The 144179-nt window shown below is 46.9% G+C and overlaps 1 protein-coding gene across 8 annotated transcripts; it reads right to left on the bottom strand.

Annotated features, from left to right (window-relative positions):
• Positions 1 to 3956: 3956 nt before the first annotated feature.
• FRMD6 (FERM domain containing 6) lies at positions 3957 to 109414 on the bottom strand. 8 transcript variants are annotated; one of them, XM_048852166.2, is made up of 16 exons: positions 77559 to 77677; positions 77077 to 77135; positions 74341 to 74428; positions 45321 to 45572; positions 43413 to 43503; positions 37902 to 37981; positions 35591 to 35667; positions 32700 to 32886; positions 23287 to 23442; positions 20166 to 20231; positions 19170 to 19238; positions 16036 to 16210; positions 13212 to 13547; positions 12064 to 12195; positions 8919 to 9010; positions 3957 to 7785 (listed from the first exon to the last, which is right to left on the bottom strand). In XM_048852166.2, exons 4-16 carry the CDS (start codon positions 45417 to 45419, stop codon positions 7513 to 7515), a joined length of 1833 nt encoding a protein of 610 aa, XP_048708123.1. In that variant the 5' UTR covers positions 45420 to 45572; positions 74341 to 74428; positions 77077 to 77135; positions 77559 to 77677; the 3' UTR covers positions 3957 to 7512. The 8 variants fall into 8 exon arrangements, with proteins under 8 accessions (XP_048708123.1, XP_048708118.1, XP_048708124.1 ...); XM_048852161.2 differs by having other exon boundaries at positions 77005 to 77135; XM_048852167.2 differs by lacking the exon at positions 77077 to 77135.
• Positions 109415 to 144179: the final 34765 nt, after the last annotated feature.

Here is a 144179-nt window from a genome sequence, read left to right on the forward strand (position 1 = left end):
CTCAGAGTTGGAAGGGACCTCAGAAGGCCATCTAGTCCAACCCCCTGCTCAAAGCAGGACCAGTCCCCAACTAAATCATCCCAGCCAGGGCTATGTCAAGCTGGGCCTTAAAAACCTCTAAGGAAGGAGATTCCACCACTTCCCTAGGTAACGCATTCCAGTGTTTCACCACCCTCCTAGTGAAAAAGTTTTTCCTAATATCCAACCTAAACCTCCCCCACTGCAACTTGAGACCATTACTCCTCGTTCTGTCATCTGCTACCATTGAGAACAGTCTAGAGCCATCCTCTTTGGAACCCCCTTTCAGGTAGTTGAAAGCAGCTATCAAATCCCCCCTCATTCTTCTCTTCTGCAGACTAAACAATCCCAGTTCCCTCAGCCTCTCCTCATAAGTCATGTGCTCCAGCCCCCTAATCATTTTTGTTGCCCTTCGCTGGACTCTCTCCAATTTATCCACATCCTTCTTGTAGTGTGGGGCCCAAAACTGGACACAGTACTCCAGACGAGGCCTCACCAATGCTGAATAGAGGGGAATGATCATGCCTTTTTCTACGAGGCGAACATTAAATGCCCAAATTTTGACAGAACACAAATCGTTATTAATAATTACTCACATAGCTCTATTGGGGTATAAAAGCCTAAATCTTGTCAGGTACATACATGCACACAGAGTTAATTATTTAGGATCTTTGGTTTATTTTTAAACACAAATGGTTATTGCACATGAAAACCCCCTGCTTCAGGAAGGCGCAGGGGCCAGAACTGGATTGTTGCCTCAGAGAACCTGGCTTGTGTACCTTGCAATTTGTAAGTGGGTTAATCACAGAACTGTAGGGTGGAAGGGACCTTGAGAAATCATCAAGTCCAGCCCCCTGGGCAGCGGCAGAATCAAAGGGCCAGCCCATGCCCTTGATTTATGGATTACGCCTCCTCCACTCTGCCCCTCTTTTTAGCACCTGCTTCTATAGTGCGACTCTTTGGACAGCTCTCTGTGGGGTCAGGATCCTCATGGGGGGTGGGCCAGGGAGTCCACAGAGAAGATGGCCAGTGGTCTTTTCTTAGGGTTGTCAACTTTCTAATTGCTGAAAACTGAACACCCTTGCCCTGCCCCGCCTTTTCCCCGAGGCCCCGCCCCTGCTCACTCCACTCCTCTCCCCCTTCCCCAGGACTCACCTGCTTCCTGCAGACACAGGCTGGGAGGAGCGGACGTGGAGCCTGCGCGATCGGGGCACGGCGCTCGGGCTGTGGCTCCGAAAAGGAGCCTAGTGAGCAAACTCTGCAGCCTTTTGACACTCCCCTTTCCCACTCTCTCGCTTTCAATGTACAACTGTGTTGAGCTTTTCCTGATTTCCCGTTACCTCCCCATTGACTTGTAATGGGATTAGAGCCTGGTAACATCGCACAGCAGAAAACGATGGTGAGATTTGATGGTTTGATTGGATCTGATCTGTGCAATGCTCTTTGCATAAATGCAAGCTAGATGTTTAACTAAACTTTTTCCAGGGATAACCAAAAACAACATTGCAACAGAATCAATAAAGGTCTATTGAAACCTAGTAATTTATCAAGAGGGATCAAGGTAAAACCTTTCAAACCTCCCTACCTAAAATCAGGCATCCCCGTTGGGCACCTTAAGAAAGCGAAGTCGATTTTCAGGGGTGCCGAGCACCCACAAAAACCTCTGAAAATCAGGTTGCTTTTTTGTGCACACACGTGAATATACAGGTAGGTGCCAAGTTTTCAGTTATTGGACATCACCAGATGCGGCATAATCATTTCTTATAAACTATCTTCTTTACATGGCAGAAGAAGTTAAAAAACAAAACAAAACAAAAAAAACAGTGCAAGGAATTCCCTACAACAGGATCATATTCATTTTTCTGTCCTACATAGACTCTTAATACAAGATGTCCATTGTTCCAACCTTTGCTGAGTGTTGTGTCGGAGAAGTCAGGCCAGGGTCAATCAGGGCGCAGTGGGGCGGAGGGAGGGGTCGGTCAGACAACTGGCAACCTACCTTTTCCTAAGGAAAAGTAATGCAGCTCAAAGGCCTCGCTTTGTGGAGGGTGCAGGATCCAGACACGGCCAGGGAGGCAATCAGATCCACTGAGGCTGCGTCAAGAGGTGGAGGGGGAGATGTGACAACCCTGGGTAGGGCATGGAGGCTGGGGGGCCTGGTTCATACAGGCCTGCCTGCCTGCCAGCCAGTCTGTGAGGATCAGCAGTCTGGGGACAGAGCTGTGGCTCATTGCATGGAGGGAGGAATGCTGGCCCCTGAAGAGGGGGACCTGAAAGGGGGGGCTGCCCTCAGCCCTCCTCCTGCAGGTTTCCCTGGAGGATACGCCCGCTGGTGGAATTCCGTGGTATCCCTAGGGAGCGTTCACACACGTGTTGGACAGGGCACTGCTCTCCAATCCAGCGTGGTGTCCCGGCTGCTGCGGGGCACCCCTACCCTCACCCAGCACGGGTGCCGGCGGCTGTTCAAGGGGCATGGAGCATTGTTCTCAGTCTGTGGAAGAAAGGAGCACACACACTAAAACAGAGCAATACAGACAGAGTGGTCAGGCCGCAGTTAGACCGCTAGCCTGGGCCTCAGGAGGGCTCAAATCCCTGTTCTGTTGCTGGCATCTTGCATGACCTCTGGCAAGTCCTTTGATTTAGGCCCAGCTCCTCAAAGGTCTCTCAGCACCTAACTCCCATCCTGTTGACTTCGGCACCAATGTATCTTTGAGCATCTGGGCCTTAGTTGGTCTGTGCCTGTTTCCCTAGACAACGGGGATAATAGTTTTGCCCTCCTCACGTGGAGAGGGGGAGTTGTGAGGATGACAGATGGTGAGGTGCTGAGACACTGTGGTAATGTGGCCAAGAACCACAGATAGCAATGACTGGGCCTATGGCTATCTGCCCCTTCTGAAGTGCTGACCTGACACAGCATACATCTGGTGCTGTGGTGACCTCTACTTAAATGACCTTTGCTCTGGAGACATTTCTCTGTTCCTCAATCAAATGGGGTACATCACACAACAACACACCTGCTACCCCATAAGCCATCCCCGCACCCCACCCCGACATTGTCTGATGCGATGGGAGTACTTCAATAAATCATACACCAGGAGTTCTCAGCACTGGCATAAGATGTTTGATTGGTTGAAATGTCATTTATGTTCAATCTGAAGGAACCTACCCACTCCCACAAGTGTCAGAGCAGACTATCAGAATTACTGAAGAAGGAATCTGCAAGCCAAAGGAAATATCTACTCTTAAGAAGCTCAATGTTACACAGATGTAACCACCAAAGGATTTTGTAGACGATTCACAGATTTTAAGATTAGAAGAGACCTCCTCTCATTTGACCTTCCGTGTATGACAGACTAGAGAATTTCACCGTTACCCTCTATTGAGCCCAATAACTTGTGTTTGATTAAAGCATCTCTTCCAGGAAGACATCCAATTTTGAAGACACCACAGGACGGAGAATCCACCACTTCCCTTGGTAGCTTGTTCCTGTGGTTAATCACCCTCACAGTTAAAAACGCTGGACCTTATTTCTATTTTGAATTTGTCTGGCTTTACCATTCAGCTGTTGGTTCTTGCTTTGCCTCTCTCTGCTAGATTACAGAACCCTTTAGAGCCCAATATCTTCATGGATTCCAAGGTCAGAAGGGACCATTGGGATCATCTAGTCTGATGTCCTGTATGACACCAGCTACAGAACTTTATTGATACCTTGTAATCAGGTCTCCTCTCTCTCTCCCTCTCTCTCACTGTAAGGCATTTTTTTTTTTGAGAACTATTTTTGTGGAGCTTCTCTGCACCCTCTTCCATTTTTCAACATCCTTTTAAAAATGTGGGCACCAGAACTGAATGCAGGATTCCAGTATTGGCCTCATCCGTTCTTGCATGAAGGATAATTTCGCTGGAATATTTTCATTGAAGAACTCACAAAACTTCAACAATTAGTTAAAACATTTTTTATATTGTCAAGACTCATAGTAATGCAAACAACTGTAACTTTATTGTAATTTCTAACTGTACCATGGAAGGCACATAAACTTCAATGTAACAAAATAATTCCGCTATGTTTCCACACGCACACTCCCTTTCTCGTATGGTCGTGACAGGAAGATCCTTTCACAGAAAGGATTATTTAGTTTGTGCATGCATATAGCTCATTATTGCAAACGTATCAGTGTAAATGTCAGAAGGCAACAGACACCAAATCCGGACGTTGACCATTTGGGGATTTCTAACCGATGCAGAATAAATAACTTTATATCATACAGCTTTCTAGTACCAAGTGTAGAATACAAGATATTGCCTTTTCAACTGCCAGCACCCCACATTACAAAGATCGATTTGCAACAAATTATGAGTATTATGACAAAAGCAATGACGTGTCTTGTTATGGGTCAATGCTGTCTATTCATGTAAGTTAACTACTTATGAATCCAAGTAGAACACAACTTGAGCAAAACCACCATGTCTGCAGAACCACATGAATGATTTCAGACTTTTTGGTTGGAGTATAAAGCAAAAGGCCCCGATCCTACAATTGGGTCCAGATCAGCAGACCCTCATGGAAACCCATGAACAATTTTAGGGCTCTGCATGATTGCAAAAGGTTTGTCTTGTACAGACTGGATTGCAGGATCTGGACTGAAAGTAGCCCGCTTTCTCGACGGCATAAAGCACTATTTGCATAATTAATCCTTTAATTACATTCTTCCCCCTATATTTTAACAAAATAAATAACAAGAACAAATAGGGCTCATATCATGTTGGGGTCTCTTCAATGATATGGGTGCTTTACAATTTTCAGTTTGGCCAGGGTCATACCAACGCGCAGCACATACCATTTCAAGAAAAACGGGTTTGCCAACAATGAACGCGTGAAGATGAGTAGGAGGGAAACCTTACATATTGCACACCACCACTGGGGAATAAACAGACAGAGGAGCAGGTATTTTGTACAATCCTTTTGACAACAGAAACTTGGCTTATCCAATCAGTTGGCAAGAAAAAAAAATCTGACCCTGTGAATTCAGAATAATTTTTCTTTTCCATTTTTGACAGTTGAACTTTGATAACTGCAATGTGATATAGCTGTGTATATTATATATGTTGTATAGACACTGTGTGCGGGTATATATAGTGTATATATCAAACACATCCATGTATACAGATCTGTGGTCATCCCCAGAGATACAATCCTAGAACCTGAAAATTCTGCTTGTTCTGCAAGAGGGGATCACCTTTTGTGCAGGAACTCAATGTGACTTAGCAGAGAGGGAAGAAACTCCAGCGCCAGCGAGGTGGACTTTTAAAGCTTGGAGACTTTGCACATGGCCGAGTTAGATCTAGTTTTGGCTTGTGCTGATGTGGAAGGGAAAACCGCTTTCAACTGATGCAGAACCTCTCCATTGCTAGCAAGAGAGACGCCCGGCACCAGGGATGGTCTCGAGGATAGCGGTGCGAGTCTAGCTCCGCAGCTAATCGGTGCATCTCCTATCACCTGCAGGAAGCGTTGGCCAGCAGGTGGCGGGTGATCCTATTGCAAAGCACCCTGCAGTGAGGTGCTGGGTGCCACCGAATGCTGCCCCCTATTGATGCGCCTGCATGCTTCACTGCTCACTCTCCCTGCACTGGCTAGACAGTACCATGGCAGCAATTGGCTACATATATCTTACACACAATGCAAACACTGATGTTATTATACATAATGGGCAACATTCACTGATATGTCCTGAATGTTCTCCCCCCACTCGGGCAACGTAAAGCCCTCACAAACTTGGCAGCAGAGTGATGAAAAGTAGCCAGTGTTTATGGAAACCCTGGCACATTTTCTAGCAAAAAAACTATGCATCAGGCAGCAATGCTGTAGCAAATTGTGCAGTGTTCGTTATTTGCTCTGTAACACGGTCTCCCGTATCGCGATAACACTGATTACTGTGCCCTGCGCCAAAACTCTAAAGTCCTTTTTCTTACCAAAAACACACCCGCATTTCTTATAAAAATATCACACTCCTTATTTATAAAATAACCATTTTGTTAAGAAAAGTTTCCAGTTAAAAATATGATATAATCAAAATATGGTAAACTATGGCTGTAAAATACTAAATCCTAATTAAAAATAGGTCCTTTAAAAAGAGGCATTGTGCTGTAAATATTAGTTGCTGTAATGCTTTGCCCCATATTTACTGATTGTAAAATTATCATGACACCTGTTCATGTTAATGTCATTAGGACACTCCATCTCGAAAGCTGCACCTGTCGCATTTCTGATAGAACATCTTCCTCCTTTCATCAGAACTATTTAAATGGTAAAGTATTCAATGATGCGTGGAAAGCCTTATTTAAAAGAACAACAAAACTATGTTAACTGAAAACAATCATGCTAACAATGCAGTTGCATACATATTATTTGCAACAGGAAAGTATTTTTTCACCTTCCAGACAGTTCGTGTTAGAAAAAACAACAAAAAAACGATTGTCTATACGTATTATTAAAGGAAGGAAGCATATTCTTGGTATAAAAAGTATTTTAGAACAAAAATAAAAAGGGTCTATAAAGATCCAAACATATATAAACATATATAGAATTTTATATATGTATATTATATATATTTAAGGTACTTTGGTCAGCAAACATTATTGCTACATTATATATGATCTGTTATTTTTCATTTTTCTTTAAAATAAAGACGAAGTTTAGAAGCTTTCTAAGTTCCCATGTAACATCAATCTGATTTTTGTAAACTTTACAAAATGCTGAACAAAAGCTCTGTTTGGAACCAGATTCCAAAGGACATTTTTGGAAGAACTGGGATCACACAATACGTCAACTGCAACTGAACTCACGGGTTTCCACGGTATTAGGAACGTGCATAGCATTTCTTGTCTAGTTATTGCTTAAATCTCATCTTCTTGATACTGGCATTTAGGATATTTACATTTCTTTGGCCTGACAGAACACAACGAAGGGAGTGACGTTTTCTTTTTAGCATCTACAGAAGCTAAAGCGATGGCTATACAACAAGAGGCAATGGCATCTTTAGGAAAAGAAAAAAAAAAAAAACCTAAACAAAAAAATCCCCAAAACCAAAAAAAGACAAACCCGACCAGACTCAAGAGCCTTCCTGAGGCAGGAATAAGAACGTAGGATTATCTTTGATTAGGTTAAATAAAGAAACGATGTCGTGCTTCTCCAAACTGAAATAAGATCATCAGTATTTTGCACCAACTACTTCCAAATAAGAAAGAGAATTCCTCTCTCCCTCTGACTGATTAACCTAGACAGGGCTTGGTCATGCCACACAATCTCTATCCCTACTGCCTGGGTACTACTCAAAGTGCAGTGGTAGCTAAAGCCTTGATTTGTAGTAGCAAAGGGCCAGGTGTGTAGGCAGAAGGAAAAACCATATGGCACCAGACACATTTCAAGGAAATATCAATAGATTTCAAGTCTTTCTAATAGTGCAGGTAGCCAGTCCAGCCACAATACAGCTGTGGAGCTTAAACAACGAACTCTGGAACTTCATCATGGGTCAGATCCAAAGAGAGGTATTTGCTCGTTCTTTTGACTGGGAAACTGTCCTGGATATTGATACACTGCTGAGCCAAGCAGCTGTTACAATAGAGACCGTCTTCATCCAGTTCGTGGCCACAGCCAAACGTGTAGCTCTGAGCAGTGTCCGCTAGCTGCAAGAAGTCTTTTTGGTAAAGCCGGATGTCATCCAGGCTTAAGCTGTGCCGGTCGGAGGAAGTCTTTGGTTTTCTGCAGGCGGTCTGTACGGAAGAGAAGATTACAGGAGGAGCGTTAGCAGGCATCAGTTGTCAATCTAAAAATTACATCACTGGTGCACCTGTGTGGCAGCCAGACAGCGCCATTATGCACTTGATGGTCTTCGCTCACCCTAAATATAACTCTCCCATTACATATACAGAGATATGGTGAATGTGACCAGGGACTGAGGGGGAGATTTTTAAAGGCAAAAACAGCAGTTAGGTGCCAAGTCAGCAAAATTCAGGGGTCAAATTCTGATCCTACTAAAAAGTCACTGGCAAAACCCCCACTGACTTCAGTAGGGTCAAGATCTCACTTTAGGTGTTTGGACCCATTATAAAGATAGGGGCCAGCTGTCCAATTCAAATCCAGATGTGGGGTTGGATTTCAAATAACCCCTAGATCTGGGATCTTGGTTTGGACCTATCTCTAGACAGCGATAACTTAGTCTGGTACAGTCATTCAGGAGAGCAAACAAGTCAGATCCAGCATTGTGAGTTAGCGCATGTCATTTCCTGGAGCGGAAGGTGTAATTTCCAGCTCAAGCAGACATTCCTGTAATAGCTACATCGCTGGGGTCCCTGGAATCGTCTCTGCAGACAAACTGAAAGCAGGATATGGGTGATGCTGGGGTATTAAGTGACATTGTTGGAGCCCATACTGCTGTATGTCTCTGGACAAAGGAAACTTTCCTGGGCATTGTAACACACCAACATTCGGGATCAAGATTAGTGATGAGTTACCTCAGAAGGGCTGTGGGTTTGGTTTGGATAAAGCACCGGGATATAGGGCTGGTGTATTCCAATCTATTAAAGTGTCTGGGATCTGGAGATTTGATCTGATGTTCTTGTAAGGTTTCTAGCATTCCCTGTTTCTGACGTGGTGAGAAATGCAGTGGGAAAAGGCTCTCCCTGCTGTTTGCTTTCAAAAGGCCCAGGTTTGCAAAAAGGAAATATAATGTTTTTTCACCCCCAAAGCTAAAATTTACCCAAACTCTCCGAAATCCCATATGAATTTGGAGCAAGGTACTGGATGGCTTTTTTCCCCCCCTCCAGATTGGTTTTTCCATGTCTAATCAAGACACGTCATTTGCTTTAGATCTAGCCGTATGTCTGAAGTCTCAATGCATGCATACCTGAGGCAACGAGTCGCTGCTTTGACCACGAAGTCTCACCACTGTTTCTGAAGAGCTGGATGTGGATGAGCTCACTTCCTTTACGATTAACCCTGAATTAGGAAACAAGGAAAGAAACAGATCTAAAGTCTGGAGTGATTTAGAGTCACCTTCTGGGTTGCCAGGATACGTTGCTGCCTGGTTAAGTTACCTTACGGAAGCCACATTTAAAATTGCACAGATGAAGTACTTGGTATCAACATTTTTGTCACATCAAAAGAGATCCTCTTTAGTTACTCGGGGCCATATTCATAAATTAATCTAGAGGGAGTCTGCACTGGTGTCTCTTCAACATGTATGTTACACCAATTTAGCCTCCCTCAGGCACACAGGACCAAATTCAGAGATGCTGAGTATGTTAGATCCCTTTACATTAATCTTGGACTCCTCTGCTTACACACAGGACGTCACTGTGTATGTAGGTCCAAGCAATTGTCAGTTACACATTAAAAGGCCACAAGAAAGATGCAAGAGGCTGAGGTTTTCCCGCCCCACTTTAACTTGTGTCTTTCTACAGCTCCTCAGCAGATATGACTCCCATCAGCGGAGCAGAGAGCATTTCAGAAGCACGTGGAGAAACTAAGTATAAAGAGTTCACGATACTCCCTGCCTCCGAATTTGGCTCCTTGAGTTGCTTCTCTGGCCACAGTCGAGAGCTGAGATAATCGAAACTGAGTCTGTATCTTTTAATAAACTCCTATGCAAAATGTAAACAAAGCCAATTTCTGATTATTCCTGAAGTAAGAAAATAAAAGAATGAACCTCTGTATTCTGGCACTATATTGATGCTCCAACGGAGCCCCAAGGCGAAGGGTTCCACTGAGGTTGGTAGGAGTTTTGTCATCAACTTCAGCGAGGCCAGGATTCCTCCTATGGTTTATAGGTGGCCTGTGACTGAGGGAGAAAACTGGGATGACAATGCCAGGAGACTCCATCAGAGCTTCACTGATTTACACCTGCTCAGGATCTGGCCCTATATGCTGATGGGCTAACGGTGTTCACTTTACAGTTCTGGAACTACAAACTTCAGTCCACGGTTTTCTCACCTTAAGAATGCATCAGGTGTTACTGTAACCATTACAGCGATCTAATCTTTAGCAGTTATAAACCCTCCCCATAACCTCCTGCACCCAGTGAGAAGCTGAAATGTGATTAGTACTTAGGAATAGGAATTTCTCCTTTTCTAGGCGTGCCGCAAAAATCTGAAGTACAAATCCCGACACGCCTGGGTCAGGGCCCCAGTGCATAGCGGCAGTTCACTGACACAGTCTTTCTAGAGGGCAGGGTGGCCTTCATCTGACAACGTGCTGCTGAAAGAATGGTGAAGCTGACAGAGGAGAAGTGCTGAAGCGTTCTTGTCCTTTGAGTGAAGATGGGAAAGGGAAGTGAGATCAAGGAAAGAAACTATGAAAATGGAGACAAAATGTGCTAAAGTATCTTCATTTGGAGTGAAGGCCAAAATGGCAAAACCACCATGCAGGTCAGTTTAACAGTGCCGTTTACAAGAGAGGTTTTACTTTCTATCTAGATGAAAGAAGAAAGGGCACTGTGTAAAGATCATTAGAACTGGTGCTAGTCATTCTGAAAGTAACGGAATTCATTTTTAATCTCTCACAAATTAAGAGACTAAATGGATATTTAGACACAAATCACAATTTTGTCTGACAAGGTTTCACCTGCAATTGTTACAAGCAACACCTACAGCTGCTACAGCTACAAGAGACTAGAGAAAGAGATGATTCCTCTCTATTTTTTCCAGTACGTGCCTTTAGTGGCCTTGTGCATAGAGTCAGTTTCACCATTCCCCCTGGATAGTCAGTAAATCTCCGTTCAATTGTGGGCCTGTCACCCAGCAACAAAGGAGTGAAAACCCCATTTAATAAAAGGAAAATGGGATTGCAGAATGACAGCGATTGCCAGAGGCCTTCCAGGGCAGGTGCAGAGCCTGCATCTTCTTCCAACTTATTTCTGAAAAGGTCTAGATTTCAAGTCGATGGTGTCCTTCAAAATGGGAATGGATCATAGAAAAGTAAAATCCTCCAAACAAACAGCCTTTGGCTCAACTGATCACATCACCTAAGAACCCATTTTACATAAGTAAACGGGTCAGATTTTCCGTAACGCCGGACATGTGCATCTGCACCACTATTTGCGTCTGCACCATGGTAAAGTGCATGTTCATATAGACAGGATCTGCACGGGATTACTGAAATTACACACGCAGTCGGGGAGCTGTGCACGAAACAGAGCTGGGCAAGCGCACACCTCAAGTTCTGAGGATATGACATGTTTTGTTCCTCAACTCTTGGACTCAAGAAAAACAATTGGGACGCTCTGTTGGGCTGAATTCTGCATTGTGTAAGTGGGCTAAACTTCCAATAGCTCCAAAGGAGAGAGAGATGCTTACACTAGGACTGAATTTGGCTCAGTATGTCTATTTTTACTCTATATGAAATTCATAAATTATGCTGTGTGCATAAAGCTTTATTTGGAGGGATTAGGTGGGACTGAAGTGATATGGTATGTAGACTTTCTGCCGGCCCCCTGCAAAGAGGTGAATTTCATCCTAGATGTACTGATAAAAAATTACGTATATTACAAGCTACCGAAGTGAAATGTGCTTTTAAGATCCTCCCACTCCTGGCAATCCCTTATCTTAAAGCATCACCATGGTTTTCAGTACACATTCATCTGATCTTTAGTTTGACCCACTGCTACTGTGCAAACTCCTCGTTGCAGGTCCCGTGAGTGGTTGCCTTACGCAAGTTTCACTTGACTCAAAATTAAAAATGGCATTTGCACCATCGAACCCAATGCTGCCACACAAAGAAAAGGAGATGAAGGGAGCTGGAAATCCTGCTATTGACCTCCTCCCCCAAAAGCAATCTAGTAGACTGTCCCACTTTGTGCTTTTATCTCACACCTGAAGGTAAATTCATGGGGATCAGACCTCCTGAAAAATCTGACTCCAGCTCTGTTGTGGCATTTGTCAAGATGACCCTTTTTCGAATTGCTTCTCATCCCCAGCACTTTCACCTATGTGCTCTTAGTGATTTCACCCACCATCATAGAAAGCAAGGTCAGGCATTTCCCCGTGGCATTTTACCTGAGTGTCCGTTAAACTTCCGTGATGTCAGCATATCCTCAGTGATGTAGATACACATGTCTGGGCTAACCTCGAGGGGTGACTCATTTGTCTGCTCCAGCTCCCGGGGGTCATCCACCAGCATTTCTATTTCTGAAGCCGAAGAGGAAGAAAAGATTGAATTATTTTCTAACATGGAAAGAGTGCCAGAAAAAAAATCCAGAGGCTCTCGGCGCTATACAATGGTTTGTCCCTACTGGCCAGCAGCTGCCGCATAAAGATAATTCTTGAGTCCTAAAAAGCAGCACTGAATGCCAGTCACGACTGCAGAAATGCTTGAGAAAATGATCATCTGTTATGTGTGTCACGGTCGCACCTACAGGTCTAAGCCACATGGTTGCTAGGTGCTGCACTAATGAGCTGAGGGTACATCCACACAGCAACTGGCAGGTGTTGTTCCTAGCCCGGGTAGACAGACCCACACTAGCTCAGCTCAAGCTAGCGCGCTAAAAATAGCAGCGTGACCGCTGTGGTATGGGCGGTCACAAGTCCAAGCTTGCCCAGCGGCCTGGATTCAAGCTCTGGTAGCTAGCCCGGGCAACTGCCTGTGCCACAATGTCCACACTGCTGTTTTTAGTGCACTAGTTTGCTCCCCTCTAGCATGTCTGTCTACCCACCTCTAAGCTCCAGTGCGGACAGACTCCCAGGGGCCCAATCACCCACATTGTGATGCTGGAAAGGGATGTCTGGGGTGACACGCGGGGGAAATCATTTGCCTCCTGGCTGTCTTTGGCCAGCACTCCATCCTACCAGCAATATTCAGCACCATGACTGCTTCTGACTGGATGCTGTGATGCAACAGCAAGGCGCAGGATTCTCACGGCACAGCCCTGATTCTTTCCCCCGGTGTCTCCAGCATCCTCCCGAGCGATTTCAGGCTCGGGTACTAGACTGAGGAGGACGAGCTGCTTGGAGCAGCCAGCAGCACCGACGTATCCGTCTAACCTAGAAATCTATTCTTTCCTACGCAGAGCCATTTCAGAGGCTCAGCTGTGCAGGGTGGAACGCAATAACCCCGACGGTTTGGTGCCAGATCTATTGCAACTCAGCAGCCAGCGAGACAGACTGCAGAGAGCGCACGTGGAACGGAAGCCATCCGCTCGGCTTACCATCATCCTGAGAGTCCTCCTCCAGCCGGTCCTTCCCACCGCTTTCCACCCCGGAGGTGTGGGAGCTGCCGTGGCTGGTCATGGAGCTGCAGGTTTTCAGTTTGCGGTGCACAGCGGTGCCCAAGAAGCTGTCCTCCGGCCCCATCTCCCTGGGCTTGGTGTCCGCCTCGATGCCGGAGGTGTGGGAGCTGCTATGGCTGGTCGTGGAGTGCCGCGAGAGGCGCTTGTGTTTGGCGCTGCCCGCGCTGCTCCCGCTGGCTCGGGAGCGTTTCTCCAGCTGGTCCATGTCCAGGTCCACGGTGTCGCTGATGTAAGACTCCCGGTACTGCTTCTTCTCTGCAAGGCAAGCCAGCAGCATGGTCACTCCCCCATGGGAGCCTGGCGGGCTGCGAGGGGTGCCAACGCACCCGGGATGCGTACTGACCCTGGGCCAGATTGGGCCTGCGGACAAGAAGCTGCTTGTTCCCTCTCCTCCCCACCCAGTGTCTCCTGCCTTTGGGCAGCTGCTAGGCAACCCTGCAGCCCCTGAGCTGTCAGCGGTGCGGGGACAGGGCCATGGCCCTCAGAGCAACTGGCTGAGCACACAAGTGGGGACCGGCTGCCCCGCGGGCACGATGGCAGGGGCACTCCCTCCCGAGGTTGTATTCGGACACCCCTTTCTCTCCCTCCCCCCACAAGGGGGTGCACAGCCCCAACGCCGGCAGGGCCTGAGCCCTCCCTGGTAGTTATAGACTGCCTTGGGTCACGCAGTGCAAGGGATCACTGACACTGCTCCCTCCCAGCACCCCTGGAGCTGACCATCCCCAAGGAGGGGCCAGGAGAGGGAGATGGAGCCAGAACCAGCCCCACCCCCAGCCTGTGAAATACCAGCTACACAGGACCATGCAGGGTGCACCCTCCCCTGTAATCCCGGGACCCTGATGCACAATCCCACCCTGCAGCGCATTAAGGCCCAGTCAGGCCTTATTGATGCAGTGCAGCTATCTAATTGTGGTTGTGTTTATCGCAGCACAGGGCCTCCTCCTGACTCCTCCGATGGCCAGGGGCCTTATCAGTAGACCAGCATCTGTCTACAGCGTGGTTATCACCCAGCCTGGTCTGCTGACGCTCAGCCCACACAAACAACGGCATGCAGATTTCCCGCAGGGAACACATTCTTGATCTAAGTGAGCTGCAGGCTGCGTCCGGCCAGGCTCTGACTGGGAACACGCTGCACAACACGGGTCCCCAGACAGCCCCTTGGGTGGAGGTGGAAGGGACTTTTAGTGGCACCACAGTGTGCCAGGGTAAATTCAAACCATTCGCGCGGACGTGACTTCAGGATTGGGGAAACTGAAGGCAGGCTGAGTTTCAGGGCAAAGCCCGGTTCCTTGCCTGGCTGCCTTTCGCTGGAAAAAGCGGTGCGGCAGGCCAGAGGCTGAGTGCACTGGGGAACTCAGGCCGTGACACATGGAGATCAGTTGCCCTTCTCATGCTGGAACTGCGAACTTGACTACGCCCTGCCAATGCTATCTGCTGAACAGCAAAGGCTCATGCATTTCTACACACAGCTCTCTGCAATTTGGTCCCACTGCTGGCAAACAGCATGGAGTCCAGGGAAACGGCTCTGGGCACGCAACGGTGCAGGGAGTGGGGCTGAATCTCCAGCCCCAATCTGTCTATCTGCTGTGCAAGCCGGCCAGCGTCACCCCCATGGGGTATAGAAGGGCAGTAGCTCTGATCCCCCACCATAACCCACGGCTTGGGGACTCACATGACCCACACTGGCTATGCCACCTGCACTCTCCCAGCCTACTCTCAGGCTCTGCCTCCACGCTCTCCTAGACCGTGCCCATCGCCATGGTGTCTGATCTCTGTTGTGGGGCTTGTCTCCTTGGCTCCGGATTCCCTCTGCACTTCCTAGCCTTGTGGCACCATGGGGAGATGGCATTTCTTCCTGCTTTTGGCCCTCACACGGCCACAGGGAGGGGTTTGCCCCTTTGATACTAACAGCCGGGGCTGAAACTTCCCCTGATTTCAAGAGCACCAGGAGGTGGGGAGCTGCCCGTCCCAACAGCCCACAGTCCAAGTCCCTCCTCCGAGCGCGGGTGGGAACTCGTTCAGAAACCTGCGCACACAAACCGTACGGCGCGCGAGCCGGAGTGGGAAACCACAGGAGCAAGGCCAGTAGGGCCTGCTCATGCCTACAGCGTGCCGAGGAGCATGGGTGCTGCAGGAGCAGATGCTGGGGCCTGGCACGGATGGCAGTGCCCCCACCGCGCCAATTCAGTCCTGACACGAACCCTTGCTAGAGGCCACAGGGGAGGAAACTGCAGCCGCGGGCAGCAGGAGAGCTGGTCAGAAAGGGTCCGAGGAAACACTGTTCTCATCGGAATTTGCCAGTTCAGGGAAATGAGAATGTTTCTGACATGTGGTCCGATTTCTCCCAAGAACCCACTGAAACCCTGCCAGCTGGAATGCCGCAGGGCTGGCGACCCCAGGGATTCCAGGGTCTGTGGCTCTGGGTCACCTCTGGGCCTGCCCCGGGGCTGGGTGGTCTCTGGGCTCTGGGCCTGCCCACCAGGTGGACTGTCCTGCGGCTGGGGGGAAGGGGGCGGCTCTGGGCCTACCCCGAGGGACTCCATCCACTTTCATGGAGAATTTTGAAATTCTTGGTTTCCCTCCATGACCTGGAATAGCCTTTCTCCACCCAGCTCTAGACAGCAGCTCAAGCCAGACGAGAGGTTGCAGCTCCACTGTTCGGAGTCAGACTGTTGTAAGCTGCGGGGGAGGAAGGGGGGAGCAGTAAAACACAGTCTAGTCCGATTAAAAAACAGCCGAGTACCTTCATTCTCCTCAAGTTTCCGGACATGCCGCAGGATCGGCTGCAGATTCATGTAGAGGCGATGGCTATTGCTGAGAAGCTGCAGGAGGTGCCTGGAGCGCATGGGACAGCCTGTATAGTAGATGAGTTTCCGGGCTGATGGCAAACCATCCGGCAAAATCTCAAATTTCTTACCCTGTGCGGAGCAAGGAGGAAATATCAGTATCTGCACTGCAAAGGTTTGTAAAGGGAGGCGTCCAGCCTGGAATACAGAGACCGATTACTCTGTTCCCTTGTGAAAGGTAAAGGGAGCTTCGAGGGAATGGTGGGAATTTGCTCTATTTAAGAAGACTCCTTGAAGTTACGAGCAGAACAATCAGTTACCCCAGGGCACATTGTTTTGCAGTGAGACAAACATAGGAAACAAACACGGTTTGCTCTGCATTACACAATACTGCCAAAATCCATGCCCAGTGTCAGGGCTGGCAGGTTCCCATGGCAAGACCGGGCAAGAGGTTTGGCTTCAGTTAATTATTCAGTTTCACAGGGGGGAAAGTAGTAAGTGCACGAGACACTTCAGCAGGAGAACAAACAGATGCATTTACACAATTTAATACACAAACAATGCTTAATGCTCCTGTGTCAGGCAGGAGGTTAGACAAGAGGATTATAATGGTCTCTTCCGGGCTTAACATCTATGAATCTTTCTAGCACCAACTCTGCTCTCTTTGGTGTGATGGCGAGCTTTGCCAGTGATTCCAATAAGAGTGGGCCCTGGTTTAACAAGTTCCCAACCTGTACATTCTATTTGGTGCTTTAGCTGTAATGATCTAAAGGAAATAACAGATGAGTTACTCTGGATGAATTATTTCCCCCTTTACTAAGACCATAAGAACAGCCATACTGGGTCAGGCCAATGGTCCATCTAGCGCAGGATCCTGTCTTCCGACAATGGTCAATGCCAGGTGCTTCACAGAGAATAACAGAACAGGCAGTCAAGTGATCCATCCCATCACCCACGCCCAACTTCTGGCAAACAGGGGCTAGGGACACTCAGAGAATCGGGTTTTATCCCTGCCCATCTTGGCTAATAGCCATTGATGGACCTATCCTCCAGGAATGTATCTAGTTCTTTTTGGAACCCTGTTACAGTTTTGGCCTTCACAACATCTCCTGACAATGAGTTCCACAGGTTGACTGTACATTGTATTGACTTTAAGATGCTCACATTTAAATACCCAGCAACCAAGCAACTTGATGGATTGGAAGAGATTCTAGCAAATTTTCAGGAAAGCAGAGTTTCTAAAACTGCTTTCATACCTGTACCATTATGGGGAAAAAGAATCAAACCAGGACTATTCATATTGATTTTCCTCACAGCAACATTTCGTTATTGCTCTCCAATTCAAAATGAGTTCACACTTGAGATTTAGCTTCTTGCTGTTGCTAGGTCTAGAGTGCAGAGTGGGGGGTGGGCTAAAAAAACCCAGAAGAGGCTAAAGGAAACAGACTTTTTCCAATCAGGTGCAGAGTGTATCTATGATCTTAGAGCTTAATAAAAGGTATGAAGGACTTTGCAGGCTATTGTGTTTCCATGAAGCAGTATTCCTCAAAAATGTATCTGGGCAAAAATGTCAAAAGTAGCTAGAGATTTGGAGTTTCTCAGTGTTTAGGTGCCAAATCTGTGACACCTTAAAGAGCCTGTTTTTCAGCAATGCTGAGTACCCGGCCTCTGAACATTTTGGCCATTGTGAACACAAAATCTTAAGTCTAAAATATTCAGGACTCCCACCCAGCTCAGCCAGCTCCTTCATGGCTTGGAAACTATTGTTACAACCCACCAGATAACAACCCAGCTTGTAGTCTCACTTCCCTGTCCTAAGAGCACTGTAACATTTGCCTTTTTCTGTACGAGGTTCTGATACACTGGTGTATTACAGGGAGTAATTCCACTGTTTTCAGGTTTTTGAAAGGGGTTGTCTTCAGTGTTGTTACATGTATGTAACAGATCAGAATCTGGCTATATGACAGTCACAGATTTGTAAGATATACAGTTAAGTACAAAGCTGACTGCGAGGAGTTACAAAGGGATCTCATAAAACTGGGTGACTGGGCAACAAAATGGCAGATGAAATTCAACGTTGATAAATGCAAAGCAATGCACATTGGAAAACATAATTCCAACTATACATATAAAACGATGGCATCTAAACGAGCTGTTGCCACTCTCAGAAAATCTTGGAGTCATTGTAGACAGTTCAGTGAAAACATCTGCTCAATCTGCAGCGGCAGTCAAAAAACTGAACAGAATGCTAGGAACCATTAGGAAAGGGATGGATAATAAGACAAACTGTCATAATGACACTATATAAGTCCACAGTATGCCCACACTTCGAATACAGTGTGCAATTCTGGTTGCCCCATTTCAAAAAAAGATACATTTGAATTGGAAACGGTACAGCAAAGGGAAGCAAAAATGATTAGGGGGTACAGAACAGCTTCCATATGAGGAGAGATTAGAAAGACTGGGACTGGTCAGCTTGGAAAAGAGACAACGAAAGGTGGATATGGCAGAGGTCTATACAGTCATGTATGGCGTGGAGAAAATGACTAGGGGAGTGCTATTTATCCCTTCACATACCACAAGAACCAGGGGTCACCCAATGAAATTTATAGGCAGCAGGTTTAAAACAAACAAAAGGAAGTATTTTTTCACATAACGCACAGGCAATCTGTGGAACTCATTGCCAGGGGACGTTGTGAAGGCCAAAAGTATAACCGGGCTCAAAAAAGAATTAGATAAGTTCATGGGGGACAGGTCCATCAATGGCTATCAGCCAAGATGATCAGGAACACAACCCCATGCTCTGAGTGTCCTAAACCTTTGACTGCCAGAAGCTGGGAGGGGATGACAGAAGATGGATCACTCGATAAATACCCCTGTTCTCTGCATTGCCTCTGAAGTGTCAAGTATTGGCCGCTGTCGGAAGACACATACTGGGCCAGGTGGACTACTGATCTGACCCACTATGGCCATTCTAATGTTCTTATAGGCAGTTTGCAGGTCAAAGGGAAGCTGATGAAAGATAGGAAGAAACATCACTGTTAAAAAAGAAAGATCATATGTTACGAACCCCTGATTGTTCTGTACTCACCACAAATACAAGTTTTCCCACGTTTGTCCAGGGGAAGTCATAAAGCAACTGTCTTTCTTCATTTAAATTCTGAGAAACAAATTGCACACAGAGAATGGGGTTTAAGAATCCTGAGACAGATTCATCACTTTTACTGACTTATGAACAAGCTGAACACAGCTGATAACATCTTTCACCCGCACGTTCAAATTTTGAAGCACTGTCCTGTAAGGTCTCTAGTGTAGACATGGCTTAAGTTTCATGAAGCCATCCAAAAGGAAAAAATTCTCTGTGATGCACATAGGTTATTCTGCATTCATTCATTGCCTGCCAATCCCAATGACATCAATGAAAACTCAGCCTCTGGAATGCATGCAGAATATCCAACACAGATCCAAAGTGCAGCTCAGAGAAGAGGATTCTGCTGAATGACTTTTCTGTAGCTGACATCTAGCAGAGTCAAAGCAATTAATAATATTTGCACCCTTTAGCAATTTGCTCAGGAAGACGTTTGTCTGTGCAAATTCAAGTGCTGTAATACACTGCAAATTGTTGATGATACCTACTGGCGTGTGCGTGTCTTGCAGGTTCCCCTCCGTGTTACAGATCTCAGCTAGGGAGCTGTGACTCTTTAGTTCATGCTGTTGGCTCTGGAGATTCCTCAGTTCAATCCTTGGGGCACTGGCTAGCAGTTTAGCACATTTCTAGCACAGTTAGTGTCTAACAGTTAATTTTTACTAGATGATTGACCCAAACAGTGATTGTTGAATTTCAAAAGTATTTGAGAAACTTCTGATTTTAAAAGAAATGATTAAAAAATAAGCAGGAGTCAAAATGGCCAACTTCTACTGGTGAAGCAAAAGCCACTAATTCTTGACCATGAAACCTGAGGTCATCAGGTGAGGAAAATGTATCACTATTTTCATTTCAGACAGCCTGATTTCAGTGAGAATTGCTCAAGATATAAGAGCATAAATGAGAGCAAAAATTGGCTGATGGATACATTTAGCTACGTACCTGAAAGATCTGTATGCCCCGTGTTGTCAACCCAAGGGTTAACGAGGCTTCGATTTCCCTTTTGTCCTAAAAAAATCCACAGTGCTTTTAGTAAATAATTTTCAATATAAAATAAAGATCATACAGTAGATCCCTGAAGAGAAGAAAGGCAATAGCAGAGGCTGTCATTTTGTGGGAAATAACTGTAGCATTATGCTGTTTAATAATTGCATGTGGATGGCTCATGCTTCTTGGATACAATACGTAAAAAGGATTTGGGTGAGAGTTATTGGAGGTACTGGGCACCCGCTGCTCCTCCCGACTGCAAATGGAGTTGCAGGTGCTTGGCATGTCTGAACAATCAGGCTCATACAGATATAAATAAAAGCACAGCACTATCAAACAAATGTGAGAAAGAGAGAGAGATTTTATATATAAACAACACGGTCTAGAATTGGTGATACACACACACAGTTTTGACAGCGCTGCGATTCTCAGATACAGGCATGAGAACCCCCATCAAGAATTCTATTACACTCCCTGTCAAAGCCACCCAAACATTTTCTAGTTTCGATTTCTATAGCAATATATTAAGCCCAACTCCTCTGCATTTCTGAGCCAACACTTTTGCATTCCCATTTGCTACCAGGAAAGATTTTGAAACCTGGAGACAAAGATCGCACAAGTTCCTGTATCACTTAAGCCTACTGCATCTGTTCCAAAAACTGGATGTGTTTGAAAGATCTACAGTGTATAAATCTACTCCTACTGTGTAGGTATCTTCTCTAAATCACTTCCATCTGCTGTGCAGTAACAAACAGTGTCTCAAATATTCTATACTAGATGTTATGTCATTAAAAATGCACATCAATTGCTGGGTTTATTTGAAGCACTTTATGTAAATAAATCTAAGCAAACTTCTTAACTCAGACCCCCAAAAATAGGACTCACAGAAAAGTGACAGAAATTAAAGACAGTTCTGGAAGAGGGGCCGTAAAAACCTTTAGGTTTCTGCAGAAGACGTTTTAAAAGAGAAGCTCAATTGTCTTTATTTTTAAAGACGATCCATTGTCTGATGTTTAGACAAAAACTTAAGAGGGAAGGAGAGCATGCAGAGGCAGGGCTGGAAAACCCTCTGATGCATGTTAACCCTGGACATTCAAGACACATTAGGCATTATCCATCCAGGCAAACACCGGTGTTGGAAGGTGTGTGATGTCATTATTGGGCATCATCCGTAAGGGTTTCACAAAGACCGTGGCTTGAGAATAGTTACTGTTACAGGCATCCAGGGCTGGATCATGACTCTACAATGTGCGCTGTGTAAGGGCTGGTGCATCACTGTAGCGCCCCAGGAGCAGACCGAGATACTGGGATCCTCCATGGCTTCCCTTTGCTGTGGTGGGAGGATCAAGTTACCCCTCCCAACCCCCATTCACCTGGCCAGCTATTCTGGTCAGTGAGTATGGATGGAAGGGGATGGGGGGCCCCCTCTCAGCTTACTTGTACCCAACAGGGGGTACCAGGTGAGTAGCCAGAAGTCACTATCTTAGCGGAGGAGGAATGGGAATGGCAGGGTAGTGATGATCCAGCCCTAAGGCAAAAATCAGGTAATCATCACACCCATGTGCCTGAGTTCAAGTGAAAGTAAGAGGCTCCAGATGTGAGTTTGCCCCAAACACAGAGCGCTCTGACAGCGGAGCCATCCCTACCATTCTAACGGAGGATTTGAGATTCATTAAAGAGATGGGAATTTGGGAAGGGTTCCCCCCCTCCCACAACCCCCAACATTCACATGGCAAAGCCAAAACCAGGCATGTAACAGTGCATAATCTGGGCCATTATTTCAAATGCTCCAACGATTGACACGTACTGAATCCTCTTACAGGCAGGAGAATGCTGACGAGAGGAGAACTGCCCCCAAGAACCCATCATTGGAGACATTGGAGAAATCCTTTTATCCCAGCAACAGGCCAGCTGTGCAGCCGGTGGAAGTAGGCATGGCTCTACTGAAGGCAGTGGAATGTTGCCGATTTACAAAAGGGGCTTGACACTGCAAGGGAGTCAACGGGGCTTTTGCCATGGACTTCAACGGGAGCAGAATCAGGCCCAGGTGGGGATTTGGAACAACAGTGCAATAAAAAGACTTAACAACTCAATTGAACAGTTCAGGTCCAGTGACTTCAGTGAAGTGACCCCTGATTTCGGCAGAGCACTTGCTTAAGGTTAAGTACGTGCCTAGGCACACGTCAGTGTTCTGTTGAATCGGAGCCTAGGTGAACAATCATTTAACTTGGCTTTAGATCATTGTAACTGCATTTCACGGAGTTACTCCTGATTTACGGCTGCATAAGCAAGAAGAGAATCATGGCTTGTGTGTTAACACAGCAGTATTAGGAATGGTTCTGTCAGAGCTAATGCCGGCCTCTGTTGAAGCGCAACTGGGTGGTGTTTATTAATGCTCCGGGGGGGAAAGGAAGAGAGACATGGAGGAAAAATACACGCTGCTTTCCTATTTCACCCATTGAGCGAAAAAGAGGGTAAGCAAAAGTAGGTCATTTCAAGCACAGACAACATGGAAAAATAAATCTCGCAGCTGTTTCCAGCCAGATGCCATCTCCATAGTATTCAGCATTCGAATCCTCTTTAATAATTCATCATATCTGTATTTGTAGTTTGCTGTTACTCGGCTCTCCAGCAGACAAACTTCTTCTCTTTAATGTGAGGACTATTACAAAACGTCTTGTGAAACATCAGGCTGTATCAAACAAATTGCTTCATTCCCAGGAGGAAAGAAATGTAAATTTGTCATGGGAGGATGAGAAATTACCCCAGAAATCTTGTATGCTACGCAGCATCCAGCTCACCCATCCCATCGGTATATTATGCCTGCTTTTCATCTGGTCTCCTCTTAACTTTTAAAAATAAAAGCACTATAAAAAGCAGCAATATCCGGCCTCTTGAAGGTAAATGCATCACTGATCTGCCTCTAAGACTGAACCATGATAATGATCAAGTGACATCTCAAATGCAGCACTTCCCAAAGCATGCTAGAAATTATTCAGCAGCTGTCCTTTTTAATAAAAAGCACCCCAAATGAAAAACATATCGTTTGCCCTGCAGATTTGCCACCCTCTCTTACCTTATACAATCTGTAGTAATGAACAGCGACATCATCCAGCTGGACGGCCTCCTTAATATATTTAAGATGTGCTTCGGAGGCCGTGAGTGCAAACTGATCTTTGTGCATGTTTGGAATGTGCTTTAAGATGTAGTCTTTCCCTCTCTTTGTCAGCACCTGTTAGAAGAAAATCAAGAGACACCGGTCAGTGCCTGCTCTTGGGATCAAAGCAGCAGCCTGCAACTGGCCTGCTGCTTCTGAGAGGCAGGAAACCAGTAACCATTTTTTTTTAAAGTTAGGTTTCCATGTGGGGTTATGATCTATTGTACCACCTGTTAGTCTATTGCTCTTAGACATTTGCACAATTTCTGAGCATCTCACCATTCCCCTGTGAGGCAGGGCAGGGCTAATATCCCCATGGGGAAGAGTAGCAGAGACAGAACAAGTGACTTGCCCAGGCTCACACAGGAAGTCTGTGTCAGAGGAGGGAATTGAACCCCAATCTCCTAAGCCACAGGCTACTGCCCTAACTACTGGGCCATCCTTCCGGCTACCAGCTGTCACCATGTTCTGCGGCTGAACCGGCAACACTGGGAAGCCACTGAGCTCCTCCTGCTAGCGCCGCACAGCTAAGGAGCTGTTACTTGGCACCGAAAAAGCAAAATCAGGGGCAACAGCGAAGTATTAAAGCAGATCCACTGTCCAGAGTTTTAAAGACAGACTGGGGCACAACAGCCTCCACCCCGGGGTGCTGCCGAGCAAGTTCCTGGCTCAGCATGCTTTATTTCACCTCCAGCTGCCCAGGGCTGGATGGTGGCAAACAGACCCAGCCCCCGCCTTAGGGATAACGCGCCAGCAGACTGTTCCAAGGGGGGGACAGCTCTCCAGGACAGCCAGGGAAAGGGGGGAGGCAGCACCAAGTGCCCCGGGGACATAGGAAGGAAACCACCAGCCTTTCCCCACCGCTGTCTGCGCCTCGCCCTCCACCCGTCTTCAGTCGGAGAGAGGCTGCTGCAGGCCCCTGCATGGCCTGTGCTCCGAGGGGGTCAGACTAGCCCATCTAATGGGCTCTCCTGGCCTTTAGCACTATAAAGGACGACCTGCTCTCCCCCTCTCCTGTGCCAAGTGTCCTTAAACCTCTCTCCTGCCAAGGGTAGAGGGACCACCTGTCGGGGGAGGTTTCTAAAAGCCCTGGGGTGAGGGAAGAGCAAGACAGCACCCAGGGCCCAGTGCAGAGCACACCGAAGTTGAAAGAGACCCCCGACCCCCCCCCACAACTCCAGCAGGCTTTGGGTCAGGCCACAGCTTTTCCAAAAAGTTCAGCTCCCACAACTGGGGCCAGGTTTTCCCAGGAGCTCAGCACAGGGGGATGTCGCAAGGATTCATTAGTCAGGGCTTGCACAGTGCTTAGCCAATGGAGGAGAGGTCTATATATGGTAAGTGCTGGGGGCTATTATTACTCAGTGGATCTGTTCCTACACAGGGCTGAAATTCCTCCCGATCGCAAAAGCACATTCGCACAGCCCAGACCCTGGCTGTGGAAAGGCGCTGAGCTCCCTTCCAAACCACGCAGAACGCAGTGTTTAACCAAGCCAGGCATGTACCTTGGGCTTCCACTCAATTATAAATACTTGGCCCTTCCACGGCCCTGAACAATCACAGCCATGGTGCAGGCGGCTACCGATCACCCCCATTTTGCAGGTGTGGAAGCAGGAATGGAGGGGTGAAGAGGCAGTGCTGGGAATACAACACTCCCCACTCCCAGACCCACACTCCCACCACCAGGTACAACATCGCTGCCCTGCAGGATTGCCATTTGCTTAATTCCTTCTGGCTACCAGATGTAGCGGGGGTGTTACTGGAAGAACGTTCTGCTGCAGGATGCTGGGCCTCAACAAACCATCTGAGAGATGATCCTGGAATCGTCACAAACGGATCCAACAGCATGAAATGCGAGCACGGGCTCTCTTCTCCATTCACGTTTGCTGTCGCCAAGAGGTTAGGTCCCCGAAAACCAGCAATAAGGGACTGTGACGTTCGAGGCCAGGAGTGCACCTGCTTTTCAGCTGCAGAAGGCCACCACGCTGCCTCATGGCACTGCTAGTGTGTTGTGCTCCACGGAGTGTGTGCTAGGCTGGCAGAGCCCCTTACTGCAGACGCTTCTGTCGATGCAGTCCCAACACCACTGCCCCACCCGACGTTAGCTATGCCGGCGAAAGCACTCTTCTTCCTGCCTGGGTGTGCCGACAGCTCTGTTGTGTGGGGTGTGTGTGAATTTTTCCACACTCCTAACCAGCTATAGCTCTGCTAGCAGAGCTTCATAGCACAGACCAAGCCCGAGAGAGACAGAGACCTTCCACTCCAATGACATGCCTGTGGCAATTTGCACCAACGCCCTTGGAAGCAATCCCGTTTAGTTCACCCATACAGTCCCACTAGTCAATGGGCGTTTCACAGAGGTAAGTTCAAGGCAGAATTTGACCTACCAACATAATCAAATGGTACCGTTTTCCAACAATGTATCACCCCTACAGACTGAAATTCTAAAAGATCACATTACATTAATGCTAGTTTTCATTATATATATATAAAATATATGTATTTATTTATATATTTTTATTTATATATTTATTTGCCATTATACGTGGCTATGGACTATATTCATGCTGAGTAGTGGGTTTTATCCTCTGAAATTTCAGACACTGGGCTAAGACATGGGTATAGCACAGTTAGAACATAAGAACGGCCATATGGGTCAGACGAAAGGTCCATCTAGCCCAATATCCTGTCTTCCTGCCAGGTGTCCCAGAGGGAATGAACAGAACAGGTAATCACCAAGTCATCCATCCCCAGCTTCTGGCGTACAGGCTAGGGACACCATCCCTGCCCATCCTGGCTAATAGCCTTTGATGGACCTATCCTCCATGAACCTATCTAGTTCTTTTTTGACCCCTGTTCTAATCTTGTCCTTCACAACATCCTCTGCCAAAAAGAGGCTAAAACACGGGAGTGGGGAGGTATGTGTTTTTATTTTCTATTCTTATTAAGTTTGACTCTTCCATGAATTGTTCACAGTGTACACAAGGTTCTCTGGATATGTAAGCTTGCACAGAGATCCTTACATTAAAAATCATTCAGAATTTGTACGCAGAGATGCGGCCACTCTCCATAGACTCCACCTCCGAGAAAGCAGCCAGTTATTTCACCAGCAGCAAGATGTGGCTTAACATGTGGCTCCTGGAAAGCACTTCATTTAAGCAATTTTCAGGCGATAAAATGTGAATAAATATCACAGTGCAAAGGGCCGTTCTTGAGCCCTGGCATCTGAGGCAGGGAAGCAGGCCAGTCTCACAGAAAGCCTACTTAGGTATTTAGCAGAATCGAAATAGTACCAGCTGAGCACTTCACTTTGATGTAGCTCAGTCTGAAATCCATGGTCAGAGATAAGCATGTGTGGATCTCATTTTACCAGCATAACTATGTTGGTTAAGTATGAAAAAAACCCTATGCTCCTAACCGCCAGAAAAAGCCCCAGTGTCAATGCAGCAAAGTCCTTCTGATGATGCAATGTAGTTTGGGGAAGGGGTATAGTTATACCAGCAAAAGAACTTTTATAAGCTGCATCTCCACGCAGAGGATTTACCCCAACAGCTGTACTGGCAAACCTTTCCTTGAGCAGATAAGGTCTTAGTGTTCACAAAGAGAAATATAGTGATCCACTATAGACAGTTATTCTTGACCATTTTTCAAACAGCTTATTGCCCCGTTCTTAACGAAGAGAAAGGACAGAAAACACCTACGAGCACGGGTGCTTTCCTTTAACAAAGCTCTTGGGAACCCACAAAGTTGCAGCAGGATTATTCTAGTGCTCAAGAAATAGGACTGACTCCCCAAAAGCAGATTTTTACTTCCATTTTCAGCTAGCGATTTCGAAGTCAAACACCCAAATCCCATTAAAACTCAATGTGAACTGAGTGCTTAACTCCCTTAGGCTCCTTGGTAACACTTTAAGGTAATTGTCAAGCATTTCAGCAGCTGGTTATGAGACTAGTTGGCTCAATTCTGCCCATTAAGTACACCCCACTGTACTAAAACAACTTTCCAAAGTGATTTTTTAGATTCTGTGTGGGACATGCAGTGACTCTGGGCTAAGAAAATGAGGCGATTACTCTTCAGCTAAATCGGGAGTTGTCCGACACCAGCGAGCTCTGTTAAAGAGAATAAGGGCAGCAATCAACAGGGACAACAGTGCCTACATCTTTATTAACCTTTTCATGTTGAACATCCAATGGCTACTGCAAAACCATTGACACGGACGAGTCACTGTTATGTTGATTCAGATCTACCAAATACACAATATTATATTAAAGTTCAGTCTCTTTAATTGCTCCTCTTTAAAACCAATATGTATTCACAGCTTCTCTCCTCTGTTCTAGCTGTTCAGAGCAATTGATTCTTTTTAAAGTCTGTTTACTGGAAAGCACTGATTCAGAAAAGGACTTTGGGGTCAGGGTGAACAGCGACCGAAGAGGATTTTCCCAGGGTGATTCAATGGCTGAAGAGCAAAAGCAAACCCTGGAAGTATAAGCAGGGGCATACTGAGTAGAAGCAGGCAGGTATTAATGCTGCAAATGGCACCAGCGAGGCTGCGACTGCGACACTGCGTCCAGTTGCGGTGGCCACACTTCAGAAAGGACGTTGACGTATTGAAGGGGTACAGGGAAGAGCTCTGAGAAGGATTTGAGATAGTTGCTGAAAAATTTTCATTTCTCGATGAACCTCCCCCCTGCCCTCACCAAAAGGCATCGACATGGGGTATTTCCCATGGAAATTTCCATTTTCATGAACAAGCCGTTGTGAAGAGCTCTACTTGCCTCTGTTCAGGACACACGTACAGCAGTGGTGCAGTGTGGGGCACCGTGACGGGGTGTATAAACCCCACACCAGAACTGAAGGAGTTAAGGAACAATTCTGGGCCCAGACAACTCCACCCTTCTACCCCTCCATGGCTGGCTCCAGTTGGAGGCGGAGCTTAAAAGGGAACCAGATAGCTCAGAAGGGGCCAGAGAGAGCAGGGCAGAGACCCATCCTGAGAACTCCTGAGGGAGGGCTCTGCAGAAACCATTCGCTGGGTGAAAAGAGCCTGCCTGCTCAGCCTTGTGGGGCTGCAGCTGCTGTTATTTGCTTTTCCTTTATTACCTTCCCTCAGACTTCAAGCCTTTGGGTGGGAGGTGGATGGTAGGAAGCAGCCCAGGGAGAGGCAGCCTTGAGCTCTGCCTTAGTCACTGTATGCCTTGGGTGAGTCACTCTACTCTCCTGCCTCAGTTTCCTTATGTGTAAAATGGGATTGTTACTATTGTGGCACATGAAAGATTAGTTAATGGCTGCAGTGTGACCGTTTACACTTGTCAGGTGTTATAGACGGGTTACATATCATTTCTGTTCACTTTCAAGCGAGCTGAGACAGTGAGAAAGGAGCTCATTTGTCTGCGGGTTGTTGACCGTTCTGTAAAGGATTTAAAGTTTAAAGAACTCCCAGCTGGGCTGAAGGCTTGTATGCACTGTTCCATCCTGATGCACTTTTATACCAGGTGAGATGTAAACTCCTGAAAAGGGAGGTTTGAAATGGAAACACTGGCTCAACCCTGCTGTAAGTGTGTAATCAGACTATTTCGCGAGTGCACTCATGTTTTCAGTGGGGGGTGTCATCTGGAGTCTTAACATACAGAGAAATCTCACAACCTGCCAGCAAAACACATCAGAGACTGCAACGTTAACACACAGGCAAAGAGAAATAACCATCCATGCACTAATGAAAGTAAGGCCCCGTTCCTGCAAACACACACAGGGGTAAAGTTACCTATGTGCATAAGGGTTTGCAAGACTGGAGTGTATGATAGATGCAGATTGGATACAGCTGAAGAGCTATGAGGAGTCCCAGAGAACTGCTAAAAAGGCCACATTAGCCTGACATATTTATAACAATTTGCCTTAATTTAAAAAAAAAAAAAAACCTGTTTCTGGTAGAGCCCCCTTTAAACAGTATCATCTGGCATTTAAAAATCACCCAGCAGGGTTTTATGAAGGCATTGCTGTTCCCCTGCTGATGTTTATTAGGCTTTTCAGCAAAGGGGAAACTGACTAAGCGCACAGTCCAGTAATGCAGTTAAGCCCATGCTTAACTTAAGCACCTGAGTAGTCCCAGTGGACCACTTGCATACTTAAAAGTTAAGGGCTCTTCTGGACCAGGGCTTCTAAAGGAGAAAACAGGGAAACTGACTATACATGAGGTGCCGTGAAAAACCCAACTGACTAAATTTCACGTTTCAGAGTAGCAGCCATGTTAGTCTGTATCCACAAAAAGGAAAGGACTTGTGGCACCTTAGAGACTAACAAATTTATTAGAGCATGAGCTTTCGTGGGCTACAGCCCACTTCATCAGATGCATTGAATGGAACATATAGTAAGAAGATATACACACAGACAGAGAAGGTGGAATTTACCATATGAACTGTAAGAGGCTAAAAGAAAAGGAGGACCTGTGGCACCTTAGAGACTAACAAATTTATTTGAGCATAAGCTTTTGTGAGCTCACGAAAGCTTATGCTCAAATAAATTTGTTAGTCGCTAAGGTGCCAGAAGTCCTTTTCTTTTTGTGGATACAGACTAACAGGGCTGCTACTCTGAAACCTGTAAGAGGCTAATTAATTAAGATGAGTTATCATCAGCAGGAGAATAAAACCTTTTGTAGTGATAATCAAGATGGCCCATTTAGACAGTTGACAAGAAGGTGTGAGGATACTTAACATGTGGAAATAGATTCAATAGGTGTAATGACCCAGCCACTCCCAGTCTCTATTCAAACTCAAGTTAATGGTGTCTAGTTTGCACATTAATTCAAGCTCAGCAGTTTCTGGTTGGAGTCTGTTTTCGAAGCTTTTCTGTCGCAGAATTACCACCCTTAAGTCTTTTACTGAAATGAAGAGCAATGACTTTTCCCCACCAGCGTCTCTCAGCGACCGCACTCTGGTAACTGCAGCAGGTGATGGTACGACAACATTCTAGGACTGAAACGCGAGTTGCACGTAGACTGTGTCCCTTTAACTTCACACCTGTTTTCTGGTGCAGGAGAAAGACTGGACCCATCTTGGCATTTGGTTACTTGCACGCCGGCTGGCTTCAGCTGCGGGGAGCGATGTAGAGAAAGCAGAAGAAGATTTGCACTGCCTGCTCCATGGTCGTGCAGGAAGGGGGCTGCCAGAGAAGATGGCTGGGCCAAGAGGTGGGCAGGCTTGAGTGAGATACATTCCTGTAGGCTTCTTTATGTGGAATTTTAAACCCATTAAAAACAAAAATTCAGGTGTGGATTTCCAGTTAGACGGTGTGATCTCATCTGTAGATTATGCTGGTCCTGCAGTACCACTGGGGACTCTCTGCTCTGGATAGAGCTTCCACAGTCGCACAAGTTAGAGACTGAAAACTTCTCCAAGGCAGGGCTGCAGCCTCCTCTGAAGTGTGTCCAGCATGGCTCTCGCTCAATAACGACACCACCACCTATCAGCTAGCCACAATACAGTCCCAGGCTCCACGCGATCAAACAACACAGCAGCAAATGGACCACTTGCACCTACTGTCAGAGCATGGTCTTAACAGCACCTGCCACGCCCATGTGAAGACAGGGAACTAGCTTTACCGAAGCAAGCGTTCCATGCAGCGTGTTTCAGAGGTGCGGTGGGTACATGCGCTGCCTAACACCTTCAGTGCCCTTCTTTTGGTGGGCAACTCACTGGTGGATTGTCATGGCACACAACATTCCTGCGTCGGGCAAGTAATGTGAATGTATCTCTCATGTAACCAGCGGGACATCCTCCTTCGAGCTGGATCTGTAAGTTCCACAGCGGTCACCGGACAGCAATAATTCTGAATGAAGCAACCCCAGCATCTCCCTCCCTCTCAATCTCTCACGCACACACCCCAAAACCTCCCAGGGACCTGAATTTTCTCTTTGGAGAAGGGTAGGAGGATAGCCTTCCCAAGCATTTGCAGACATGGGGACGCAGTCAGTATGTGTCACCCCTTCCTCCCCGCTCTCTGCGCAGCCAGGAACGGGAAGGAGAGGTGAAGCTGCTCATATGCAGCCCCGCAGCTGCAAGGCCTCCTGTGTTTTGTCTCCCGGCCCAGCCTCCTCGCCCCACTCACACTACTGCTTGTGGCTGCTCCGTGCAGGCAGGAGCGCGACCAGGAGCTGTGAGGAGCTGCAGGGGCAGCGATGGGCAGAATGCACGAGGGAAAGACTCGCTCTCTCTGGAAAGCCCAAGAACCACACAAACCCCCCACCTATCAGAGAGCCAGGGCCCCCAACGAGCTGGGGCCAAACGGCCCCACTCAGCACACTGGGCTGCTCCCTCCACCTCTGGAGGGCCACACGAGCAGCTGTGCCAAGAGCAGAAGAAGCAGGGACTCAGGTCTGGAGCTCTGGCATCCCAGCAATGGCTGGGTGGTGGAGCAAGAACTTGCCAGCTCAGCAGGGGCCCAGCTGACCCCGCAGGGCAATGGGGTGTGTGCGGTAGGCTGACCAGATATCCCGATTTTATAGAGACAGTCCCAATATTTGAGTCTTTTTCTTATATAGGCTCCTATTACCCCCCACCCCCGTCTCGATTTTTCACACTTGCTGTCTGGTCACCCTAATGTGCGGGCACAGAGGACGGAGTTTGCGCCGTGCCCAAGCGCTCACGCCGAATGTACAACCTGGCTTCGCTATCCCTGCAGCCCATAGCACTCACTATTACTATCCACTCACACTACTCCAGTGCATCCATTGCTGCTCAGGGGGAAACAGGCCCTTGCTTTGGGCTACCTGGGCCAGCTGCATGCTGCGGAGTTCCCACCAGCCCATGGCTTAGTCCACAGGCCTTTCCAGTCTCACTGCTGCAAGCCCTTCCCTCTCTCCGGAAACCTGAGTGCACTGAATGTAACAGGAACATAGGCCAGCCAGGGATCTTCTTGGTCATCAAGCCCCCTGCTACCACAGGCCACCCCGGCACATAATCCCCCATAGGCCTCTTGGGACAACAAACAGCGAGCATTATGGTGAAGGAGAAACACCACAACCCTGATGTCCAAGCACAGCATCTGCATTCAGACCCAATCACGAGCCCATTTGTTTGCCCGGCACGCATTTTCCACTATGCCCGAACATACCCACCTTCCACCCCTGCCCTGACGCGGGATCCTGCCACGTGGAACGGATCAGAACAATGCTACTGGCAGCTACCACCACTTGGGTTCCCTCTCGCCTATGAAGCTCCCATTCAGGATATTTCTCGTTCCAATTCACTTCGCGCTCCCTCCGCCTTTGGACACGAGCGGGGGAAGAGGGCGGTCGTGCACATGGAAGCTCTCTGCCCGGGGGACAAGGAGACGGCACCTACCCATGCAGGGAAGTAAGCCTCCGGCTCGAAGTACTTCCCATAGTGCTTGTTCCTTTTGAAGTTCCCAAGGTCGGCCTGCAGCGCGAAGGCTGCCAGCAGGAAGTAGGCCTCCTCGCGCAGCACACACTGGGAATGCAGCAGCTCCTTTCTCAGGTGCCAGTAATAATAGTATCTGGCTGCTCGGTCACTGGGGAGAGGAGAAGAGCAGCACCGTGAGCGCATGCATGACAGAATGAACCTGCCCCTCGGACCGTGGGCCCGTGACGCAGACCACACTGCTCAGCAGCATCGTTCCCCCTGCAAAACCAAGTAATTTCCAAACGCTGGGGCGGTGGGCGTCTGGGAGCGCTGGGAAGCCACATGGGGGCCAAATGCGCCTCCGGGCTACGTTCTTCGCTGGCCCCATCTCAGAGCTCCCCACAAGAGGGCGGGGCAGAGTTTCCAGCCTTCAGTACACATCAGAGGCTCTGCCTGTGACTCAGACCCCTGCGAGGTAGCTAGCACGAGGCGCTGGCGTGAAGGAAACTCAAGGGAGGGCATCTGAGGAGAGGGCAACGGGGAGGTGGGGCCCGCCAGTGCAGGGAGGGAGCTGCGACCGGGAGCAGAACTCACAGCTGATTCGGGGGTGCAGAGCAAAGATGCTGAGAAAGGAGGCAGGGGATTGCAGGGAGGAATGGGGGGCCGGGGGGGGGGGGGGGCAGGACGGCCGCTTATGGGCGCTGATGTGGTGGGGACAGCTTGGGGAAGGAGGGAAGGAACTGAAGCTATAGCTAAAGGGCAGCCAGAGGGATCCTGCCTGATTCCCATGTCCCTCTCCAACTTACTCAAAAGTTAGCTGCCCCCCAGACCCCTCTCATCCACTGGTCCAATGGGTCTCACACAGCACCCGCCTTCCTCCCGTCCCCATGGTATCTCTGGGTTGGCTGAGTATAGGCAGATCTTGCCTGAGCACAGGACAGTGGGGATCAGGAGGGCACAGGTGCCCTTACATCTGTGCGTGCTGGGCAGGTACAAGAGGAGAGGGAAAGGGGTGTCTGGTGCAGTCAGGTGCTTGTGGCAATGTTAGCTCGGTCTCTGGTTTCTACCTCTCCTTGCAAGGAGGGAGTTGTGCTGTCAGGGGAAGAGGGGCAGGGCCAAGGAGCAGCAATGAGACAGGCTTGTGTGGAGGATGCTCTGCCATGCACCGAGACTGGGGCTGCTTCGGGTCTGAAGGCTGCTTCTGACCGAGCTAGCATCTTTTAATGGCTCTACATTTTACCCTTAATTGTTCAGTGACATTTCCCCCGCACATTATTAAGGAGCTCAGACATGGGACCTCACTCCTGAGGTGGGGGGCAGCGTCGCTCCCTGCCACGGCGGCTGGCGCAGACCCAGTACACAGCGACAGCTGTCAGTCAATATCTCCCTGATGGGCTCTCCCCATCCCCAGGGCTGGGAGCCGGGGCCTGGATGGGCAGGATCCAGTCGCTGCAAAGGATCAATCAGATGCGGACGCATGGGAGGGACCTATCGGGAAGCAAACCAGTCGGGGCTCTTTCTGGATCTGCAATGTCTGCGCCACAAAAAAAGCTGGACATTGCCTCCTATTTGAAAAATCAACCCAGACAGAGGGGCAAACAAGAGGCAAACTCGGACGTACGGTAACCCTACCCTAGAGAAACTACATGACCACCACGCAATCCCGCCCTAGCAGAGGAAGTCACCACAAAAGAATTCTTAGGTCAGGGTTCTCTGTTATGCACACATCTGTGTTTGCGTGCGCTGCCTGGGCAAAGGACATGGGGTTACCCATCTGTAGCAATACAGTGGAAAGTTCATGTAAACAATACATAACTGAGTCAGGCTCTTAGTCATTGCCCTCTGTTTTCTTTAGTGAACAATTTCTCCCTTTAATTAAAATGGTTATTCCAAGGAGTCTGCAAACCCTAAACACAGTCACAGTCGTTCTCTACCTTTATTGTACCTCCAGGACCGAAGCTCGAGCCAGCACCTCTTACGGTTGGCAAATAAAATGTTTGAAAACTGCTCAGCTCTGAGCTGTGCTGGAGACTCTACCATATTTCTAAGCAGTGACGAGCTTCATAGGAGGAACATATTGCAGTTTTAGCTACTGCACATATCTATTGACCTATTCCTGACATCCTTGGGCCACATTCTGATCTCGCAGAGACCCAGACCTTCCCAATGGGCTTATTTACACATCTCAGTAGTCCCAGTGACCAAGGACTTACACTGATAGAAACCCAAATTCTCAAGAGGTAGGGGTTGTGCAAAACTTGCACACACAAATATGCACGCCCAATTGCAGGCACACGTTGGCTAATAGGATAGATGAGGCCTTCCAACAAGCAAAGGGATAGCTGCGGCGATACTAGCTTGCGCGGCTAGAGTAAAATGCAGGGCCAATCATGGGTGCACGACTCCATGCAATTTTGGGATGAGCCACGTCACCCTTCTTTTTGGAAAGTTCGGCTCTATGGCATATATTGTTAATTGAACAAAAGCTGAATTCTGCCTGCTTTTTGCTTTACAGTGGAAAAACACAATACGTTGTAAACCAACCTGCCCAAACTATATCACAAAAGACTCATTGTATCTTGCTAAAGTAAAAAACAAAACAATTTCTCCCTGCTCAGACCAGCCATACAGGAGCACTTTGCTAATGTTAATCTTTATAAGGATAGAAATATGAAATTGATCACGTAAAGGCTAGTTACAAATAATTTTTTTCCCTAGCAATCCGCTGTTACTGAGAGTCTATGACAAAGTTACAATACATGCAATGAACTCTAACCAAGTAGGAATAACCCAAGATATTTTCTATTTTTTTCCATTAACAATAAAGCATTTTTTGGTGCAAAAACGCATTCTTTGTAATATTTTCCCCTTACCTGATCAGTCTGCCATTTTCCACATAATATTGCACTCGAAAGTGGATAATCATCGGGGGACCAAACTGGTCAATGCCCTGCAATAGAGAGAAAATTATTCAGAGTTCCTTCCACAGAGGATATAAAGAAACCATTGAGAACATAATTTTTTGCAAAGTTTTCTGTGAAATCAGAAAGATAATGCAATCTTTGATGCTCTATATTCTGTTTTCTCAGTGCAAAATTTATCATGACCACCACATCCAGGAAACCAGAGAAGGTGGAGCTAGTGAAACAATGTAGATCAAAGTCTGGCTGTTTTTCTAAATTGTACATTTTTTATAAAAATGTTTTGAAGTTTTCAAAAGTTTCCATTTTTTGGGAAAACTTCCAAGGGAAAAAATATTTAGCCTGTTGGCTGCTGTTCGATCTATTTTATCCCTTTATTTTTCATGCATCTTTTGCCGAGTTGCCAATTTCATATGGTCAGGTTAGCCACAGGGTAGGATATATCTCAAAATGAGAAAGCTTCAGATTCCGTTTCAAAACGGAAAAGGTTTTGAGTTCAACAGTTACTGGATTTCAAAAATGGGGCAAGGGGGAATTCTGAGAAAAATTCTGCAAAAATTTAAGAGAAATAATTCATGTTGTTCTGAAAAAAAGGCAAGATTCCAGTTATGAAATTTTCAAAAATTCTGTAAATTTAAAAAAAAGACATTTCCAGCAGCTATAAGGGGAAGGGGGGACAGACGCCATTGTTGTATTTGGAGTTTGTTATTTTAATGCATTTTTTCCTGTTCTCTACAACTGTCATAAATATAAGGGAAGGGTAACAAACTTCCTGTATACACAAAAAGAAAAGGAGTACTTGTGGCACCTTAGAGACTAACCAATTTATTTGAGCATGAGCTTTCGTGAGCTACAGCTCACTTCATCGTGAGCTGTAGCTCACGAAAGCTCATGCTCAAATAAATTGGTTAGTCTCTAAGGTGCCACAAGTACTCCTTTTCTTTTTGTGAATACAGACTAACACGGCTGTTACTCTGATTCCTGTATACAGTACTATAAAATCCCTCCTGGCCAGAGGCACAAAATCCTTTTACCTGTAAAGAGTTAAGAAGCTCAGGTAACCTGGCTGGCACCTGACCAAAAGGACCAATAAGGGGACAAGCTACTTTCAAAAGGGGGGTGGGGGAGGAAAGGCTTGTGATTTTCTCTGTGTTGAGAGGAAGGTTTATTCCTGGTTTTCTTTTTGTAACTTTAAAGTTTGGCCCAGAGGGAAATCCTCTGTGTTTTTGAATCTGATTGCCCTGTAAGATTATCTTCCATTCTAATTTTACAGAGGTGCTTCTTTTACCTTTTTTCTTTATAATAAAGTTCTGTTTCTTTTAGAATCTGATTGGGGTTTTGTTTTGTTTTTTAAGTGTCCTAAAAAAACCCACGGTTGGTCTGTGCTCATCTTGTTTATTCTCAAGCCTCCCCAGGAAAGGGGGTGTGGGGGCTTGGGGCAATATAAGGTGGAGTAGGAACTCCAAGTGGTCCTTTCCCTGAGTTTGTCTAAATCACTTGGTGGTGGCAGCATTACCTAATCCAAGGTACAAGGGAGAATTTGTGCCTTGGGGAGTTTTTAACCTAAGCTGGTAGAAATAAGCGTAGGGGGTCTTTCATGCGGGTCCCCATGTCTGTACCCTAGAGTTCAGAGTGGGGAGGGAATCCTGACAACAACCTACAAGAGATGCTGTAGAATATGTCTAGGTTGGAACTTTTCTGCAGAGATTCAACTCACACTCACCCCCATTGCTTTCCTTTTGGTGACCTCTTGTCTCATTACAAGAAACCATCCCCTAACCATTCTTGTCTGACGTCTCCTACCCCAGAGCTTGGTATACGGGTTGACTAGCTTTGACAGATCTGCCAGTTATCATGAGGGTTAATGCTCTGGGATCCTAATGTAGTTCCCAAATGTTCCCTAATTTAGCCTCCCAGACATCCTGCAATCCAGCAGTATTCAATTGCCATCTAGGTAATCTTTATTTTCTCAAGCTTTTCATTTATAAATCACTTAACAATTGAGAATTTCAGATCCCCTCTTGTTTTGCAGGTAGACAGGCCACGCATGAAGAAGTCTTTTTGAGCAGCCCTATGCCATTCTCATCAGTAACAGTTGATTCGTTTTTAATTAATTTTGCATGCTTCAAGTTTTCCTCTTCGTCTTATAAATTATGCACCCTTCAAACCTTCCCCTAAGGTATAACAGCTCCAGCTAGGTGAAACATGGAATCTGTAGAGAGGAAATAACTGGCCCCTCTCAACCCAACTCTTACGGTCATACCTTGCTAGCTTCTTTCTTCCATTCCTTTGGGCAGTATTTGTAGAGTTTCTGTGATAATTCCATATACACGTGTTCATTGTCTGCATTAGAAAGAGTGGAGATAAGAAAGGAGAAAGCAAATGGTTCCCCAAGATTTCTTTTAAAAAACGTACTATAAAAATTTCACACCCACAGTTATGCAAGCTCCCAAATACATTTCAAAAGAAGAAAATGCAGCAATATTTAAACACTCTCCAGCGTAAACAACAAATCCACCTATTTCCTGTGGAAAAGTATCAGATCTTCATCCATGGCATTGGTGAGTATTCTTGATCCTCACCTTTCTCATACCCTAGAGCAGGGGTCAGCAACCTTTTAGAAGTGGTGTGCCAAGTCTTCATTTATTCACTTTAATTTAAGGTTTCGCGTGCCAGTAATACATTTTAACGTTTTTTAGAAGGTCTCTCTCTATAAGTCTCTATATTATATAACTAAACTATTGTTGTATGTAAACAAGGTTTTCAAAATGTTTAAGAAGCTTCATTTAAAATTAAATTAAAATGCTGATCTTACACCGCCGGCCCGCTCAGCCCGGTGCCAGTCTGGGGTCCCAGCCCTGTCCACATACCCAGCCCTGTCCACATAGAGTAGGTACCTACCTTCTCCCTGGTTCTGGCCCATTCTCTTGTTCTCTCTGCACTGAGATGAAGGTGGGAGTGCACTGAGAACAGGGCTGGGGGTGAAGGAGCAGGGTGGGGATTGGGGTGCAGGGTCTGGCCAGGAGCTAGAAAGAGGGAGGGGGCTCAGGGTTGGGGTAGGAGGTTTGGGTGTGGAGCGCTTACCTGGGCAGCTCCCATTTGGTGTGAGGGGTGCAAGTGGGAATGTGGGGGTGTGTGCGCGCGCAGGAGCGCCCATTTGGTGCTCAGGGTGGGGGTGAGGATGTGGGGGTGCAAGAGTCAGGGCAGGGGGTGTGTGAGGAGGGTGTGGGAGTCAGGGCACGGGGCTGGGAGTGAGGGAGGTGCAGGTGTCAGGGCAGAGGGCTGGGGGTATGTGAGGGGGGTGTGGGGTCAAGGCAGAGGGCTGGGATCGGTTGCAGGGAGGGAGAGAAGGAGGGGCAGGAACCCTGCACGCTGGGGGGAAGAGGCGGGGGGGGGGGGGGGGGGAAGCTTGCCTGCCCTGCAAGGAGAGAGTGGTGGGCAGGGGCGGAGAAGAGTGGGCCGGGAGGGGCCGGATTTTTAATTGCACGCTGCTGTCCCCGGTAGACAGCAGCGCACCATTAAAAATTGGCTCGTGTGCCATAGGTTGCCAACCCCTGCCCTAGAGGTCCTAGAAGCTTCTTTCTGGATTCCTTGCAAGAGCCAGCCCTCACAGGTAGAAGCCAGTGACTATGCAGTGTGGCAGCATGTTCTTGCTTTCTACAGAACTACAGCACTATAAAATATTTATTGTGCTTACTCTTATTAAAAGGGACAGTAACATCTTTGGTGCTTTGTTCAGCCCCACTGTTTGGGATCTCTGAGGGTATGTCCACACTGCAAGTAAAAACCTGCAGCTGACCTGGGCTAGCTGACTCAGGCTTGCGGGGCTTGGGCTAAGGGGCTGTTTATTTGGAGTGTATACATTTGGGCTTAAATTGCAGCATAGGCTCTGGGACTGTGGGAGGGTCCCAGAGCCCGGAACGTCTATACCACAATTCAACAGCCCCTTAGCCTGGGGCCAGCTGGCATGAGCTAACCACAGGTGTATAACTGCAGTATACTATAGACATACCCAGAGTGGTTAATCGCTCCCTGACAGCGAGGGGCAGAGCTGAGCTGAGCTAAGCAGGGAGATGTGTTACAGGAAAGTCACTTGCTAGGTGAACTCAAGAGCCGCAAACAGAGGCAGCTAACAGGAGAGTTTTGGAGGGAGTGTGAGAGGCTCTTTTTCCAGGTTCAGCTGTATTTGCTATTTCAAGATGGCCAGCCATGGAACAATGGTGGTGACCTGCAATGGATGTCCCATGTTTTCTTTCCTGCCTGAAGCCAGAAGGGACTATCTGTGCCTGAAATACAAGCTAGTGGCTGTGCTGGAGAAAAGAATTCTTGGATTGGAGGAGCAAGTAGAGACAAGGAGGAGTTCCTAGACAGCCCAGTTCAGGAAACACCAGCACCCCAGGTTCAAAGAGGAAAGGAGCCGGCCACCAAGGAGTTGGAGAGGGAGGACGTCAGAGAGGTGACCTGGGAGTTTGCAACCACCAGAAACAAGAGGTCATGGCAGAAGATAGATGAGGAAGGACAGCCTGTGGCTTCCAGGGAGATGACGACCAGGAGGAATTACACAGAGCTAGAAGTTTCCAATCGATACCAGGTCCTCAACGTGAAATCTGTGGAAGAAACCTCTCAAGATCCAGCTGGTCCAAGGGAAAGGAGGGATGTACAGGGCACACCTGGGGCTGGCAGCTTGGCCCAACCTGTAAGAATATTAAACTTGCCCACAAAGATCTCCAACTATCCAAGAGAGACAGACAATCCTTGTTGGGAGTTCAGTACTCAGAAGAATCTAAAGAACATTCGTCAAGAGACAGGCGGACAACAGGGTGGCGTGCTGCTTTCCCAGAGCTAAGACATGAGATCTTACTCTAAGACTGGATAGGCTTCTGAAATGGTCAGGCAAGGATCCACTGGTGATGGTTCATATTGGCACTAATCACACCACGTTGCGGGATATATCTCAGATAGTCGATCACTTTAGGGAACTCGGAAGCATGCCCAAGCGATCGTCTCTGAGATTCTGCCTGTCCCACGAGCGAAGGAAGCCAGAAGATCTGGCAAGTGAACCATTGGCTAGGTAAGTAGTGTAGAGTTTTGGTTAAGCGGAACATTGGTTCCCCTTCTGCTGAAGTGGAAGTCATCTTAACTCGACGCTCCCCCTGTCCCCATAGAAGATGGTCCAATCTCCTCAGGGACCGGCTGGCTTGAGTAGTGAGGAGTATGTTAAACTAATAATAAAAGGGGAGGGTAAAAAGAGGGAAGATATGAGCACTCAGCACAAAATCAAGATGAGAACAAAATTAATCAAGGAACCAAAGGACATTATCTATTTCTGAGTCACTGATAACTTAGAAGAAAATGATCCTGAATGCTTATGGGTCAGTGTCCAAACAGATAAAGCACAGGATGGGATATTAATTGGTATCTACTGAAGACCACCAAATCACACCAAGGAATAGGATGACCTTCTCCTTATGTATCTATCTATAAAGTATAGGAAAAAAGCTGAATAATCATGGGGACTTAATTATGAGTGGCATATGCTGGAAATCTCATACCACCAGAAATAAAACATCTGTGGACTTTCTGAAGATTAGTCACAACAATATCCAAAACTCAAAAAAGTGTTGTATCCAGCATGGGGCAATTCTATACTAGACCTCACCTGAATCACATGCAGGTGAAGTGTTGCTTTCATAGCCCCCCTCAACTCCTGCCATTGCCAAATGGATCTCAAAGATTGGAGCCGCTACCAGGAGCTAGATTTTTCCTGGGCAAGGCAGCAAGGCCCAGATCCTCAAGGGTATTTTGAAATCACTAGAAGTTAGGAGCCTAAATACCCCTGAGGATCTGGGCTGGAGTTCCAAGTGAATTATCAAAGCCTTTAGAACTCATGCAACCCTGTAGACCCAGTCCCCCAATTTGATTTGCATTATCAAGGTCTTCATTGGATAGTGTAGTGGGGTGGCTGCCCCATTCCCACAGAACAGGGGTTAAAAGCAGCTCTGGAGAGGGCTGCATCTGAGATAAAAAGAGTGAGAGCAGCTGAGGGAGTAGCTGACCACAGCTGTGACCAGCCCAACCAGGCCACAGCTGGCCCGGATAAAAGGGCTGAGAGAGGAGCCAGGTCAAGAGTCTCACTCCAGCCCTGGAGTGGGAAGGGCCTTGCTGCCTTGGAGCAGGGTACCGGAAGCAGAACTGTGCTGGGGAAGGGCAAGAGGAGCTGGGGAGCTCCAGCCTAGCACCTCCCCAGGCTGAGGGCCTTGTTAAAGGCCTAGAGAGGTACTGGGGCTGCACAGGTGCAGCCCGGGGATAGGCAGAGGCAGCTGGTCCAACCCCCTTGCCAGTGATGAGTGGTTTATAGACTGCAGTCTGCTACAGAGAAAAGGGGCTAGATGACGACTGGCAGTAGCCACTGAGGCAAGGGGGACACAGGCGGTGGGAGTTCCCCTGGGAGGGGATACCCAGAGTGTGGGGACTGCTGTGGTACCAAGGTAAGGGGCACCAGGGTCCAGGAGGGACATGGGGCCTGTGGCAGGCGAGACACCAGCCAGCAGGGGGCGCTCTGGAGCTGGAGTTGAGCTAATTCCCGGACGACCAGCAGGAGGTGCTGCGGCGGTGAGTATGCAACCTGCTACAGATAGTAAACACTTCTCAAATAAACCCGAGCCCCTACACTTCTGTTCCTGAGTAACTTCAGAAGAGAGCAGGGCACTCTATGTACACCTACACTGCATTCTGAGCCCAAGTCCCCCTTCCATCCACAAATCAGTCTGACTCGGCTCAGCAAGCACTCAGGTCTCCGGTCCTAGGACACTGCGAGGCGGGTGGGTCAGAGCCTGAGTCCTGCTGAGGGTCAGGTCCAAGTCCTGTCATTCTGCAGTGTGGATGCACCTCAAGATGAATCCATGAGCCAGGGTCCCACTGACCTGGGTTTACGATGCAGCGCAGAAGTACCTTCAGACCCTGATTCAGCCAAGCACTTACGCATGTGATAAAATCCCATTGATCTCAATGAGAATTAACCACATACTCAGGTGCTTTATTGAACAACTTGGGTATGTACTGAACTGGGGTCTCAATGCAGCATGGCACTCTGCACATACTGAAACTCCTCTGACATTTTGGGCTCGTGCAGTTAGTCTGGCCTCTGGGAGTTACCTAGCAAACACCCCACCAAGAAATGCTGCTTGGTGAACAGATAAGGAAGTAAACAATCAAGCATAAAATCTGCGGGGGACTTTGAAGGAAACCAAAACACATTTTGACTCAAGATGTAAGGAAGAATTATTTGTTTTTTGAAGCAGTGATTTAACACCACTTCAGGAACTATAAAAAGTACGTGGGAGTGCCTCTTTAACAGCAGCAGTGCTCACCCGGGGCTTGATCCAACTCTCACTGACTTTAGTGCGGGCTGATTGGGTTCCCTGGAGGCTAGACAATATCAGAGAGCACATGACAGTTTGTTTGAACATACAAAATATATAGAAAACTGCAAGGAAATAGAACTTAAATGTGAGCCAGCTCCAAACCAGAGCCTTATCCTGTCACCAATCAGGGCACACAATGAATGGGGATTTCTGGGTGAAGAGGGACAGTGCTACAATGGACAATACTTTATATTTATCATCCCTTGTTATAATAATGCTCAAGTTGTTTATCAACATTTCACTCATGACATGGCAGGTTTATTCCTATTCTGGCAACCAGCATACTTCTGTTGCACATCTGTATGTGACATAGCATTGTTTGAAGTATACAAGTTCAGACTGAGACTTACTTTGTATGACGCTGAGTCCAAAGAGATGACAATCCCTTAACCTCAGAAGGTCGCACACCTGGACAAGTAACTCACGACATAATATTTTAACCTGCAGCAGAAAAATACAGGATTGAAAATATTAACGAGAATCTGCCAATATGTTCTTCAGGTGTTTTATGATCTTTAAGCAAGCCCCATCCTGAAGCCGCTGTATATTCCCAGCTTCCACTGAAGGTCAATGGGAGCTTTAAGTGTGTACCAAGAAATGTAAAACATTAGGCACACAAATTATGTATTCTATACCATGCATACTCCAAATTCCAGCTGATCCCATTACCCACTGCATGAGACAGACATTTAACTACCTAAAGGTAGGCCAAGATGGTCACTACTTTTGATATCAGCCTAACAAAATATTTGCCTGTAACAAAATAAAATGCTTGCTACAGGCAAGGCCTTTCACACCGACAGGCCTTGGCTACAGTGCCACAGATCCATAGTCACTTAGGACCTCAAGGTTGTCACTATACTGTAGGTGGTGGCCACTCAGCACTGCACAGGAAGGACTAAACTCTGGTCTTCTCCAAGGATGAAAATCAACCTTGTGCAGAGGGCTGGTGTTAGGCCTAGGAACCACCAAAGTCCCAGGACCTTAGTTCTGCATAGTCCCTGAGAAAGGCCAAAACCTACCACTTGTGCTAAAAGAAGATCTTCTTTAGTGGTATCAGTATTAGGGCTTAGTTATGACACAGACCAACAATTCCAATTCCAGCCAGTAGAGATCTGTGGTTCAAAAACCCACATATTACAACATCAAGGACTCACAAGAGTTTAAGAATAAAGCAAACTAGAAGTGTCCCCCATGTTGCTGCTCCTGTTAATTTGCAGTAAAGGTTTTCTTCCCATTGGAGTTCTCCTGAAGGGTCCGGTTCTCCATTGTCCTGCACTGTGCACCGTAATTTACACCCAGGCAAAGGAAGTGCAATATGGATGTAAAACACTACCAACCTGATTCTGTAGCATTTCTACTCCCACCTGACATTACTGTGAACAACTACACATAGTGCAGGGGACAGGGAATCAGACACACAACTCCTAGTTCAGAATCTCATTAACCTGTAGAGTGGAACAATTTTGGGTTTCTTTCTCTAGAATAAATTCCAGCCCAGCCCTTTGAAAAAGCTAAGAAACCCATATTATTGTCAAAAGGCTCCATTCTGCCTCTATGTTCACCCTTCCAAAACCAATGGGGGTTGGGCATGCATGTCAGGGGCTTAACTGGACCCAGTTCTAATGATACATAAAGGAATGGATCACACCTAAAATAACGTCACTTGGATTTAGCTAGAGCAGTGCACGAAGAATGAATTCTCAGAGCATCAAGCCCAATGAGACAGAGAGAATAAAATCCTGATGTGCCTTCAAATGTGAGTAACTGTAAAAGGAGTAATACATTTAAAACAGCAGAAGACTGACCTCTTTTAGAAACACATTTGTTAGATATATACACACACATATTTTCTGTGTCCTAAATCAAATATATTTTATATAAAACGGAGAAGTTACCAAAAAAGTGAGCTTTTGTACATACCCTCCAGTTGCCACTTTTCCACGCTGTTTGATGTAAACGGGCATAGAGAAGAAAGGCAACTGCGTGTCAAGTGGACTTCTTAAAAAAAGCCTGCTTTAAACTAATTTTGAACACTGTGTTGCAAGGAGAGTTGCCCTGGGCAGATAACTCTGCTCATCTGTCAGTCAAGTGGCAGCCTGGAGATGACCTGTGTCACAGGTGTCAGTGTGTGATAAAGCGACTCCATCAGTAAAACAGGGGCAAATCAGGACAATGCAGGCTGTGGGTACAGCATCCTAGGAGACCCAATGCTAGATGAATGCACAGGACATACCTGGGTTAAGGCGTTTACCTACATTTATAATGATGTTGAGAGAATCGTCGTTGGGAAGGAAAATACAAACGCTGCGGCGGTCTTGCATGATTCTGTTATTATGGAAGTTCAGTTTGTTCATTGTGTTCTGGGCTCTCTCTCTAGTGGTTCAATGCGGCGCTCCGAGTCCTGGCAGAAACCTCAGGTTCAGAGCACTCAGCAGCCAACAGCTTCTCCTCATCACAAAGCCATCACAGGAGGGACATTCTGGCCTCTGTCCCTGGGGGTGCCATAGCTGGGAAGGAGAGAACACGTGAGTGTCATATCAACAGGGAAGGGATCTCAGCAACCTTCTTTGAACAATGGAAGGGCTACAGAGCTTTAGGCCCTGGGACGCATTTCAGTGGAATCGTTTCCCTCAGTGGCTCTCAGCCTCTCCCATCCTGAGGCCGTACGTTACAACAGAAAAGGGTTCCCCGCTCCAGGGCCGAATTAACGCATAGACACATGTGGCATGTACCTAGGGCCCCAATTCGTGGGTGGCCCAACCCAAGCAGTGCTGCGACCCTGTGACCCAGGTCACAGTGCCACTCATTCAAATTCGGACTGGCTGCCCCTCTGTCACGATGGGGCAGGGGGATGCACCAAATCTGAGTGAGTGGCATCGCGACCTGGTGCAATGGGTCACAGCACCACTCAAACCTGGCCTAGCCGCCCCGTCATAAGGCCCAACCTGAGCGGGCAGTGGGGTGGCCCACGCTGCTTCTCCTTGCTGCTTCTACGGGGCCAGCTCCTGCACTGGGGCTCCCTGCACCAGGAGCCTGCCTAGCTTTGCCTTGCTTCCAGCAGCCCACATCCCCTCTACTCTGCCCGCAGGACTTGCTCAGCAACAGCCTCAAGACCTGCTACAAATACGGGGAGCTGCAGCGAGTGCCCACATAGGGGAGCCAGCCAAGAATCCTAGAGGGATGGACCCAAGGGGTTAACAGGGCAGCATCTGTGCAGCGGGGAACCCTGGGGGACGGACCTAAGGGGGTTAACACGCAACATCCGTGCAGCTGAAGCCAGTCACTGACTGATCTGGAAAGGGAAGGTTAACTAAGCAACATCCATGCAGCACAAGCTGGATGTACTTGGGTTACGAAATCATAAGTGCAGCTATGCTGGCCAGGGCAGGGTTAGTATAAATGCATCCCTACTGTGGGAGCATCTACTTTAGCTGGCCTGTAGAGGGGCCAGAAGTGCATGTTTGCCTGGGTTAATCTAGTCCTGCCCTTCTCTCTTGGGCACCTGCCCCTCAGGTTGGGAACCCATCACTTACACCTAGCAACAAAAAGCCAGCTGGATTTACATTAATTTCCTAACACCATTAGGCATTTACGAAGTGATGTGGAATTAACAGCTGCAACTCTCAATACAGAAGTATTTGTATTTAGTTCGCTTGCTTTGATGAAATGCAATTCATTGTTATTCAGTGTCTTATGTGATAGCCTCTGTACGAGCTCTCTAATGCTACCAATGCATCCTCAAGGTACGTTCTGACCATCTGCCTCTCGGAGGATTAACGTGGGATTTGTTATTTCTCATTTAAAACATCCCTGCCCAGTTTTAAGGTACAGCAGCAGACAGAATTACCAAGGAATAGCAGTTTTATAAGAGGTATCGCAGACAGCAGCAAATGATGCTGAAATTTCACTGCCCCACTTCTACAGACCTGTTTCATGAAAAATTACACGGCTACTGAAATGGCCATCATATGACACCATCTAGGAGGAGTTCTCTCAGTCCGACATCATTAGCACAGATAGGAGCTTTCAGACCTTTGAAAAATGATAGTCATCTCACCCAATGTAGTGATTTTGAAAAGGGTAAACAAAAGTACCACGGCGTCCAGGTCTCAACTTTCCTTTTTGGAAACATACATTGTGTCTGTGATCCTCCCAATAAAGTTGAACACAGGCATTTTTGTGCCGGGCTGGTCTTTGGCCACGTGGGCTTGGATTCTGCGCACACACACACAACTAGCTGGCCATACATGAGCCATCTCATTGTGTTCAACGTGTAAATGGGTTACAAGATCAAGGCGTTAATTCCTGCTCTGTATATTTCCCAATATACAGACACCCCCTACCCCCTGCACTGTCTGCATACAGAGTCTGCACTCCTAGGAGTGGTATGTTAAAGCCTGACAAGTTGGTGAGGTTTCAATGCAAGGTAAAACGTACTATTATATCAGATTTACCTTGGGCAGACTTTTACCACCCAATCTCTTCCATGCTAAAGCTAGAAGCCTTAAGTGCTCTGCAAGGCACTCTGTTAAAACAGTCACTCACGGAAACTATTTGGACTGGGTCTTTGCTCCCAACTATATTAAGGCCCCAATTCAGCAAGGAACTTAAGCACATGGATAACGTTAAAACAGGCTGCCAGTCCCACTGACTTGGGGTATTCATGTGCCTAAATATCTTGCAGAATCAGAGAGACTTACTCACTTAAAAAACCCACCCATTATGTTACCTGAATACTGCTCTGAGTTCCCACCCATACAGGCAGTGTTGCAAAGAGGACATGACATACCATTTTACCCATATGAACAAAACCAGGTCTGAGGCCAATCTAGTACGTATCAGAGTTACACAGAACCACGAAACCTCCTAGGACCGAAAGCTCAGAGACATTAATTACAGTGGCCAAAAATTCCAACTGACTCTGAAAAGCCTTGAAATGGCCGTTTTATTCTTTTGGCTTGGTTTCAGACAAGCCTCTAAAGGGCTTTACTGGCATATTAAGAAGGGGAAAATGTATATACGGCAAGAACAAAACAGTTCTTTTTGGAAAGAAACAGGAGTGCACTTGGATTTAATTTGTTGCCGCTAGCAGAAAGAATGGGTGGTACCTTTATAACTGCTCAACAACATACCCCCAGCTCTGCTATATTTAATCCATTTGTTTCTTCCATGATCACTTATATTCTGACCCCTGATTATTTTAGGATTTAACAAATGAAAAAAATCAAAACGCGCTTCTGTTTTTACAAGACTATAAATTGGAAGCTCATAATTCTTTCCTTTCGGGTTTTAGAGAGGCGATTTTTTTCATTCCTATACAGTTAGCGTAAGTACTTCCCATTTCAGTATCCCCCTCCTCCCCATCAAAACTGTTCTATAGGAGGGATGTTAGAAGTTATTAATGTCTTATTGAAATTCGACTCCTTAAATGGTCTTAACCTCAGGAAAATTTCCTCTTAAAATATACATCAAATATCCTCAGCTGACATGCATCGGCACAGCTCCACTGACATCAACCAGCCGTGGATCTGGCTCCATATTCCAAATTAAACTGCAGTCTCTCTTTTCAGGAATTATCTACTGGTCATTAACGCACCTAGAGAACGAAGGAATGTTTCTGCTCACCCACTTTCTGTGTGTTAAATTAGAAGCACCTAAAGTCTCACCACTGGGAGGAAGCCACAATTTTCTTAGCAGATTTAAGAAGGAGAAATGGGAAAGGCTCTGAGACATGAACCATCACTACATACAACATTTTGTAATTCAACAGCTGAAAGGCTCCAGTCAGATGGGAGATATTACTGCAGTTGCTTTACTGATATAATTTGCAATGGTCTAAAGTGTAAAATTGACCATCTCCTACAGCTCCGTTTTGATCTTGTAATAAAGCAGATGGGTCAGCCCAAGGCTGCCCAGAATATGACTATGCTCAGATTCCAAGCACCTCAAATGCTGGAATACATTCAAATTTCTCTACTTCTATCTGGTGACAGGGAGAGCACATAGTGACGCTAACCCATCTCTCTCCCAGCAGGGAGGTCTTATAGCAACAATCCTCCAGGCTGACTGGCTAGCAGACAAGGGCAGCACTATCTTTCCAGCTACCCAGACGAGACTTTATGAAGGGCAGAATTTACTATTGCTTCTGGCCTTTTCCAGGAAAAGATCCTCGTGTCCCTTGATTCTGACTTCACTTGTTTTCAAATCAGGACACTTATAAGCTGTGTTGCAGAGTAAGACACCAGTATGTCTCCGTTGCTGTTCCCCATGGATCCCATATCGAATAGGTTATTCCTTCTCATTTATTTACTTGTTTGTTTGATGTTCTGAATGCTACATTTAGAATGAAGGACACAGTTTGGTCCCTTCTCTTCTAGTCTAGTGTATCAAAGTTCTTATACTGCACTCTCACTATGTGCCATGACCGTACATCTGACACATGCCATCCAAGGCAGCACTGTCCAATGGACAGGGTACTCGACTGGGACTCAGGATACCTGAGTTCAGACTGAGAGCAAAGTTCAACCTGGAATTAAAATGGCTTTAACAGTGAGGGTGATTAATCCCTGGAACAGATTGCTAAGGGGTGGGGTAAATTCTCCAACACTTGGAGTCTCTCAATCAAGATTTGCAAAAGATCCATTCTAGTTCCACTATAAGGTGCTGGGCTAATCACTGCATGAAATTCCCTGGCCTGTGTTATGCAAGAGGTCAGATTAAATGATCATAACAGTCCCTTCTGGGCTTAAACCCGATTAATCTTGCACTGGCTCTGCCATGGGCTTGCTTTACACCCTCAAACAAGGCACTGCACCTCCCTGTGCCTCCATCTCCACTCCTGCCCTCTGTTTTGTCTAATTAGACAGAGCTCTTCAGGGTAGGGACTGTCGTCACTTAGGAGGTATTTGTACAGCGCCTAGCACAATAAGGCCCTGATCATACTTGTGGTCTCTGGATCCTACCATAATACAAAAAACAGACTTGGGGAGATTTACCACTGATAGAACCTAAACTAACCAAACTCTTGTAATGGTCATGGAATAGTTCAAAAGAACCTGGCCTCAAATGCATGTTTATCACCATTTCCTCTCCTCAGACACTCCCTTGCGCTTTGTGGGAGTTTGAACGAGGATATGCAAAATTGTTGTTGGTCTCCTTTCTGCAGCCTATGACGCAGATGGTTTGCAATGTCTCATGTGACTGAATAGTCCAATCCAAGATTTGCATGGTCTTTGGCAGTTACTGAAAATGTGTGGATCTTGGCTGGGAGCTGCTTGCTTCCTAATGGCTCTTTTCTCGTCAAGCTGTAGGAGCCAGCTCCTGTCATGGACTTTGATATCCTGATGGAGACAATGGTGCCACTTGTTACAATAGGATATGCAAAGAAGCTTTAAATAGGATAGCAGAGAAAGCGGCAGTCTCTCTCCTTTGCAGAAAGCTCTTCACTGAGTATTTCAGTGGCCCGCAAAAAGGAGAGAGAGAGAAAAAAAGTCAGCTCAAAGCAAGATGTCTTATGAAATACTCTTCAGAGTACGTGCTCAGCATACACTAGGCACAGAAATGAAGGGGTCCTCCAGCTGACGGAGGCTTCGGTTGAATAGAAGGAGACTCATTTACAGCAGCTGCCCTTAATCTTTCCAGTTTTCCCTTTGATAAGAAAAAGCAGTTTTGATGGTATTTATAAAGAATAACTAGGCAACACAGTGGTAATGATATCCGGTTATCAAAAACATTTTCTTTTAAAGGGTGAGCTCTGAACAAGTAGTTTTAAGTCACCGTGATGATTTATGAATGCCCAGATAACCTACACAATGAAACATGCAAATGTCTCGCATAGAAACTACTTTTTCTTCCTTTTTATAACCTGTTGATTTACGCTCGCACTGAGGAGGCTGCCCCCTTCCTTCAGCGGATATTTGCCTCCGACCGAAAGAGAGCACTGGTCTCCGTGCCAGTTTCATTTGCCTATTCTGAAAGTGCCTTACACTAAACCCTAGCCTTACCTCTGCAGTTACAAAGTCATGAAACTCAGAGTGAAGGGCCCCCTGTTAAACTCAGCTCTGAGCTGTTGAACGTAGGCATTATGCAGACATCTTTCAGTAAGGGCAAGTCAGCCCCCATGCTCCATGGCCGCAGAGTCCCCCTGGAGAACTGGTCTGATTCTGCTGGGCAGAAATGGAGCTAGGGATTGTATAGTGGGGGACATACTCCTGAGCAGAGCCTCACCCTGCATGGGCTTCCTGCACCACACTATGACGGGTGGGTGGACACACAGGCAAGGCTGGATATTTTGATGATCTTCCTATGATCGGGAGAGGGGTTGGAGCAGGCTCTGTGGCCTGGCTGTGGAGCCTCTATATTGCCTACATGGGGAAGGAGTCTTCCTCCCTCTCTCCCTCTTGTATCTGCTCAGGTATTAGCCTGTCCACATGGGGCAGACACTGGTCTCAGGATTTGGGCATATACAATTACATGACACTAGGTAATGTGGCCCAAGGGGGATGAGTTGAGTGTTGCTAATGAAATTCCCTGAATTGAACTGACAGAATCAGTCCCGACTATGACAAACCAGGGTCTAAATAGAACAGCCACGTTAATTTCAAGGCTCATTAAAAATTATAGGGGAAAACAAAATAGCACTTGCCACGTACCCACAGCCCTGACACCTCAAACTGGAGAACTCCGATTTCCTCCAAACTCATTATTTGGTAACTCAGGATAGGAGGGTGGGGGGGACAGTGACCTCACAGAGGCTGGTGGGATGGAGCAGAATGGAAATCAGGCTCTTCTAGTTTTCACCAAAATCAACAGGATTCTGCCCAGAGTGGGGGGGAAGGGTGGCCATAGTGTGGTGTGGGCCTGGCTGGGTGTACAGCTTGGCCTACTCATACAACGAAGTAGGTGACCCTCTACTATTCTCCCTGTCCCCCTGTAATTTCAATCCAAGGTATCTTTTTTTCCCTTCCTAAAAAGCTTCCTTCCAGCAGGAAACGTCACTGGTGCAGAATGGTGACTCTGGGATTCCTATATACACAGTCAGGAAAGCACTGGGGATGCTGGAGGACACATGGAGCTAATTCAATGCAAATTATTCAAAGGCAAAAGACTTCATTAAAAAGGACACCATCAATCTAGGGAGGGAAATCACTTCTGCCTGAATTCCGATTGGTCCATTCGAGAAGTAATACCTCAAATTATTATTATGAAGCGAGATTAGAGGAAGAGAGCTCTGTTTTTTCAGCTTGTTTACTCTGGACAGCGTTTGACAGCATTTTGCAAACAGTCTCTCAATGACTCTGCAGCAAGTATGCTCAGTTTACAAGTCTAAATATGTCCAGTGATTTTAGTGAGTGCTAACATGAGGGCCACCCTCTGAGCTGAAACACCAGGGATCGAACTGGGGCCCTCCAGACCTAAAAGCGTGAGTTGCTCCAGCATGACCTATAGCAGAGGTTCTCAGCCTTGTTCTTTCTGAGACCCCCCTCAACATGCTATAAAAACTCCAGGGCCCAGTGGGGGAGGGGGGGGAGAGACTCAGGCATAGGCATAGTTTGACTTCTATTTTGGGTGGGAGCAGGGGCCGGCAGGGCTCAGGCCAGCTCTGAACAGCAGGGTGGAGGAAGGCAGCACCACCTCCACCCCTGACTCACCTCAGCAGGCCACCCACCTGTCTGGGCTGTGTGGGGTAGGGGTTCAGGTCAAAAAGTTTGAAAACCACTCAGGATGCAGGCAGGAAGTAGCTAGGGGCTGAGTGCGAGCAGGGGGGTAGCTCAGGGTGTGGCCAGAGGAGTAGCTGGGGGCTGTTTGCAGGCGGGGGGGTAGCTCGGGGTGCAGAGGGGGGTAACTAGGGGCTATGTGTGGGCGGGGGGGTAGTTAGGGGCTGTGTGCAGGCAGAGGGGTAGCTCAGGGGTAGCTAGGGGCTGAGTGTGAGCAGGGGGGTAGCTCAGGGTGCAGGGAGGGGGTAGCTAGGGGCTATGTGTGGGCGGGGGGGTAGTTAGGGGCTGTGTGCAGGCAGAGGGGTAGCTCAGGGGTAGCTAGGGGCTGAGTGTGAGCAGGGGGGTAGCTCAGGGTGCAGGGAGGGGGTAGCTAGGGGCTATGTGTGGGCGGGGGGGTAGTTAGGGGCTGTGTGCAGGCAGAGGGGGTAGCTCAGGGTGCAGAGAGGGGCATGTGGGGGGGAGCTCAGGGTTCAGGGATGGGGCACCTAGGGGCTATGTGCAGGTGGGGGGAGGGTAGCTCAGGGTGCAGGCAGGGAGTAATTAGGGGCTATGTGTGAGTGTGTGTGGGGGTAACTCAGGGTGCAGGCAGGGGGGTAGCTCAGGGTGCAGGGATGGGGTACCTAGGGGCTGTGTGTGGGCAGGGGGGTAGCTCAGGGTGCGGGGGGGTAACTAGGGGCTGGATGCAGGCAGCTCAGGGTGCAGGCAGGGGTTAGCTAGGGGCTGTGTGCAGGCAGGGGGGAGCACAGGGTGCAGGGATGGGGTACCTAGGGGCTATGTGTGGGTGGGGGCGTAACTCAGGGTGCAGGCAGGGGACAGTTAGGGACTGTGTGGGGGCAGGGGCATAGCTCAGGGTGAAGGGGGGGTAACTAGGGGCTGGGTGCAGGCAGCTCAGGGTGCAGGCAGGGGTTGGCTAGGGGCTGTGTGCAGGCAGGGGGGTAGCTAGGGGCTGTATGCCAGGAGGGCTCCTCCGTGGTCACTGCTCCTCAAGGGCTCTGCTGGCCACAGAGCGGGGTCCCCCTGTCTGGGCGGCTCTTACCAGCTGCATGAGCGGAGGAGCAGCCGCAACCCCGGGCACCAGCAGCAGATGGGGGAATGCCGTGGCTGCCTGCTCCATGACACCAGCAAGAGCAGCAGCTGCCCGCCTCCGGCTTCCCGCCTCTGAGACCTGGCCAGGGGATGGGGTCTCAGGAGTGGGGAACGGGGGGGGGGGGGGTATGGAGCTGCCCCTGGGACTGCCCTGCTCTGGCACTGCAGTGGTGGTGGGGGGGGGGGGGGGCACGCAAACCAGTGCTCAGGGGTTTCAGTCGCGGGGTCCTGAGGCCCCCCTGAAATCCTTGGTTGAGAACTGCTGACCTAAAGAACCAAGGCTCCATAGCTGGGAGCCGGAACAGACTCCTATCTTCTGTCAATTGGTGGGCGCGGAGGGGGACCAGGAAAACACCCTCGCCCCGGGATACGCCAGCACCACAGCCTGGGCCCGGAGCATCGAACAAAGCTCCTTGGGTCTCACACCAGCTGGAACAGAGGGCCTCTCCTCAGCAATACCCGTGCAACCCCTGGCCTTCCCATTACCCACTAGTGGCAGTTCTGTAACCCCCACTGGCTGGAGGTTACACAGGTGTGACTGACTGGACCTGAAGATCCTTTGGTTGATAATGTGATAAGGTGGAAGAGAACCCAGCTCCCTCTCCCACGGCTGGGCTGTCTCTGCACATCTAATGGGAGTCCAAAGCAGCAAACAATCATTTTTCCCACTACAGGCAGACGACCTGATTCTGATTATATCCAGCTGCTCCAGTGCATGAGTGACCAAGATGGAGCTCTGCTCTTGTGCCGTTCAGAAGCTCTTATCCGCGGGAGCGTAGCTCCCTTTCGGTCTCTCTGGATCTCAGCCAACCTTCAGTTCCCAACTTTTCTCCCTCTTGTTAGTCCAGACAGTGCAGTTCCTAATTATGGTGGCGCTCCACTCCTGCAGAACCCCTTAGTCTGAGCCCTGCAGTGCTTCGCATTGCAAGACACACTCTGCAAGGTTTCAAATTTCCACTGGAGCCATCTCACCCTCAGTCGCTCCCAATTCCTTCCTTCTTATCCTAGAAGCGCTGCAGAAGCATTATATGGGCACATCTGACTGGTAAAGGTTTTTATAAACAGTGCACTGGCCTGAGCAAAAGGTTTTTTCACCATGCCTGGGCCACGCAGACTTTACTAGGAACATGAAAACCTCAGGGTTGCCAGTTCTCACTATTAATTTGGTGTTTTCTTAAAGCCCCATTTCCTGACGTAAAGTGATTCCGTGAGAATCTCAGCTTTCATTTAAAATCAAAGTGAGTTTCTAGCCTTTATGTTGAAGGGAAAAGTGTCACGATCTAATCCAAGCGCACCCTAACAACTCAGATGCAAACAAAAAACCCTAACAGTTGTTATTTTTAAAATCTCATGATTTAAGACAACCATGATTTTGGGGGCCTGAATCATGATTTTTCAACATTTGGGTTGGCAATACCAAAAACGCAGTTAATATCTAAATTGTTCCACACAAAATGAGCCAAAGGCACTGTTCCTCACCGGGATCAACAGAATTACACAAGCCTAGAGTTTCTAGGCCAAGCCATTTGGATGAAGTGAGCCAACAGAAACCATGGGAATGGTTTCCAAAAGTGAAACCCATCTCATTTTTCAGCCCCCCAAATCTTCTCAATACCTGGTCAGGTTTGTCCCAAACTTTCCAAAAATATTCTATCCTGGGCTAAAATCCGGCATGTGAAATTTCAGATGGATCAGTTTGGTTTGGCAAAGTAGAGCGTGTAGGATGAAATTCAGCTTGCAAAATCTCAGCCATAAATTTAAACTAATACTCATCATAATCACAACCACAAGGGAGAAAAGTGATTTAGGCTTCCAAGGAGGTTTTGTAAGCAGACAGCAAATTTTCACTTATGCTCTTGGCCATGCAGTGTAAAAGGGCCTGAGCATAAATGAGAATCTGGTCCAGAGGGCATTCTGAAGAGCTATTATACAACTTTCTGATCGTGTCCCTTAAAACAAAGGCTTCCTGTTAGAGGAAAGATCTTTGTACATATTAGATTTAAAATACAAACTTTCAGCTTTCTATTTGTTTTTCATAATACTCCTTGCAATGTTAGCAATTTAGTGAAGACTTTCAATCAAAAGCTCTTTGGAGAAGGGAACTTTCATTTACTAGGGGTAACATTTTTCAAAGTAAAAAGAAAAGGAGTACTTGTGGCACCTTAGAGACTAACCAATTTATTTGAGCATAAGCTTTCGTGAGCTTGGTTAGTCTCTAAGGTGCCACAAGTACTCCTTTTCTTTTTGCGAATACAGACTAACACGGCTGTTACTCTGAAACCTGTCAATTTTTCAAAGTATCTAAGTTCATTAGGGGTCCAGTTTCAAAAGTGACTTAGAATCCTTAGTGCCTAAGTCACTCTCTCATTGAAAGTCAGTGGGAGTTGGGTTTCTAAATGTCTAAATCACTGTCGAAAATGAGACTTGGGTAACATTTTATGATGTGTCTTAGGATACTAAGTCCCTTGGGCATGGCTGGAAATTTTACTCAATATGTTTGCATAGTGAGACTTTAACCTGGTTGGCTTTTAGCTCAGATAATAATATTTCAGTTTCTTCAGATCACCTGCTCTTCCTAGGTGATCCTACAATAAAATTCACAAATGCTGAATTGTGGCATCACATTAACTTAAATAAGTAAGAGGCTGGGCTGATAGTCACTTTGCTAAAGAATCAAGCAAAGACAAGCGGAACGGTGAGGGATTTGGGTCCTTATTAAAATACAGGCTTCAGAGACAACAGCAAAGGGAATACTGAAGAGGGAGACTTAGAAAATTGCTTTTTCTGTAACTGGTTCCTTGTTTCCAGTTTGTTCAGATACAAAAAAGGTCTCTTTAAAGCAGCAGGAAATAAAACCAACCCCTAAAAGTAAAGGAATACCAATGGACACAGACAGGAATAAAATCTAAATCTAAACCTTAGGTCAGGGAACCACACAAAGAAGAGTCAGACACACCTGTCACAATCTCCTCAGCCTGTGGGAACAGAAACCAGGATTCGTTGCTGATAAGCACTTGCTGATACTGAGGGGAGCACCCAACGAGTCTGGTGAATTTAGCTGCTGGCACTTAAAAGGTTAAACTAAAAACTGTTCTCGGAGTCAGGCGAGAATACAGCTCCAATTCCACAGAGCATCAAGTTAATATCACATTTCCTGCTTAGACTTGAGACTGGTCTCGTCATTTAAATTAGAAATTAAAAGACTAGAAAAGATACACAAGCTGAAAACAGTGAGAGCCACAGAGCCTGCACGCATTGCTTTGTTCAGACAGTCAGTGCAGCCTGATGCAGAAGCAAACATCTCCCACCATGTGGTTCAGAGACAGCCGTTTAAGGCACTCCCTGCAAAACAAGCCAATGGCCTTAGGATACTGAGCGAAGAAACTAACTTGCATGCATCCAACAAAGTGAGCTGTAGCTCACGAAAGCTTATGCTCAAATAAATCTGTTAGTCTCTAAGGTGCCACAAGTACTCCTTTTCTTTTTTTAACCTGGGGAAAGGGCTGGCAACAATAACACAGCCCAGTCTGTGGCAGAGCAACAAGCTGTCGACCACCACCCAGCTTCTCTGTTGCCTAAAAACAAGTCACAATTCCAGTCCCTTTTGGTCTCCATTTGGCAGCCGGGACTCCCCACAGTGCTCAGCTGAAGTGAAAAGTCTTTATGCAAGGAGTTGAGTTTAGGTCAGTTCCCTTCCCGCCATGCCCTCTCTCCTGTACACTTCACAGTGAATGATTCAGGAGCATCACACAACATTATTTAAAGGAAATAAGGTATCTCATGCATGCTATGTACAGTGTGAATTGATCAGAAGCAATTTATCAGGAGTAGCTGAGCCTGGACTACTGAGGTCTGTGTGAACACCACTCACCATGCTCAAGACCACCAGTTAATATTTTCAAAAGGGACTAGCAATTCTGGGTGCCTCAATTTCTAGAGGCCCAAGCTGAGATACCCGAAGAAAACCTGATTACCCGCCAGGAGCTCAGCGCTTGCTTTGAAATCTGGCCTGTACATGGGACTCAAGTCGGGCCCCCAGAACAGAGAAACCCAAAATCATTAGTTCCCTTTGAAACTCCTGGCCCACCGTCTTTTCACATACAGTATCCTAGCAAACATGGCCGCCTCCGCCCCACTACCATTTGTGAGATATTACTGTACTGGATGGGAGCTAGCTTTCTTTGCAGGCCACAGAAGTGCGTACAGCAAGATTGGTCTGATTTGGGTGTCATCGGGTTTGTGGTACCGTGACTCTTAGTCAGCTACAATTTCTGGTACTATTTTTTGCCCTACAGTTATTGGAGTTGATTCTTCTTCTCACTAGGGCCGATGCTACTAACCAATTGAAAAAGGAGATTTGTTTTTTTGCATTGCATAGCTCTAAACCCCAGAGGGAGAGATCACATTACAGCCTAAGGCCCACAAATCATATTCAGATAAGTAGTCCTGCTGAGCCGAATTGGGGAACCCTTCTTCATGTCAAGATTGTTTCAGGAAAAGGACCTTCTGTCGGGAGAGCAATGAGGCTACTTAGAGTAAGGAACTACCCACGTGGGTGAGCCTGCTGCTATGCTGAGCCCACTACCTGTCATGCTGACCAACACTACCCGGAAACAAGGAGACACTCCCCATCTGTTTGCATCCATCCGTTGTCTCTGGTCTTAGACTGTGAGCTTATGGGACAGGGATGGTCCTTCTGTTCTGTGTTTGTGCAACACCTACCACAGTGGGGTCCTGGACCATGACAGACTCCTGCACATATGATAAAATAACAATCATAGAATCATAGAATATAAGGGTTGGAAGGGACCCCAGAAGGTCATCTAGTCCAACCCCCTGCTCGAAGCAGGACCAATTCCCAGTTAAATCATCCCAGCCAGGGCTTTGTCAAGCCTGACCTTAAAAACCTCTAAGGAAGGAGATTCTACCACCTCCCTAGGTAACGCATTCCAGTGTTTCACCACCCTCCTAGTGAAAAAGTTTTTTTCCTAATATCCAATCTAAACCTCCCCCACTGCAGCTTGAGACCATTACTCCTCGTTCTGTCATCTGATACCATTGAGAACAGTCTAGAGCCATCCTCTTTGGAACCCCCTTTCAGGTAGTTGAAAGCAGCTATCAAATCCCCCCTCATTCTTCTCTTCTGCAGGCTAAACAATCCCAGCTCCCTCAGCCTCTCCTCATAACTCATGTGTTCCAGACCCCTAATCATTTTTGTTGCCCATAACTCATAAATAGTTATGAGTAACAGCTTCATAAACTGACCCACTATGAGTAAGGCAAGCAGGATTTAGCCCTGTACCTATAGAATCCAAACACCACTGGTAACTTTACCAGTAACGGAGTAACTCTAAGAACTCTGGATCTGGTCTGTGAAGCTAGACGGACCCAGTAACATTAGCCATCATTACTGCTTACTGTAAGCATGCAGAAGAATTAGTTGCTTTCCAATATTAAGCATTTCCATACATAGCACAAGCTGGGTCTCCACTGGCGTCCCGAGTTCCAGGATGGGAGTTGGCTGCTTTAATCCCACTTCAGCCCTGTTCTTAACCGATGAGTAACAGCAGCAAAATAGGAAGCGTTATTTGATGAGAGCCCCAGAAAAGCCCAGCTGCCCTGTCTGAGTGCAATACCCGCTGGCACTGGTCACACACTGCTAACACAGAGACCTGGGGGCCCTCTAAGTGCTACTGCAATACCAATAAAAAAGAGGAATAAGAAATGGCGCCAGAGAGAATGCGTGCATGGCTGCCAAGCCATGGCGAAGGATCCTAGTTGTATCAGAACAAAGGGAGCATTGTATTCGCTACACAGCTATAACAAAATGCAATCGAGATAATAAACTAGGAATAAATGCTGGATGGAAACACAGATACAAACAATGACTGAGTTTTTGGGTGAAGAGTAGAGGCTCTCCTTTCCTGGAGCCCTGAGAAATCCAGAGAAGGGGCAGCAGGTGGAGAAAGCAAAGTGTGATGGTGGGGTGAGTGGAACTCGTTCTAAACAGGTCTGGTTCTTACTTCATCGCACTCGATGGTGTCAGGGTACAAACTTTCAGTGAGAGAAGGAATGTCAGATGCAAAGCAAGGTGTTTTGCTGATGGTGTCATATTTCCCTTCCCTTCCTAATCACCTCTAATCACCCAGCAGACCCTGTTCTTTCCTGGGGCTGTCCAGGGGCCGGTTTGCTCAGTACAGACCCCTGCTCTCCTCCAGAGTCCTTCCTTTTTCCTCCCGCTTGCTATGATCACCGCAAATTGTGCCAGCGGTAAGTCAACGTGTCAAACAGCAAATGGTGCTGGGCAGTGGCTGAATGGGCAGCCACCCATCCAACCCAAGAAGGCAAAAGCACGTCTCCTATGTTTAATGACTAGTCTTTGCCATCTCTGTAAATGGAAGTTGCAGTCCATTCCTGAACCCAAGCCTTCCTCCTTGCCAAAAAATCAGCAGCCAGTAGCAATGCTCCCGGGCTAGCTCCCCTATTTCCCTTGGATTTCATAACAACATTCGCAGAATAAGGCCTGGCCTACATTTAGAAGTTAGATCAATCTAGCTACATGGCTCAGGGCTGTGAAAAACGTCACACCCTGAGTACCGTGGTTAGGTCCACCTAAGCCCTAGACTAGACGTTGCTGGATCGACAGAAGAATTCTTCCTTCGACCTAGCTCCCACCTTTTGGAGAGATGGCTTAACGCCCAAGACAGGAAAACCCCTTCTGTTGATGTAGACAGCATCTACGCTACAGGAGCGCAGCGACATGGTCACAGCTGGGCCGCTGCCGTGTAGACGTAGACCCTTAGAAAAACAAAATGAAAGCATGAAGAGTATCCTTTTATAAAGGAAAGTTCACACCGTTCCCAGGGCAGGAAGACCATTCAACATTCAGAGATGCAACCTCTGGCTGTTACCTATCAACTCACATCCACCCAGCAGTTCCTGGTCCAGCAAATGCTACTGTCAAAAATGCCAGAAGGTGCTCTGAAGGGTAGGAGATGAGCACGTCAGAATAACCAGATCACTTGATTTTTACTTGAGAGGGAGGCCTTACTTCTGAAAGATCTCTACAGCGTAGCTTGGGTGCACAACCACAATTCCTCTGAACTAAAAATGCTCATTAGTCAGGAAGGATCAATTAAATGGTCCAATAGCGAAGAAGGAGCTTACTAAGGACACTGGCCATAAAGTCATCCCTTGCTTATCAGAAGTTAAATTTTAGGGACCAATCCTGTACCCATTTTTCTTCCCTCACTCCATTTGTCTGCAACATCCACTTGGCGCCTTGTCATAAAGCTAGTCTGTGAGTTCCTTTGGACAGGCACTCTCCTGCTGTTTGCTTGTACAGGGCCCAGTGCAAACGGGCCCTGATCTGTGAGTGGGACCCATAGGCAGGGCTCCTTTTCAAACAATAACAATAGTTCCCCACACACCAAGAACTCCCAGTGAATTTGAAACTTTAGGGAGCAAACGGTCAGCCAACCGGTCATCTCTCATTCACTATTGCGATGTCGACTCCCGTGTACCGTCCACCCAGGACACCAACCTCCAATGCCTACTTGCTACACCGTCAAACAATCTCCTTCGTATTTTCTCCCATGCTGCCCCACATGTCTGGCAGGAGCTCCCCATAAACACCCCCCAAACTAACTGTCCTCCTTCAAATCCCTCCTTGGAACTCTCCTTTGCTGTGGTGCTTACAAAAAACGTGATTAGTCTGAGACCAGTGCCGAGCCTCTTGACCCAAATTGTCTCACTGCCTCCTTGTATTCTGCCCGTCTGTCTGCATCCACCTTTTCTTACACTTGAATTATCAGCTCCTGGGGGCAGGGACTGTCTTTTTGTTCTGTGCTTGTCCGCGCCTAGCACGGTGGGGCCTCAGTCCTTGACTGGGGCTCAGAGGTGCTACAGTAATACAAATAATCAACAAAATGATTAATCTCAGATACCTGAAAAATTGGTTTCCATGTTGAAAGAGATGCAGGCACTTGGGTTTGGTCCAGTAAAGCTCAACTTTTAGGCTAAGTGTCTTTGAAAGGCACCATACAACCAGGCTGTGCACACTTATAGAATTCATGAATTTTAAATTCCAAGATCCACTTGCTTTTTTTGACAAACACCTGTGATATGAAGCCATGTCAGATGTAGGAACCAGGCACAAAAATTCCTTTCAAACATGATGCATTTCTAGCGGCCTGTATCCGGCGGGGGGGGGGGGGGGGGGAGAGAATGCTGGACTCTGGAAAATTCTTTTCAAGCATCTGCTTCTTATTTCTACAATGTAATCTTTGATTCCTTCATGCATGGGCCTTCCACAGAGCTCCCTTTGGCACATATGCCGTGCTGTTTAGTAGTGAGCGATTCGACTCTGAAATTCCTATTATCTGGCAGTTAAGAATGGAATCTGCACATTTAAGGTTGGTTATCCTGTCCCTAAAATATCTGCATCTGTTACCTCTAAGAAGGGTCCTGACCCACTCAACTGCCCTGGACGAATTCCATCCATTATTTGATCAGAGAAGGCATTAAAAACGCAGGGCCTGATTTCTAGACAAGCCGAACACGCTCAGCTTCTGCTGACTTTAATTGGATCGGGGGGGGGGGGGGAAGGGGGGGGTTGCTGAGCTCTTTGGAAAAAAAATCCGTCTGTAAGGAGCTAATGCTCCCACCCAGCGGTGGATGAATGGGGGGGGGGGGGGCAGTGTGGGGGCAGTTTAGCTCCAGGCCGTATTTTCCCTCGTCTCCGAGCTCATGGAAATCCTTCAGCTCCCACTCCAGAGGGTCAGGCCTCCCGCTCCAGACACCACGCGGGAACTGTTGGTGTTCCAAGCAGCGTTATCTGCCATTCGGTCCCCTCAATGGGCTGTGCTCCGCATCTGCACAGGGGGAAGGTCGCGGTCGCTTGAGCAGTGCTACAGAAGTGGAGGTAGATCACAGCTCACCACAGGGGAACAGTGCCCCCCCTGCAAAAGCTCTGGGATCTGTGGATTGAGAGCAGAGCTTTCTGCAGATCCTTAGCCACTGCAGGTTGGAGGTCCGTGCCCCCAGCTCCTCTGTGGTCCCCAACTTCCTGAGCAGACCCCTTGATGGAAACTCCATGAGGTTCACCTTGGATCACCCAACCAGGGCCTCTGCTCTCCTCACGTGTTTCCTGTGGCCGTAGAAGGCTGGTTATTTCTCACACCGTAGCATCATTTTTCCTCATTAGAGCACAGATTTCTTCCTTCACCCCAATCACACCCCCTGCCAGAACACACCGAGTTGGCATTGTCATGAGAATGCTATTTGTGACCACCTTCTATGGTCACTATTAAAACGCCCGATGAAGGGAGAACAGAGAACATCAGTTCAGAGCAATCGGCAGATAAACCCTGGAGCTAGTCTGCACTGCTCCGATTCCCCGCAGTGTATTGTTCTCATTGTGTGACACATTTATTCCTCTTCAGAGTGTTACAACAGATTTTCCACCTACTGTATTTAAATAGCAAAGGGATCATCATTGATGGATACGAGAAACAGAGTTCTGAATAAGTTCTTGCATATTTTTACAACACAGATGTTGCCAAATGTTTTTCACACAGCCACCTTAAAGCATTAAACAAACTCACTAGCCACCGACTCCTGGCTGAGCCCTTAATTCTTAAGAGCTACTAACAGGATAAAAAGGAATGGATGAATTGAGGGGTTATACAATAAAGATTTGTACAAGGAAAGTAAAGCAAAGCAAGGATGAAATGTCCAACTGGGGGAGAGTGGAAAGATGAAATTTACCATGCTTCACTTCACTCTGGAGGAATTTTTTATTTTTAAATTTTAAAAATGTCTTCTTCATGATACATCATGTCAGTGTAGGTATGCAGCAAGCTACTGTTACAAGTTTTAAACCCCTCACTTAATACAACTTCTGCTAACCAAAAGCTGGATTAATTCAATTCATGTTTGCGGTTGCCACATAATTAAAATTGTCTCCAATTCTGCATGCATTAAAAAGTTTCCATGTACTGTATGCAAGCAGATGAAAGACCTTCATTGGAACAAGAGCTCTTCATTATAAATATCAGATTATTTCATCTGGCACAAAAAGCCAGAGATTGGATGTTGGAAAACCAAAGTAGAAAGAAAGAAAGAGAGGATTTGCCATATTGAATTAGATGATTGGACCATCAGTTTCCATACCCCACCTCTGGCAGTGACCAATAACTGATGCTTTGGAGGAAGGAAAAATGAACACACAATAGCCAATTATGCGCTGCTGTATATGGAGGAACAATTTGTTCCTGAGCACAGCAGATGACTGTCAGATCCTGAGCATCTTAACACTGGTATAAACTTTCATGGCTTTAATAAAGACAAGAGACTTACTCCAGATCTACAGCACTGAGGCCAAGATCAGAACCTGGCCCAATCACTCTGCAACTGGCCATATGACTAGGGTACCCTTATCCGCAGACATTAGCAACGGTCACAGTTCTCCAGACCCTTTCTGAAACCCAGCCACAGGATCTGATCCCAGGACGTCCTTCCGCACTGTTGTGCTTATGTCTCATTCTGAAGCCAAGAGGAGAGCTGCCAGAGCACGTACCTGAGCACAGGGAGGATGGAAAGGTAGGGGGTGCGCTTACACAGTGAGCTGAAAAGGAAAAGTCACACCAAACTGTGGACTGCTCTGGGAAGGATGAAGGCAGACTACTGTTTGACCCTTCAAAAGGACAGATCTTAAGAAAGTTAAATGCTCAAAAATGTAAGTCTGATAGCGTGGCAGACCTTGGGAGACAGGCCAGTCCTTGCTTACAGACAGCCCCCCAACCTGAAGCAAATACTCACCAGCAACCACACACCAGAACCACTAACCCAGGAACCTATCCTTGCAACAAAGCCCGTTGCTGACTGTGCCCACATATCTATTCAGGGGACACCATCACAGGGCCTAATAACATCAGCCACACTATCAGAGGCTTGTTCACCTGCACATCCACCAATGTAATATATGCCATCATGTGCCAGCAATTCCCCTCTGCCATGTACATTGGTCAAACTGGACAGTCTCTACGTAAAAGACTAAATGGACACAAATCAGATGTCAAGAATTATAACATTCAAAAACCAGTCGGAGAACACTTCAATCTCTCTGGTCGCGCGATTACAGACCTAAAAGTGGCAATTCTTCAACAAAAAAACTTCAAAAACAAACTCCAAGGAGAGACTGCTGAATTGGAATTCATTTGCAAACTGGACACCATTAAATTAGGCTTGAATAAAGACTGGGAGTGGATGGGTCATTACACAAAGTAAACCTATTTCCCCATGCTTATTTTTTCCCCCCTCCCGTTACTCACACCTTCTTGTCAACTGTTGAAAATGGGCCATCCTACAAAAGGGTTTTTTTCTCCTGCTGATAATAGCTCACCTTAACTGATCACTCTCGTTATAGGCCAGAACTCTTGTGCCAAAGTCGGTTTCTGCACAAGCTAAATTAGGACTGTTAATTTAGGATCAAAGGGGTGGCACTCCTAGGATTTAAATAAGTGTTTCTGCAGGTGCTTCGGATCTATCCTGGGCTGCTGAACCCTTACATTTTGGGGCAAAGCCTGTAGGGAAGCCCTGCCTCTCATGATAGAAGTTACCCAATGTAAATATATGAAGGCCGTACGCTGCAGCACAAAATAAAAGCACTGGACAAGTCTACTGGAGTTACACTCGGAATAAGCCAATCCTGTTACTCCAGGGAGGTGTACCCCAGCTTAGATGTTCAGCAAACAGCGCTTGGGGACACTAGTTATTGCCAGGGTGGGGAGCTATTGGAGGGGGAAGGCAGAAGTCACATGGGGCCCGATTCTCCTTTGCCCTGCACTTTGGGCACTCATTTACTCCACCGCACAGCCAAGCTTTCCACCTGATTTGCACAAATAAAAACGAGGGCACAAAGGCCCCAATCCAATTCCCACTGACATCAAGGCCCTGCATGGCCACCAACAGGAGCTGAATCAGGATCAAGATGCAAGGCAATCGAGAATCAGGAATGAGCTTCGAAAGATTTAAAAAAACCCAAACATCCAGACAAACACTGAAAACTGAGCAGGTTTCAGAGTAGCAGCCGTGTTAGTCTGTATCCGCAAAAAGAAAAGTAGGACTTGTGGCACCTTAGAGACTAACAAATTTATTTGAGCATAAGCTTTCCTGAGCTACAGCTCACTTCATTGGATGCATCCGATGAAGTGAGCTGTAGCTCACAAAAGCTTATGCTCAAATAAATTTGTTAGTCTCTAAGGTGCCACAAGTCCTACTTTTCTTTTTACTGAAAACTGAGTAAGTTCCCCAGTATCAGCCCAAATTCTCCGCTCACCTCTGGTGTAAATCCAGTGACCTGGCTCCCATAACCACCTTATCTGAACGCCTTGGTGTCTACTTCTCCTCACAACTCCTGCTAAGTTTCACACTCTACTGATCACTGTGGAGCTGCTCTGCTGTCACTCCTGCAGCACCCAGGGTTTCAGCCTCCTCTGTGGATGGATTACCCCTTGCCACCCCCTAAAAGCCCTTCTCACTGGAATGTACAGAGCCCCGGCTGAGCTGCACTGCACGGGACAGACTGTCAGCGATGCTACTTGCAAAGGAGATTTGGCTGAAATCATGTGTCATTTTCTCTGTTCAAACACAGAAACAAAACAAACTGATATCTTGAAAAGGGAGAACAGTTCCTGCTGCACAACACAGTATCAGTCATATCTGTTCTGGTTTGGATGCAGAACGCTTGGCAGTTTTCAAGGTCCAGAGCCTCATCTGGTATCAATTGGCAAAGTATATATCTGCATAGCTCCATTGTAACTATGCAAAATCTACACCAGCTGAGGAGCTGGCCTTTCATGTTCATTTGTAAAGATACACCTTCATCTGCCGCCAGTTTCCTGAGGAAATACATTTCTGAAGGCTCAACTATTCAGGTCCAAATTCTGGTTGCTTTGTGCACATAAAACGCCCACTGACAACTGCACCAGTAAGGCATTTTGTCTGCACTAAGTTGTTACCCCCAAGGAGAAAAACAATAGCTTGTTTAATGGGACCCAGAATTGCTAAATCTTCTTTGTTTCAACCCAACACCACATCATGCTAATATCAGGAAACCTGTCCGTATTTGCTTCTGAATCTTTGAGGCAAAGTGTGATTTCCTACAAAAAGACGAGAACCAAAACCATTTCTGATTGCTACCAACCCAGAAAATATCTGAAAACATGACGTTCCACTAGATGTATACGCTGCTGAATAAAGGCAACACTGCAAAAAGCAATGGAAATACACAGGGCCTGCTGCTTTAGCCACACATAATTGAAACGTTGTTTGTGTTTTTTTTGTTTTAATCATACCAAGTAACAAGGAGTGGGTGGGGCCTTGTCTCTGCCCTGCCTCACAACACACGAGTCCATACAGGAGACGTAATCTGTGCCAGGTAGAGGGCTGAGGCAAGTACCTTGTTCCAGAGGAGCTGGGGGGCAGGGGAACCAGGGACCAGGGTGTGACTGAGTCACAATTCACTCTCCGGTCTGTTCCTAGGGCAGAACCTATAAGGGTACGTCTACACTGCAATTAAACACACGCAGCTGGCCCATACCAGCTGACGTGGGCTCAGGCGTAGGGGCTGTTTAATCGCAGTGTAGATGTTTGGGCTTAAGCTGGAGCCTCTGCTCCAGGACCCTGCGAGGCAGAGTGTCCCAGGGCTCTGGCTGCAGCCCAAACCTGAATGTCTTGAGCCCCGTCAGCCGAGTCAGCTGGCCCTGGCGTCTAACTGCAGCGCGGACATACCCTAAATCCTGCCCCTACATTCAGGGCTCATGGTGAAGCCACAGACTAATACGGAGGCATTAAAGTGTCCATCTTCCACGGTGAACACCACCGAGATAAACCTGCGCTCTGTCCATTTGTTTTCCTCCAAATCTTTCCCAAGTGCTTAAACCTTCAAGTACAATTTTTAAACCGTACAAAGAGCTGCAGCTGAACACAACGGCACGGATGTGTCTGAACAGCTTTAAAGGGAGGGGAGGCAGTTAGCGCAGACAGACTGGGGGATTTGCCTTGATGACAGCGACAACCCAACCACCATCTCCAGAAAAGGGGAGCAGCCTGGCTGCACTAACCCCATGCAAAACACAGACTAATTCTGGGCCTGTTCCACCAACTCTTACTCGCGTAAGCAGTTCTTGCTCCGACAGCGCTCTCACAGGAACCAAGGGCAACACCTGAGTGAGGAAGGGCCCAATCCTGCCAGCCTACGTGGTTACATTTTCCCTGTGGGCTCGATCGTGCATGGTGCTGACTGCCCTCAACTCCGCGGGAGCTCAGAGCGCTCAGCACGTCGCAGGATCATGCCCCAAGCATAGAACAGGGTCAGAGTCCGTGCTGTGCTTCCCAGGGGGCATGACACACAAGGAACGACTTGGGGGAGGGTCAGGGGCAAAGATGGCTACCAGCCATTTCTGCATCCCCCATATTCTCGGTCAGCTGGGGGCTGATGCGGTTTCTGGCACAGATGCTACCCACGCTGCTGATGGACTGCCCCGCAGCCTGGAGCAACCCAGAATCTTCGTAACAGTCAGTGCTGCAGAAACACCTCGCCAGCCCCAGACACTGCCCCATCACCAGGCTCTGCAAGGGTCGAGGGCCATGTAGTCCTGCACTGCTCTGGTACCAGGAGAATTACCCCCCAGCAAGTTGCAGTGCCTTTACAACCCCAATATACCTCCAGAGTGGGGAATAAGGACCTAGGGCCAGAATCCCACCCCCCCTCTCTTTATTCAGAAGTAACAAACCAGCACCAAGATCAAATGGGAAGCAAGTTCAGGACCTATGATCAATTGTCTTCCTACACCACAGTAAGTCCGCCACTCTTTTTTGGCTCCTGTTTCCCTCCAGCGTATCCTTACAGAAGTTCCTATGTGTTGTTTTACTTTATAGCCGTAACTAGCAAAACGGTTAGTAGTAAGACATGGAGCATCCCTCATCCCATACAAATGATTAAATAGCGACATCAAGGCAGAGCTATGTTTATCAGTTTTTAATATTCTTCAACAGTAAAATTTCAGGAACAAAATCTTACTATTTTGTCCCAACGCTGCTGCAACATACAATATCTTTCCCTCTGATGTATAATAAATCCCAGCAAAGCTGAGCTCACCCTGGCATAGCACAAAAATGGCACTACATTGTCAATGAATATTTTTCCACAGGCAGTGTGGTACATTCACCCCAGGACTGTAATTAGCGAGGAGACTCTGAAGGCTGTAACTCTTCCTGTTTTGAAATGACCCATGTAATATTAATCAATAGAATGGGTAAGTTGAGCACAATTATAGTGCAATTTAAGGATGGCTTGTTGTATCTGGATGGAAACAATTATCCTACAAGGCAGGAGCTTAGGAGGGGAGACATAATTATGTTTAAAACAGAGGCTGCTGGGTATTAGAGAAGAATCAGAAGAGCTAACTGGATCAATTAGTATTGTAGTTAATAGGCAGGGGTATCATGTACCAGGCCAGCTGGCACAATTTACACTGTGTTTGTATCCAGAAGTTCCAATCTGTACTGATGACATTGTTAAGGGGGAACAGACAAAGAATTGCTGGACAAGAAGGCGGCACTCAGCTAAATAAGTCTGTCCCGTTTGTTTATTTTAGCCACATGGACAATCCTTCAGCATTCTCTCCCTCTAACTTATCTAGTCAAAATATCCTGTTCCCTCTTGATTTCCTATTTATAGATGCCTAGACTTTAAGGTCAGAAGGGACCATCATGATCATCTAGTTTGACCTCCTGCACTTTTCAGGCCACAGAACAGGTCTCACTCACTCACTCTTGTTATAAACCCCTAACTTCTGGCTGAGTTATTGAAGTCGTCAAATCATGGTTTAAAGACTGAGTTACAGAGACTCCACCATTTACACTAGTTTAAACCTGCAAGTGACCAGTGCCCTAGGCTGCAAGGGAAGGCGAAAAACCTCCAGGGTCTCTGCCAATCTGACCCGGGGAAAATTACTTCCCAACCCCAAATATGGCGATCAGTTAGACCCTGAGCCTGTGGGCAAGACCCCTCAGCCAGACACCTGGGAAAGAACTCTCTGTAGTAACTCAAACCCTCCTCATCTAATGTCCAATCACCAGACACTGGAGATATTTGCTGCTTGCAGTCACAGATCAGCTACATGCCATTGCAGGCAGTCCCATCATACCAGCTGCTCCATAAATTATCAAGCTCAGTCTTGAAGCCAGTTGGGCTCAACCAGCTTTATTAAAGCCCTTCACAAGATTTCATCGGTCACTTCTAAGTTTTCTTTTTTCCTTTTTCAGAACAGGTGCTCCGCAGGGCACGGGACTGTGGGTGGGATTTAGAAAAGTGCCTCAGGCAGCGAGATGCCCGGTTCCAACAGACATCAAGGGGAATTGGGCACCTCATTCCAGCTTGGGTCTTCCTGTGTGAAGAGTGGGGACTAATACATCTGAGGCCAGACATGGAGACTCTGGCTCATAATTAACAGTACTGTTGGGCAGATTTTTAAATGTATTTAGGCACCTAACTCATTGACTTCCATGGAAGTGAGGCATTTAAATACCTTTAAAAATCTGGCCTTAACACCACAAGCAAGCCCACCCAAATCACTGCAGTGATGCCCTGTCCCAATCTGGTCCAGAATAAGGACGACGAATAAATTCAAGCTTTTAGCCTCTCTCGTATCTATGTACGTAGCCTCTTACATAGAGCTTTTCACAACAAGTCTAATAGGAAAGAGAGAATATGTATACATAAGGATATTTCCCATGAGTCCCATTGGATATCCCTTACTCATGGGAGCAGTTCCAATGAAGATACTGGGACAACACACTTGAGTGACAGCTACTTAGTGTGAGGGTGCAGAATTGGGTTCTTTAAAAGAACTCTGCAAGTAATATGTGAAAACATGCATTTGAGGAAGAGACTTCTCCCTCCACGGCTTCTCTTTCTACAGTTAAGTAATAACCAGTGTTTTATGAAATCACAGCCACGGGAATGTCTGGGATGTCATACATTCAGGCATTATGATTTGGCTGCAGGAGGAGGCAGAATCCATTTGTTTATCCACAACTGTAATAAGCAACACAAATGATAAGTGGAAATATTCAGAACCCAGTTATGATCCCACATTATACTGAGAATTGTCTTTAAAATCAGCAACCATCTTAGTTGTTTATGCTGCACTCCTTCCATGGCAATATCTTTCCAATGGAAAGGTGTCCAAAACGCAACGAAGAATTCTAGACAATATCTCCTCTGTGCCTAGCACAACAACAGAATATAAATCCAAAGAAATGATTCTCTCTGTCTGTGACACATTCCTGTACCTTGTTTATTTTCCACTGGACTCAAAACAGTGAGCTGACTGATTCAAGGATTTTTCCACAACATACTCTCAAGCCCAGAACCTCAAAGATATTTTAACTCCTAACTTCCATTGAAATCAATACAAGTTAGAAACCTAAATACGTTGGAGGATCTGGGTATAGATCCTTTTCCTCATCAGTAACGTACACTGCGTGACTGCTCCTTTACACACACACCCAGTGCGTAATTTGTAATGAAACAGGTGCCCGGTCTCAAGCATAATGTATGCAGCAAGCCCAGAGGTGCCAGGGCCACGAACTGCCAAGCCTAGAGGTGCCGGGGCCCAGCCTTGGCACACATTAAGCACTGCACACCCACATAGGTGATATACAGACAAGCATAGTGGTGGCAAAAGTAAACCATAAGGTAATGTGCTGACCGTAATTAAAAACATTTTGTCCCTGGTTGCTAACGTAACTGTTGCCATTGGTGTCAGTCAAGAAAAAAAATATAACATTTTACATTTCCTTAGAAATTCTATTTGAAAATTTTCCTCTAGTTCCATTTGGTCTGCTTGGTTTTGCAACAGAGCAGCAGATTGATTCATCTACTTGTGTCCAGGCTCCTGGTCCCCTACTTAAATATTTACATCATTGCAGTATTTGAGCACCCACAGAAAGACTAATGGAGTTGACTGGAACTTCTACTGGGGTTATTACTCTCCTCCAGAAATTTCACAAAGGAAATGTTTCCCTATACCAGTAGGTCTCTCGTAAACTCTTTCCAACTAAAAATTCTAGTTCCCCATCACTTTTTAAAATGGACCATTCTTTTCTTCACCTTCTGTTTACTGGGATTATAGATAAGAATCCTGCCTTTAACTCCTTAATCCAAGAACCAATGTTTCCTTTTTGGTCCAATGAAAGTACTTTTAATTTGTTTATATTTTTTCCTCCAATGCTCTTTCCTGCTAGAATGTTTACATTGTTGAAAGCCTTCTGTGTATTGCTCCTGCTACTCTTCATATTCCTTCTTAACTCCATTGACAACCGTTGCCCTTTCCCTTGTTTAGGCTTCCCCAGGATGAATATCAGCTGCAGTTTCTTCAGCTGTTTATTAGCTACATCTCCTTTTTCCCCATCCAACATTACAGAACTAGAGCCAGAACAGTTTAGTACTTTGCAATAGAGAAAGATAGTATCCGCCTACAACATGGTCCAATCGGTATCAGCACTGCAAGATAACCAAAAGCTTCTTGGACGGCACATGATGGGCCTGATCCAAAATCTGCTGAAACAGGGGTTCTCAAACTTCATTGCACCGCGACCTCCTTCTGACAACAAAAAATTCCTACCCAACCCCAGGAGGGGGGACTGAAGCTCTGTGTGTGTGTGGGGGGGGGGGTTAAAGCAAAACCTTGAACCCCACGGCCCCGGGAAGAGGTCAAATCAAAGCCAAAGGCTTCAGCCCCAACCAGGGGGCCTGTAACCTGAGCCCCGCCACCCGGGCTGAATCCCGGGGGCTTTGGCCCCAAGCTGCTGCAAGTCTAAGCCAGCCCTGGCGACCCCATTAAAATGGGGTTACAACCCACTTTGGGGTCCCAGAAAAACTTTAATGGGTTTTTGACAGACTCTACTAAACAAACTCCATTCATGCTGAAATGAACAGAATCTGATCCTTCAAATTGAGGCCCAATCTTGTTCTCACTGAAGTCCATGGCAGCTTCGCCCTACTTCAAATGGGAGAAAGATTAAACCATAAGGAATTACTTTTTAATCCCTGAAATGATCTTCAATGGTATTCCATAAATGAGCAACCAAATGGCCAAAAACAGAATGGTATTGAGGGGTTTTTCTACAACTGACTCGGTATTGCCTTTCTTAAATAATCCTGTATAAATTTAGCATCCTTACAATGAGCACACACTACAAATTACATTACTGGCTGCTTACATTTCAGATGGAAATAACCTCTACCAAACCAGAGCAGCAATGTGCTTTGTTTCAATTGACAATGTTAATAAACTTCACTTCCTCAGAAGAAACAGGGAAAATGCTGATTGTTTAAAAGAAACATTATAAACCAGAAAGCACATAAAGCTAGATTAACAACCAGGCAGATATTTTAACAGCCATAATTTGTATATTCCATCTGGGGTCCACAGCATATAAAAAACAGGGAGGAAGAAGTTGAGATCATCTTAATTTGAAATTCACATATATTTTTACATCTGGTCTGAATTAATCTGTTCAGAGCACTGACTTTCATGTAAAGGAATAATTGCTTACAGATTTTGATTTAAAAGAAAATTTCATAGAATCTCAGAACCACAGGGTTAGAAGGGACCGCAAGGGTCATCTAGTCTAACCCCCCTGCCAAGATGCAGGACTTGTTGTGGAATTCTTAGTTTGAATAAAATTAATATGACCAAGAACTCCCTTACGAAGTGAGATTAGAAACAAAGTACATGTGTACAAATCTGAACTCACCATCAAAAGTAGCTGAGTTAAAGGAAATAGCCTCAGTTTCAAGCATTTTGTCCAAAAAGGCCAAACTAATCCACAAACTTATTCTCCATTTAAGAGGGTCAGAGATTTTATAAAGCAGTGTTAAATCAGCCTAGGAATAGAAAAGGTCTGGCAGTTCAATCCGCACATTTTTGTAATTTTTCTTATCAGGAAAAAGGGTTTGGATTGGCGTGAAAATATTCTTATGAAAGTAAAATACATCAGCCTCATACAAAAAAGCTGACTCCTGTCCCAACAAGACAAAAACATATTCAAATGTTTTTGCTGCACTAGCCAAGTTCTTCACACTGACTAAATAGGTGGGGCAAGTAACACCACTTCTCACTAAAGTTGCCTGACACTTCTCATTATAAGATCCTGTTTTCAGTTGCTGACAAAGTTGCCAAACTTTAACCGTTTGGACTGAAATTTTTCATACTGGGTGTTTGCTTCAGACAGTTTTTTTGGCGGGAGGGGCGGGTATTGTAAAGTAAAGCCAAAATGGTTCTGTCATTTCTGAGAATGAGACTAGGGAAAAATACATTGTTTTGCCCATGTTACAAAATTCCGCAGACTTTTCTTCTGAAAAGCTCTAGCGCCCCCAGACTTTGGAGCAAAAACTTACATTTGGCAGGGGGGTGGCCTTTGCGCACGGGATGTGCCTTTTGCTGTCCCCATAAAGAACTGCCCAAATTCGGCCAAGTTATAAGCCTCTGGGGGAAAAAAAAAAATCTCAGTTTGCACATGCTCAGTAGAAACTTAGATTTTAGCAGCTGAAAGACACCAAAGTTTCTGTTCACACTGAGCGCGCTCCAGCCTACAGCTCAGCAACACTTCCCCTGAAACTGCAGCTCTGGGCGAGGCATGTAATTAAAGACTGTATCATAATACTCATGCACAAGGAGGCATATTAAGGTTGCACAGGCAACCTGAATTCTGTTTTTTCCTAACTTCTGAATGCTTGACTTAGCAACCTTAATAGTGTTCTTTTAATATAGTTTTTTTGTGTACAATATATTTTTTTTTAGAAGAGCTGCTAAGTCCTACAGCAGAGATGACCCATACCTGCTGACAGTTGGGGGTGGGGAAGGGACGAGGCAGAGCGAGGGCAGCCCTGGCTTCAGCTGTGTTACTGAGCATGCTCAAGCCATGTGGACATACTCAGTACAAGCCAAGCAGCAAAACTGGGGGGAGGGGGGGCATGTGATCCTGCATACTGCCCCCCACCATGCATAACCTTTGCCCTATAGCAACTCTAAACTTGCACACTCAACTTTTCCCCCTTGCAACAATGTTGCTAACACACACTTTGGGCATGTTTACACTACAGCAGCACAGCTACTGGGGTTTCTCCGTCACTGTAGTAAATCCACCCCTCAAGAAGTGGTAGCTAGGTCTACAGAAGAATTCTTCCATCGACCAAGCTGCATCAACAGTGGAGGTTAGGTCGACCTAACTATGTCGTACACAGCAAAAAAATTTTCACAACCCTGAGCAATGTAGCTAGGTCAGTCTAATTTTTAGGCAAAGACCAGGCCTTCCTGTCTGCTTCAGCAGTGCTTCCATGAGAAATGACAGATGTGCTGATTGCTGTAGTCACCCACTGGTCAGATTTTTATCTACTCTTGCAAGTCAATTAAAACACTAACTCAAACTCTAGGTATTTGGCTGCCTGGACAAGATAGCATGCAGATAAAATAACTAGATAATAGCGCTCTACTGTAGACGTCTTTCTTGCTGATATATTACCCCAAAAAGAGTTTAAATACAGATTTTAAAATATTTCATTTTACTTTCTAAAAATGTATTACTTAATTTTCAGTACTCAGTAGAAGAGTAAATATTTAAGGCCCTGATTCCACAAGACTCAGGTTCACATATAACTTTACTCATGTGAATAGCCCCAAACGTTACCCCCAAACTGAGGCACTCAAAAATCACTAGTCACACTAGCAAATCTTGGGGTAATATGTCCCAGTTTAGATGGTAACTTGCTCCCTATTGGACTACTCTCATGAAGAAAGCTAAGTATATTTGCAGGACTGGGACCTAAATTTCCACTTTCTCACCAACAAAGTGCGTCATTAAAAGGTTAAGCAGTTTTATCTACCAGACTTCCATAATCCAGAGAGGATTCATCTGTTTTATTTCTTTTATCAGCCACACATTTTAACAGAACTGTCTTACCAGTTTACTTATAAGGTGTTTTCCTACAAAATCCTAATAATGTGTTATGAAATCATCAAATTAACCCTCATAATTCGCTTTAGGATCCCATTCCTACCTCCACAAAACGGTTAGCAGAACTACTGATTAAAACGGGAGCAGGCGAAGGCTAAATCTGATTTTGAATAAATCCTACTCATATTAATGAGCGGCTATATTGATGTCAATAGGCTTACTAGTGCAGGAGTAAGAACTGCTCCCGTGAGTTAGGCTAGGAAATGCAGAGAGCCGAAATGACAGTTCAGTATGGAAAAGTCTTCCTCTAGAAGTACCGATGCTGTTAAATTTCAACTCCCAGAAATCACTAAAAGGAAATGACTAACATTCTTGGAAAATGAAGCAACTTGCAGTTTCTCCAACACCACTTACTAATCCCTAAAATTGCGCCCTGTGGCAATAAAGAATAGTTCATGCAATAAACAGCAACATTAAAATAGATGCATATGAAACCAAAACACTGAAAATGTCTATATTTCCCAAAGGAAAGGAACAGGAAAGACAATCCATGGAGATTTTATTACATCATCTCAGCTTTTCAAATCACCGCATTGAAAAGAATAAAAAACCCAACATTTAAACTCAAACTTGTATAGGACAAACACACAAAAAGTGCTTTGAATGTTACCCTGCTAGAAATAATGGAATCTACTAACTGGGTTGACTTTTATTTTCAAAGAAAGCTATTTCTGCTGTTACATTTGTATCATATTAAATCCCTCACCAAGACATTGGCTTTAGAAAAATGTCAAGGTTCCTATGATCACCAACTTAACAGGTGATCCGTCTAAAACTACCAGCCTTCATGTAGGCTTTAAAATCTCCTTGTTTTGACACATTTCCACCAGTTTGTGCCTTCGATTCTTATTAGGGTCAATGGGTTCGCAACTTAACATCCCTATAAAGGTCTGATTTTCTGAAACACCCACCTTCTGCAAAGCAGGTCCCTTTAAGGTCTCACCCAAACACAGAGGCACCCCAAATCACTAGCCACTTTTGGAAACGATGGCTCCTAATTATTTGCATTTTAGCAGCGCCCTCTAGGTTCAAGTCACTGTCTACACACCTGCCCTGAAGAGTTTCCTCCAGGCTCGCACTCCCCGCACATGTCATGCAAAGTGCCAAGAAAAGCGAGTACCTTCTTATTATTAGTTTTCGCGCAACTCCTGGAAGCCCCGGGCATGGGCCAGGACCTCACTGTGTAAACACAAGACAAAAAGCTCATCAACGCCTCAAAGGGGCTTTATCTTTATAACCCAAGGCTAGGACAAGCGGGACCCCTGGACAGCAGAGGGGCTGGGCAGAGCCCTGCCGGGCCGCTCCAGGGCGGGCATTACCCGGACGCGCCGTGCCCAAAGCTCGCCTCCCGTTCCCACAGCCGCGTCCCGCCGCAGTCCTCGGACAACCCGAGCCCCGCGGCGCCCCCGCCCGCCACGGGGACCCGCCCCGCAGCCCCCACGCCCCAGCCAGGCGGCGTGACAAGCGCCCCCCGAAGGGAAGGGAAGGGAAGGGAAGGGGGCGCCGGCCCAGCGGGGCGAGGGAGCGGGGGTCCTCCGGGCCGACGCGCCTCCCTTCCCAGGCCGGTCCCCTCGCCTCGCCGGGCCCGAGCCGCTGCGGTACCTGGGCGAGCGTCCCCCGGGCTGCCGCGCTCCGGCTCCCCGCTTCCTCCCGCCGGCCCCAGAGCGCGGCCAGCTCCGGAACGCGGCCCCCGGCGCCGCCAGCCGGGAACGTACCAAGCCCCGGGCTGCGGGGGAGGAGAGGGGCGGGCGGGCGGGGGGGCAGGGCCCGGGCGCTCCGGCAGCGCGCGCGGCGCAGCGCCCCCCGCCGGCGCGGCGCAGGCCGGCCCCAGGGCCGCCCCCTCCTCTTCCTCCTCCCCCTCCCCCGGCGCTGCGGCTCGGACCCCTCCGCGGGGCAGCCCTTGGTACAGCCCGGAGAGCCGTCCCCGTCCCCCCCCGCTCCCCGCAGCCTCTGAGGGCATGTCTACACTGAGCGCGGGAGTGACTCCGGATTGAGCCTCAGGCTGGCCGGGCCAGCAAGCCCCCAGGAGCCGCGACCCAGGACACTGCTGGGGGGGTCAGAGCCTGAGTCCTGCTGTGACGGGGGTTCAAGCCCTGTTATTCTGGAGCGGGTCGCCCCAGCCCAACAAAGCCAAGGTTTGACGAGCCAATAGTCGTTGGGTTGTAAACCAAACTGAAGAGTTTTGAAGAGCAAACAGGCAGTGGGTTGTAAACCAAACGGCAGAGCAGTTCCACTGAGAACGGCTCAAACCACGGAGTAGTTTTCTGCCCAGCCACAGTTTGTGTTGCCCGATTATATTCTGCAAGTACATGCCCACAGGGGCTGGAACGAGGGGTGCAGCTGCAAGCCCCCTGGCTTGAAGAAGATTCCATTATATACAGGGTTTAAAGTTTGGTTCAATGGCTCGCAGCACCCCGGCCCTATGTTCCCGGACCCCTGTAGGTGAGATTCCCCCCCAATAGACATCAAAGACACCACTAGCTCATCATTAAAACAGTCATGTCATAAGCCCAATTGTGCCACCTTTGCTCATATTGTGTAGTACCTTAGGGCAGTGTTTCCCACACTTGGGACGCCACTTGTTCCGGGAAAGCCCCTGGCGGGGCCGGGCCGGTTTGTTTACCTGCCGCGTCCGCAGATTCGGCCGATCGTGGCTCCCACTGGCCGTGGTTCGCTGTGCCCGGCCAATGGGGGCTGCGGGAAGTGGCGCGGGCCAAGGGACATACTGGCTGCCGCTTCCCGCAGCCCCCATTGGCCTGGAGCGGCGAACCACGGCCAGTGGGAGCCACGATCGGCTGAACCTGCGGACGCGGCAGGTAAACAAACTGGCCCGGCCCGCCAGGGGCTTTCCCTGAACAAGCAGCGTCCCAAGTTTGGGAAACACTGCCTTAGGGCATGACTCAGTGTTAGTATTGGGCAAAACATTTAAACCGGCACCAGTGGGATTTCAGCACATACTTAAGTGCTTTGCAGAACAGGGATGAATGTAAGCATTTTCTTGTATCAGAGCCTTATTATACCAATAATCCCATTGCTTTTCAGTGGTACTCAGACAAGGTTAGTTAACTGAATTTAAGTTATATTGCTATCTGCAAGAGAAATGCCTTTGTTGCATTGGATTTCAAAAGGGAATCATTGCAAAAAGTGGACATTTAATTGTGTAGGCAAAGATATCCCTGAAAGATTTTGGATTAGTCAAACAAATGAGCACAAAGAAAAGGAGTACTTGTGGCACCTTAGAGACTAACAAATTTATTTGAGCATAAGATTTCGTGAGCTACAGCTCACTTCATCGGATGCATGCAGTGGAAAATACAGTGGGGAGATTTTATATACACAGAGAACATGAAACAATGGGTGTTACCATACACACTATAATGAGAGTGATCAGGAAAGGTGAGCTATTACCAGCAGGAGAGAAAAAAAAAACAAAAACCTTTTGTAGTGATAATCAAGGTGGGCCATTTCCAGCAGTTGACAAGAACGTGTGAGGAATAGTAGGGGGAGGAAATAAACATGGGGAAGTAGTTTTACTTTGTGTAATGACCCATCCACTCCCAGTCTTTATTTAAGCCTAACGTAATGGTGACCAGTTTGCAAATTAATTCCAATTCAGCAGTCTCTCGTTGGAGTCTGTTTTTGAAGTTTTTTTGTTGAAGAATTGCAACTTTTAGGTCTGTAATCGAGTGACCAGAGAGATTGAAGTGTTCTTCGACTGGTTTTTGAATGAGCACAGTACCAGGAAAAATATGTTCTACTTTATTCTACCATATGAGTGGACTGATCTGGTAAGAATACCATTGCTTTCTTCAAGTTCTATTGAGAATGATCATTAATTTTAGCTCAAGTCACCAAACATTTTAGCACCTGTGCTTAAATGAACAAAGTTGTTGCAGGTCAGACATCTGGAAAAGGCATATTCAATATCTTTTATGTTCCTCTTAGGATCGGTTCATGATCATCTCTATATTGCTATCTCTTAAGACACATTTGATGCCAAATAGTAATTGTGTATCTCATATGGAAAGATAAATTAGTTCTGCTTAATATCTTGGAACATAAGCACAGTTTCTTAGCCTGCCTTTTCCACATCATTTACAGCCTTTGAGCTTGCACATTTTACGCATTATGAATAGTGCATTTTCTTGGGGTATGAAACCTTGCTACAAAGACATTGAGATGATTAGATAAAGCAAATGAAGTATAATTCGAAAGCCTGGATAATTTACTGGGTTTTCTTATCTGTGCTTATAACAGGATGTACAGTACGTATAGCAATACAGTTAACATGCACATTTAATTTACATATATGCTAAATGGTTAAGTGAAAGTTTTTGAGCCAGATTCTCCACTGGTATAAACCAGTATACCAGTGGAGGCCAATTGTGCCATACCAGTTTACACCAGTTGACAATCTGTTTCTTTATGCAGAGAGAAAAACAAATAAACTTTAGCTGGTATACTCTCTATCTTTTTTTTTTTTTTAAGACAAACAATAGATCCATTAAAAATTCTGGAATTAATACTATTAAAAACAGGACATGGAAGCATAGACGGAAAATGCAACTGCAATAAATTAAATTATATTTGGACAAGATGTAACAGAGTCTTAACAATGGGCTTTTCTCTGCAAATTTCAGAAAGGGAGCCATTACTGTGGCTGAATATCTCATTCACTTAAAATGCATATAAATATTTTGAACTAGGATATATTTACGTTAACAGAATTGAGTCTGCAGGGCCTAGCAGCTGCTTTCTACAATCCTATGTCATTGCCAGTCAAGTTGCTTCTGCAACAGCATTTCAGTGGTAGCATTGTTGATGGCAAGAATAACTACACAACTGTGCAATGAAGAAACCTGGCTTATCTCAAGCAGATTTTCCTATAGTTTTGTTTAACCAGTTGAAAAATGTAAGCAATGACCCAGAGTAAAAAATGAATTCATCTGCCCATGAGCACCAAGCCCACTAAAGAACATTTGAAAACATTGGCAAACCAAAGTTAATTGAGCCATTTAGTACAGAGATTATTTTTAAACATCTTTAATTCTATGCATTTTAGGTTTGTGATGGGATAGAGCACAATCCCTTGTCAATATACTTTATAATTCTAGGCCATTGCAAAAAAATTAACATAATTAGTTAAGATGTTTTTTCATGATATAACCATGTGTATTATACCACACTAATTAAATCCAGAGGATTGGTTTTTTAACAACATGTGAGCTTTCTCTTTATATTATTATTTAATATTTGCATCTGCACCTAGAACTCTCAATCAGGGATTGAGGTCCTGTGGTGCTAAGTGCATACTTATAATTAAAAGATAGCCTTAAATAACTTACTGCTATGATATAATATAATAGAGTCTAAACTACTGCACACAATATATCAACACATCTGACAATAATACAGGCCTACAGTGTGTAGAGAGATGCTGGACTGAGGGCTTCACCAATATAGTATGTTATAACACAAACAAAAGCTTTGTTTAGTGATAATTAAGGCTGCCACCCACCCAAAACTATACTGAATATACATAAGAATGGCCCTACTGGGTCAGACCAAAGGTCCATCTAGCCCAATATCCTGTCTTCCAACAGTGGCCAGTGCCAGGTGCCCCAGAGGGAATGAACAGAACAAGTAATCTTCAAGTGATCCATCCCCTGTCACCCATTCCCAGCTTCTGGCAAACAGATATAAAAATATAAACTTTAATGCTCTTCCATCTAATATCTTAAAATTCATAAAGCCCTCATCAGGAGGTTCTTAAGTTTCTTACATCTCCTTTTCCAGCTTCACTTTTTGCCTCGTAATAATACCTAGTGCTTGTCATTGGTAGATCTCAAAGCCCTTTGCAAAGGAATTCAGTGTCATCTCCACTGTACACACGGATATGAAGTTTGTCCTTGTGAAAGGTGCTAGGTTGACATCACTCGAGGCTGAAGTCCTCTTCCCACAAAAGCCTATAGGCCCCAACTCTGAAAAGCACTTCCCCACGGGTAGAGCAATGCCAGCAGGAATATGAATTTGGGACCGGGACAGCAAGAGCGGCAGCAATAAAGCTCCCTGCATTGTCTTGATCGAGAAGGAACCCTACCATGTTCAGTGTCATTGCCTATACTGAGGATGTGCATGTTTTACATAATATACGTCTAATGTACCTGGGTTTATGCACTTCTGGGTAAGTAAGAACCATTTTAATAATGTGTCGTCTTTATAAAATTCCAGAACCACTGGTACGTGTTATAAAATATCTCCATGAACTTGTTTATGGAGGAATCAACCACTTTTTATTCCGCAAGCCTTATTCACGATGAGTAAGTAGTAATGGGACTGCTTGTGTGAATAAGGGGCTGACAAAATAACGAGGGGTCTGATTCTCTGCTCACACATGCATAACTCCATTGTCTTTTGTGAAGAAACGCCCCTCTCTTCATGCTGGGGGGAGGAGGGGGTGAGATCAGTAGTAAGGCTAACGTTTCTTTAGCATTATCTGGCTTGGCTGCAGGGCCAAATGCTTTTGTTTCCAGTTACATTAAACCTTACTGAGAAATCCTTGCATGGACCGTGTAATAAAAAAGGAGTTCTGTTAATCTTGAAGGGGGGAATGAGTTGGTTTTTTTCTGTATCGATGTTTTCATAGCATCATAGAATATCAGGGTTGGAAAGGACCTCAGGAGGTCATCTAGTCCAAACCCCTGCTCAAAGCAGGACCAACAGCAACTAAATCATCCCAGCCAGGGTTTTGCTAAAGCATGACTTAGACCTTAATTAAAAAGAGCTGCTCTCTACAGAGTCACCACCATATATTGTTTGCCATAAACTTTAATGAAGACTTGGAACATTTTTTTCCCAGAGGATCTGGGAAAGTTCTTGCTACATCTCCATACAAGCTGAGAAATGGCATCAACATTTCAATGCAGTATACCGAGAACACAGGGATAAATTTGGCCGTTGGACTGCCGTTAGCTGCTTCCATTAGGGTCAATGCCAGCACATGAAGGCAGGCCACACCCATGGCTTCCTTTGAGCACACATCTCACTGAGGGTATGGATAATGGAAAGCAGCATCACATACAGTTAAAACCTTTATGTCCCGGGGGAAAATATAGTAATAAAAGTGTGACTGTGTTGGAGAAATGCTGAAGCCTCTCGATTGTTGTCATGAGTAACACCACAGAGTGCCCTTTTTACAACCAATATTCACAACCCGCTAGAGCAAATGAAGAGATCACTTTAGTGCTCCAATAATTAAAATCTTGAAGGTATTTCTTGAGATCGTTACAGCCTGACATTTTGGGAGAGGCTGGTTCTGTCCTTAATCTTTTATGATCATGTTTAGAATAAGTAAAAGTTGCACTCTCAGTGGGTCACAGCAGAAGCCATTTGCTAACGATAAAGCTTGGGCTTTTGCTGCTCTCAGCAGGACAGTCTCATTATATTTTGGTTCTAGAAATAGCCTCCGCCATTCTAAAGACATAATTAAGTCTTTGTCTTACTTAACAACATGCACGATAGATGGGCACGAATGCATATTCATGCATGAACACACACACACACACACACACCACACTTTCCTCCATCAAATAAAATTCCCATTGACTTCAGTAGGAGTTTTCCCTGAGAAAGGAGTTCAGCATTGGGCTTGCACAGGTTCATTGCAGAAAGAAAGGAGGCAGTGTTGCCTAGAGGAGAGGGCACTAGAGTGGGATTCAGGAGACCTGGGTTTTATTCCTGGCTCTGCCACTAGCCTCATGAATGATCTTGGGCAAGTCACTTTGTCGGTGTCTCAATTTCCCATCTATAAAATAGGGATAATGACACTGCCCTCTTCTGTAAAGTGCTTTAAGATTACTCATGAAAACCTTTCTATAAGTGCATGGTATTATTATTTTTATTAACATTTTGTAGTATCAACAGTTTTCAAATTAAATAGGAGACTCATTTTGCCATTCAAGGAACAAAATGCGTTACCAAACCACACAGGACACTGAATATAAAATACCTATCTGTGCCCTTTCCCTGGTAGACTTTCCAGCCTCTCACATTATTCCTACAGTGCTGTGTTATTCTAAATTCCATCCATTAGTGGAATTGGTCTTCATTCTGCCACGGAATCAGCACCAGCCTCCCTCATTACCTGGCTGAGCTGAAAATAACTGGTAGTAAACTCCGGCTATATGCCATACAGCTGAAAGAAAGACACAAGCACGTATGAGGGGGACTCAAATCATAAACCTTTGCAACATTCATTTTAGATTTATGAAAACAGTCTTAAATTATGTTGACATTTTAGGGGCTGTATCAGCTATCTGTGCTAGGCTGTAAGTGGTTTATTCCTGAGGATTGTATCCCCCATGCCACCAACTCGAATTTTCTCTTGTAAAGTTATCAAGCCATGTTACATTTTGGTTTGCTGTTATCTTAGTCTGCAACTTTGCCCTATGGCGATCCAAAGAGTTACTGGCAAATCCAACAGAGAGGTTGTTTTCTGTCTTTGAGTTTTGCATCTGTGTAAAAGCCTGGGTCAGTGAATCTCTCTTGCTGTTGGTTCCTACTACTCTGGTTCAGTCCATTAGCAGAAACTGACTGCATGCTGGAAATCTGACTTCCATCCTCAAGGGTCCAATCTTGCAAGGTGTGGAGAGTCCACAGCTTCCATTGCAATCAATCACAGGGGTGGCCCTAGGGGGATAAAAACTGTCTTCCACAGGGAAGTGGAGTATGGAGTGAATTGTAACGTTCATTAAAAAATGAGGTGGATGATTGCAAAGGTTAAACTCTAGTGAATGTGGGGAGGGGCTGGGTGAGTTTGCTCAAACAGCTGCCCAATGCAACTTAAGGCTCGTCCACATGTGACAGTTTTGCATTTTAATTATAGATGTGTTTTTAAACTGATTTCGATATACTGTTGCAAACCCCTGTGTGGACACACTTATTCTGGCCTAAACCAGGCCTATTTCGATTTAATTTAAGTCAATTAGGAATCAATTTAAGCTAAACTGAAATAAAACTGTTTACACGCAGGTTTGAGCTGGTTTAACTAAATCCGTTTAAAACCCAATTTACATCAAACCAGTGCAATTTTCTTATTCAATAAAGCCTTAGTTTTTTCTTATCTTCTGCTTAAGATCTCTAAGCCTTTCCTACCCATCCACAGTGCTAAAACTCTTGTCCCAGCTCTCATGATCTTGCGTCTCAATTACTGCAACATCCTTTTTTCTGGCCTTGACAAATGCACCCTGGCCTCACTCATTTCCTTTCAGAGTGTTGCTGCAAAGATCATTTTCCTAGCCTGTTGCTTTGGCCATGTCACCCCCTCTTTGAATTCCTCTGCCGCCTCCCTCTTCTCTCTTGCATCAAACAAAAGCAGCTTGTCTTCACTTTCAAGGCCCTTCACGGCCTATACCCACCCGGCCCATCATCTCACATTCACTTTCAATCTGTCAGTGCTTGTCTCCAGTCGGCCCACAATGCCAGCTTCCATCAGCCTCTTGTTACACTTTCAAAGGAGCAACTTCGGGCTTGCTCCCATGCTGTCCCTCACGCTTGGGAGAAGTTCCCTGTAAACATTTGCAGAGCTACCTCATTAGCCACCTTCAAAACTCTCCTTTGCTGTGATGCCTACAATGAAGCTAGCAGGGATTAGGTTACTGATGTGCAGAGAGCACTGCCAATCACGCTGACCAACGCTGTCTCATTGTTTCCTTGTGCTCCCTCTGTCTGCCTGGATCTGGCTGCTGACTCTTGTCTTAGAGTTAGATTGTAAGGTCCTTGAGGCTGCAACCATCTTTTTGTGTGTGTTTCTGCAACACCTAGCACATCAGGCTCCTGGACTCCAGGGCTATGGTAACACAATAATAATATTAAAAGTTGTGATCTCTAGCTGAGCCAGGCCTCTCGGACAGACCATCAGTTGCAGCAGATTATGGGGTAGTCTTTTGATGTTAGTAAAAATGTCCAAGCATGACCAGTTTGAGCTCACCAAATGCATTTGGCTTGGGATCTTAATCAGATTTGGACCCAGATCTCCTGAGATGGAAGACATGGGAATTAACCAACCCACTGTACCTACCACCTAGCAATTCCATCTGCAATTCTGGGTCTTCCACTGAGTTTGAAAAAACTTCCCAACTGTGCGCAGGAGCTGAAAACAAAGTTCTGCCCTGTCAGAGAAGTCGGTTCAGGTTACAGGGGAAACTGACCCACTGTCACCTAAACTGATTCAACCTTTAGGCTTTGTTTGAAATTGCTGGAGTTGTTGATTTCAAGCTAAATTGTTAACTTCACCCGGCGATGATCAATGATAGCTGGATGTGTCAGCTGTCGTTGCCAGGCCAGTGGCAGGCAGCCATCAGAGACTCAGGCAGGAATGTCAGAAATGCAGAATCTCACACAGTTCCAGGATCCTGGACTGTCCTTTCCTCTGCCTGCTGGCAAAGTGAGCCTGGATTCCCCTTAGTGAGGCCTAGTGTGCTCCATGTAACACACAGCACGAGCACACAAGTCTACATTGCTGTTGTAAATGTAAACTTCTTGCCGAATGAGAGTTTGGGTTCTGGTTTGGCTCCAATAGTCCACTCCCATCTGAGATGCGTTCCCCAGACACTGCAGAACCATAATAATGCCCTGTCTTAGCTGGGGAAGCCAATATCTAACACACACAGGGGTTAGCAAAATGAATCAACAAGATCTGGGCTGAGCCAAACAGTTCCTGAGGAGAGCGAGGTTAGACTGGAATGAGAGGATAAGAAATAAGATCCAACCTCAGTTCACAAGAAATGTCTGAAAGACTGAGAAAGATTTAAGGATCCATTCTCAACTTCTCTGGGTATATTGGAATTTACATCTTGCTGTAGCTCCTTAATCAAGATGAAAATACTGAACAGCTACTGTTGATATGGTATGTTCTGACCATCATTTACAGCTGCCTAGGACTTAGAACCATTTCAAAGCTCAGAGTCAAATTCTCATGTCACGCACACCAGTCCAATCCCAGTGAAAACAGTGAGGTTGCACTGGTGTAACGAAGGAAATGTTGGCCCTTTATGCCTTCTGATGTGCAGATATTTAAGGGACTGTTGGTTAGGGGCCTGAGCACAAGAATGAGCAGTAGGAACTCTTGATTTGCACTGAAATATATACAAGGCCAGATCCTTAGCTGGTGTCAACTGGCAGAGCTCAGCTCTCCTGACTTCACTGAAGCTACACCAGTTGACACCAGCCGAGGAATGGGTTCAGGATTGCATTTGAAATTCACATGATCTGATGGTGTTTGTGCTAGGAACAAACATGAACTCTCCCTCCTGTTGTGTGTTAAATGAGTAAACTAGTGACTACCGTCATGAAAACAAGTGCAATATTTGAGGGCGGACACAGCCAAGAAGATAGTATGATTGTTTTTACACCTTACTCCAAAGATAGACTCGGTAGTGTAAATAGCAACAGGACTTGGTGAATATCTTCAAGAGCTGGTAGATCTGATGCCTGTACATTTAAGAGTTATCTTACTTTGCAGAAAGGTCAGACCAGTTTTATGCCTGTGGCTGTGTAATTGCGACCTGGAATACTTGCTAATATAAAGGAGAGAATGATGTCTTTGTCTGCTGCATGGTGAAATGCACTAAACATATTTGGATAGTGAATGCTGCTGAAATAAGTTGAAAGTCACAGTGCTACCATTCGCCACTCACTATTCATCCAGCCCTACTCATCCAGGACACACTATTAATGGCAAGTATTTCAGTCAATGATTTTAGCCTTTTTTCCACTGGTTAATTATTGATAAACATTTTGGGCCAGATCCTCAGCTGGTGTAAATTGGCATAGCTTATTGAAGTCAGAGCTACACTGACCTACATCAGCTAGCCCTTGAATTTTTACATCTCTGATCATTATTTGGAATTGTCTACTGAGCCCTTTATGCAAACATTTCCCCCTCTGGGTCATTTGCAAACCACCTAGTAGATAATCAGGGATTCCAAGGCCAGAAGGGTTCAGTGTGATCTAGTCTGATCTCCTGTGCAACACAGGCCAGAGATTTCACCCGAGAATTCCTGCACCCAACCCAATAGTTTCTGGTTGAATGACAACATTCTTTTAGAAAGACATCCAGACTTGATTTAAACACACCATGTGATGCAGAATTTACCATGTCCCTGGATAATTTGTTCCAATATCTGATTGCCTGCAGAGTTAAAGATGTGCACCTTATTTCCAATTTGAACTTTGCTGACTTCAACTTCCAGCCACTGGATCTTGTTATGCTTTTGTCTGCTAGATTAAAGAGCCCTCCAGTAGCAAAAATCTGCCTATGGAGGTACTTCTAGATCATGATCCAGTTGCGTTTCTCAATCTTTTGTTCATTAAGCTAAATAGATTGAGCTCCTTTAAATTTTTAATGTAAAGAAGGTTTTCCAGACCTCAAATCATTCTCACTGCTCTTTTTTTGAACCCTTTCTGATTTTTTCAACATCCATTTTGAAGCGTGGACACCAGAACTGGACACAGTACCCAGTTATGGACTCACCAGTGCTATATAGAGAGATAATACCACCTCCCTACTCCTGTTCGATATTTTCCTGCTCATGCACCCAAGGATTGCATTAGCCCTTTTTGCCATAGCATTGTACCGGGAGATTATGTTCATTTAGTTTCCACCACAACCCCTACATTCATTTCAGAGTCACTGCTTTCCAGGATACAAACCCCCATCCTGTAAGTATGACCTACATTCTTTGTTCCTAGACTTGCATATGACTTGGGTGAACAATCACACATACCGAATAACAAATAGGCAAAGGGAAACAAGATGGGGGAGGTAATATCTTCTATTGGACCAACTTCTGTTGTTGAAAGAGACAAGCTTTCGAGTTACACAGAGCTCTTAGGCAAGATTCAAAGGAAACAGGGATATAGGTAATTTAAACCTTGGTGCTTTCATTCATGGAAAAAACTAGTAACTGACTGATAGAAGTTAAAAAGGAACTACCCACATGGGCAGGTTATTCCATAATCGCCCACTAGGGAGTTTCTTGCACCATCCTCTGAGGCAGCTGGCATTAGCATTTGTCAGACAGGATATCAGACCTATCATAGAATCGTAGGACTGGAAGGGACCTTGAGAGGTCATCTAGTCCCATCCCCTATGCTCATGGCAGTACTAAGTATTATCTAGACCATCCTGAACAGGTGTTTGTCTAACCTCCTCTTAAAACTCTCCAATGATGGAAATTCCACAACCTCCCTGGGCAATTTACTCCAGTGCTTAACCACCCTGACAGTTATAAAGTTTTTTCCTAATGTCCAATCTAAACCACCTTGCTGCAATTTAAGCCCATTGCTTCTTGTTCTATCCTCAGAGGTTAACGAGAAAATTTTTTCTCCCTCCTCCTTGTAACAAACCTTTTATGTACTTGAAAAGTTATCATGTCCCCTCTCAGTCTTATCTTCTCCAGCTTAAAAACCTCAATTTTTTCAATCTTCCCTCCTAGGTCATGTTTTCTAGACCTTTAATCATTTTTGTTGCTCTTCTTTGGACTTTCTCCAATTTGTCCACATCTTTCCTGAAATGTGGCGCCCAGAAATTTCCCCAAGACGATCCCTGTTCTCTCTCTCTTTTTGTGTTCTCTCATTCTCCTTTTTCAGTGACCCCCAACCCAGTTGGGGATAAAAAACACAATACAGTACAAAAATACCTCATCAGAAATCCCCTTCCCCCCCAAACACAGTCTCTCTCCTCTCGTCACCCTCTGATCCAGTCTGGAAACTCCCGTGTTCCTCATGCTTCAAGATGGGGATAGGAGTCTTGCTGGTCCACAAGCCTGCAGCATGCTTTCCCCATCAGTTTACTTTGCCTTGTTGGATGGTGAGTAACAAAGGATCATACCCAGCAGCCTTACTGGTGGTTCAAACTCTGCTCTCTCAATAGCCTCAGCCTGAGAGCATCTCCCTTTCTTCTTCTAGCCTTAGTCCCATCTACTATACGAGGTCGGCTCTTCAAGTCCTTCTCCATTCTAGTCTGTCTTGAAGCAGTTCCTTGGAAACTCCACAGCTAATCAAATCCTTTTGTTTGACATCCATCTACTTTTGGGTCTTCCAACTCTTCTCTTCCCTTCTGCTTCTATATTTCCTATATAGTCTTCCAGTCGGCTGATCATATGGCCAAGCTATCTAAGCCTGGACTCCCGTAACTTTTCTATAATTGATACCACCTTCGCAACTTCCCTAAATGTGTTCCTTTCGAACATGGGCTATCCTCATAACGCCAAGCATTCATCTTAACATTTTCATTTCAACTGCATTCAATATCTGTTCCTGTCTCTCCCTCAGTGCCCAGCACTCGGAGCCGTACAAGAATGGAAGTCAAGTCATCACCTTGTAGATCTATGATAGACAACCTATTAAACTGAAAAGTAAGATCACGCCGCTCACTTGTTTCCATTCCTTTCCTGTTCTGATTATAAACTGGCTGTTGAGTTCCCTTGTCAGGATCAAGCATACAGGGTGATTTCCTGCATAACTCTGTTTGATCCAGAAGAAGCAAACTAGGAATGAGGGGGAACACAGTCAGCTGGGGTTAGAAAGAGAAAGTAAAGCAATTGACCAGTTAAAAGGTATGGTAGAAGCCCTGCATGGTGCCACCTGAGAACTGCCATCTTCAGGCATCTCTTCCCAGATTGGGAATAACTTGAGGTGATGTCTTGTGTTAGGTCTGAGTGCACATGTTCATGTCCTCAGAGTGTCCAGCGTGACGATATCCCCAGCTCAGAGGAGGCTGCCCGTCCAGCTCTCCAAGATAACGGTGCTGCCATGGTAAAGTAAGTGAGAATGTATTGTGAGTGAAGAGACGGGTGACAGCCCCACCTGCCCGGCAGTGGGGGAAGACAGCTCCATGAAAATATTTCATTCCAACGAATAGAGCATATGGCGATTTTATGAGCAGGGTTTTGTGCCGGTCCTGTTTTTTGGCAGATGGCAGTGGTTGGTTCTTTTAGTGGAGCACTTGCCTTTTGCCAGACACTGCTGTGTAAGAGTCCATCCATCGTGCCAGCCCTTAGAAACGGCCAAGACAGAGACTTGCCCCATGCAGTTCAGTTCGAATTCACAGATCTTTTAACTGCTATCTCCCTTCCCTGCACCTTCAGTACCAGGCCATCCAGCCTGCCCCAGCCAGCATGGCAGAGCAAAAGGGAGGGTGAGGATAAGACACTCCAATACCCAGGGGTTAAAGGAAGGCCAGCAGGTGGAGCATAGCTCTGCCACCAATGCCCGGCCTTCCCGTTGACAACACAGAGTTTATCATAGGACCAAAGATGGCAATGTCTTGGACTGACCCCAGGGTTTGAACCCAGGACCTCCAGAGTTAAAAGCATGAGGCGCCGGCATTTCAGCTAAAGAGCAGGGCTAAGATCCCCAGAGGTATTTAGGCACCTAAGTCTCTTACATGGGAGCAGCAGCAGACACATAAACCATTGTGGAGCAGACAATGGAGAGTGACAACAACCCGTATGTTTCCAGTGTGGTTCCCAGACGCTGGTTGTGCACAAACATAGATGCCCCAGAGCCATTGCTGGGTTTTGTTTTATTTATATATCTTATAATTACACCCCCCAAAAAACTTTCAATGCCTTGGAGCCATCACACTGTGCTCCTCTCTGTTCCTGTTGCAGTGTGAGAACTGAGGCACACTCCGGGAGCCGCTAGCCAGGGCACCAGGTTTCAAGGCCAATGCTACCCACCTGCTAGGCTCTAGATAATCATCGTTCTTAGCATTTACACAGCAATTCACCCGTTCAAAGCTCTGTACAGATGCCAACTCACTACAGAGAGAGAATACACCTGACGGCCTGTCAGTCAACTTCTGGACAGGCGGAGCGTTCCCTGCGGCACTGTTCGTGGGATTCAGTGGAGCCACTGAAAGCACATGGAACATTCACAATGAAATGAGTGCATTCGAAAGAGGGTTTTGTTTGGTGCACATGAGCTCAGGCTCCAGGGGACAGAGGATGGTGGCGGAGGAGAGATCAAGGAACAATAATATTTTCATAAAAAGAAGAGGAGGACTTGTGGCACCTTAGAGACTAACCAATTTATTTGAGCATAAGCTTTCGTGAGCTACAGCTCACTTCATCGGATGCATTGCTCACTTCATCGGATGCATTCAGTGGAATGCATCCGATGAAGTGAGCTGTAGCTCACGAAAGCTTATGCTCAAATGAATTTGTTAGTCTCTAAGGTGCCACAAGTCCTCCTTTTCTTTTTGCGAATACAGACTAACACGGCTGCTACTCTGAAACCTAATATTTTCATAGATTAGTATGATATATTTGTAGCATTAAGAGCCTGGGTCAAGACCCTGTTGTGCCAGGCGCGGTACAATCACAGAATAAAAGAGACAGTCCCTGCTCTGAAGAGAATTATTGTGGTGACTTGTATTGGACACTAGTGGGGGGAGCAGAAGCGTGGAGGAAAGAGAGAGTGAGCTCAGAGAACTCAAAGCACAATGGAAGCACTTGAAAAGGGCATTATTGGGCTAAGTATCATGGGCCAGATTCTCAGCTGGGATAAGTTAGCATAGATTTCAGTGGAGCTGCATCGTTTACACCGGACGAGACTCTGGCCCTGGATTTTTAAATAATACATTTTCTGACCTAAAATCTAGGGCCAGAGCCTTAGCTGGCCTCAGTCGACACAGTTCCACTGGAGGAATGAAATCAATGGATCTACACCGATTTACGCACGCTAATGACCTGGGCCCTATATTTATGCTGGTTGTTTACTTTTTGGCTCTGACCTGGGCTCAGGAAAGTAACCAAAATAGCAGTCTTCTCTGGGATCTGCTGGGAGCAGGAAGAGAAGCAAAAATCATCAGCTAAATGATCTGCATGAAAGACTGGCTCAGTGTTAGGACGTTCCCCCGTCTTACAGGGGATCAGGAGGAGCTGTTGCTTCTCTCCATGCTGATGTGGGTCCTGACAGACAATGATGGACGGTGAGAAATGACAGTTCAGCCGGAGAAGCTAGAATACAGTGGAAAAAAAGAATATCTGAACATGAGTCCCCACGGAATCCTTCAGACCTGCTTAACAGGCCTAGCATTGCCTGAGAAGGGGGCAACCAGCAGGGACCAATTCAATTAGCATCAAACCAATGGGGGGGAAAAGGCAACCCAGAGATTTAAAGGGTTACTTGGCTTGCCCTCGCTTCCCTTCTTAGGTTAACCCCTCGAGTAATAGAGGGAATACCCAAAGACCAGGACTTTTCATGCAGCTCTTGAAAGCATGACATTTGACGGCAATGCACGGACTTCTGTTTCCTTCACAATGTTCTGATTTTTCTATTTAAAAAAAGCACCGAAAAAAATATATGATTTTCAAAAAGCAAAGGCTGACCCATTTTCAGTGGTTCGAAAATGGATTTTTTTTTGTTTTGTTTTGGTTTCTGATAAAATAGTGTTGGCATTTGGTTTTCTAAAACTGAACATTTGTACTGAACCCCCCCTCCAAAAAAAATTAACCCCACCCCCATTGTTTTTTGGTTTTTGAAAAGAAAAAGATTTGCCCCCAGTTTTGTCTTTAGTTTTTCTCTCAAAAAACTAAACATTTTTGAAAGGGATATTTTGAAGAAAAAGATCTTTTGTAAACTTCCTGACAAAAAAGAAACAACCACCTCCCCCCACCCCCTACAACTAGCATTTTTCAACCAGCTCTACCAGTCAGTTATTTGGTCCTTGACCCCACATCCTATTGCATGAGAACACTGCAGCAACAACCTCTCCTGGAGTGGCTATAAGACATGTTAAGAATATAACACTTTTCTCTGTTGACTTTAAGCTCTCCGTGTTCTTGCCGGCTTTGGTGGCAAGTTATTTGATGAAAACAACAACAACAACAAAAAAACAGCAAGCTTGCTTTCCGGGCAAGTTCCCGCAAGTTCCCATGGCTTTACTTTGGGCTCAAAATGAATTTTTATCATCCTGCTGAGCCTAAAAGTGTGACAAGCTGAGGAGGGACAAGGTGTCTTAGTTCTGCAGTTGAGACGGGCAACATTTCTTCTGGCTGAAGGCCAGAGTCTGACATGGCTCAGTCAATTCGAGTCTTAGGGCTACAGAAGGTATTTAGAAAAGTTAGCCTTCTGGAAACCAAATGACTGTGTTTGAAAACACATCAGTTATCCGGCAGTCATTTAGGAGGCCAGAAAGTCAAGGTGTTTGCCATGTGATGACCATTCCATTTCTGCCTGCCCAAGTATGAGATAGTTAAGGAAGTCTTTATTGGCCATGACAGCCAGGAGGTTTAGAACAGCGGGCAAGGAAAGATGGCTGCCGTGAGGACATTCTGGGGATGTATTTTTGCAATGTCATGATGACACTTGCCTGAGCTAGCTGTTTCCCTTTGGCTGTTGGCCTCCTATAACATGCTACATTACACACTGTGCTGTTGGGAGAAGAAGAGAAATAAAAAGTAGGCATTTTGAGTCTGATTACAACGTTCAGAACCACCCCTCTTTATGGCTCTTGTCGTCTAGTTCCATTCTTGGAAGCCTTTTGGCCGAAAGCAGGGCGGGGGTGGGGGGGGGGGGCGTGGCGTTTGCTGTAGCAGCTCATGGGATCTGAAGACTTCTTTGGGGGGGGGGGGGGGGGCAGTGTTCACCAGGGCTGGAGCTTCTCAAAGCTAATGCAATCCAAATACTAATACCACCATCTCAGGTCTAAAGCTATGGCAGAAGGCCATTTCCAGTGCTTTACCTGATGCAGTTCAGTGGAGGGCTTGATTTTGGGGATGGCTAAAGATTCTATTTTATTCGGGTCATCTTCGGACCGATCAGGAGTCTTGCACAGAAAGTGCTTGACTTTGCTTATGCAACCAGATTTACTCCGTCCTCTGGTGCTGAAGTGGTAGAGGAGCTGTGTTAACGGGGAGTAGAACCAATATAGTCGAGTAACTGGGCCAGGGGAGGCATTTATCCCCCAGGAATTACTGATCCATTGCACCACTTACTTTATAAAATTGATCTAGGGTATCCTCTTTTGTCAGATCTTTATACACAAGGATTTTGCTGTAAGCACAGCGTTTTAAGACAATCATATAAAGTACGAGAGTCAATATTTTTATTCTTAGCAACAACTGTTTATTCTTTTGTGCGGGGCTTTGTAAAGACACCTATTTTCAACAGGGAGTAACTAAGCGGCAGGACATAAAACCAGTGGTCATGAGCCATTTGGATGCTGTTTCAGAGAGAGCAATGCATTGTTGGCAACCGGACCTAGTACTGAGTGGTTTGTCTGTCTCAGTCGTTAGACATTCCTTGATATGCATGACTGTAGTGACATCATCATTGACAACAGAGGGTCCAGGGGGAGGCAAGATCTGGATACACCTAACACATGTAGGCCCCAATCCTGTAATTGGATGTGGGGGCAGGACTTTCAATCGCCTGGAGCTCCAGTGACTTCAGTGAGATTTTGCATAAGCAGAAGGGTCTGTCTGTCTGCATGAGCAGATCTGACTGCAGGATCAGAGCCTTCACTTTGGTTCACAGCACTGGATCAATTACATTGTTCTACCTCTGTCATTGGCAATTGCATAGTTCCAAAAGAAACTCTTCATCGGGGGTGGGGGTCTCTCTCTCTCTCCCCCACCCCACAGAGGGCACATGAAGTATCAAGTTAACGTCAAGGAATCAAAGAGTTAAAAAGCAGTGTGTCTGATTGCTACTCTGATCCGGGTACACAATATTCTATTTAAAGACAAATCTTCACCGTAAATTAACAAATGACTCCTTGTTTGCCCAAATGTCACTATGGGATAAATGTCTACCCTCAACCACATCAGTTCCACTGCTGTAACTACAGTCAGAATTAAATGAACACAAAGTTTGGTTCATCCCTGGTGTAAATGCATTGACTTCATTGGAGGTACAGGTGGAAGGAATCTGGCACTTGAGATCAGATTTTGGTCTCAGATTTACATGGGTGTAACTATTGAAGTCAGTATAGACTTTCTCCAGTTGGAGTGATTCAGTTTTACAGTCGTGTAACCCAGATTAGAATCTTGCCATATAGTTTTAAAATAACCAAAACGCCCGTGCTAAAATGGGACATACCCCAAAATGTTACTAACAGATTCTACCCGGAAACCTAGTCCTTTTTCACACTGTCTTGTTGTTTTACTTCAGATCCATGCAGAAATGCCACCAATTTCTGTTTTATGGTGTCTCCAGCATGTTTTAAACTTGGCTGCCATCTCACTTCATCTCATCTGAGCCCTTGGTTCAAACCACAAGCATGACTAACTCACCAATTATGCAAAAAGAAAAGGAGTACTTGTGTACTTTTTGCGCATACAGACTAACACGGCTGTTACTCTGAAAACTCACCAATTATGAGATCTTGAAAATGTTAGCAACATGGAGAAGCTGAAATTTATGCTGAATGGGCCTTTTGTCATCCAGTCCAGGATCTTACTACTGTGTTTTTACTGTTTAAGGGGGTTTCTAAACTGCTGCCTTCGAGTACTAATAATCCCATTACTCTATGCAGTAATATTTACTTGGGGGCAGGGGTAGGGGGGAAATATTTCTTATAGTGACACTTTAATTGGCTGAAAAACTTGCCTTCTTACCTATAATATAGATTTTTCAAGAATAAATAGATAAAATGCTTGGGCAATCTTACTATGTTTTCTAATCTATCCATCAATAGCTATAGGAGGGATACAATTTTCAGAAGTGCCTAAGGCCCAGGGTTAGGCATCTAACTATCTTTGAGGATCTGGGTCTAAATGATTTAGGACTCTAAGTGCCATTTTTAAGTGACTTAAAATAAATAAAATAATTATTCCGAGATCTTACATGGCATTTTTCATCAGCAGGTCTCAAAGCCCACTCACAAAAGGTCAGTATCAACCTTATGTGTACAGATGGGGAAACTGAGGCAAAGAGGTGACTTGCCCAAGGTCACCGAGCAGGCCAGACCTCCTGAGTTCTAGTTCAGTGCTCCCTCCATTAGGCAATGCCGCCTCTCATTTCAACTAATTTATGGGCCGTCACAGACCTCACTGAAGCTGATAGGTGTGCTAACCATCTTTTCATTTAGGCTAAATGAGTGAGCAAATTAAATGCCCTATGGTTTAATAATAGCTAAAACAACCAAAGCCACTGCCCAAGGCCCCAACCACTAAAGCAAAGCCTGAGTAGTAGGTGAGCCATGAGGCCTCCGAGGTTTCCCTGGAGTCGGATTGCACATCAGGCTTAGAGCACTGATTTGGTCGCAGTTCTCTGTTGGACGGTGTGTGAAAGGAACCAGAAAGCAAGCAGCCAATGAGAGAAGCCGGGTAAATGTGACCTTGGGAGGGAGTGAAGAGAGTGCTTCTTTTGGGCAGAGAGCTGGCTGGAAAGGCAGGCTTAGAATTTTCATGGGTTCCTCCAGCGTTCAGGGAAGCAGGACTTTGCGTAGGTTCTTTGTAAAGAAAACAGGGTTATACTAAAGAAATACTTGATTTTTATAGTCAGTTTCTCCTCCTAACAGAAATACATTAAGGCCTCAGATATTGGCTAACTGCTTGGCCCAAGGGTCAACAGCATGTATTAGATTCAGCTGGGCAGGTGGAGTGCTCATGCATGGCCCCAATGTTCAGAGGCATTGTTTCAGAGTGTTTTTCAAAGAAATGCATCAGAAAAAAATAGTTTTTGACCATGAAAAGCAAGTAGGGTGACCAGATGTCCTGATTTTATATGGACAGTCCCAATTTTGGGGTCTTTTTCTTATATAGGCTCCTATTACCCCCCACCCCCGTCCCGATTTTTCACATTTGCTGTCAGGTCACCCTATTCACAAGTGACATGAGACTGTACCATCGTCTTTTACCTACTATCCATGAATGCAGAAATAACACCCTTTGCCATGGTACAGGTTAGTTAGGACAAAGTCACACTCCACTACCATGGGCTCGGTGGTTTAACAACACATGGCCAGAGAGTCACTTTAGAGAACAGTCTGCTGATTCTGCTAGTCTTGATTCCAAAGCTTCTGCTGCCCTAGAAGATGAGGCCTCTACTTCCTCTCTGGTTGGTGTCACCATGGCAATAAGTCAGAGACTATGCTTAGAGCTGTCCCACACCAAGAGGAATTAAACCAGTGCTAATCCTAGAAGATGCATTTACTGAGGCAGAACGTCCCTAAGCGTTGTCAGTTGCTCTGAGGTATTGGGCCACGTAAGTTCCACCTACCTGGAATCTGGTCGACTTTGGGAATCTGACATTGGTTGTTTGTGACCCAGCATTCTCCGCTCCATCATGCCAGCTCCATCGAATGCTCCTCAGTCTGTATTTACTTTGAAGCTTGTGCAAATACTGTCCTTGCGGTGACCTGGTCTGTCTTGGCAATGGTGCTGCCTCATCAATCGAAATTCACATTAATGAGCAACTCTGTCACGACCCTGCGAGGTTCATGGGAGCAGACATGCTCCAACCCTCACCTGGCAGCCTGCTGGCAACAGCTGACCTGGGACCCACAAAGCCCAGGCCCCAGTGTTAGGTCTGATTGGCAGAGTCCCAGAGCGGCTGATTGGCCCGCTGGCCCTACTTAAGCCAGCAGCAGGAACAGGAAGCTGTCTGACCAAGTAGGCTCTGCCCTGCGTGCCTTGTGCTTCCTGCTACCCCGGCTGGATTTCCCAGCATTCTGACCTGGCGGGACTCCAAGCATCTGACTTGTGGTTCCCCACCTCCATTTTGTCTCTTGCCTCTGACCCCATGGTATCCTGATCTGGCCTCAATCTGGGTCTTGACTTGTGGTTCTGACCTCCTGGTATTCCGATCTAGCTAACTCTGGACTCCTGTCTCATGATTGTGGCATCTGGCTGCCCATGACCAGCTGTGACAGGTAGTGGGCCACATTTTATTCATGAGCATGATGCTTCGAGTTCATGGGTACATGGGATTCTTTCACACCTTTCCGTTCCTGCCTCAGCACAGAGGGCTAGACTAGATAACCTCTCGAGTTTCCTTCCAGCCCTATATTTCTATGATCTTATTCCATGTGATCAGAGCAGTTTGTACCACACAAAGACAATACCTACACTTGATCTATTTATTCACTATCATCATCATCATCATCTGTATTACAGTGGAATCTAGAGGACTCCACCTTGATCAGGGCCCCACTGTGCCAGCTGCTGTTCATACACTTAGTGAGAGGCAGGCCCTGCCCTAGAGATCTTACAATCTAAATAGACAAGACAGCTAAAGGCTGCAAGAAAGTATTATCCCCATTTTACAGATGGGGAACTAAGCACAGAGAGGTTAAATGATTTGCCCAAGGTCACACAGGAAGAGAGTGGCAGAACTAGGGTGTGAACTTAGAGACTTTAAGGTCATTAAGGACCATCATGATCATCTAGTCCAGGAGTTCTCAAACTTCATTGCACCGTGACCCCCTTGCTGCCTCAGGTGCGGGGACCAAAGACGAAGCCCAACCTGAGCCTCGCTGCCCAGGGCTTTGGCTTCAGCCCTGGGCCCCAGCAAGACTAAGCCAGCCCTGGCGACCTCATTAAAACGAGGTCGCAGCCCATTTTGGGGTCCCAACCCACAGTTTGAGAACCTTTGATCTAGTCTGTCCTCCTGCACATCACAGACTACAGAACCTCACCTAACACTCCTGTAATAGACCCCTAACTTCTGTTCCATGCATTAATCAGGAGACCGTCCATCCTGTTTCTTTCTCTTCAGTCCCAAAGTGTTTGCTCCTTATAAGTGAATTTATTCCCTCTTGTATCCATCACCAGGGCTGTGCCTGCTTCACACTTTTCAAGCTAGTAGCTAATATCCACTGACTCCAAAAAAAACCAAAACTAGATTGATTTTGTAGAATTACAATTTGCATAAAAGTCCTCCTAGAACGCTACATCCTGCTTTGTATCCTTTCTCCCCTGTCTCTTTATCCTGAGGCACTGAGTACAATCCTCTGGGGTGCACAGCGTTTTTAATTCCATGGCCAGATTCAATTATAAAGTGGAACCAAAAAGTTGCACATTGTATCTCTCTATTTACCTGTCCAATCTGTGATTTCTGGATGAGTCCAGGCCAGTTTTCTATAGCTGAGTGGGAGCAAGGATGATTAATATGATCTGGGGCTTGGGAAACTGTTTGTTGCATCCTGCAGTGTTATTTATTTCTGCAGAGTAGTGGCTGTCCTTATTGTACCAGCTTCACAATAATGAAGAGTAAGAGCTAGTTTGTTTTGTTAACACCTCTAATAATTCTCTGTCACTGTACTCCGCAAACAGAAATCCAGGGCAAGACAGCATCTTTCAGATGAGGCTGGTTTCGCTGATCAGCCTAAGCACCCGTAAGTATGTAATGCCTTTTGTGAGCAGCTCAATGCCGTTATGTACACAGCTGAAGACTGTAAGGAATAGCAGCAATGTCAACATCCTTTGTTGATTTAGTGTTGTAGCAAATTGTGGACACACAGCATCCTTTCATCTTCATAGTTTTCAGTGAGCTAGGAATTTGTGTCTGCAATTAAATGTGTACACACGCTGCTGTCAGTTACATGGGTGTAAATGAGGACAGAATTTAGCCCACTGTATATAAAAACAAGCTGTGTGTGTGTGTGTGTGCAACTTTTTCATCAGGCCCATGAGCAACTACGATATCTGTCTTAAACTGCCCGTGGCCTTCCACTTTAAAATCGTCATTTGGTCACATAGTGCCTGGAAAAATGCTCCCCCACTGTTTGCCCTCTCCGCAGTAAAGCCACTGACGGCCCCGCTTTTCCTGCTTGAGTTTTGATTTGCAAGGTCAGTCGTCCCACATTCCAAAGGTAGGTGAAAAAATGTGTTTGGAGAGCAGGGAATTGCGCCAGAACAATGACTCATTGTGTAAGTATCAGCCAGTTCACTAGTGGGTCATTGATACAGCAATACGAACATTGTCAATCTAAACAAGGCCAGGCAAGCAGCTGATGTCACACGGGTTTGCCAGGATTCTGGGCAGCCCTTTGAGATCACTAACCTGAACTACAGCACAGCTGGCTCACCGCTCTACTTTTTTATATGATGTTCCAGTGGGGCTCTATTCACAGCCAGACCCTCACTCATGGGGGTGCCATTGATTTACACCAGCACATGTACACCAGATTTTAACCTCTTCAGTGCTGGTATTTAGGGAATCCTGATCAAATTCCCATTGTCTCCAATGTGGCAGGATCAAGCCTTTACTGCCTGACAATAGGCACAATTTTCTCCATGTCCTGGGAGAAACAACATAGATCCCCCTATGCCCGACACAGGCTACTTCTCTGGATGTTCCATCAGGCTCAACAACTGACAAGTGTGCTCCTGCAGAAGTGGGTGTTAGTGATTAGCAAGGACCTTTTCTTCACACTACCTGGCCCCACACATTCCCCTTCTGAACTGACAGGAATGAGGCAGTGCATGATAGAAAAGTCACTCATCAGGAACAGATTTTGGCCAAAAAGTGCTGTACAGTGACATCAGGCCTGTACAGTAAGATCAAAGCCCATGGGGCATGGGTCATTTGCAGGTTTAATCTAGTACAAATGGTGGATTCTCTGTAACTTGAGGCCTTTAAATCATGATTTGAGGACTTCAGTACCTCAGCCAGAGGTTAGAGATCTATTACAGGAGTGGGTGTGTGAGGATCTGTAGCCTGCAATGTACAGGAGGTCAGGGATGGTCCCTTCTGACCTTAGAGTCTGTGAGTCACTGAAGTCAATGGAAACACTCCCGTTGTCTTCAGTGGGCTTTGGATCAGCTCCTTAAGCATTATTATTTTCTATGTAGCTCAGCTGATATATGGTACATATATATAGATGCCCTTGTCTATATTAGGCATACTTCGTGGTACAGTGAAGCCTGAAGATCAAGGAAGCCCCAATATTTAAGACTCTGTGTTCATTTGGGAGGAATACTCCAGAAGAAATAATATTTATATAGTGCTGCTGGAGAGAAGGCCCCTGCCACAATGAGATTACCATCTGATAGAGGGGATGCCGCTAGGTACATTACATACTATCATAAGAAGAAAGAAGGTAAGACGTTCCAAGGCTCTTAACTCTTAGCCAACAAAGTCTCTACTTTGTCACAGGTGGGTAGGACAACCTTTTGTCATCTATCTCTCTGGATAAATGAACAAGGGAACCTTTGGGAGCTGACCAATCCCCAATCGCTGCTAAAACCAGGCTGTTTCAGTCAATGTGCAGATTATGAGACTATTTGTAAGAGATTTAAACTTTCTTTGAAACAATCATTACACAATGCTTAGACCTTCTGGGCAGGGACTGTCTCTCTGCTTTGTATTTGTACGGCACCTTGCACAATGGGCCATGAGCCATGACTGGGGCTTTAGGGCAATACCAATAATAAGAAGAAGTGAAGGCAGGATAGTGCCTGATTTGAACACTATCACTAAAGGAAGTCAGTGAAGCCTGGCTCTTTTGAGTTTTCTACATTTAGCTGATCAATGATCATGAAAAATCCAGCTCATGGCAGATGCCATCAGAAATTGGGACCAGATCATCTGCTGGTATAGCTCTATTGATGGAGCTACATCCATTTCCATCTGTCGAGGACTTGGCCCTGGATGTTTACTATATTGCCTTTACTGTAGCGTTTGTGGTATTTCTTTCCTGAGAAAAGATGATGAAAGAAATAGCATAGAGCATTTCACTAGTGTCACCCACTCATCACCTATGGACAAGGATCCTCACTGAACACTTGATCAGTCTGAACCGTAATCCTCTTTCTACCCTCAAGCAAGTGTCCATGAGCAACAGTAAATGCCATCATCGGAATGTGGATCCACTGTACTAGAGTTATGGTCAATGGATTGCGCAGAACTTCCAGACACACGAAAAATCTGCAGCAGCTTCCTGCCTGTCTCCCCCAGCAGACAGGTGGAGAATGCAGACTTTAACCTCATTGACACTGGCTGGAAATCCAGAGTCACACCACTGAAGTCAGTGGCGTTACATTAATGTCACCAAGATCTGAATTTCTCCCAGTGCATAGAAGCACGACTCAAGGAAGCGATTGTGTAAACTGTTCTTGGTGCTACTTTCAAGCTAGTGTAAAGCTGGGAAAAGCAAGGTTTCAGTTCCTATTCTCCATCTAAAAAGGGCGAATTGCTCTGTTCTCTGTCCCCTGGCGGTGCTAACGCTGGTTTCAAACCTGGCCCTGCTGCACATACACAAACAGATGCCCAAGTGAAGGTGGGTTTAATGAGGCCCAATTACATTCTTACACACTCCCATCAAGAGAGACATTTCTCTGGATCCTCGTTGTGCAGAACATCAATCTTACGGGGTCAGGCACAGGCAGTAAATCTCCGCCGGTTGGAAGCAGCACGTGAGAATTTATGTCCCCCATTTGAGTTCCCATAAAACAACATAAATACATCACAGAATTAGAATGTTACTCAACAGGAACGAGAGGAAAGGGATGGATGGCCAAGGCAATTCACAGCAAGGGGCAGTGCATCAGCTGTACCCTCAGGCCCTGTGTAAGGATCTGGAAGACTAGAACCCACTAGGCCAGACCACCCATGTCCCGGATGTGACACTAGGAGGTGCTGTGACCCTGAGAAACCCCTCTCTGGCACAATCCTTCACCCACTCCTTCCCTGCTGGGGGGGGGGGGGAGGGAGGGGTAGTGAGTTGCTGACGGTCTATACTAGGAGTTGAACACAACACTGGCGCCCCCCTTGCTCTGGCTAGCAAGTAGGAAAAGAAGGGGTGTGTGGGGGGGGCACCCATCTTCTCCAGAGAGCAATACTGGGTGTGCAACATCCTCTTACTTCCCCAAAAGGTTGTTACAAGGAGGAGGGAGAAAAATTGTTCTCCTTAACCTCTTAGGATAGGACAAGAAGCAATGGGCTTAAATTGCAGCATGGGCGGTTTAGGTTGGACATTAGGAAAAATTTCCTAACTGTCAGGGTGGTTAAACACTGGGATAAATTGCCTAGGGAGGTTGTGGAATCTCCATCGCTGGGGATTTTTAAGAGCAGGTTAGACAAACACCTGTCAGGAATGGTCTAGTTAATACTTAGTCCTGCCGTGAGTGCAGGGGACTGGACTAGGTGACCTCTCAAGGTCCCTTCCAGTCATACAATTCAACGTGCTGAGACCTAAGTAGCTTTCACAGGAGTGCAAGGGGGATTCTTCCCTTTCCAGGCACGTTGTTTTTTCTTTTCTTCCAGCTTTCTGAAGCAGGGTCCCGCGATGGGCTTAGAAACCTGCAGTGCCCCTCACGCTGGCTGAAAGAGGGGTGGGATGACTGCACTGAGCAGGCCTGCTTTGGGCACTGATGTGCATGCTATTTATGACGTATCCCCCAGCATAAAAGCCTCATGCAAACTGCTCTCAGCATGCCCCAAAGGCCTAATCCAAAGCTCATTGGGGTCAGCAGAAAGCATCCTATTGACTTCAGATGCTAGGTCAGAGCCCAGACTGAAGGAAGCTTGGCCCGAAGCACAAGGAATCCCACAGCTAGTAGGTAGCCTTGGAGCAGATTAAGCTTGTGAGTGCTGTGTCCTAGGCTCTGCGTGGGAGCAAGCTGCCAGAGCTGCAGTTTTCCCCATGGCATCTACTGCCACTGTTGGCAGTGAGCATGCCTGTGCGGCACTTCACCCTGGCTTTACAGGAAGGGGCTCTGCTAAGGATCGCATTTAGATTTAACGAAGCAGCTGTTTGAATGTTAAATCAGATGCAAATTGCTTATTAGAATATACTAGCTGGGATATGAATGGCTATGTACAAGGATCCATCTCTAGACTAGTCAATAAATATTAGACCTTAGTAAATAGATTTTAAGAATCCAGTTCTACTTAATTAACAGCCAAGAAGTGCAATTAGAGGCAATCCAGCAGACCGAGCCCTCGCGCTGTGAAACACACTGGCCATGTTTGCATACACGGTCGTCATACAGTAATATTCAGCTCTGCAAAGCACCGGTGCATACCCAGAGCGCTGCATGAGAGGCATCACGGCCTAGTCCCAAAGCCCTTTCAGTCTTTCTACTGGCTACAGTGGGCTTTGGATCAGGCCCATCGGCCTGGCTCACGCACTGAAGGCACTGGGATACCACGCCTGCCCAGAGGGCTGCCTGCATGGATCCAGTTGTAGGATCGGGCCTGGGAGTGCAAAAAGGATCACTCCCGGGCAGCGCTCCCATGCACCTCCTGGGCCCTGCACGTGAGGCTTGAGTGGTGCCTAGCCCATGTAGAAGCCCTCGCTGAATTTCCACCCTAATTAGACAATTTTCATTAAACGTTAGCTGATTGATGTATTGAAGTTAAACACTAAGGATCAAGTCCTGGGCCCACTAGAGCTAGCAGCAAAACTCCACTAAAGTCCGGGGAGCTAATTTTTGCTTGTTAGATTCAGTCGCATAAGATGATTTGTATTGCATGTGTCTGTATCTTCCCATTGCACCTTCCCATCTATCTTAGGTTTTTCTAAGGCAACTACCCACAGGTGCTGACTTTTGTTTTTGCTGGTGGGTGCTTTTGAAGAGGTGTGTTTGGGGAGGGGGGCTCTGCCAGTTTTGGGGGGAGGCCATTTTCAGCATATTTATACACATCTTTTATATTCCAGTGATTGACTGTGGGTCTATAATTGGTATCTTAGTGGGCGTGGGGGACCTTGGGGTAAGAGGCGGAGCAGTGGTGGGAAGAGACAGAGCAGAGGCGGGGCCTTGGGCTGGAGCAGGGGTGGGGGTCACAGGGCTTCTAGGGAGCTTCTAGGGAGCTTCCAGCACGCCTGTCCAGCCTCCCGAAATGCAAGAGTCACATGCTGCCTATGACTGTGGCTCCTGGGTGCTGAGCTTTCCCTAGCTTTTTCGGCGGGTGCATGAGCCCAGGAACACCCACGGAGTCAGTGCCTAGGCAAATACTGGTTTCACTGTTCTATGTGTGGTTAACTAATTACTAAGAACCTATTTTTTAATGTTTAATATTAGACACACAGGAACTATTCTAATAAATCTAAATTATGTGAGTAATTCAATGCATTTGAAGTATTGCTCAACTGTGGTCTGTTAGAGATTGGTTTGCTTAATAATATAGCTGGAATCCGAGTTTCTCTGTTTGCCGGCTCCATTTCTAATCTGGGGGGAGATTTAATTTTAATTCAAAACTTTTAGTCGCCAGCAAGTTAAGTGTCTCCTCCATCTGTATCTTTTGTTAGAAAGCTGTTTGTAATTTAGGGTTGCCACATCTCAGGTACAAAAAGCCAGGACGTCAAGCATGATCCCGAGCCCATAAAACTGGGGTGTACAGAGCATCCTTACAGACTTCCCACGACAGCCACTCAAAAGAGGGACGAACCAGGGAAAACCTGGACAGTGGCAACTTTATTCTGACTCAAATCCTCCCCCCCGCCAACCCCCGCAGATTAAACAAATCTACTAGCGCTATTTTATGCACAAAATGAGTAAAAGCCACATATCACCTGGAATAACCTCAGCCTCTGATTGGAAAATCTGCATTTACACTGAAAAACCAAACATTTGTTTGCACTAATCAAGGAGCCTGATTGCCAACTACTTGATTTGCACATGCAAAGATCTGTTTGTGCATGCAACTTGGGTAATTGCACATGCAGACGGTTGGCCATGCCAATTATTCTGCACATGCGAATTTAGAGGCTGGTTTGAAGCAGGTTGAAAAGGTGGCTCTAAGGATCCAGCTGTCAATGGGCTTTGCGTCAAGTCATTAAATAATTCAGAGCTGCTTCTAACCTAGAGCTACACACACGGTACAGGGCTCATGAGAGCAATATGCTCAGGCTTTCTAGTGCCAGCAGAGCTAGCGCAAGGCTCCAGGATTTTTAATCTGTCAAAAAAAATATATTCCCTCATTCAATTCCTACCTTATTTTGGGTTTTTCCTCTGGCTGTACCCTCCTTCCCCCAGGTTTCCCATGTACCCTGCATGGGACCAAAACAATGGTGCAAACACTCCACTGCGGCAAGGAAGAAAACACTGGGTGGGGGCAAATCCTCTTTCCCAGTCCCTGTTTTCATTCTTGGTTTGCTGATTACGTTACGCCAGGAGCAGCGTATCGGCATTTAGACACAGCCCTTTCCTCACACGTGGAGTGGCTCCGTCCCAAGGAGGCGCTGCAAAGCAGGGAAGCCTTCCCGTTCCTCCCAGTTATAACCTTAGCCTGGCAATTCTTAACCAGGTGCTCGACTCCCTCACTGGGAAGTGGTGAACGGCTTCCAGCTGAGCCTGCAGCCATGTCCCCGATCAGGGTGGTGCTGTGAGCACTCTGTCACTGGGTTAGAGAAGCAAGTAGAATTCCTTGCTAATGCAGTAGGCTTTTAAACGCATGCCTGCTGTGAGACAGGGCTCCAGTACTCAGGGGAGAGTGAACGACAGATTGACGCTAACTTAGATTTCACATCCAAATCTAGATCCTGAGCAAGCCACTGTGGGAAGCATTTTGAAAAGACAAGCGGTCTTACATAGAACTGTCACTGCAATGGAAAGGAAGCATGGACAGCTCCGAGTGCTGTTAACTGAGTGGGACACAAATCCTTAACACAATGAAATCTAGTGCCTGATGAACTAAGGAGAGTTATGTTATGACTGTTTATTGCAATGACCAATTTATGGATCTGATCTTGTCAAAACTTGCCACAGTTGACACATTAAGACAACCTGCCTTTGACTAGCTTTGCCTCGTGTGTAATTGTCATTGTGGGTATGTCTATGCTGCACACTAAGCCCAGGATCTGACTCAGGTTTGAACCCAAGACCCCGTTTATCCACACACAGATCTGCCTGATTCGGGTCTGCAAGCACTCAGGATCTGGGCCCTGGGACCCTGCTGGGAGGTGGGTCAGAGCATGAGGCTCGGGCCCAAGCCCTGTCATTTTGCAGTGTGGACGCAGCTCAAGCTGCACATCTGAGTCAGACAGTCTGTGTAGTGCAGTGTGGACGTGTTAGCATGGCTGTTAGACCAGGTACAGCAATTGTAAGCCTAGGTTTACAATGCAGTGTGGGTGCTCAAGAGCAGGTTTCGAACCACTGAGTTGACAAGCACAGGTCCCACAGATCTGGGTTTACAATCATAGAATCATAGAAGATTAGGGTTGGAAGGGACCTCAGGAGGTCCAACCCCCCTGCTCAAAGCAGGACCAACCCCAACTAAATCATCCCAGCCAGGGCTTTGTCAAGCCCAGCCTTAAAAACCTCCAAGGAAGGAGATTCCACCACCTCCCTAGGGAACCCATTCCAGGGCTTCACCACCCTCCCCGTGAAAAAGTTTTTCCTAATATCCAACCTAGACCTCCCCCACTGCAACTTGAGACCTTTACTCCTTGTTCTGTCATCTGCTACCATTGAGAACAGTCTAGAGCCATCCTCTTTGGAACCCCTCTCAGGTAGTTGAAAGCAGCTATCAAATCCCCGCTCACTCTTCTCTTCTGCAGACTAAACAAGCCCAGTTCCCTCAGCCTCTCCTCGTGAGTCCTGTGCCCCAGCAGCAGGAGGGCCAAGGAGCCAGAACAGGCCTCGGGTACGCACTGTGCCAGAGCCCCTCCCCCAGCTCCTTACCCCCATTCCCTGCTGGCTCAAGGCTTCTTCCACCCCCAGCAGGGAGAGGGGCTGCTGTGGGTTCCAGGCCCACTCCCCGCCATGTGAGGTGCACGGTAGGTACCAGATTCCCACATAGCCCCACGGGGGCTCAGCTACCACAGCTATGGAGGCCACATGAGTACCTGAGACTTGGAAGGGCCGTGCCCACGATCACCCAGCCGGGCAGTGCTAGGACTAGAACCCAGGTCTCCTCGCTCCCACTCTCAGGCCTGCTCCACTAGACCCCACTGCCTGTCCTGGCAAATGGGGTCTGCTCCAGGGTGCAGGGCCATTCTCCGGCCCCTACACTGTGCAGCTGTGACTGTGGGTCATGTGATGGAACCAATTATCCTGAGCAGACTTGGCCAGGAGAGACGCCGTTTGAAAATCCTAGGACGAGCTTGAGTTTCCTGCTACTCTTCACACATTCAGGCATAAAAGGAATTGAGAAACCATCAGATGCACATCTTTGTCAGGCACATACCCCTTGAAAATAATAAGAAGAACTGCGTTCCAGGAGCATGTAGGGGCTCAATCAGGGATCACACCCCTTTTGTACCAGGAGCTGTACAAACTTGCAGTGAGAAACCCAGTCTCTGTCCCAAGGACCGTACTGCATTTGGCCCCAAAGCTATAACTGGATCTGCACCTGTGGCTTTAGGAAACAATGGTCCTCCTCTTAATACTTCATCTCTACTAAACTATTCAAAAAGACTTTGCTGGGATAGTCAGCAAATCCCAGCGATCTCAGCTTGTGCTATCCATGTTCCTTGCGTTCAGTTTCCTTTGACCCACCAGGTTCCTGGCAGGCAGAATGCAGCAGCGTAGCAGATGGGTATATCCAAGGTGAAATCAGCCTGTCTTCTTTTAAATGCAAGTGTCACATGGCACAATGTCAGAGTAGAGCCGGGTGGTAGAAAGAAATGTAACCGAATATGGCACAAGAAATGCACACTATAAATAAAACATGTAGAGGAGGATTTTGTATTCCCTGCATGACCACACCCCACCCTATCTACACACACACAGATGCATACTCTACTATCTGTATCCATCCACACACACGGTGCCAGGGCAGTTCCACTGTGCAAAAAGCAGGGGAAAACAGGCTTTGGGGTTTGTACCCAGCGAGAGCTCCCTGCAGACCCGTGCAATGGGGATCTGGCTGATCCCCTGGTCATTGCTCTGAGAGGGGAAAAGGGGAAGCCATGTGGAGGCTCTTCCAGCCCAGAGGTTGCAGCAGCAGCAGCCTGGGAGCAGTGGTTTCTAGCCCTCAGTCCCCAGAGTGATGCCACCTGGCTGCTTGGGCTGTGTGCTGGGGCCAGAATTTGGGGCGTAACCAAAAGGCCCCAGCCAGCCGGTTGGCTCTCACCCTGAAAGGGCTTCAGCCAACATGTCGTTTGTGTGACTTGTGCCGAAGGCTTGCAGAGAAGTGATGGTAAATCAGGCCAGGCGCTGACGGCTGACGCAGGGACGTTACAAGTAAGCCCTGTGGAAAAATGTAACAAAGAGACCCCTGCCACTCTGTCCCTGCCATGCTGACTTCCCCCTGCATCTGTCAGCATGCGTCCCGGACGCTCTGTGTCTGCAGCTACCTCATCAGCCTCTGTGACAAGCCTCTGGCCTGCTGCCAGAGGGGAGAGGGCAAAGGCCAGACACGGGAAGGAGGACTGCAAGAGAGAGAGAGTGAGCTCCCCTCCTGCTATCACTGGGTCTCCCCCAGCTGGCGTTTTTAAAGGGCTCTGGTCAAGGTTTAATGCTAAGAGCATCACGGCCACGTGGAAAAGCTTCCAGGATCACCTCCCCAACAGCTAGCTTAAGCTCCACGCGTGCTCCCACTGACGGCAACACTCCCATGAATGGGGCTGGGTCACCCCGCTGGGGAAAAGCAGGAGGGATCAGCTGTGAATCGTTCCCACAAGAAGTGACAGCAGCACGGAAGAATCAGGAAGCCCAGTGAGGATCCAAATGCAAAGGGAGCTTTATGACTCTTCCCAGGGCCTGCGGGTTGGAATCACTCTGGGAGCTGGAGGGCTGTTCATCACACGCTTGTCTAATTAAAGTGAAGCAGGAGGGAGTTGGAGCGACAGGTTGACTCACCTTCCCCAAGGCTAGCTAGTTAGACTGGCGTGTGTGGGTGAGTTGCAGGGTTGGAGGGGGAAGCAGACGCCTGAGTCATGCTCCCACTTAAATCAATGGGAAAATTCACTTCAGAGGGCCCCTGAAGTCAGGCAGGCAAAACTGGGAGGCAGGAAGAAAGCAGGATCTAGGGCATTACTACTGCTTTACTGTACACCACGCTGTCAGGAGTGCACAGGACTTTCACAGAATCTCAGGGTTGGAAGGGACCTCAGGAGGTCAACTAGTCCAACCCCCTGCTCAAAGCAGGACCAACCCCAACTAAATCATCCCAGCCAGGGCTTTGTCAAGCTGGGCCTTAAAAACCTCTAAGGAAGGAGGTTTTTGTGCTAGTTACACGAGGTCCCGGCCACAAGGAGCCTGCAAACTAAAGTTGAGTTTACAACGTCATCGGCAGAGAGTTTGTCATCTAACGGGGGCGTTGCTGGAGCAGAGATGTGGGGCAGGGGGCAAAGAGCAATCAGAAGCAGAGGGATGCGTTAGGACTACGTGTGAGAGGCCCAAACCACCCCAGTGAAATCACCATTGTCAGCAGGATGTATTGTCCCACCTAGACGCTCCATTGTGCTGGGCGCCGTACGTATGTGTCTACACACAGTCCCTGCCCCAAACTGCTAATCATCTAAGTAGAAATCAATGGAGTTGGGTCACACCCAGGGAGTGCAACAAGAACGGGATCTCCAGTACATACAGGCATGATCCCAAATGGGTCTGTTTAAACCGCAGGGGCTCAGTGCTGGCCCAGTCACAGGGGTGTAGCAGCTACCCCAGTGTAACTCCAGGCAGACCGGAGCAATTGCTGTTGGAAGCACGTCACCAGCCACAGCAGGGGTGTCTGTCTTGTGCAGTATTTAAGGACAGAGAAATGGGAGGAGGATCCTGCTGTGGATCAGCAAGCCACAGGGGGTGAATACTGTCCAGGACCAATGGCTTGTTGTGATTCACAGGGGCATGACCCAGCTGAATCCAAAGGAAATGACCAGTGTCAGGGACAGCTGTAGCAGGAAGAGAGCCTGAGACATAAGCCCTTGTATCAGAGGCCTGGTATGAGGCAGGACCTGCTTATGGAATTTGGCAAGAACAGGGCTGATATTGCAGACATGCTCGTGCCTAAGAAGTGCTAGGCACAGAGTGCTCACGCAAACACATCCCAGTATCAAATGGTACCAGAACACCCCGATATCAAGGATGGTACAAAAACATTCCCCAAGGATAGCAGGAACACACTGACCCCTCCTAAAATATAAGGATGATAGTATGTAATAGAAATGTTTTGATTGAACCAACATGGACAAGGTGATAACTAGCCAGGTCAGGGGGCAATGACTATATCAGAGGCAGTACTAACTTGTTTGTAATGGGGTATAAAGAGGTATCTCAAAGGGAGTGTCTTTGTCCAGCTGAGAGGGGAATGGAAAGTCCCGCCATTCACTGAGCTGCATCCATTGTCGCGGGCATACATGTCTTAGTATCCTCATAGAGTCTGACAGATGCTATTACCGTGCTTTGTCGACAATAAACCTGGCCTGGCGCCTTCGTACCTTAACGGATCTTGTGGTCATTGGGCGGTTCGCTCCAGGTCTGCTGTGCTGGCTGTCTGCACAGAGCTGGGGCAGCACACAGGGAGAACACACACACACAGCCGAACATCTAACCACACCGGTGACCCACGAACGCTGATTACATCCAAGCTCTATGAACTGCAAGAACAACCCCGCAGCACCATGTGTGACCCTTTTCTAGCAGAGGGCTGTGCTGCTGGGGAAATAAACCCAGCCCCTTAACAAAGGAATAAAAAAGGCCCGTACCAAGATCTCCCCGACGCAAGAGACTCCCAGAGCCCAGCAGAACTGGATCCCCCACACCGTTTCTTCATTAGGGTTTAAGCATGGCTGAGTCTGGGGAGGAGCTGAGAGAAAAGGTTCAGCTGTGAAGCTCCGTTCTGCTTTCTTACAGATGACGTATGTACTGCAGGGAGAGCGCTCACGGCTTGCAGGGTTTGCTCCCGCGCTCGGCACACTCGGCCCCATGTAAAATGTACGTTCCCCTCAAATGTTTGGGCCTGCAGAGAACATTCAGCCAGGAGCTCAGTTCCTGGGGGCAGTTTGGAAAGCTGACCATCGGTTCTCTGGTTAGGCTGTGGGATGCCTCACTGCAGAGTCTGTAGGAAACTCAGGAAGAGAAGGGGTGTGGAATGGCAAGGTTACTCACCTCATAGGAGGGGCAGAGAGAGAGAGAGAGAAGGAAATACTATTTTGTTTTTCAACTGCTCCTATTTGCATGGGGTACTCTCCACCCCAGCAATGCAATTTGCCTGGACATGAAACCGTCAGCCCTGAGGCAACTGCAATCAGCACAGAACATTGCAGCACGTCTCCTCAGCAACACAGGCTGCTGCGAGCACATGCGACCTGCTCTCTACCCTGGCTTCCCAGCGAATATCACATCAGACACAAGAAGTCGGGTGTGAAATCTGGGCCCTGCTGCAGTCCGGGGGAGGTTTGCCACTGATTTCAATGAGAGCAGGGTTTCCTCCTTGGTCCTTCCCACCAAGGCATTTAATGATCTGGGCCTGGGGTAAAGATCACCTAAAGCATCAGGATGAAGGTCGTGGTCAATAACTCCACTCCTCAGGCATAATGGAGCTTTCTGCTGCAAGGGCAAAACTTGTCTGTGGGGGAGAGGAGTGTTTTGGGGGGGCTTCTTCCAGACTGTAGAACAAATTCCCACAGGGACTGCCACAAACCTCACCCCCTTCCACTCCAAGTGCCACGTGAATTTTTTCCCACCTGCCTTCACTAATGTAAGCCCAGGGCACAGCACACCAAAATACACATTTAAAGATTTATTTTTAAAAAATCCACATGCCATTTTTCCAGGAAGAAAGGAGGGAGGGAGCGAGGAAGGGAGGGACAGAAAGAAGTTCAGGGTAGTTGCTACTCATGTCACTCAGTGTCCTTCTGGAAGTCATTGGGACTTCCTGGTGATGGGTGCAATACACTAACCAGAGCAGAACGGCAGCTTGGGATCCACTACAGTCTATCATGGCATGATGTCTTGCCCTGCCGCTGGCTCTTCATGGTTGCAGGGGGCTGCCTGCATGGCTGAGCTTGCAGGATCAGAGCCCAGGTTTGCAGAAGGCCCAGAGTTGCTGTGGGTCAATATCGCTGTTGCACAGTCACACTGAGTTTGCATCCTAAAAATCTTGATGAGCTGTTATTATTGGAAAGACACCAGCTACTGTGTTCTAAAGCAAACACCCGAAGGCAAAAGGGAAGAGTCTGTGTTATGTGCTGCTGGCCTGAATATTTTCACTTTGGAAAACAAAGTTGTTTATGAGCTATACAAGCACAACAAAGCAAAAGCAGCTGCAGCTGCTAACTTCTTTTATGTGCTTTGTTTCTCTCCTCAATTTTTATGATCCAGACATAAAGCTCTGGAAAACAAAGGTTTAGAATAAAAGCACTGACCCCAGCTTACATAGTGGCACAAAATAGACAGCTCTGATTCTAATTTTAAATCTCTAATATGAGCTAGCGATATCAGTATAGAATTACAGCAGTATCCTTTATCTATGTGTGCAGACAGATTACAGGTGGAGCTGGTACAACGTCTACAGTTAAGGTTGCCTGACACTTCCCATTATAAGACCCTGTTTTCAGTTGCTTATAAGTTAGCCAAATTTTAGCTGTTGAGACTGAAATTTTCCATGCCAGGTGTGTGCCTCAGGCTGACGTTTTTTGAAAAGTTCCAGCAAAAACTGTCAGTCATTTTCAAGAGAAAGATTAGGAAAAGATATGTTGCTTTTGCCCATCTTGAAAAAATTCTTACAACCTTTTTTGGTGAGGCTCTAGTGCCTTGAAATAAGGCCTTGAAACATGGCAGGAAGGTCACCTTGGTATCAGGGATGTGCCTTATGCCGTCCGGTGAAAAACCGCCCAAATGTGGCCAACTCGTAAGCCTTTGAAAAATTCAGCTTGCCCACACTTAGTAGAGATTTGTTGGAGTTTGGCAGCTAAATTCTTGAAGATTTTGTCTGTACTGAGCATGCTCCACCCCAGGGCTGAGCAGGGACTTTCTCCGCAATTGCTCCTCCAAACGGCTGCAGGGCGCTGTTGTGCTGGACACAGGAATTGTGAGCCGGTAGATTGTCTCCCTGGTGCTGTCGGTGCTCCCTGCTGGGGTCCAGGCAGCGCGGGGGAGGAGGAAGCTGGCTGACAGAAATAACAAGGGACAAGAACTGGAAAGGAGTGGAATAGAGGGGGTGGATTGGTACAAGGAGTCTGCGGGTGGAAGGGAAGACTGGGACGGGCACCTGGGTGGGAAGGGGTGGGAAGGGGTGGGGCGGGGGATGTTGCAATTGGATGGGCAAGGAGCCAAGAACTGGGGAAGACTGGACTGGCACAGGGATAGGCTGATGGGGACAGGGCAAAAGGGGTCGGGCTTGCGGGGAAATAGGGGCAGAAGAGTCTGTGACCACTAGAGCACACCCCCTGCACAAACCTGGAATGGAACCCAAGATTCCTGAGTCTCCTCACCCCTCTGCTGTCAGCAAATATCCCTGCCCAGCCCTGAATTCTGGCCTTTTCTAACTTCTGTGTGCTTGACTTTGCAGCCTTAACGTTCTTTTAACTTAGGTTTTTTTGTCCGTAATACATATAATCACACATGCAGAAAGGGAGAGAGAAAAAGAGACAGACATCGGTACTGAAAGGAGGGGAGTGTAAAAAAGACCGCAGATGGGTGAGTATATGAAATAGCCCCCCCTTCATCTCCTAATGACAGAGAGGGATTTCATTGTGAGAAGGAATGTTTGCATGGATCAGAATGTAGTCAGGAGAAAGAAGTCTCTGTTGATTCTGCACTTAAGTGACTCTCTGTTCCCAGAGGTACAACAGCGTGCAAGATTCTTTCCTAACTTGACTACATTTCTCAGCACTGGTCTAAATGTGTCACAAATTCCAGCCATGTGGAAGAGGCAGGACGCTAAGTGGGTAGCTTCTGAAGGGGGAAAAGAAGCAGAGTTGTAAAGGGGAGACTTGTTTCAAGAGGAAGTTCTGGTTGATGCAAACTCGACAAAGCTACCCCCATCCCCAAGCAAGTCAGTAGAAAGAGACCCACTGACTTTCAGGCCCTACGTTGTCTGGGGAAAGCAGGACTTTTAAATGTCATATGGACCGCACCTGGGGGCTGGCCTTTCAAAATTGTCTAATGCAGCAGTCCCATTACGAGCAAACCATTAGTGGGGAGGTGCTGCCTTTGAGTGGGATTGGTCTCCCAACTCCCTTAGGCTCTTCTGTAAACCTCCCCTTGTGCATTTAGTGCAGCCACACAGGCTGTGCAGTCCCTATGGCTTGCACCAGCCTTTGCAAGAGAAATACGTGGAGTTGGTAGGACCTAATGAAAGCACTGAGTTTTCAGACAAACAAGCATCTAATTAACACTGACAAGGCCTCCAGTAAACACTGAAAGTTCGTCACTCCGAAGTACGTGCTGAGTTTGTTAAATACCAATTTAAGCAATGAAAGGGGAGATTCCCCACCCCCATGCAGGTAAACCTGTACAATTTTCACCACCAAAGAGTAATCAGCACTTTAGCAGTAAAAGAACCAAAAAAAGAGTCCACCCAGAGTGGACAGTTGGGAATGTGTTAAAGACACCCTACAGGACGTTAGGTTACTCTCTGTTCACACGGCACCACCCATTTCAGTCCGAAGAATGCTGCCACATGGCTAGAGGTCAAACAACGGAGAACCCTGTTTTCCTTCACTCTGCTCTCATGTGAGCCTGGCACTGAGTGAGGCCAGGAAGCCCTTTTGATTGATCATTTGTGAGGCACGTTCCAAGTTTCTCAATTACATTTTACAAACTAATCTCCATTCAACTGGCTTCTTGTGCTGTACAGCACCTAGCTGATCTGCCACTGGGATGCGACTCCCACCATTTCACCCGCTTTCCCACGCTGTCCTCAGACTTCATCCTGCTAAGAGCTACCTCCAGCCAGCAAGGGCTGGACACGGTCCCCTCAGAGCTCACCCACATCGTCCCAAGCATTCAGCGAGATGGGACTCAGTCAAGATCAATGTAAGGCACTCTGATTATAGAATCATAGAAGATTAGGGTTGGAAGACACCTCAAGATGTCATCTAGTCCAACCCTAGTCAATCTAGTCAAAGCAGGACCAACACCAACTAAATCATCCCAGCCAGGGTTTTGTCAAGCCAGGCCTTAAAAACCTCTATTCCCTCCATCCCCCATGGATGGAATATGCTGTCTTCTCCACTGGTACAGGGAGTGAAAGAGCAAGCCTGCCTCTCACAGAGGTTGAAGAGGTAGCTTAGAAACAATCAATCATTTTCCAGGCTATTCAGACAACAGCCTATTGTACATACACTTTTGTCTTATTTGTGACATAGATAGCATGGTTTGTTATGCAGGTCAATTCACGCAGGTAAGAAATAGAATAAAAATTCCAGGTTGGTTTCTCAACTGGGATAAGTTGGCATTGGTTCTAATCGAGCTAGGCTGATTGTGAGCCAGATTCTCAGCTGGTGTCAAAGACCTGTGTGTGGTTGGCAAAGCTGATCATTCCACCACAAAATGAGGGAGACCAGGGCCCCACCTTACCCCTGTTATTTGGGGTGAGTTGTTTCTTCTAAACTTTCACTTCCATGAAAGCAGCATAGCACAGATCGAGTGAATATGGCACATCTGAGCAGGTTCATCAAGATTACACTGAAGATCTGCTATAGACATCACATCTATCTTCACCCCCATCCCTCCACTCACATACCACACATATACTTTCTGATGAGAAGACAACTATCTCAACAACTGGATGAAGCTAACCCAAGGAGCTGACAACCTCACATGAGGCTGTATTTCGATACCCTTGCTCACATGGGATAGACCCTTTACTGCACATGTGGTCTCACTAAAGTCAACGGGACCATTGGCAGGTGACCATGCCACTCAGACATGAGTAAGGGTGTGGGAGTGTGGCCCACAACTGTGATCTGAGAACAACTGAAGTCAAGGGGAGTTTTACCATGGACTTTAGTGGAAGCAAGTTCAGGCCTTGGAGTAATGTCCGATCCCCAAGTAAGTCTTGCCATTGGTAGCTTGGCACCTGGAGGGAAATCCTGGACCCACTGAAGTCAACGCCAAAACGCCCATTGACTTGAAAGTGGCCAGCTTAAAATAAGAATTGTTAATTCTTTTATTGATCAAAAAGAAGTCAAAAGTTCTAGACTAAGCTCACGCTACTTCCTTTCTGGGGAAGCATGTCATCCTTCTCATACAACGAATTGAATGCAGCCCCTTAAGCCTTTCAGATCTTGATTGTTTTCGGTGCCCACCTTTATAAAGGTATATTTCTGAACGGTTCTGCTGCGGTGTCTCGGATTTTGCTTTACAAACCAACCACGCTGGTGATATATTGGGATTATAATGGGGTTATACAGTGTGAGCTGAGCTAACTAAGCAATATTCATTTTCTTCTTCATTCTGTACATGAAACCTGGGTAGTAATTTAGGGAGCCCAGCTCTGACAGCGTATGCACATTTAATATATTACATACAATTAGCATTCCTATTGCTTTTGCAGAGCTCAATCCTGCATTACTAATCAATGCATCAGGTATTTGCTATCTGAAAGGACAGATGAGCATACCAGGAAATCACGGGAAGGCATCTGTCTAGATCGGGAGTTAATCTGATGTTCACAGAAATGCACTCCATGAGGGATTGAGTTAATTATGTCTTGAAAAGGCTGGAGCAAGTGACTCCAGCCACATTGTCACATGCCAAATTGGGGTGCAAAGTGAGCAGACCACACAGAACAGCATCATCCTCAGAATTTTACTGTCTGGGCCTCGTATTCCTGCTACGTGGCTTGGGCAGCTGAGCCTTCTTACGGAGTCACTAGGCAATGTCTGGTCTATTGCCATCATGCTTAGAAAAAAATTTAAAGCAAAAGGCCTTTAGGATTTCCACAGTGAAAACGATTTCTTCCAGAGGGCCAGATGTTATCTAAAACCCCAGATACACAAAAGCAATTCTTGCCATCATTCGGTAGACAAATTCTAGGTAAGGAAACGTGGAGAAGAATAAAATCAATAAAAAAAAATACCTGCAACCTCGAATCTGGGTCCGTTAGTTGGGCTAGTTTGATTTGTAGGTCATTAGGTGAGCTCCATATGGAAAAGTCCTATGGAAATCAATACAGAATGATGGCATATTAAAACCAACCTTTAGAATTCCACAATAGAGCTGACTTTTGCTATTCAGCTGGTGTGACAGCATTCCAGTCTTCTGCAGAGAGATGCAGAGCTACTTCTGCTGACTCATCAGACCAGGTGAGCCCTACTAGGTCCAACCTCCATCTATAAATCAGGGGCAGAGTGGGGTTGGGAGTTGGCCGAGCCTCTCTCTAAGGCTGAGAAAACTAGGAGCAGGGGAAAGGAGGTTCTACAGGAAGTCTAGGAACAAGCAAAGCTCCAGAAAAAATGGATACTATATTTTATGTTTGAGTGTGATTCAAGTTAATGAAAAAGGCAAACTGCAGGGCAGTGGGAGAGGGAGTTTGAACACTAAGCACATGTGTGTGTATGCACGCACATTTGCTTTGTTAAGAGTAAGGTGGAGTCTCTAACCTGCACTGTTGGTTTAAAAATTCAATAGAATCTCTATTGTAAAGAATCTCATTTTCTGTGAAATTCCATGGCATTTAAGAGTAATTTCTAGAGCACCTCATGGCTTTCATCCTTCTGTCAGGCTTATCCATAAGGGGCATTTTAGATTCCCTTTCTTTTTGCCTTCTGCGGGTTAGAAAGGCATTCGTTTCAGGCCTGCCTTTCCCCTAGTGTGATTGTAATATTCTCCATGCAGAGCGACATCTGCCCTGCTCTAAGTGACAGCTTGTGGCTAGACATCAGATACAGCAAGAGAGAATGAGATTTATAGCCAGGTCCCTCCTCACTCCATGACATCATGGCTGGAAAAATAACAACGCCACAATCAGGCTTGATGTCCTCACAGTTAAGAGAGGCAAGGAACCACAATCCAAGCCCTCAACTGAGTGTCCTACCAGAGGCCAGCAAGAGTGGAAATCTCTATATCTCACCATGCCTATTTCTGCTTTAGTGACTTTTGTGAACAGTGCAAAGTGGAACATGATGTGTGTTTAGTAGAAGGTGATGAAAATCAAACATCTCCATCAAACCAGACAAAACTGGAGGGAGGAATAGCTTATCGATATGTCCATTTACTAAATTTTAAAGAGTTTAGTAAAGCACAACTTTCATCTCTTGTCAGATCCAAAATGGACGTAGGGACTGATTGTGGTGGCTAAACCGAAGCCTGACTGATTAGAAGTGAAAACCTTTAGAACCAGCCTGCTTTCGAGCCTCCTCCCACCCGGTCCCCTGGGTCTAATTCCAACCACAATCCCTTGCTAGCAGCTCTGGGCATTCATTTCCAATGAGTCTGCAAAAAAATAATCATCGAGAGAACAAAGAGCCTCAAGTCTGTGAATGTGGCCAGAGATGCAGGGAGAAATTCCAGGTGTTTCTTGTTTTCCACATCAGTGGCTCCAGCTCTGCATTGGCTCTTGTTTACACAGCACTTCCCTAGAGCCAGACTTCTTCAGAGGCCTTACTTTAAAAAAAAAAAAAGGCAAACTAAAAATCCAGGAGAATACAATTTGTACCTTCTCGTGAAGAAATGCCTGCACTGTACTTGTGCTGGCTGAAAGAGCCCTCAGGTCTAACCCAGGCTGGTGTGATTTATTAGTAGTAATATCATAACTAATAATCATATCTTATAGTGAGATTGCACCTTTCCTCCCACAGTATCTCTAAAGTTTCACATACTGCATGTAAGATGTACAAGCATGACTTCAACTGCCAGTGTAATGCAGCTACCTCTGGAGTGGAATACGGCAACTGACAGAACTGCAGCTTAGCACAGGCAATCTAGAAGAACATGTCTCACTGAAAACACAGGGAGTATTTAGGGCAGCAGAATGCACTTACCACATCTCTGTTGAGAAGCGTTACAGGATTTTTAATAGTCTTGGACCAAATCAACCTGTCCACGGGGAAACACAGAGGAGCAGGCCAAGCCGAAGAAAACTCTATGACTGATCTTAGATACTTTCAGGGCCGCATCAGCACTGTATCTATCCCCACAACATCCTTGTGAGGCAGGGCCGTGCTATTATCCTCCCAGGACAGCAAGGGAGCTGTTGCACAGAGAGGTTAAGGGCCAGATTTTTAACGATACTTTAGTCAGTGATTTCAGTGGGAGTTGGGCACCTAAACACCATTAAAAAGCTGGTCCAAAGTGACTTGCCCAAGGTCCCACAGGAAGTCTGTGCCAGCACAAGGCATTGAACCCCGGTCTCTGAACTACTGGCCTAACCATTGGAGCATCCTGTCCCTCTCAGAGAGTTTCTCCTAGAAATCCATGTGATTAAATGCACTGGACCAGGACTCAAGAGACCCTGGTTCAATTCCCAGCTCTGCTACATGTTTCCTGTCTGACCTTAGGCAAGTTACTTAAGATCTCTGTGCCTCAGCACCTTCCTGGACTCATGGAGGGTCTGGTGAGGATACATCAATTGACGTTTGCAAGGGGGACAATTTAGGTACCTGGACAGATATCTCCTAAAGGCCCTAATGCTAGGCATTGCTTCAGTTCTTACTCAGAATGATACCAAGTGAATCACTACCATGCGGAGCTTGCGACTTTCTTTGGAGATCTCCCATCCAAGTAGGGTTGCCAACCCTCCCGGTTTCTCCGGGAGTCTCCCGGAATCAGGCCATATCTCCTGGAGGCTACTGAAGCCAAACTGGGAGATTTTAGGCTCTAAAAGCCCCGTGGGGGCTAAGGCAGGGATGCGCTGCGGCTGGCACGTCCCTGAGGCCCTGGGGGGAGGGGGCAGGGGGCTGGCAGAGTGTGGTCTGCCCCCTGCCCCCCACAGGGGCCGCAGGGATGTGCCGGCAGCTTCTGGGAGCAGCGCTGGGCCAGGGCAGGCAGGGAGTCTGCCTTAGCCCTGCTGCACCGCTGACCGGACGCTGCCCAAGGTAAGCACCTCCTGGCTGAAGCCTGCTCCCCATACCCCCCTCCCGCACCCCAACCCCCTGCCCCTGCCCCAGCCCGGAGCCCCCTTCCACACTCCATACCCCTCGGTCCCAGCCCAGTGCCCGCACCCCAACCCCCTGCCCCAGCCCAGTAAAAGTGAGTGACGGTGGGGGAGAGCAAGCGACAGAGGGAGGGGGGATGGAGTGAGCAGGGCGGGGTCTTGGGGAAGGGGAGGGGCCTCAGGGAAGGAGCAGGGCAGGGGACAGGGCAAGGGTGTCTGGGTTTGTGCGATTAGACATTTGGCAACCCTATATCCAAGTGTGAGCCAGTCTCAATCTCACTCTACCAAAATCAGAGCCCAAGGTGTGGTGGCTGAATTTACAGAGGCCATTTAATGCTGCATATTGAAACCCTGCCTTCTGCCTTTGATTTTTACCATGCCGCATCATGAGTGGATCTTTACGATACTGATCTGTTTGCATAACTGGGAGGCACTGAAATTGACTCCCTCCACAAAATACGCAGCTTTAATCTGCATCCAAAGAAACATATCTTCTGTTACACTCAGAAAAATCTTGCAGTAACGATCATCCAGGTTAGATTAAAGGTCAGCCGGGAGACCCAGCAGCTGAATAAGGAGGATGTTGTACATGTTTTCTGGAACCAGTTTGCCTTATTTCTTAAATTCATCATTAAACAAAGCTTCCCTCCCTTTCTCCTAGAGGGGTCTCATTGTTCTTGCACTCCATAGGTACAACCCTTCCTTAAAGGACATTAAGGGATGCATCCGATGAAGTGAGCTGTAGCTCACGAAAGCTCATACTCAAATAAATTGGTTAGTCTCTAAGGTGCCACAAGTATTCCTTTTCTTTTTTTAAAGATAGGTAGGTCCCTCAGGGTAGGTTTTCATTGGGAGAGATCGGGTGAGTTCGGCAGGCTGGATGGGGGCCAGCCTGAAGTGGCTGCTTGCGTCGAGCCTGTATAAATTCTACCTACACTTAACAAACTAACTGTGCATGTGGACAACGACAGCGGCTGATTGTGCATCACCCTCTCGCGCGTGGGCAGTACCCAGCAGCGCGAAGGAGTGGTTAAACCAGCAGACCTGGCTATGGGGGAAGGGGACATTGCTGGGTTCAGGGGCTTCCTCGGGTGGCAGAGAGCCACCTCATCCAGAGGCATCCCCTGCACGGGAGGTGTGCCAGAGGCATGGCCAGGGAGGAGGGGATATAGCCAGGGGCAAGGCATGGAGACAGCTGGTCTCTGCTTAATTGTTCCTCTGCTAAACCCAAGGAGTAAAGCTTGTGAATTACTGCAGACAGGGCAGGCTGTAGTGACTGATGGGGCTTTCTTGCCTACCCTTAGGAGGTTCCTGGGGAAGCCTGGTCTGAGGGGGCACTGACCGCATTGCTCCTGCAGGAGACAGGCTTTCCAGGGGCTGCGTGGAGCCAGCAGGCCAAGTGTTCGAGTGAAGCCCCCTTGTCTCTGACAAGATCCCTTGCCCGAGGGAATAGACTCCTGTCACTTCTGCAGGAGAGAGGCACAGGGCCCCCCTAGACTGAACTGCACAGACTTTCCCCAGCCTGCCTATGGGAGAATGGGGCCAGCGGGTTATTATCTGGTGAACTCCAAGCCTTAACTCTATGCATGCATCAGCACACACATTTTTAGCTTCCCTAGAGCCATGCGAGCACAGCTAGGGACCAGATAACCTGAATGCATGGTACCCACAACTAAACAAGGCAGATCAAGGACTGATCCTCCAAAGTACCGAGACCTTGAAACAGTATCTGAAAAAAATCCTCCCATTGATCTAAAGAAGGCTATTCATTTTGGGTGGTACTTTTTCAAGCACCTAGGGGATTTAGGAGCACATCCAATGGGACTTGTGCTCTTCAATTCCTTAAGCACTTTGGAAAATCCCACCCTTCAGAGATACAAGTGTTGGATCAAGTTCTGCGCTGGTGAATGCAGGTGGTGAGACCGTTGATTTAAAAGGAGTTGCATTTATCACAGCAGGGCTGGATCTGGCCCAGAGGCTGAGAAAGAGAACAACCCGACATCCACTGGAAGGTTTTCTTCAGGGAGGTTGAGAATGCACTAACTGTAAACCAAAGGGAGACAGTCCCCAAGCTCTCAAACCCAGGTCTCTTTACATGAATGGCGCAGGTGACTGCAGGTCATCCAAGGGCAATGTGGGGAACTAAAGCCAGGGTGATGAATTAACGCACACCCTGAGATAGTGACGCATCGGCTTCGAATGTGTTTGGAAAGATACTGAAATCAAAGAGCGAAGATGATTTGTGGGGAGGGGGCAGGAGAGGTGTGAAGAGTCAAAGGTAGCCCAGATGTTCCCAGCGAGGAGCCAATCTATGGAATGTGGGAGGCAGCTGGCTCCTTGCTCCAAACATCTGCAGGAGTCTCACATTCCTAAAGTCACTAGGAGAGGTGCCTTCCTGCAGCCCTTCATGCAGGCTGGGGGGAGTGGGGGGGGCGGGAAGAGAATTCAGGCTGCATTTTTGCATTCTCATTAGGGCTGAGATATGTTGTCAGGTCAGTCCCATGCAGACAGGTCTCCAGGCTTTTTTCCTCCTCTGAATCCATCCCCTCTGATTTCAGGAAGGCGAGAAATAGCGACACAGGCCTTCTTCCGTTTTTACAATCCGATCGCAGAACAAAGCCATTTGCCGAAAGAGAGGCGTGAGCCTGTGCTCCAGCTCCCTGTTGGTGAACTGCATTTGGAGCACAAGGGCTAGCAAGTCCAGCTGCAACAGAGCAGATCAGACCAGACGATCACAGTGTTCCCCTCTGAATGAATTAACTGTCCACTGTGTGGTCAGACAGGGCCGAGCTCACCTCCGCGGTGTTGCACTGGTGCAGTAAGAGAAGGATTTGAACCGTGTGGTTGAAACAACAGATTAAAACATGCCTTGTCACTGTGGGATAAACACCAGCAGCTTGATTCTCCTTGGCCTGGGCCCGGCGCACTCCCTGGAGCGCAAAGGGAACTCAGAGGGGCTGGGAAGTGTTCGAGCCATTTGCACATGGGGTGTGTGTAGTGGGGGGGAGGAGGGGAGGGGCTTTGTGGTAATGTTTGCTACGCCGCATAGGGCGGGAGTGCTCTGCACATTCCCCTTGTTCTGGCCCAGCGGTTATCTCCTCAGTGGCTGCGTCTAGCCACGCTGTCCTCCGCTCGTTAATCAGCAAAGTTAATGGAAGAAGTGCACCTCGCACTCGGAAAGGGAAGCAGTGAGGTCTGTCATCCTGATCGCTGGGGGCACACTCAACGAGGGGGCACTGCTGAAGACATTGGGCTTAACTGACTTTCCCAGGACCCCAGAGTGTGTCAGTGACAGGGCACTGAGCTTCATGGATGTACGGACTCATCCCGCCCTGCGGACTTCACTGCACGCAGATAAGAAGCTCTTCCAAACGATCTGAAATGCGAGCTCTCTGGCTCTCTCCAAGGCTTCAGACGTCAGCAGCCAGGAAAGAATTTCCCCCGTAGGGTCGGGACGGAGAAGCAGCTTCAGGGCAGCTTGAAGTTCAGCTCAGCAACACCGAGCGTGTGTCCTGCTTCTTGGGGAGGAGGTGGTGTGAGCAGCTTCATCCAGACAGAAAACAGGATAAAAGAGAGGCTGAGGGCGAGCAAGGAGAGCTTGGCAGAGATCCAGGGAGCTGCACCAAACAGCTGGGAGTGGAAACATGCCGCGGGGGGAGGGGGGGGGGATTTGTTTTAAAGTAGAGTGAAAACCAGCCCTCTTTCGACCAGCCTTCCTAACCCAGCTTGATAGCAGTGGACATCCCTTCCCAGCTGCCGCCGCTGGCTACCCACCACAGGGCACTTTGCTCCTACCTGGGGCTGAGGGCACATTTCACTGCACTGGGATGGTCAGGGCCAATTTCGACAAGCTGCTGGGCTGAGCGATGGAAGGGCCGTTGAGAGCCGGTTCCATGAACATCCTTCACGCCTCCCTGAAAGGCCTGCGAATGCCAACACGCAGCAAGGGGGAGTGCATCCAGACCATGTGGCTTTTCTGCTCCTCTCGCTTCCTGGGCTGCCCCGTTCCCTGCAGCGGAGTCCCTCCCTATTTACACTACCGCCGTAATCAGCCACTGTCATCTGGGTCCTGTTAGCATGATGACTGCCATCTTGGCCAGTCCCCTGGGGACCTTCAGAGCTGAAAGCATGGCTCTAGGGCCTGAGCTAAAGACCCAGCATCTGCAGCAAGGGCTGTAACAGACTCACATCCTCATCAGACTGGGCACGGGACCAGGGGAAAGGGCATATAACACACTAGCAGGGGGTCATGGGGGAAAAACCTCAGCTGCCCTTTAATGAAGTGCTCTTGGAGCACGGGACTGGGCATCAGAAGACCTAGGTTCTACTTGTGACCCCTGCTCCTGGCTTGGCCAACGCTCTTAATGGCTTTGTGCCTCGGTTTTCCCTTCTCTAAAACATGGATAACCATTCTAAGCCAACTCTGAGAAGCACTTTGTTATTAAACACTAGGGAGGGCCACAATCCTCCTGTTGGACACGGTGCTTTCATTTCCTCATGTCACAGACACAACCCTTCATAGAGCGGGTTATTTAATGTGATGTTTTCCACACATCATGTTTTCCACAAGGTATGTCCTTGTGTTTGGACCCAGCAGCCTTTGAAGGGAAGACAAACACCTCCTGAGTCAGGCATCCTTTAATCTTTCATTTCTTGCTCATCTATAATGGGAAATGTTGTTGATGCCTGTCTGTGCTGACTGCAGATGGTGAAGGGCAAACGGGGACTCATGGAAAAAGCCAGTGAGCAGGTCACCAGAAACCCTTTGCTTTTTGGATACACTACATGCATCCCATGAAGTGGGCTGTAGCTCACGAAAGCTTATGCTCAAATAAATTGGTTAGTCTCTAAGGTGCCACAAGTTCTCCCGTTCTTTTTGCGGATACAGACTAACACGGCTGCTGCTCTGAAAACTAAAAAGAATGCAGAGAGAACAACCTGGCAATTTCTGGGCCATTCATTTTCAAGAAGAACCTCTTACTGAAATCCACAGAGAGTTCTGCTTAAAAACCAGTGACATGTGTGGGTCCTTTCTTATTGGGATCCAAGAACTGAACCTGATGAAGTTAGAAATGTCTCTAGGAGTTTCTCCACCACCAGTCCAGACTTAGGAATGTTGCCTTAGAAGAGGTTATGATGATGCTAATTCAGAATTGTCATGTTTTAGGGCTAGGTCCTGTGCCCAATGAAGTTAATGAGAGGTCTCTCCTTGATTTCAAAGGATCCAGGATTAGACCGTTAATCCAGGATTATCAAAGGAAGTTAGGTGCCCAGCTCCCATTGAAATGCAGTGGGGTTTGGTGCCTAACTTCCCTTGGCTCCTTTGAAAGTCCCAGCCTCAGTGTTTCATTGTGTCTGTTTAATCCCCTCAGTCCCACCCAGGAGACTTTGGCATGTTCACACGCACCCAGTTTGGGAGCAGCCCGGCTTTCCAGCCCCACGCCCTTTGTCTGTAGCTCATCTACTAGGCTGAGCCTTAGGCCGAAATCATTTCAATACACTGATGCAGTCTCTTTGCCAGCTTAGGCACCAGCTCTGCTTTTCGGGCCCTTTGTAATTTGTCTGACACCTTGCTCCTGGCAGGTGTGATTCACAGCGGGGGGGCTTTGTCTATAGTACATGTTTTCTTCCATGCGCTGTTTGTTCACTACAGTTCTAGGATGTTGGGCCAAATCAAGATCTATTAAACAGAACTCACCTTAAATCATTTGAGCTTAGGCTGCTAGGAGGGACTTTTGATTAATTTCACCCCTTGATATGAGAAGGGACAGTAGCATAAACAAAGCCTAGCAAATGCTAGGAGCTATAATGGATGACAAAGACACCAGGGGCTGTATTCAGTGGTTCTAATGACCTTGTTTTGTTCTCTGCTGTTACCACATTTGGCAGGAGATTGGATTCATTTCCATAAACCACTGTTCCCCTGATTTATACCTTACATGCAGATTGCTAAACATACATTTCTGGATCACTGGCTTTCTTCTTTAGGTCCCTAGTGATTACAGGGAGGTTGCATTACCCCCCGGGGTAATTAATAATAGTACTTTGTGCTTACACAGAAGTTTTCATCTATAGACTTTTGCTTTACAAAGTAGCATTATCTCCAAATCTCTAGGTCTGGTGCAGTTACTGGGGCGTGCAGTGGGAGACGAGCGTGGCTTTCCACCACCCTGACTCTGAAGCCAGTTCATCCCTTGGCACAAAGTAGAGACATCTGATGGTTGCTCTAACTTGTTCAGCTAGAAATGGCCCGCAAAAGTCTGCGACACCAGACAGGGATTGTTGGCGCACAGCCGGATTTTGGACATGCCCCTCAACCCAGGAGCTGCCCGGAAGAGAGAACTGGAACCAGCACTAACTAGCTCTATGCCACCCAGGGGTTCCCCCAGACCAGAGGAATACCCAACGTATTAGAACAGGGCCAAAATCTGACCTATTATCCTTGTTTTCCATACAGAATATAAGCGAAGGACGGGAAGGTTCTGTGATTTGACAAAGTCACACAGCACATCAGTGACAGAACCTACATGGCTTGATGCCACCTACATGTTCATTCCACTACAAGACCATCTGTACTTACTGGAGCCCCAGCAGTAGAATATTCTCCTCTTCAGGAAACCTTTTCCAGGAGCCATGCAGAGAGAAAACACCAGCTTCCTGGGCTCCTACCACCTCACCCCCACTTCTGTCACCCACCCTTTGTATCAGCATCCATAGCCTTTAGATGCCCCTGCTTGGCAAATGTTCTTAGTTTTTGCTATTGTGTCTAAGCATTTGGTTCCCCAGTTTCCCACTAGCGCAACAAAGCAGTCTCATTCCCTGCCATTGGAGAGACCTCGGGCACTGGGGCGCCTCGGTCCCTCCGGTTCTCTGCCTGCGGCACACAACAATTTAGTCTCCAAAGGACTGATGTGTGTTAGTCTAGTGAAACTATGTGTTTCTATGACTAAAGAGTGGGTCCTGAATTTCACATAGTGAGTGCAGTGTGGGGCCATAGGGATGGCTGGGGTCTTCTTGATACCACGGCTCACAATAATTTCAAGGAGCGTTTAGCAGCTTAGCATATCAATTAGTATTTGAATAGAGTAAGAAGATTATTGGCGCAGTGCAGATGAAGAGCCACTGCTGGGTCGATGACGATAACTCACGTGCTCTCATCCCCGGACTGAAAGTCCTTATGAATTTTATGCAGAAGAAGTTACTATTATGGATCTACAGAAGCTGCTTTTCTAAATGAGTTCTCCAAAGGCACTAGATCCCCATTCTGGGCTGATATACTGTAGTTTGAGAGCTTTGGGTATTAAAAAAAGCCATTTTTTTGAATTAGAGATGTATAAAAAGCATAGCCCAGAGTGAATTTTTTATGGCCAAGTTATAAACTCTTCAATGTCGGGGATTAACGTGGAGACATTGATACAACATTAACTACTCTGGCGTAACCAGCCCTGCTGGGCGTTAAAGCAGGGCGTGGGGGACAGGGCATACAGCCAGCAGCTCATTTTAACCTGCGCGGCCTGTATAATCTTGCTTCTCAGTGATCTGCACTACAGAACAGTCCAGGAGGTATTTTTAGAAACACAGGGCTCAGTAGTTTCTGCCCCAGATCTGAGAGCTTTAGACCCATCCCCTGGAGAAAATGAGGCAGAGGGGGAGCCAAGTCGATAATGTCATTACCTTCTACCCCTGAGCAATGGCAGGGTGACCTCCCTAGTGTCCAGCCATCATACATGACCAAGCCCCAGTGAGAAGTTCCTGTCCTACCAGCAAAAAGCACTTGTTAAAAACATAACAGCGGCCATACCGGTCAGACCAATGATCCATCTAACCCACTATCCTGTCTTCCAACAGTGGCAGGTACCAGCCACTTCAAAGGGAATGAACAGAACAGGGCAATTATTGCGTGATCCATCCCCTGTCGTCCAGTCCCAGCTTCCGGCAGTTGGAGGTTTTGGGACACCCAGAGCAGAGGGTGGCATCCCTGACCATCTTGCTAATAGCCGTTAAGGGTTCTATTTTCCATGAATGTATCTAATAATTCTTTTTTGAACCCGCTTTCAGTTTTGGCCTTCACAGCATCCCCCGTCAACGAGTTCCACAGGTGGATGGTGCATTATGTGAAGAAGTACTGCCTTATGTTTGTTTTAAACCTGCTGCCTATTGATTTCCATCAGAATGGTGCCCTGAAATGCCAAGCCATAGGTCCAACTGGGCTGGGAGCAGTATGAACGTACTAGGGACTGGTTTTCATTAGCCTTACAGAATTTGTACATTGTATGGCACTGACCAAACTGGGCCCTGCCAAGGTTGCTCTGCTCTGGTGGAGCAGCACAAAGCCACCTTGAATCGGTTCTAAAGCGACAATGGGGGATTCCCCTAGTTTGTGAGAATTCTGGCCTGGCCCCTTTCCCAGTGCAGAGGGCATGTCAAGTCCAGCTCAGGTGGGGCGAGAGAGTGTGATGGGGCCGGAAGGAGCGGAGTCAGAGCAAGATGCACTCTGCTGCTCCCTGGCCAGCAGAGTGATCACTAAGGCGTGCTGTACCTGGCATAAGTTGAAGCAGATCCATGAACTTCAGCACCCACCTCTGTAAACATTGTGGCCTTTTCATACCATCCCTAGTGGTTCCCCTTTGTCCATGCACAAAATGGCGCACCCTGCAGTTAATTGTGGACACAGCCACCACCCATTGCACATTTCCATGTCCAGCACTCAGGTACTTTGATGTCTATATAGTAGTGTTTGCACCCACTGTTAATGGTGCACGTAACAGTAGCACATGGAGTCAGTGGCTATTGACTCCTGGCATGAGCCTTGAGAATGCTGACCCAGGTCATGTGACTGGAACCAAATATATGGAGACTGGTTTGAGGCCTCGTTCCATAAATCTCGACAGCAACTCACTAAAATAACAAAGTGGGTAAATGAAACTGTCCCCGGTCTTTTGGCTGGCTTTTCTCCATTGTGTAATAAGCCAGTTCACTGCTGGAGAGCAGGAGCATCAAAGTACTGTTCTTCTAGAATCATAGAATCATAGAATCTCAGGGTTGGAAGGGACCTCAGGAGGTCATCTAGTCCAACCCCCTGCTCAGAGCAGGACCAATCCCCAACTATATCATCCCAGCCAGGGCTTTGTCAAGCCTGACCTTGAAAATCTCTAAGGAAGGAGATTCCACCACCTCCCTAGGTAATGCATTCCAGTGCTTCGCCACCCTCCTAGTGAATTTTTTTTCCTAACATCCAACCTAGACCTCCCCCACTGCAACTTGAGACCATTACTCCTTGTTCTGCTACCACTGAGAACACCCGAGCTCCATCCTCTTTGGAACCCCCTTTCAGGTAGTTGAAAGCAGCTATCAAATCCCCCCTCATTCTTCTCTTCTGCAGACTAAACAATCCCAGTTCCCTCAGCCTTTCCTCATAAGTCATGTGCTTCAGGCCCCTAATCATTTTCGTTGCCCTCCGCTGAACCCTTTCCAATTTTTCCACATCCTTCTTGTAGTGTGGGACCCAAAACTGGACACAGTACTCCAGATGAGGCCTCACCAATGTCGAATAGAAGGGAATGATCACGTCCCTCGATCTGATGGCAATGCCCCTACTTATACAGCCCAAAATGCTGTTAGCCTTCTTGGCAAGGGGAGAAGGGCACACTGTTGACTCATATCCAGCTTCTCATCCACTGTAACCCATAGGTCCTTTTCTGCAGAACTGCTGCCGAGCCATTCGGTCCCTAGGCTGTAGTGGTGCATGGGATTCTTCCGTCCTAAGTGCAGGACTCTGCACTTGTCCTTGTTGAACCTCATCAGATTTCTTTTGGCCCAGTCCTCTAATTTGTCTAGGTCCCTCTCTATCCTATCCCTACCCTCCAGCGTATCTACCATTCCTCCAGTTTAGTGTCATCTGCAAACTTGCTGAGGGTGCAATCCACGCCATCCTCCAGATCATTAATGAATCATTAATCATTCTATTGGAGGTCTTTATCCAAACTCTTCCCTAGCAAAGCCCCAGTATACAATGATGCTAAGTATGGCTGGGAATTAATCTAAATTTGATTCCCATATGGGAGTCCATATTTTTCAAACAGAAACAAACCCAGTTACACAGGCAGAGTTTGGTTCTGGTTTGAGCTGGGCACAATCACCAAGTTAGGATCCTGATTTGGACTCAGATCCAAATGTCCCCAAAGCACCAGAGTAACTGTCTTCTGACTTGACATTCAGCTGATTATCTGCCTATCTACAGTCTCTCTGAGAGGCACATCACTTGGGAATTTAAGCATCACAAAGAACCAGCAATCACATTCAGATTGAGATAGTAACTTCAGCCTGAGTTCAGCTGTTCAGATTTATGTCCATCTCTAGTTCTTAGCACCAAATACTCCACTAGCCTCACTGTTCTGTGTTAGAAATTAAACTGCGGGACTTCACCTGAAAACACCTTCATCATGTCAGTCCTGATCCATCTGCCACTCAAATCAATAGCAAAACTCCACTTGTCTTTGGTGGAGCAGGACCAGACCCTTTGTAAAATTAAAATATTCCTATTTATGAATCTATTGAATATAAAGCTGCTACATAAAAATATTAGGCCTTCTCATTTGCATTGAGCTGCAAGTCCAACATAAGGTGATAATACTCCTCAAGTAGCAGCTTCTTTCTGAGGAGTTGGCCCCTACCTACCAGCCATCCCAGTTGTGTGCACGAGAACCAGCACAAGCCCCATGCAGCAGCACACAGAAAACCCACCTCCGCCCGGGGGCGAACTTTGCTTATACTGAATTTATACCAGTCATTTGAGCTGCTTCTGCCTCACTCAACCCAGCTATTGAAATGCGGCACACGCAGGGCTTCCCAAAAGCCGTGTGCTGCTGTACAGCGGAAGCGAGCCATTCACCCTTTCCTCGTTAAATGAGCAAGTCACGTGACTGGGCCATGATCATCTGTTGGCTCTGGCAGCCCACAGGAAATGAGTTCTTGGGATCAGGCCACAGCGGTCCACACCACAGAGAAACCACCGCCAAAGTCTGCGCTGATTGGTACCGTGCAGCAACTGACGGGGTCCTGAGGCTGACTGGGTCAGGAGAACGAAATGCCTACAGGCTCATCTGCCCCTTAAGGGTAATGGGACCTAGCGGTCAGCCCATCCCGAAATGTGGATGGCCCTTTAAGAGTTTGAACGGTCCAATATCTCTATATAGAAGGACCAAAGGGAGATATGGACAGAGAGGAAGTTGTCCCAGGAATGAGTGGTGTGTGGGAGAATAACCCTGTTGCTATATCTTTAAGAGCCAGGAGCCTTGAAGAGAGGGTGGGGCAAGGCTCCCCACTCCCCCAATCAATTGGGGACCAGCATAAAGGCTGCCTCCTCTGTTATAGCAGGACAGACACTAGGAGGGAAAGGGTGGGCTGCTGAGCAGCCTAAAGGGTAATTAAGGAAAAGGAGCCAGCTAGGGGAGAAGCCCCAAGAGCTGGCTAAAGGGCCCAGAGCTGGCTAACCCAGAACTCAGCTCCTGGGTAAAGAGACACTGTCACTAATGAATACAGCCCCAGTTCGCAGAGGAGGGCTGGGGATTCTGGCTTAAGGAGGGGTTGAAAAGGGATAACCCCTAAAAGGAATGGGGAAGGCTGCCCAGACTAGAGACTGTTTTCAGGTGCAGGACAAGAAGGTCTCCTGAAGGAGCCAGCAGGACTAAGCCTGAAATGATGAATGGCCCTAGATGTACCTGACTGAGCGTGGGTTTATGGAAGGTCAGTCTGGACTTGTTCATAACTTGGGTGAAGGGAAGTGAGGCACGGGCTCACCTGCAGCACCAGACCTGATGGAAAGGGGGTGCACCAGGGTGACCTTCATTCCATCAGACCCTTTCACCCCTAAATGTGGCTGACCCATTTCTCGGCTGAGGCACACTGGAAAAAAACGCCATGCAAAATGTACTGAATTACCAAGGCACAGCAGGAGTGCAGGGAGGCTGCCCTTTTAATAACAAGTTATCTGTATTTCTCAGCGTGAATTGGGCCATTTACAGTAACTTTGGAGTGGTTTTTATTTCAGTACATGGGCCAGTGACGTGCAATCAGCCATATTCTAGAACTAAGACATGACTGAAAAATTCTGTTTGATTATTTACATTGATTAGGGTGGCTAGTCTCTGCTTGGGGTGGGGGAGGGTTAAATATATATAATTCTGCTTTGTAAAATTCCTTTCTAAGAGCCTGAGTAGTAGGTGTAACATGGAATGACTGAGTTTGAGAAAGTCATGAATTCTTTTGGGTACTATTTTTAAGGGTGCCAAAGACGCAGATCATCAAAATTATGTAGGTGCCTAACTCCCATGGCTTCCAACTGGAGTTAGGCGCCTAAGTACTTTTGAGGATCTGGGCCTTAGGGCTTACAATGCTGAGAGGAGCAGTACCCACATACTTTTAAAAATCTGGGCCACAGTCTCCTACGTCCCACTGACTTTCAATAAGACTTACACTCCGAAGTCACATAGGGCCTGATTCTACACCATTGAGGTCAGTGGAGGATTGGACCCTTTGTTGTTTTTGAAAACTTTGCAATTCATCTGTATTACTTAGATCACAGGATACCGAAACTAAGCATACCCTGGAACACTGGAATACATGAGATGATAAAATATGCCTTCCTATTTCTCATGTGTGGATGTTTCGAAGACTTGGGTACCTTATCATATATGGGTACTAGAGACTTTGTATAGTCCTAAAATGATCAAGCGACATGACTTTCCCTCTATTTTTTGCACACTGATCGATATACCATACGTGGCATGAACACAGGCAATCCAGCACATCTTTTAGTCGTTAGCCAAAGCTTGACGCAGATGAACATATCAAAATCTCATGCTAGAGATCAAGGCTTCCCTACATGTGCACAGGGAGAATACATACCTGGACACCGTTACACATTAAACAGTGTTGCTGCTTTAGGCCTAGCCGCAGTCGGAAAAATAGCAGCTCTTCAAAGTGAGATTTGGAATTTTGCAATGGTAGTGTAGGTTGCTCAGGGAAAGCACAGGTGAGCAGTGTATATTCCTTTTGAAGATCTGCAAATCCCAGGATTCTTGCACAATCTTCTCTGCTACAAAGACAACATCACAGCCCTAAAGGCAGACAGAGGTATGAAGCCTTAAGCAACTATAATAGCTTGGTACTGGAATTTGTGGTGTCTATCTAAAACGGACACACTGTGGCCATACCCTGAGTCAGCATGTTCTCTCCACGGCTCAGGAGGAGGAATTCTACAGTTAAGTAACTGTGAGAAACCCCAAATCAGAATGTATCTGCCATGATGAGCAGAGTGGTTGTAAGTCCCTGGATATTAGAGAGACCAGGGGGGTGAGGTAATATCTTGTATTGGACCAACTCCTGCTGGTGAGAGGGAAAAGCTTTTGAGCCACACTGAGCTCTTGTGCTTCTCAAGTCCTTCTCAGTCCAATCCAAGATATTACCTCACCCCCACCTTGTCTGCCATGATGAGCAGAGTCAGTCAGATGCTATGCCAGTATCTCCTCCGTGCCTCACTTTTCCCGAGTCACCATTAGATTTAAACTTGTGTGAAGCGAAATGGATTAGAACCTTCTCCTCCTGCTATTGGTCCAAATCACCTACGCTGTGTCTCCTAGAGAACTGCCTTTGGGCACTGGTCTGAGGTAAAAAGAAAAGGAGGACTTGTGGCACCTTAGAGACTAACAAATTTATTTCAGCATAAGCTTTCGTGAGCTACAGCTCACTTCATCGGATGCATGCTGTAGCTCACGAAAGCTTATGCTCAAATAAATTGGTTAGTCTCTAAGGTGCCACAAGTACTCCTTTTCTTTTTGCGAATACAGAGAAACACGGCTGCTACTCTGGTCTGAGGTAAAGGTCTTATCCAAAGTATTCCACAAACTTCTAGGCCACTGCAAGCCATGTACGCTCTCCCCACCCCTTGGATTTTCAGCTAAGTTGCAGGGCTGTGCCCTCATTCCATGAAGGCTGAGATTCGTTAAGAGGCCTGAGGGAGAGAGGAACGCATCTCCCACTGACGTTCCTTGGAGTTGGACACCTGACTGTCATAGGCAGCTTTGAAAACCCCAACCTGTGTCTCCTTCCTGCATTTTGGGCCTGCTCCTCAGAGAGATCTTCTGTTGACTCATGTCCTACTTTCCAGTTCACTGCACCAAGGTAAAGAAAGCCAGCTGCTTCCATCCTTCCTCACCCTCAGAGCATCATAGAGCTGCTTTTAGGACCCCCTTCACACACTTATTCTTCTCTGAGGTTGAGTAACTCAGGCAGTATTTTTCTGTTAGTAAAATATCGTCTATTATCCAAGCTCAACAAGGTCTGGATAAGTCTTCCCTGCATCCTTCACTCTGCCCTAGCACACCCGGGCAGCAGCAGCGGGAAGTTAGCCAGTACCATGCAAACTGACTGTTCAAAGGAAACAGAGGGGGAAAGCACAGGAGAGACAGCGGGGACTGAAAGAGAGAGCAGAGTCCCTGTGTTATATCTGAGATGTTTCTCTAACACAGTCACGGATAAGCCAGTTGCTAAGGTGTAAATAGTGAGACATTTTCATCACTCTGAAGGCAGACCTTATTTGCTGGAGTAAGGAAATAAAGCCAAGTGACAGCCAGCTCCCACCGGCTGCGTTCCACAAGTTTGTTCAGCCCCAGACAACGTGCTGTGTTTGGTCTCTCCTCAAGTCTCCCTCGGAGTCTGTGATCGCTCTAGCGTGGCCTCTTGCTACTGGCTCCGAGGTGAACAGCAGAAAACAGCCAATTATTTTATTTTCTATTTAAAGTCACGTTCATGAGAGGCATTGTGAAATGGCCCCTGCACTTCAGCTTCAAAGCCCATCCTGACTTTGGTCTCCTCACCCTGATTGCAAGCTGGAGTGCTGTTATTGCTGATATTTATGTCTGATGTGCCCCGGTTGTGACCTCATTAACCATGCAGCTGCTACTGCAAACATGTGGTGAAAACTCCAAAGGAGGAGATTGTCTGAAAACTGCATGCTGCCCTTTGTGTTACTTATTTTAATTCTTAGGCTCAGATCTTCAGTGGTGTAAATCCGAGACGCTTTTCAAAAGAGCTACACCCATTTACACCAAAGAGCCAATCCTTACTGCTGCCCTCTTTCACTCACCCTTTATATTTAGTTTATAGGAGCCAATTTTGCTCACTAATGTTGCTGATTCTGATGACTGCATGATAAGTAAGGCCCTATTTCATTGGCAATATTGTGGTTCCCACAATATTAGGCTTCTGCTGCAATTTTGTCAGCCGTGTGGCTCCTGCTGTGATCCTGGGGTGGCGGGGGTTCCCACTGTCAGCCCTGCACATGGCGGGGGTTCCACTGTCAGCCCGGGGCAGCTGGCGGCCAGGGGCCTGCTGTCAGCCCGGCGCAGCCGGCGGCCAGGGGCCTGCTGTCAGCCCCACACATTAATGACTGTAATATAATTGCATCAAAATGTCTGGTTATCAAAAAAAAATATCAGCAGGTACAACGTAATATTTGAGTGTTTACATTGTTCCATCAAATTTTTCTTAAACAAATAGGTCTTTTCTGGCTTTTCCAAATTACCACAATTAATCAATGTCCATTATTACTTTTCCAAAATTTTCCATTTTGTGTTTGCAGTTTAGCCACCATTATTTGACAATCATCCCACAATTCAAGTAGGGCCTTAATGACAAGGCTATTTTAGTATTAAAAAGGACACCATCAGCTGTATAAATCCAGATAAATAAACTTGAGAGCTAGTCAATTTTAATAAACATGAGTTCATAGTCTGAGCTATAACACCTGTTCTAGTTCCCCTGAATGCATCTCTGTGATCTTTTTACAATCTGGTTCCTGGGGGGAGTGACGAACTTCATGGTGTGGCCACAGAACAATTTGCAGGATTGGGGCCTAATGGATGATACATGGGTAAACTGTGAACCAGAACCAACAGGGATTGTGGCCACATGCACAAAAAGATCATTTGCGAAGGATAAGAAACCCCTTTATTCAGAAAAATAAACCCCTTTAAAAAATAAAAACCCTTTATTCAGAAAAATTCCCCTTGATCTCTTAGTTACAGTGAGTGGGTAACAATAGTAGATTTTTTAAATCACACTTTTGTCTGTTTAAGTTAACCATGCCCCTTTAAGGAACTAGAATTTATCCAGCAAATGCCAATGGAATTTGGACTTTTCTCTTGAGATGAGCTGGAGAATTCTGAATTAGATATTATATATCCTGTTAAAGGAACACTACCAACTCATATTTGGTCCTAAATGTAGGTTTTACAAGAATAAGCTCTTAGAGAATTTAAGAACACTCGAAATGTTTGCTACTTGTAAAACAATTCCAGTGAAAAGAGTTTCCCGGCAGTGTCTGCAACCCAAAAATAGCAGTGCTAAGACCCTGAAAGTGAAACTGATTGTAAATGAAACTGGGTATCAGTTTAATCTGACAGTTTTTCTTTCAATTGCTACTGAATAGCCGAGGCTCTTATCAGATGCTATTCTGTTTCGGTGTATTTTGTAGCCAGCTTTAAGATTGGTAATTCATATCTCTAACTTGTAAGAGTCAAAGTCAGGACTCTATAGTTATGAATGTAGCACAACCTCACCCTCAAATCCAGTGTAATACATGTAGAGATCATACAATAATTTCGTCTCTCTTTTCCTACAGAAATTCATTCAAAATACCTGCCATGTGTGGTGGATACTGGGTTATGAGCAGAATGAATCATTCTTATGGCCTCACTAGCACATTGTAGCAGAGAAATGCACAATTGACATGGAAATACAAGAGCTGTCATGCTAGTCCTACTTCACACACACAGTGCCCAGCACCATCGCTCAACCCACACCCAGCTCCAAGAGAGTGGTCATGGTCAAAAAGCAAAGGAGACATGGCCAGTGGAGACGGTATCCTTCCATGCCCACAGCATACACTCAGACATGGCTTTGGGAAAGCACAGGTTAGTGTGGCCAGAGGTGAATGGGAAGATTAATAAAGAATTAAAGGAGGGTAACGTAATTAATGCAAATCACCCTGCATTTATGGAAAATAGAGCCTGTCAATCTAATTTGATATCTGTTTTCGATGAGATTATAAATTTGGTTGCCATTAAATGCAGATTTATTGAAATTGTTCATGGGAAAAGGTTGGTTTTGATGAATTTCCTGACTTGAAAAAATCCTTTTCAAAATTCCATTTTGACGCCTTTGAAATGAAAAGTTTCAGATTTCTGTTTTGAAATGACTTTAGTATAAAATAAGTTAAATTTCTGAATAAAAAAATTTAAAGTGAAAGAAAAAGAGGTCAAAAGTGAAACATGACAAATGTATTCAAAGGAAATGTTTCAGTGACCTGAACCTATCCTCCCACCCCCCGTTCATTCATGAAAATTTTTGGAAAACTGGTTTAGCCTTAAACAAGAATTCCAGCTGTTGGCCTCACATAGCCCAGATAGATTATTATGGTGTGATCTGTGGCTTGACCCTACCTGGCACTTGTTTGAATCCTTGTTGCCCATTGATCTGTAGCATTCAGGGTTTGCCAAGACAGTTCCTGTCCTGCATCGTGGCTGCTTTCACAGCAGTTGTATAAACAAACTGATACCTTAGTGTGGGAACACGGTGCTCCGTGAAACACTGTCCACTCTTAGATGCACACCAGCCCACTGACGTTCCCAGGCTGGGCACAGCTGGGATGGAGAATCTAGCCCTGTCACTGTAGATCAAGAGGTTCACTAGCTGACGAGGAAGTGCAATAGGACTGGATCTTAGTGAAGCCTTTCTGAATGCTTCCCATCCTTTATATTCCTTTACCCTCTGGCCCCGGACCTGAGCCAAGGAAGAGTGCAATTTCCACCTGGTGTGTTTTACGCCGGAAGAGCTACTGCACAAACAGAGCAAGAAGGGGCACGCCTTCTCTTTAAGAAAATGAAGGATCAGGGACAGCAAATGTTCAGTGAGTGTTTCAGTTACCACCCACCCTAGGAAAGAAAATTCAGATGGGTTCCATAATTCTTCATTTGATTCATTAGAAACAATCCCAGAAAATAAAGCGTATAAATATGTAAGGAAAATGGCCCCGCCTAGCTAGCTTCAGTAAATCACCTGATCAACCCTGTATACTTAGCTATGCCTCATTCACAGTTATTAAGATCTTTCTGCTATAAAAATATTCTCCACCCATCTGGGTAAGCCCAGACTACGGCTAACCTACTTATTAGATGAGCACGATGACTGAACAGTCATGAATGTTCATACAGCCCACACATATTGGGTGGGAAGGTTGCCACCCACCCAGATTTTGTCTAGAGAACCTAGTTTTGACAGGTGTGTTGCAGTTCCCATTGTTAATCCTGAATGTGTACACCCCTCCAGGGTCATGAACAGAGCTGGGAGAATCATGTGGGGGAATTTAGCCCATTTTCCTAGCCACTAATTTTCTGCAAACAGACTACAATTTTTATAAACCTGATCCACTGAAGATAATGGGCATTTTGCCAGTGATTTCACTCAATGTGAGCAAAGCCGGGGCATGTTTGAAATATTTCCACCAGTGGTTTGGGTGAACAAATCTCAGGAATGGCTGGCTCGCTCTCTGAGCTGTGTGACTGTCACATGGTACCGTGACTCTTCCCTGATTGGATGACTTAACCTTTATAAACAGTCCATTCACTTCTGCCCCAAACAAACTGGATTCCATGGTGACAGCAATCTGGATTACAACCACGAAAATTACTTTCCCTAGATATTCCTGTGAATAAACCCCGGTCGCACAAACATTGGTGAAAATCAAATCAGGAGGTGGGCAAGTCCAAATGAAACCTGGTTCTAATGAGAAATCACTGGAATGTCCTTGCACAATATTGCTCACTAGTGATCATGTGAGGTTTCTGGTGCCATCTTAAGCCAGACAAGTACCACTGTCCTGATTCCTTGGTGCCTATCCATAAGACCCTGTCTGGCAGGCAGATTCTCCTGCTCTAGAAAGCAGAAGAGCCTTAAACTGGACAACGCCAACCAGCAAAAATCTTTTGAGTTCCAACGGCAGTTTCTGGTGGGAGAAAAGCTGACAAAGAGCCAGTGACCTTTGGTGCCTTCCCCCAGATCACAAGCAGAATGCAAGCCCCTGCAAGCCCCTGCAAGCCTGTGAGTTCATTGTCGTTTGCCCAGTGGAGTCCCGTGGAAGAGCCAGTGGAATAAAAGAGCAGAGGTGCGCTTCACACTGCTCCAGGCACCGCAGCCAGCACAGCTGCTGAAGACAGAGGGGAAAGCGCCAAACAAGCTCTCCTCAATCCAGTTTTGCTCTGTGCATGGAGTTTGGAGCACCCTTGGGACCTCCAGGCTGCAGGATTCCTGCAGTTCACTAGACCTAGGTCTGAGCACCTGAATACCAGAAAAGCCTCAGTGAGTCAAGAATGTAACAACCAACAGAGCTGGCCCTGGCTGTTTTTCTACCGAGGGTGGAAAACGTTTTTGGCACCCCTCCCCCAAACTCCTGAACCAGCAGAGCAAAAAAGGCAGATGAACCTAGTGATGTGGTGCCCGTCCTGCCTCCCCCGAAGATGTGCTGATTTGTCACCCCTGATCACCCACCCCTCAGGCCAGCCCCGGTAGCCCATCTCCTCAGCAACACCAGCCCTGAGAGCACATGGCCTCCTCTCATCCCACTGGCTCCCCTGAGAATACTGGGTCAAGCCCAAAGCCTTATCTTCAAGGCCGTCTTCATGGCACCAGCCACCAGAACCCCTCGCTCTGTGACAATGGTCAGGTGCTATGATGCTGCCAACCTCAATGCTGAAGCTCATGGGAGCTGGAGAGAGGGCCAAGGCTCTGGAACACATAGGGAAGGTAAGAATAACCAGAAATCTCATGCCCTGCAGATCCAAGGGCAAAACACACATCTGTGACTTAACTCCCTATCTGCAACTGAGATCAGCAGAGAGAAAGAGAACCTAGGAAGAAAAAGAGGTGCAGACAAGAAGGAAAAGAAATAAAGGCGGAGGAGTGGGGTGGAGGGAGGCAAGGAAAAAGGAAATAAAAATTAACTAATGCATTTACCCAGCTGCGTTGGAAAATTTGGCATCACACCTTTTGTATATTTGCTCTTAATTCTATGAAAGGCACCCAGCTACCACTGTGACGAGCAACATTATCCATCCGTGGTCAGGTAGAGGGATACCACATAGTCTGGGAATCCACCAGCACTCAAGATTTTCATGGCCACACTCAACGGTCATCTTTCAGGGATAGCTGAGAATGAAATAAATCCTGGCATCAGGCAGACAAATGGATTATTTGATTTACTAAATGGTCATTTCCACCCCAACTCCTTCCCTCCAGGAATGCTCTCCTAACTCCTGCTAGTGAAAAAAAAGGTACACCCAGCAAAGCTGTTTCTTTGTGAAAGAGGGCTGTATTTCAGAATGGCACCTTTGGTCTGAAGCGAGAGATGGGCCAATGTTAGATCCAGAGCTAGATTAAGTGCAAGCTAAGGTTTTGGACGTGGGTTCAAAAGGCTGAGCCTAAGCTAGGGTTAGGTTTGGGATTTGCATCTAACTCATGCAAGATGCATTTGACCCAGACGCCCACTGGTGGTTCGCGACTCTGTGTCAACAACTTTTGTCAGGCCTGCTACACTCACCGCACCTAACATGCTTGTCATACTCTGTATTTAAAAGGTGCAATGTAAGGTGTCATATAAACAAAAATTTACAGCCCGTGACCTGTCTGTGACTTTTATTACATACCCCTGACTGCTCGGGGGGTGAGGGGGCAGAGGCCAGTGGCACCAGCTGCCAGGGGCCACCGTGCAGCGGCTGCTCCAGCTGTCCCCAGGGCTGCCCACCCGCCGCTGCTCTGGCCGCCCCCAGGACTGCTGCTCGCTGACAGCAGCGACTGATGGGGCTGTCCCTGGGGCTGCCTGAGCAGTTAGGCCAGGGGCTTGGGTGGCTCTGGGGTCAGCCCCACCAGCCGCTGGAGAAGTCACGGAGGTCACGGAATCCGTGACCTCCATGACAGACACGGAGTCCTATCGATAGGAAAAGGCGGGGAGAGAACCCCTAGTTATCCTTTGCTCAAGGAGACAAAGAAACCCAGTGCTCTGGGCGATGTCTGTTGGATCCCGGCTCAGGATTGGCCAGCGATGCTGGAAGAAGGACTGGGGTAAGAAAATGCCTTTGAACAAAAGACTCTGGTTTGTTAAGTTAGGTTTTAGCCTTAGAAGCATCTTTTTTCTTTTTTGCTTGAAACATTTTTATCCTGATTCCTTCTCCTTGCTCCCCCCTTAAATCTCTGGTCTTCGTTAATAAACTTACTCTTGTGTGCTCCAAACTGAGGGGTGAAATCCTCAGCCACACTAGCTGGCTGGTGCTCTGCGCAGTCTCTTTAAAAGAGCAGCAAACTTGAGACGGTTTTGTGAGTGCTACAGGGAGAGGGGCTGGGCACTCCAGGGGCAACGGTTTGGGGCAAACTTGGGACTGTTGGGGTCACCCTGCGAGGAGCACCCAGGCTGGGGGACGTGAGGGTGAGGCCGTTATGTGATGAGCAGGCTGCAGGTGGCAGGGCACTGAGTCTCAGCTGCACAGTGTAGATCAGGGTCACAGGGCAGGTGGTGACACCTCCCCACCCTCTCCCTAAGCTGGGCTGAATCCCACAGCTGAATCGTCACACTGCTCTCGGGAGAATTTTGGCCCCAAATGGCAGAAGGCTCATGAGCGCCGCTGCTCCTGGGAGATTTCTTCCTTCTTGTACAGTGGTGAGCTCAGGTGAGCAACTTCACATCATCTTGGACCTCATCTGGGCCAGATCCAGGAAAACAACTCATTCCGACCTAGAGCCTCCGCCACAAGAGTGGGCTCGAATCCTTGTCTCCCCTTCTCCGATCCCTTGCCACGTTGGCGCTGTAACCACTGCCTAAAAGTTTCCAATAGGGCCAGAGGCCACCCATGGCTCGAGTTCCTCCGAGCTGGGCACAATATCCCACAACACCTGCCCAAGACAGGCTTGTATCCTGGGATGCAGACAGAGACATTAGATCCCAAGGGATGGAAATGCTGCTGGTGACACTGGCAAGCGCCATTCACCCCCGGTGGGGCAGGAGGTTTGAACGGACCTTGTCCCCCACATTGAACAGGCAGAGCTGCTGCACCTCAAGAGCTACTGCCTCGGAGGACGGCAGTCAGCATTTGCACTGCAGTCCTTCCCAAGAGTGTGGCCAGAAGAGAGAAGCTTTAAATTGCACCCAGCTCTCCACAGGAGACTCACTAATGTTGGCCGCTGATTCATCACATCTCCCAGCCATCATACCTTGGCTAGCATCACCCA

The sequence above is a fragment of the Caretta caretta genome, chromosome 6 (assembly GCF_965140235.1).
Source record: "Caretta caretta isolate rCarCar2 chromosome 6, rCarCar1.hap1, whole genome shotgun sequence".
In the NCBI taxonomy this organism is placed as follows: domain Eukaryota; kingdom Metazoa; phylum Chordata; order Testudines; family Cheloniidae; genus Caretta; species Caretta caretta.

Excerpts from the sequence above, each read along its gene's own strand:
- FRMD6 (XM_048852168.2), bottom strand. The coding sequence starts at position 45,419 with ATGAACAAACTGAACTTCCATAATAACAGAATCATGCAAGACCGCCGC. Across the intron at positions 23,443-32,699 it reads AGGCTTACTTCCCTGCATGG|GTGCTGACAAAGAGAGGGAA; the intron begins GTAGGTGCCGTC and ends TTCTTCTAACAG. Across the intron at positions 12,196-13,211 it reads GGAGGACTCTCAGGATGATG|AAATAGAAATGCTGGTGGAT; the intron begins GTAAGCCGAGCG and ends CTTCGGCTTCAG.